General features: G+C 43.3%; 1 protein-coding gene across 1 annotated transcript; it reads left to right on the top strand.

Annotated features, from left to right (window-relative positions):
- The first annotated feature begins 62648 nt into the window (after positions 1-62648).
- Positions 62649-142666, top strand: tgfbr2b (transforming growth factor beta receptor 2b). Its single transcript, XM_073024061.1, has 7 exons — positions 62649-62863; positions 90416-90578; positions 92134-92327; positions 108248-109059; positions 120672-120813; positions 132130-132257; positions 137323-142666. The coding sequence occupies exons 1-7, from the start codon at positions 62797-62799 to the stop codon at positions 137527-137529; spliced, it is 1713 nt and encodes a 570-aa protein (XP_072880162.1). The 5' UTR covers positions 62649-62796; the 3' UTR covers positions 137530-142666.
- Positions 142667-144179: the final 1513 nt, after the last annotated feature.

Raw genomic sequence — 144179 nt, 5'->3', positions numbered from 1 at the left:
GTACCGACCAGTACGCCTTTGGACCGTGTGAGGAAACCGGATCACCCAGAGGAATTCTACAGGGTCACAAGGTTTCCTTACGGGCAACAGCAGGAATTGAACCCAGGTCCTCTGTACTGTTAGCCTTGTGCTAACCACAATGCTACCAGGTGTTGGCACTCCCTGGCTGCAGTATTTGTACTATTTCTATTCCACCATTCTGCCTATTAGCCATCCACTGGGTGTTCTGAGCAGCAATGCCCTATTGGAAACAACAAAATTTGGCACATTGCCCACAATGGGGCTTGTTACTGGTAATAAGTACTGTATTAGCAAAGGTTAGTCAGCCAATGTGTACTTTTAATCCATGCATACAAGAACCTTAAAGACTTCTTTAAACAGGAAGCATGCTTTCACACAAAACTCAACAAGAAGAAAAACCGGATTCCATAATGTGTTGGACACAACACTTTCACTGCCAGTTCAATTCTACCCGTTGCTGCCAGGCTGGGATTTGTTGAAGTATTCAGAGCTTTCTAACTTGAACTGCCTTCAGGGTCAAACTTCTAATTTATCTCATCCCTATATCTTTTCCAAGGCAGAAACAAGGAAAAAGACTAATAATGTTTAGCAGCCGCACGATAACTTTTCAAGGATGGAAAATCTTCCCAGAGATTCCTGGGCAATCAGCAAATGACTGTGTACTGATAATTCAGTTTCAAAAAGAGGTACTTCTATGGAACCTGCAACTCACTTCCCAGAAAGGCCAGACCGCACCCTTTTTTGAAAGCAGAATTAGACAGTGAAACCTCTTGATTTTTCAAGGATCAAAATCAATTTCTTTAATTCCACAGCTCGGTAAGAAACTTTAAGACAGAAATGAGCCAAAGATTCTTGAAACTTCTCCTGTATTTGCTGTTTTAGAGTGATCAACTTTGATTGTGCAGATGAAGAAAAATTGGCTTAAAAATACAATTGCCTTCTACCAGTGTTTAATGTACCAGATAATTGTGAATTAGTTACTAAAGGTGATATATACTTCATTGGACTCTCCTTCCTATGGTTTCAAATGTGAAATGTACCCATACAGTAAACGCACGCTGCCACAGAAGTAGACTTTACCCAGAGGGATGGATGAATTGATATAATTCTTGTCAATTAACACCCTGTGTGGGAGTTGCATTGAAGATTAGGTTTTTACAGAGTGACCATTGACAAAAAATTAACTGGTCCAGTAACTTGATTACTTTGAACTGCAAAAGCACATCAGGGGTTGCACATGCTGCAGTGATTCACTTTACCTTAAATCAGAATCAGAACTAGATTTTTTTTAATCACAAACAAGAGAAAATCCGCAGTTGCTGGAAATCTGAGCAAACACACATATAATGCTGGAGGAACTCAGCAGGCCAAGCAGCATCTATGGAAAAGAGTACAGTCGCCATTTCAGGCCAAAACCTTTCAGCAGGACCAGAGAAGGGTTTCAGCCTGAAACATCATAGAACCATAGAACCATAGAACACTACAGCACAGCACAGGCCCTTCAGCCTTCCATGTTGTGCCGACCCATATAATCCTTTAAAAAAGTCCTAAACCCACACTACGTCATCTCATAACCCTCCATTTTTCTTTCATCCATGTGCCTGTCCAAGAGGCTCTTAAATACCCCTAATGTTTTAGCCTCCACCACCATCCCTGGCAAGTCATTCCAGGCACTCACAACCCTCTGTGTAAAAAACTTACCCCTGATGACTCCCCTGAACTTCCCTCCCTTAATTTTGTACATATGCCCTCTGGTGTTTGCCATTGGTGCCCTGGGAAACAGGTACTGACTATCCAAACTTTGCTTTTTTCCATAGATGCTGCCTGGCCTGCTGAGTTCCTGCAGCATTTTGTGTGTGTTGCTCAGATTTTCCATCACTGGCATATGAAGTGAAATTTGCTGGTTCACCACACCACTGCAGTGTAAAGACATAAAAATCTATAAGTTACAAAAGTAGGTCAATAGTGCCAAAAATGGAATATTGAAGTAGTGTCCTTGGGCACAGGAACCGGATGTAGGTACAGAACAAGCTGTTCCTAAATCATTGAGAGAGAGGCTTCAAGCTTGTCTACCTCCTCCCTGATGGTAACAACGAGAAGAGATCGGGTCCAGATGGGAACAATCCTTAATGAAGAATGTCACCTTCCTGAGGCGCTTGTCTCTGTGGCGAGGAGAGTTGTGATTGTGCCCATGATGGAGCTGATTGAGTCTAAAGCTTGAGGCTTCTTACCATCCTCAGGCCCATACCAGTCAGAATGCTTGCCACTCTAGGTCAGTATAAATCTGTATGAGTCTTTGGTTATGTACCAAATCCCCTCAAACTCTTAATGAGTTAGAGCCTCCTTCATGATTGCATCAGTGTGTTAAGCCCAGGACAGATCCTCAGGGATAACATACTCGGGAAGCTGAAGCTGCTCACCTTTTCCACTGTTGGGCCTCAGTGAAGACGGCTGTGCGTTCTCCCAACTCCCCCTTCCTGAAGCCCACGATCAGTTCCCTAGTTGTGCTGACATCGAGCACGAGGTTGCGTGACACCACCCAGCCAGCTGATGTACATCGCCTCATCACTATCAGAGATTCCACCAGTAACAACGGTGCCAAGAGTGGATTTATAGATGGTGTCTGAGTGTGCTTGGCCACGCAGTCGTGAATGCAGAGTGAGTAGAAATCTAGTGGGATGTGGGCTAAGCCACATCCTTGAGATGTACCTATGTTGATGGTCAGCTAGGAGGGGATTTTATTACTGATTGTGCTCTCCCTATAAGGAAATTAAAGAGCCAGTTGCAGGGGGAGGTGTTTTGGCTCAGGTTTGAAGCTTGCTTTTCAGTACTGATACAATCATGCTTTTGAACATTGACCTGTAATCTATAAGCAGGAGCCTTTCGTACGTCTTGTGGTGGCCTAGATGCTCTAAAACACAGTGGAGAGCCGGTGAGACTAAATCCAACATGGTATCATGGCAGTTAATGCAACACTTCACAATACCAGTGATTAAGGTTCAATTCCCAGTGCTGCCAGTACATCCCTCTGCTGTCAGTGCTGGTTTCCGCCATGTGATTCTATTTCCTCCGGAATTCCGGTTAGGATCAGCAAGTTGTGAGTATGCTATGCTGTTGGCTGAAGTAGGGGAGTACCTGTGGGCTGCACAGCACAGTCCTCACTGATTCCATTAGCTGCAAACGACACAGTTCACTGTGTTTTGATGTACATATGGCAAAGAAAGCCAATCTTTAAAACAACATTGAGGGATATTCTATCTTGTGTTGTATGAAGCCATTTGTACTTTATTCCATTTCAATAACAGCATCTCATGGAGACTTCCTCCTCGGGATAAGACAAACTTTAACACCTAAAATAACTTAGGCACTAATCCTTTGGGTAGCTTACCACTGCAGTGAGACCAATGAGTCACATAACATTATCATTCCAATCTATCTACCCTTCCCTGTGTGCTCAGTGATTCACTATTTTAGAGCTCTTTTCCTCCTTTGTGCAAATCAGTGGAAGAATAGCAGCAGCAGCACAGAGGCAATTCCAAGCTATTTCTTTTTATCAAAGCGCTCGTTCAGCACCTGAATTCCTCCACGTCGGTGAGCCGGCTGAAATTCACACGTGGCTGCTGCATTGCCATGGCAGCCTCAGCCGTCTGGCTCTGCAGAAACTCACCTTGATTCCGTCGCTCACAAACCTCTACATCCTGAGCCACCCCAACCTCGTAATCCTTCTCTGTGCAAATCAAGGCAGTACGCAAATGCCTTACAACTTCTTACCCTTCATCTATAAATATCACTGTGTCCTGGAAACGTCCCCTGGGCTATTCGTTCAGCCACTCCCCTAATGCACATCCGCACCCCCTTGCTCATCTGTACTTTAATATCCACCCATCAGCATCTTGGTGTTCTTTAATCTCTCTCAACATAACTAACAAGCTGCAAGGATCTACTGGAGATCAAGCAATAACCCTTATGACTGTTGTCCTCAGTTGCGTCTCGTGTTGGTAGTCAGTCGTCCCGCCTTGTTAGCCCCTGTGTTCAGCAATATGTATTTAATTTAACCTTGGTCATGACGACAGCAAACAACTCTAGGTACTGTTATGTTTGTTATGAGCAGAACTATTTTATTAAATAAATTGCATCCAATACTAAACAAAGATGATGGTCATAATCTGTTCCTTGAATCTTCAGAGGGTTATACTTTGGGACACTGGTGTAAGTTTCTTTTCCTCCAACTTTGTCCTGTTGACTGCAGATTTCTCTCCCTTCTCTCTCCATCTCCTGCTCACAATCCCTCTCCCTGTATTTCTGTACATCATACCTTTTCTCTTTGGTCTTACGTACTTTTACCAGTTTTCTGAAGTAGGCAGATGGCCTGGGACAACACAACTCCATTAACTCTACCAGAAACACATTAAGAAGAAGCCACACACAAAGGGCTGAAGGAAATCAGCATTGTGTGTGCATTGCTCCAGATTTCAGTATCTGCAGAATCTCTTGTGTTTACGATTCGCTAACAGACCCTGAATGTTGTAATGGTTACCTTTATACATATTAACCTGGTTCTATCACAGAAGTTGCCTTCTGCAGCAACATGCCCTTCTGAATATTTCAATTTCCCCTTTATTCTCGCTATCTCTGAATCAATGCTTCAGTGCTGCCTGCTTCAGATACTATGCTTCTTAAACATATTCTTGGCAGGCTTAGGCCATTGTCCCAGGCTATCTGTTTGCTTCAAACACAGCACCATTCTTTGAGTTAGTGCCTGACTTTCACATCCAACAGCTTTCAAGCATAATTCGAATTTGCCATAATCTTTGCCATCATCGTTATTTTTGTGATTTACCTGATTGTCATGTTTTGCATCATTTTAAAACAGAGTTAATACATGTTCTATTTGCCTTAACACTCGAACCTCTAATTTGATCATCTTAACAGCACTGTTCCATTATAGAGATAATATTTAAACACTAGGACAAGTATATTAAAGCATTTCAATATTCATTTTAATTATTTCATATGACTACAAAGGTTAGTATGATTATTTTATATAAAATACTTTTACTTTAAAAGGTGCACAGGTAGGCACAGTAGCATAGTGGCTAGCACAGCGCTTTACAGCACCAGCCATCTGGGGTTCAATTCCCCCCACTGCCTGTAAGGAGTTTGTACGTTCTCCCTGTGACCGTGGGGGTTTCCTCCGGGTGCTCCGGTTTCCTCCCACAGTCCAAAGATGTACTGGCTGGTAGGTTAATTGATTCATTGTAAATTGTCCCGTGATTAGGTTAGGATTAAATCGGGGGATTGAAGGGCAGCACAGCTCAAGGGCCAGAAGGGACTACTGCACGCTGTGTGTCAATAAGTAAGTAAAGGTCACCATCAAAGGGATTTAGTCAGTCTCAGGGAAAAAAAACTGCAAATGCACAAACCCTAAAACAAAGATAGAAAATTTTGTAAAAACTGCAGGTCCGGCAGCACCTACAGAAAGAGAAATAGTAAATATTTTGGGTCTGCAACTGCGGCTCTAACAAACAGTTGTAGGCCTGAAGTATTGGCTGCTTCTCTTTCTATGGATGCTGCCTGACCCACTGAGATTTCTGTTTCCTGTTTTACTCAGAACTCACTGTTGTTTTTACACTTACTGGTCGGAAGCAGCTGGGTAGGGTGTCCATAGCAATCTCAAAACAAATAAGACATTACTTTGTTCAGAGATGGGAGAAGATGTGGTGATTCTGACCCTGAGTACACTCAAGGCAGAGATTAATATTTGTTTAGATGTTAGTGGAATATTAGAGGTTTAGAGCAAGAAAATTGTGCTGTGGTGAAGGAACAGACGTGATTTTATTGAATGGTGGAGCCAGCCCTCTCCTGCTTCCATTTCTTATGATTCCTTATGATTAAGGATGTATTTGCCAGTTACTCTTCCGGATGTTACTCCTCATGGCATTATTACTTACTCCCTTCGTTACTCTTCCTCTCTCACTCAAGAAGAGAGGAAGACAAAATGCAGGAGGAAACTAAAGACCAGTTAGTTTACAAGATGTGGAGTCATTGATTAAAGAAGATACAACACATCATTTAAGAAAAATTAATCATTTAATTTAATCAAACCAGGTCAACGTGGTTTCGTGAACAGCAAGTCCCATTTGACAAATCTGCATGAGTTCCTTGAGCATGTAGCGAGGATAAAAAACAGAGGAGACCCTATAGGTGTGGTGTATTTGGACTTGTAAAGAGGAATTTTACAAGATGCTACTAAAGGCTGGTCCGCAAATTTGGAGATTGTGGCAACGGTGGAAATCAATTAGCGTGAATTGAAAGGTAGTGATCACATAGAAAAAGAAGATTTATATATAATCACTCTTTTTTTAATACATCTGATAAAAAGAAATATCAAGTTCAAGTTCAGTTTATTGTCATTCAGTTGTGTATTGCATTCAATATTTCAGTAATATTTGAGTGATATTGTAAATGTATAATTTGATTAAGCATTCATTGTTTGTTTACATAATTCATTACAGGTTGTATGTAAGAAGTACATCAAAGGCATACATCATAACTCAGAGACATCATCTGTGAGAGCCTCATTAAAAGAGAAACTAAGTACAGAAACATATCCTGGCTCCTGTATTTTTTGTTCGATTAGTTTTGTGGTGTTACAAGACAAAACAGTGGTGATGAATCAGTTTTAAAATGAAACTGAGATGACTGCCTACCTGTTGAAGTGCAACATGTTTAACTTCGGAAGGGGAAAGAGACATTGGAGATTTTTTTTTAAAAAATCAAAAAGCAGGTGAAATTAACAAAGAACGAGTACGGCCTCATAAACAGTGAGTACTGGGTGATAATAACAAATTGAAAAGAAGCAGAAAAGAGCGAGCGACATCGGAATGATAGACTCACTCGACTGCACAACAGATAACCAGATGATTTATAGTGAACAAACTGAGCTGTATTCTGAGGCAAATGAGATGAAAAGTGAGTGTCAGTGCTACTGAGTGCTAAAGGTGAAAAAGCATAGTTCGCTTAGACATTTAACTGTTCCAACCAAACCAGTCAAAATGAGTTTTGCTGATATTATGAATGTAATGCAGGAACATTTAGTACCAAAATCATTGTTGATTGCAGAATGCTATAGGATTATAGGCAGAATTAAAAGGAGGGGCAGTCCATTTCAGCCTACGTGGCTAAATTGAAGAAATTGTCTGAAAACTGTCAGTTCACTGATGGGCTTAATGATGAATTGAGAGTTCCTTTACTTTATGGAGTCTTTACAAGAAAGGATTCAAAAACAGCTCCTAAATGAAGTACAATTCGCATTTAAAAGTGCAGTTGAAATCGCAATATCAATAGAAACAGCAGCCAGAGAAGCAACTGAGTTGCAGTGAGGAATGAAAATGAGTGTGAACAAAATTATAATGTCTACACAGAGACCGTCCTGGCTGAGCTAATTGTGTTATCGTTGTGGCAGGGGCTCACAGGCACCAGTCCAATGCAGGTTTAGAGGGGGAAATTGCAGAAAATGCAACAATGTAGGACACATACAAAGGATTTGTCAGGCAGACAAAATAAATGGATTGTACAGAGAAGCGAAAAAGATTAAAAGTCAAGTTACGTTTTCAAAAAGAGCAATAATCTGCATGCTGCTGATGAAAAATTTGATAATGATGAGAGTGACACAGGGTTGAGTAGCCTTCAGATTTACAATGCAAAAACTAACAGGAGACCAGCAAATCATAAACACAAGGAAGTCAGCAGATGCTGGAATTCCAAACACACACAAAATGCTGTAGAAACTCAGCTGGTCAGGCAGCATCTATGGAAATAAGCGAACTGTCAACGTTTCAGGCCAAAATCCTTCTTCAGGACTGAGTTTCCTTGTCTCTTTCTTCAGGAGACAAACAATATGGCTTACATCAAGTGAACAGCAAATTAATTAAAATGGAAATGGACACTGGCTCAGCTGTTCCATCCTTTCCAGAAAATGAGTTTGAGCGGCATTTCAAAGATGCTGAACTGAAGCCTGCAGATATCCAACTACGAACTTATACAGGAGAAAAGGTAACTCCTGTGGGAATGTCATTCATAACAGTGAAATACAGCAACTAATAAGTCACATTGAGCTTCTGTGTGGCGAACATAGTGTTGATTTCTGTTCATTTGGACTATGTAAGTATTTTATTGGCAATAAGAGAGGTATTGTTATATAAAGATGGCGGTCCTCATGTATTGAAAGTAGATGATGAAAGTAAAGTTGTTTAAATGAAAGAAAATTGTGTCTTTGTTGTTTGAGCATTAACAGAGGATGCAGAGGGAGCAGAGGATGGTTTCCAGTTATAGAATCCCACCAGCACTTGCTGAGAACAAGCCTTTTGTAAGTTGGAAAAATGAAACTAGAATATGGACTCATGTAATGAAGGTCAAACAGAACAACCGGGCCCTTACTGTCGTGCTGTCACCTTCAGGAACCGGGAGAGGGACTGTGATGCGAATTTCAGTGGAAGACTTGAACAAAGATGATGGCTTGAAAATGCTAATAAATACACTAGACTCAGTTCTTCTGAAGGAAGAAAGGATCAGATTTATGAGGCATATTCAGACCGACAAAATTTCCAGAGTCAATTCTCTAAATATGTCTGATTATAGTATTGATTTTGACCAGAAATATAGTCGCATGCATCAATACAAAATGGAGCTTCCTGACACTGTATTAGCTTTCAAATCATTGGATGCTGCATGTCCAGACGTAAAGGACAGACAGTTGGTGTTAACTGCACGCACAGAACTTACATTTGCATCTCTGAAATCAGCACTGGAGGGTTTTTGGATAAAAAGCGCTAAGACGACAGGCGAAATTAGTTTGAGTCAGGAAACGGCATACTGTACGGAGCAGAAACAAGCACAGTACAAAAGTAAGTTTTATTATCAGAGTTTGTACATGTTAGCACACACAACCCTGAGATTCATTATCCTGCGGGCATACTCAGCAAATCTATAGAATAGTAACTGTAGACAGGTTTCAATGAAAGAACAAGTAGAGGATAGAAGACAACAACTGTAGAAATGCAAATATAAATAACTAGTAATAAATAATGAGAGCATGAAATAACAAGATAAAACGTCCTTAAAGTGAAATCACTGGTTGTGGGACAACTCAATAGATGAGTATAATTATCCTCTTCTGTTCAAGAGCCTGCTGGGTGAGGGGTAGGTCGCAGAGTGACCAGACAAGAGTACCATTACCTGGCACAAACCCAATAAACAAGTACGACAGGAGATTGAAATGTGTGATTTGTCAAAGAATTTACCACTGGGCAAGAAAATACCCACACAAAACCAAACCAGCTAGGCTAACTGAAGAAGAGTGCCATATCACTTTGTTTGTGTAGGAATCACTTACTAATGCGGGGAGATCTGAGGCAGAGATCTTGATGATAGAAGCTCTAGAATCGGCTGTTCTTGACACAGCAGGCACAAGCACCGGGTGTAGAGAAAATTAGCTTGAAAGCTATGTAGGTGAACTAAACCAGAATGAAGTGCAGAAACTGGTGAACACAGATACACCCAGTTACAAAGTATTCAAATTTAGAGATGGAAAGATTATACATTCTATCAAAAGAGTGAAAGTTCCCGCAAATATAGGGCAGACAAAATGTCATATCGAAATGGAGGTGGTGCCAGTAAATATGCCATTACTCTTGAGTAAAACTTCCCTAAACAAAGTGGGGCAGTATAGGATACAGAGGATGACCAAGCAGGATGTGTGGTGATTTTAAGATCACCATCAACCCAGTGCTGAAAGTAGATCAATACCCTCTGCCTAGAATAGAGGATATATTTGCAAACCTTTCAGGGGGCGAAACACTTCAGCGAAGTGGACTTAGCTGAGCCCTGACTACAGATGGAGATGGAAGAAGAGTCAAAAGTGTTTTCCACCATAAACACTCAAAAAGGGCTTTATCGTTACAATAGGCTTATTTTGGAGTAGCATCTACACCTGCACTCTGTCAGTGATGGACCAGATGCTGCAAGGCAGCCCAGGCACTCTGTACTTCACCTGGACGAATTTATTGCTATCGGTGAGGATGACAATGAACATCTCCAAAACCTCAAAACAGTGTTAAAAAGATTTGAAGATAATTGGCTCAGGGCATGATGCAACAAGAGTGAATTCTTTAAACCAATCATCACTTACTCTGGTCACATTATTGACGCACAAGGATTACACAAGTATGCTGAGAAAAATACAAGCTGTGGTGGATTCCTCAAGATCAAAAACATGTCATAGTTGTGGTTCCTTTTAGGATTGTCAATTACTCAGTCAGATTCCTGCTAAACCTGACTCCTGTGCTTCACCCCTTGAACTCATTACGACTGAAGGGGAAGAAGTGGCATTGGACAAAGCAGTGTGAGGTGACTTTCTAACATGTAAGGGAAACAGTGATGTCAGACGCTGCCCTCACACATTATGATCAATATCAATCAGTGAAGCTTGCCTGTGATGGTTCATCTTATGTTACAGGTGCAGTCATGTCACAGGTTATGAGTGATGGAAGCGAACACCCCATAGCCTTTGCATCACATTCCCTTACGCTGCAGAGAAAAATTTCACCCAGATTGACGGTGAGGCCTTGAGTCTCCATTGGGATGTAAAACATCTCAGCAAATACCCAAATTGAGAGAGAGTTTACCCTCATTACTGATCACAACTACTGGTGTCCATTTTCAATCCACAGCAGAGAGTAGCAAAAGCATGAATGCAGAGATGGTCTCTGTTACTTAGAGGACACAATTACAAGATTGAATTCAAGAGGACAACTTATCGTGAAAATGCTGATGGATTGTCCTGTTTATCTTGGAAATGGAACTAACTCCGCCTGACATATCCTACCTAATGCAAATTGAAGGTCTCCCTATTACTGCAGAGACGAACCAAAGAAAACCAGAAAAGACCCCACATTGTCTCAGGTCTACATGGCCTCCCAAAATGGCTGAAATGTGCAACAGAGATTCCAGTTCTCCCATCTTTATCAGCTCCGGGATTAACTTCTGGGATCCAAGATCCAAGATGGCGGCGCAACGCAGCTTACAGTGTTCACTCCGGAACTGATTACTTGTTATTTGTGAAGTGGGGTGCCGTGTGCAATCATAATCGATTGAAAACGGACATGGGAGGATGGACGAACATCGGGAAATTCCAGGAAGACCTTCTTCGTTGCTGCTGCTGCTGTGAGGTCCGGGACTCTGCTGGGAAGAACAGGCCCCCAGTCCTCGGGGTCGCGTTGGCAGGGCCGTCTTAATACGCTCGGCAGAGGATGGTGCTCGGAGAAGCTGTGCCAAAGGGGATGGTCGTCGGCTCGGAGGTTCGACGGACTCGGATTCCTTTCGACGGACTCAGGTCACTTTCGGTGTGTGCTCCGTCTGCAAGGCTGGTTTCGACGGAGCTTCCATTGTGTGCTGCGTCTGTGAGGCTGAGTTGGGCAGCGCCTTGGAAGTCCATAGCGGGGGTACTCCCTTCTGCCGCCGACGTGGGATGGCGAGTCTGTCGGGACCCTGGGGACTTGTGGAAACTGTGGTGATTTCTTTTGAACTTACAGTCCTTTAACATCTTGGACTATTTTTACTGTGCCCATAGTCTGTTTTTTTTTTATCAATTATGCTATTGTTTGCACTGTTGTAACTATATGTTGTAATTATGTGGTTTTGTGCAGGTCTTGTAGCTTTAGATTTTGGTCTTGTTTTTGTCTGGTGGATTTGGAGCTCCTTTCCGGGGAACGCGCTAAGACGGCAGCGCGATATTAATACGCAGCAGTCTCTCCGGACTCTGGATTGGGGATTGCCAAACATTACGTGGATTTTCTGGTGTAGTCTGTTTTGTCATGTGCTTTTGTGATATCATTCTGGGGAACGTTGTCTCATTTTTTAACTGCATTGCATTTGTGGTTTCTAAATGACAATAAACTGAATCTGAATCTGAGCCTGCTCTTGATGGGGCTTGCCTTATATAGGGATTGAGAGTTGTTGGAAAAGCAAATTGTGCAGAGGATACAGAGAGTCTGCAGAGAGAGAGATAGATAGATTAATTGGGTGGGCAAGTGTCTGGCAGATGGAGAACAACGTTGGTAAATGCGAGGTCATCCACTTTGGAAGGAATAATGGAAGAACAGATTCTTTTTTAAATGGTAAAAGATTGCAGTATGCTGCTGTGTAGAAGGACTTGGGAGTGCTTGTGTATGAATCACAAAGTTGGTTTGCAGGTGCAGCAGGCTATCAAGAAGGCAAAAATAATATCGGCCTTCATTGCTAAAGGGATTGAATTCAAGAGTAGGGAGGTTATGCTGCAACTGTACAGGCTACTGGCGTGGCCTCATCTGGAGTACTGTGTGCAGTTCTGGACTCCTTACCTGAGGAAGGATATACTGGCTTTGGAGGTGGTGCAGAGGAGCTTCACCAGGTTGATTCCAGAGATGAGGGGTTAGACTAGGAGGAGAGATTGAGTCACCTGGGACTGTACTCGCTAGAATTCAGAAGAATGAGAGGATATCTTATAGAAACATATAAAATTATGAAAGGGATAGATAAGATAGAGACAGGAAAGTTGTTACCACTGGTAGGTGAGACTAGAACTAGGGGACATAGCCCCAAGATTCAGGTGAGTAAATTTAGAATGGAGATGAGGAGGAACTGCTTTTCCCAGAGAGTGGTGAATCTGTGGAATTCTCTGCCCAGTGAAGCAGTGGAGGCTCCCTCAGTAAATATAATTAAGACAGGGTTGGATAGATTTTTGTATAGTAGGGGAATTAAGGGTTATGGGGGAAAGGCAGGTGGGTGGAGTTGAGTCCATGGCCAGATCAGCCATGGTCTTATTGAATGGTGGAGCAGGCTTGATGGGCCGGATGGCCTACTCCTGCTCCTATCTCTTATGTTCAACAAGCTGAGAGATTTTAGTGTTGGAGGAGCTATGTGACAGTCATCTCAGCCTGGTCAAAGTGAAAGAATCTTGTCTGGCGTAGAATCTTGTCTGGTGGCTTGGGATAGATCAGCAGATCGAGCAGCTTGCCACGCACTGTTTGGGATGGCAACATGCCCAGAGTCAGAGTCAACTCTTGCAACCACCACGGAGGTTGTTTCTCAGCCACAGGTCTCACCTGCCAAGCAGAGTGACCCTCCTTCCTACCCCCACCAGGAATGACTGGAGAGCATTCCACATGGAGTTGGATTTTATAGCTAAGCAGGGAGGAGTGTAGTAGTGCATTTAATATTTCTGTAATATCTGAGTAATTTTGTACATATTTGTTTGATTATGCCTTCTTCGTTTGTTTATATAATTCATTATGGGTCATATGTAGGTCTACGTTATTACGCCACCTCGTCCATATGTGACCGCCTCAATGAAAGAAAGATGAGATACCAAATACCCCAGCTCCTGTGTTTCTCTGTCAATTAGTTTTTGGAGCCACAAAGCATAACAAGCCATAAACATGTTTAATTTTGGAAGCACGTGGAATCAGTATTCATGTGAATCACCTTGAGTCTGGGCAGAAAGTCAGGTATTTGACATGAAAGTAGGAGGACAAGTGAGGCTTGGTGATGTCATTGTGACCCTACAATGGGATTTAGAATGAGTGGTTGAAAACATGGCATGTGGAGTTTAATATGGGGAAGTGTGAGGTAATTTACGTCAGTACAGGCAGATTACGTTCAAAAACACTGAAGATGAGTGAAGTACAAAGAAATTACAAAATGCTAGCAGCAGGCACAAGTAGGTAAGAGGGCAAATGGCATATTCCTGAAGACGGATCTCAAGCGGAAACATCGACTATCTATTCATCTCCACAGATGCTGCCTGACCTGCTGAGTTCCTCCAGCGTTTTGTGTGTGTTGCTTTGGATTTCCAGCATCTGCAGACTTTCTTGTGTTTATAAATGGCATATTGACTTTTATTGCAAAAGTTTTGAGTTTAGAAATAGGACAGAAGTTGGAAGGCACAGAGTTTTAATCACCTTACTTGAGAATGTGTCATTTGAGAAAGTCCAGAGAAGATTCAACCAGCTAATTCCCGGGATGAGAGAAGTGTCCTATTAGGACTGGCCACGCAGGTTGTGTCTGCATGATATGGAGTTTAGAGGAATAGAGGTGGATCTTACTGAAAAATAAAATATTTTAAACAAGAGAAAATATGCAGATGCTAGAAATGCAAGAAATACACTCAAAATGCTGGAGGAACTCATCAGGCCAGGCAGCAACTTGGAAAAGAGTACAGTCGACGTTTCAGGCCAAGAGGGCTCAGCAGGGTCAATGTTGAGATATTTTCACTAATGGGAGGGACTTGTATGAGGGAGCATTGTTTAAAGACATTGGGCAAGCCAAATAAAACCATGGTACATTACATTTTCTCTTGCGGGATGTAATGAATCTGGAATTTTTTGCCCTGGAGAGTAGTGGAAGCTAGATCTTTACTTGAAGTGGACGTAGATAAATTATTGAAAAACTGGGAGCTGAATGCTGGGTGGATCTGGCACAGATGAGGATTATTGGCCTGGGAAAGATCAGTCATGGTCCTCCCGAAAGGCAAGGCAGGTTCCAAAAGCCAGGTGGTCCATTCCTGCTCCTATTTTCTTGCATTCTTGTGTGTGACTAGGCAACTCCACCAAAAACAGTATTTTGTGGTGACTTCTTGTAGCTCCGATGGAATCAATCTCCCTTGATCATGTTCTTAATAACCTTCTACGTTCTTACCATGGCTAAACCCGCAGACAGCATGCTCTCTGAATCTTCAGTAAATAAATGCATTTGAACCTTCAGTAAATACAAATAGCATAAACAAACAGTGAAGTAATGAAATCAGCAACACTGGGAATCACAAAGAAGCCAAGGAGCGATAAAACAATCTTTAGGCTCTGAAGTGCTCCAGATGCAGTAAATGCAGAGGGCAATTCTGCCTCAGATTTAAACTCTTGTTGAAATGTTGAGGTAATACTTTCCCTCCTTGCATCTACGAATTAACCATGTCAAATGCGGCAGAGTAAAGTGTGAGATAAGCTTTGTTTTGAACCTCCTGTAGGTAAGGTCAATAAAATAAGATCTTTCTCACAACAATTCTCTGAAGTGGAAAATGCGCAACACTTTCCTGCCACTGAGGCTTGTCAGCCCACATGTACAAGACCTCTGCACTCAAAGTTTCCTCCCTAGGGGATTTCCTCAGTAACAACTAAGTAAAAGAATGCACAACTATGCACAAAATTTCTGATAACAGGATTTTGCATGAACGTCTGTTGAACTTATAATAAACTTTCAGAACAGTACACATTCTTGACACAGAAATGAATATCTACACATATTCTGCTGAAGAAGAGCTTGTTTGTCTTCCTAACATTGCTTGTATGTTTCAGGAGCTCAATGTCCTTCGGATCACACTTGGATGGAGCAAGCCACCTACATTAGCTGTAGCTCGTGCACTAAAGAGCTTGTGTGCTCAAACTTCTGTACCCAGTAAAAAAAAAGCTTTCAAATTGGTGAGAAACAGTCAGCTTTCTGAGTTTCTGTCTGCAGCATAAATATTGGACCGTGCTGAAAAATTGCACTGGAAACTCCTGCTCTGAATTTGAGAAGCCATCTACTTAACCAATGAAGTAGCATCAACTCATCATCAAAGATGAACATGCATGCATCGTTACGTCTGACGTTGCAGGGCCAGAAGAAAGGAGAATGGGACCCAGACTGCTGGAGCTATTAGCATCGCATGAGTACTTCATTAAATTACATGGTGGAGTTCGGCCCATCATATTGATGCTGTCCGTCTACACTTGTCCCAGATTTGCTTTTACACAGAGTGGTAGTGGAAGCAAGCACAATAGAGGCACTTAGGAGGCTCCTAGGCAGATAAGTTGTCAGCATCCGGGCAAACGCATTCCATAGTGGAAGGGCGGCACAGTAGCATTGTGGTTAGCGCAACGCTTTGCAGTGCCAGTGAGCCAGTTCAATTCCCGCCACTGCCTGTAAGGAGTTTGTACATTCTCCCTGTTTCCTCCAGGTGCTTTGATTCCCTCCCAACTCCCAAGTCGGTTGGTAGGTTTATCGGTCATTGTAAATTGTCCCGTGATTAGACCGGGATTAAATCGGGAGATTGTTGGGCAGCACAGCTCGAAGGGCTGGAAGAGCCTATTCTGCACCGTATCTCAACAAAAGAATGATAGTGCAGATGATATGGATGTTGTGTAGGCAGAAGGAACTAGATTAGTTAGGCACTAAATTACTAGTTTAATTAGTTTGGCATAACATTGTAGGACCAAGGACCTGTTCCTATTCTACATTCAATGCTCATATTAAGACTGAAATTATGCAAGGTTTATCCTAAATTTTGAATATTTGAGGTCCTTTTTACACCATGGACCCCTACCATTGACCAAAGGGTCTGTGGACCCCAGCCCCCGTTACAGAGAGATCATGGACAGTGAAGATCTGTAATAGCATCTTCTCCTGGATGACTATCTCTGCAGGTGAACCTCCAGAATGCATGCTTAGCCCTCTGCCCTATTTTCTCTACACTCTTGAGTGTGTGACTAAACACAGCTCAACTGCCATCTATAAAGTCACAGCTACACCACAGAGGTTGGTAGAATCTCAGGTGGCGACGAGGAGGTATACAGGAGTGAGATAGATGGGCTGGTTAACTGGTGTCGGTACAACAACCTTGCACTCAACATCAGCAACATCGGGGAACTGATCGTGGAATCCTAGCAGTCAGCGATGGAAATGATAAACATCTTCAAGTTCCTGGGCATCAGTATCTTGGATGATCAGTCCTGAGCCCAACACATCAATGCAATCATGAACAATGCCCGTTAGCAGTTCTTCATTAGGAATTTGAGGAGATTTGGTATTTCTGTAGATGTATGGTGGAGAGCATCCTGACTGGCTGCGCTGTAGCCTGGAATGGAGCCTCCGGTACATGGGATCACAAGAGGCCATGGAGAGTTCTAGACACAGCCTGCTCGGTCATGAGCACAATCCTCCCCAACATCAAAGATACCTTCAAAGATCCTGCACAGAGATTGAAGATCCTGCACAAGGACACCCAAGTCCCTTGGCACCTTAGATTTTTGAATTTTCTCTCCATTTAGAAAATAGTCTACCCTTTTATTTCTTCTACCAAACTTGATGGTCATACATTTTCCAACACTGTATTTCATCTGCCACTTCTCCTAATTTGTGTAAGTCCTTCTGTAGCCTCTCTACTTCCTGAAAAACAGCTATCTTCATATCATCCACAAACTTGGCAACAAAGCCATCTGAGTCATTGACATATAACATATGAAACACCCTGGTTTCCTTGGCTACGTAAGTCTAGGTAGACACTCTCAAGTCCTGCCGAACTCTTGAGATCGAGACTGCTCGTTCCACCTCAAACCCTGGTTTGTGTGGATGCAGTGTAATTTGCTACCCTGTTACAAATTAGTGCCATGAAATAACAGACAGTACACTGCATATGATTAAAGGAATTATATTTATGAATCTTAACTTAACTAAAGGGATAGTAAAGGATAATGAAAAGCAAAGGGCCCATTCTAATCAAACAGTCAAATGTGCACAAGTTGGAGCTCATCTTGAACTTCTCTGTCACTCACGTGCTGGGCCCTCGGTCAGCATGAACACACATACAAACCATCTCGGACAAATGGGTCTCCCACTGGATTGTATGCTACGACCGGTTCTCCCCGGTGTCTTGGCTCTTCATCTCCCGCTGAACAGAAGCCTCAAGCCCAACCTTATTGCCCCTCACCAAGAAAACCTCCTGCTAATTGGATGGTACACATTCCACATCATCCCCTATCTTCAGCAATAACCCAAACAGGTTGAAAGCAGAACCGACTGACATCCGGCTCCGAGGCAGAGATCACGGGATTGCTGGATGCTGTGGGGATTTGCACAGTGTTATTTGCCCTTTCAAAGTCTGAATAAAAGGCATCAATCTCATCAGGGAGTGAAGCACCACACCAACTTTTGCAGTCAGGTTTCGCTTTATAGGAAGTAATAGCTCGTAAATCCTGACACAGCTGTCGTGCATCCGATTGTGTTTCTAGCTTCACATGGAACTGCTTTCTCACGTTCACAATCCATCATCAGGAACCCCCATCACCAGGACATGCTCTCTTCTCACTACTGCCATCGGGAAGAAGGTACAGGAGCCTCAGGACTCACACCACCAGGTTCAGGAACAGTTATTACCCCTCAACCATCAGGCGCTTGAACCAGAAGAGACAACTTCACTCAACTTCACTCACCCCCAACACTGAACTGTTCCCACAAACTATGCACTCACTTTCAAGGACTCTTCATCTCATGTTCTCAATAGTTATTATTTCTTTATCTATTATTTCTTTCCTTTTGTATTTGCACAGTTTGTTGTCTTCTGCACGTTGTCTTTCATTAGGTATATTATGGGTATTATTCTATTAAGGGTTCATTGAAACTGAATCTCAGGGTTGTATATGATGACATTTCTGTACTTTGCTTATAAGTTTACTGTGAACTTCGAATAACGGCTTTCCGTATGTCATTCTTATAAGATGCAGGATTCAGCTAATGTGTCATGTTAAGTAAATTGGTGATTCTTCTCTAAGAAATGGTCATTTTAAAATCAGATGAGATCTTGACACCAATGAATACTTGAGATGCAAATAACACAAATTTTATATTGCCTGGTATGAATAGATCAATTCAAGCTTGGTAATCATTTGAAAAAATAGAAAGAGATTATGATTATATAGCCCTTTCAACCCTTCTCAAAGCACTATGGCTAATTAAGTATCCCTGAAATGTGCAATTTGTGACCTTGCTCTCTTCAAATTGCTCAATACCTTTCCTACATTCCAACACTTAAAAGCACACAATGGTCTTAAAAGAATTTTGAGTCATTCTGAAATGGAAATGAAAATGTAAGCAGCCCTTTTCTCCCTTGCTTGGATTGATTCAGCTTTCCGCTTAACTCTCTCCTTTAGTCCCCTCAACCAGACATAAATCCTAAATTGTCCATAGGACTTATTACTGACTAGCTCACACTTACAATCCTCAATCCTAGTCTTACCTGTAAGTTGAATCATTGAGGAGATACCAGAGTTAGGAAGACTGTAAAACTGTCACCTCTAGCACACTGCAAATCACATTTAGTTTAATGTGGAAATCCCAAGACATTGCTGCAGATCTGTGCCATGGTCCAGGCTGTTGTGTGTCATCCTCCACCAACTGGGCAAAATCACTAAGACTGCGAAACTTTGAAATACTTGCAAACCCTGCAGAGCACTATAATATCTTACATTTACATTGATTGTTTAAGCAATAATTATAATTTTTAAAAGACTATCATTCCCCCCCCACCAAAAAAAATTAAGTTCGTGATAGATCCCTGAAAGTGATCCCACTATTAAATATGGTGATAAAGAAGGCATAAGGAATACTTGCTGTCATCGGTTTGGGTAATGAATATCACTGGCGTCACAACAACAAACTTGAACTCAGTGTCAGCAACACCGAGGAACCGAATGTGGACTTCAAGAAGAGGAAGTCAGGATGAAGTAGGGTAGAAAGAACCTTTTATCCAGGGTGGAGATGTCAAATACTACAGCATTTAAGGTGACTGGAGGAATTTGAAAGGAAATGTGTGAGGAAACACGGTTATTTTTTACACAGTAACTGAACAGTAATGGAACCTTTTAGGAGGATTTTGATATGAATACGCAGGTACTAGAGGAGTATCATTCATGCATAGGAAGAAGAAATTGAGTTTAATTTGGCATTGTGTTCAGCACAGACATTTTGGGCCGAAGGGCCTGTTCCTCTGTTGTATGTTTTAGGTTCTGCATATTACAAATGGTAATTTCTTTAGACAAATGTTTCAAAATGTAATATGTATCAAAGTAATGAAGAATTCTACTTTTAAATGTTTTGTGCTGTTTCTATCTTGGACTTAAGTTGATTTTCTAAAACGTATTTTCTGTTCTGTGGCATGTTGGAAATATTAGCTTTCTCATCATACTTTACTGTCTCTCTAAGGATTCAACGATGCTCTGCGAGACTGAGGACATTGTTAATGTCCAGCCAGCAACCTCTTGAAGAGACACCTGACAGAAACCAGCACGAGAAAAGGGGAAATCCGGGCTCAGAAATTAGCCGAGCGTCACAGACTGTTTGTTTCAGTTCACGTGGTGAGCAAGAGCACAGAGGCTTCATGACCTGCTGCAAGAACTTGTGCTATGGTCTGGCTTGTGCAAGGTGATGGTGCAGAACAGAAGATATATGGCATGCTGGACTTTATTAGTCAGGGCATTGAACTTAAGAGACGGGAAGTGAAGTTGCAGCTTTAGAAAGCTCCAGTTAGGCCACATCTGAACTATTGAATTCAATTCCAGCTACCCATTATAGGTAGAAAGTGGTGGCTTTGGAGAGGGTGCAGAAAGGTTTTATCAGGATACTGCCTGGGTTAGAGGGCATGTGTTTTAAGGAGAGTTTGGATAAAGTAGGGTTGTTTTCTCTGGAGTGGCAGAGGGTGAAGAGACACCTGATGGAATTTAATAGAAAGTCATGAGAGCCGTAAGGAGAGTAGACAGGTTAGCATCTTTCTCCCAGAGTCAGAACCTCTGATACTAGAGGGCAAGCAAGGTGAGAGGGCATAACTTCAAACGAGATGTGAAGGGCGAGTCTTTACACAGAGAATGGTGGGGCCTGAAATGTGGTGCCAGGGGTGGTGGTGAGGGCCAACATAATAGAGGCTCTCACACGGGCACATAAATATGCAGTGAATGGAGGGATATGGGCATTGTGCAGGTAGAAAGAAATAGTTTACTGAGGCACTTAATTACTAGATTCATTAGCTTGGCCCAACATCATGGGCCAAAGGGCCTGCGCCTATGCCATATGTTATACCATATACCGTTATGTTATACCGTAAGGCATAGGAACAGAATAAGGCCATTTAGCCTATCATCTGCTCTTCCATTCAATCATGGATGAGTTATTACCCCTCTTAACACCATTCTCTTGCCTTCTCCCTTTGATGTCCTGACTAATCAAGAACCTATCAGCCTCCATTGTAAATATACCGAGAGACTTGACCTCCACAGCCGTCTGTAGCAATGAATTCCATACATTCACCATCCTCTAGCTAAAGAAATTCTCCATCAGTTCTGTTTTAAAGTGATGTCCTTCTGTTCTGTGGATGTGCTCTCTGGTCCTAGACTCACCCACGACAGGAAACATCCTCTCCACATCCACTCTAACTAGGCCTTTCAACATACAATAGTTTTTAATGAGATCTCCCCCCCGCCCCCATTCTTGTAAATACCAGCGAGTATAGGCCCGGAGCCATCAAACACTCTTCATATGTTAACCCTTTCATTCCTGGAATCATTCTTGTGACTCTCTCCAATGCCAGCACATCCTTTCTTAGATAAAAGAGGCCCAAAATTGCTTACAGTGCTCCAAGGGCTGTCTGACCAATGCCTTAAAAAGCATCAACATTACATCCTTGCTTTTATATTCTTGTCCTCTGAAAATGAACGCTAACGTTGCATTTGGCCTCCTTATCACCAACTCAATCTGCAAGTTAACCTTTAGGGAATCCTGCACAAGAGCTCCCAAGTCCCTTTGCACGTCAGATTTTTGAATTTTCTCCCTGGTGAGAAAATTGTCTATGCTTTGATTCCTTCTGTCAAAATGCCCGACTAATCACTTCCTGACACTGTATTCCATCTGACAGTTCTTTGCCCATTCTCCTAATCTGGCTAAGTCCTTCTGCAGCCTCTTTGCGTTCTCTGCTCTTTGTTTATGTTCTATGTTCTTTGCATCTGCTATATCAAACTACTTTTTCACAACTTCTGCACGGTCACCAATCACTATTGTCGTCCAGAGCAAAGATCCCAGTCTGGTCAATAACCCCTCTATTTTTGGCCTTGCTCCATAAAGATTGGGGGTGAAGTGGTAACTTTATTACCAGCCTAGTAACTCAAAAGGCTGGACTAACCATCCAGCCCTCAGTTCAAATTCCACCAAGGTTGCATTCAGTTAATTAACTGGAATTTTGTAACTAAAAGACTAGTTGTTTGGGGGGTGCCAAGGCACAGCTGTTAGTGCTGCTACCTCATACTCAAGAGACATGGGTTCAATTCTGACCTCGGGTGCTGTTGGTCTGGAGTTTGCATGTTCTCTTGGTGACCAGGCTCCTGGGTACTCAACTTTCTACCCAGATCCCAAAGACAGGCTGGTTGCTACAGGAACCAGCTTTGGTGAATTACCTCATTGCAGGTGGGAAGTAAAGGAATTGGCGGAGTTGATTAGCATGTGGGAGAGAATAGGTTTCAGGAAACTAAATGGAAGTCGTGGGACAGATTGAGTGATAATATTGACTCAAGCAATCCAACATTGACTCACCTATGTCACAAGCAAATATGAGAAATGGCAAAGATGACCATGAAGATGTTGGATTGTGATAAAAGGCCTTCAGGTTCACTATTGTCCATGGGGGAGCACAACCTGCCAATATGTGGCAAAGCTATTAGACAACCTTCGTTTGGTAGCGTGTTTATTATTGTCTCTTTTACTGAGATACAGTGAAAAATTGCCTTGCAAGCCATCCAGACAGATCATACCAGAAGTCAAAGTTAAAGCCAACTTTGTTGTCGAGGCTTATATGTGTCACCTCTTTTTCCATTCTTAAGGAGAGAGAGAGCCTGTGGTTTGTCACATACCGGATGAACGAGTAGTCTTTGGGTTACTGCAAGTCTGTGTCTTTACTGATGCTTTGTCACACACTTGAGTCCTCGGTGGGGGGCGGGGGGCACAGATGTTTTTTTGCTGGTGGGGGGTTGGTGTTTTGCTGCTGCTTATACAGGGAGGGGGAGCTGGGGGCAGCTTTAGGGTTCTAACATTGAACTGCCATTCATTACTTGGGGTACTCCTCTGTTTTTGTGGATGTTTGCAAAGAAGAATTTCAGGATGTATATTATACATATTTCCCTGACATTAAGTGTACCTTTGAAACCCGTATACAACCCTGATTTTCATTTTCCTGTAGGCATGCTCAGCAAATCCATAGAATAGTAACTATAATGGGATGCAAAAGACAACAAACTGTGTAAATGCAAATATAAATAAATAGCAATAAATAACGAGAACATGAGATCGTGAGATAAAGAGTCCTTAAATTTTATCATTAGTTGTGGGGAAACATCTCAATGATGGGCCGTTGAATGTAGTTACCCCCTTTTATTCAAGAGCCTGATGACTGAGGGGTGGTAACTGTTCTTGAACCTGGTGGTGCAGCAGCAAGAAGAGAGCACAGGCTAGGTGGTGGGGATCTCTGATGATGGATGCTGCTTTCCTATGACACCAAACGTGAGTACGTTGAGATGGTGCAAAGGGAAAATCAAATGCAGAATGCAGAACATGGTTAATGCTTCAGGCAACAAATAAATCTTAGCTCTGGTCCCTTGGGAGTGGGAGAGAATGAATCGATGAAAGAAAGAATGCAAGTGAAATAGAATTGAAGAAAGGAAGAAACCACATCTAACAGCAAATGAAAAGTGACTACATTGAGTCTGATTGTGAGGTAAGTAAAGAGGAATGTATCTGACTGATGTTTCCTCCACCCACACAATGAAATGTGGTTAGGTTTCACTAAGTGAACCATGGGACTATGTTGCTGCTTTGTCAATCTCTCAAATGTGTAACTGGAGTGGCATTTGTAAAATGCTTCTTCAACCCACTGCTTGTCTATTCAGTCAAAACTAACACAATGAGCACCACTGCACCCTTCATTTTATTGAAGTTGACGTCTTTCATTAACTTAAAGATTATGTCACAAGGCTGAAACTTTGCTGGCCAATTAGAAGCCAATGAACTATATGATTGCAAACAGGGGCCAGTGAGGATCGTTGAAAAGGGTGGGCTGGACTCACCAAAGAAAGGCAGGTAATTAACAAAAGTGGAATTCATTTGAAGAAGTAAATGTTGATGCAGCTATTAGAGACATTGTCAATTCCCCAATGATGACCATCACCGCTCTGTACTCAGAATCCTACACCTAGCATCACTCAAGATGCAGTATATAGGGGTACGCAATATTATGAGGGGTATAGATAGGGTAAACTACCCTTCATCAGGACTCGGCCCGAAAGGTCGACTGTTTGTTCTTTTCTGTAGATGCTCCCTGACCTGCTGAGCTCCTCCAGCTCTTTCTGTGTTTTGCGTTGGCCTTCCACCATCCGCAAATTTTCTTGCGTTTGCTTTTCCACTGAGGTTGGGAGGAACTACAACCAGACATCATGGGTTAAGGGTGAAAGGTGAAAAGTTTAAGAGGAACATGAGAGGAAACTTCTTCACTCAGAGGGTCCTGAGAGTGTGGAATCAGCTGCCAGCACAAGTGGTGCATGTAAGCCTGATTTCAATGTTTATGAGAAGTTTACATACGGAGGGATATGGTCCCCATGCAGATCAATGGAGGTAGGCAGTTTAAATGGTTTGGCATGGACTAGATGGGCTGAAGGGCCTGTTTTTATGCTGTACTTCTCTATGACTCCATGACTCTATGAAATACTTCAAGTCAAGATGGCATCTGCATACAATGCTCCTTCAGTCAACACATCTCCTGGATAGATTATGAAACAATATATTTCACTCCTTTTATGACTTTTACCTTTGTTTTTCATCTTGAGTGTGATTCTGGAGCTGCTGGAGCCTGTGATTTGCTGTTTGGAGATCGTCTGGGTGTATCAGCGCTCTGCGGGTTCTGAGGAGATTCCGGGAGGCAGAGGCAGCGTGCAGAACCTCATGGCGGGCAGGCTGCGAGCTGACGATTGACTCCATTTTGCCAATTAAAGCGACGAGGGAGATTGAAGCATCGAGGCAAGTGCGGAGGGAGCATGTAGGGGAAAAATCTGCTGCTGGGCCCAGAGAATTTTGCCCAGTTTCTCTGTGTTTTGGATGTGGACTTGGACTGTAGACTTCTACAGACTCATCGTTTTTTTTATATTCTGTGTTTTCCACCCGGTCTTTCTTGTTTTCGTGCAGGGGAGGGGGATTTGGGGGTCAACGTGCCTGTTCTGTTTTTGTTCATTTTTTTGTACAGGGAGGGAGGGGTTTTGGGGGGGCAATGATCGTGCTGCCTTCCTTTTCGTTCTTGGTTTCATAGCTACTTGGAGAAAAAGAATTTCAAGTTCTACACAGTACTTAGATAATAAATGAACCTGTGAACATTTGAAATGCAATCAATGGCTGTAGATCAGCTAGTCTTCTGCATATACAGCCACCCTCAGTTACATGTACATTATAATTATATTTACTGTATACTGCTTTTAGATTTGTGTGCATTGTGTTTTTGTGTCTTTTTGATGAGTTCCTAATGCTTACTTTGATTATTTATTCAGCATCAGATCAAGGGTAATGAACATCTTACAGAGAAACATAGAAAACCCACAGCAGAATACAGGCCCTTCAGCCCACAAAGTTGTGCCGAACATGTCCTTACCTTAGAAATTATTAAGTTTACCTATAGCCCTCTATTTTACTAAGCTCCATGTACCTATCCAAAAGCTTCTTAAAAGACCCTATCATATCCCCCTCCACCACCGTCACCGGTAGCCCAGTCCACTCACTCACCATCCTCTGCGTAAAAAACTTACCCCTGACATCTCCTCTGTACCTACTCCCCAGCACCTTAAACCTGTGTCCTCTTGTAGCAACCATTTCAGCCCTAGGAAAAAGTCTCTGACTATCCACACGATCAATACTTCTCATCATCTTATACACCTCTGTCAGGTCATCTCTCATCCTCCGTCACTCCAAGGAGAAAAGGCCGAATTCACTCAACCTGTTTTCATAAGGCATGCTCCCCAATCCAGGCAACATCCTTGGAAATCTCCTCTGCACCCTTTCTATGATTTCCACATCCTTCCTGTAGTGAGGCAACCAGAACTGAACACAGTACTCCAAGTGGGGTCTGACCAGGGTCCTATATAGCTGCAACATTACCTTCCGGCTCCTAAATTCAATTCCACGATTGATAAAGGCCAATACACCGTACGCCTTCCTAACCACAGAGTCAACCTTCGCAGCTGCTTTGAGCGTCTTATGGACTCGGACCCCAAGATCCCTCTGATCCTCCACACTGCCAAGAGTCTTGCCATTAATACTATACTCTGCCATCATATTTGACCTACCAAAATGAACCACTTCACACTTACCTGGGTTGAACTCCATCTGCCACTTCTCAGCCCAGTTTTACATCCTATCAATGCCCCAACTGTAACCTCTGACAGCCCTCCACACTATCCACCACACCCCCAACCTTTGTGTCATCAGCAAACTTACTAATCCATCCCTCCACTTCCTCATCCAGGTCATTTATAAAAATCACGAAGAGTAAGGGTCCCAGTACAGATCCCTGAGGCACCCCACTGGTGACTGACCTCCATGCAGAATATGACCCGTCTGCAACCACTCTTTGCCTTCTGTGGGCAAGCCAATTCTGGATCCATAAAGCAATATCCCCTTGGATCCCATGCCTCCTTACTTTCTCAATAAGCCTTGTATGGGGTACCTTATCAAATGCCTTGCTGAAATCCATATACACAATATCTACTGCTCTACCTTCATCAATGTGTTTAGTCACATCCTCAAAAAATTCAATCAGGCTCATCATGCACGGCCTGCCCTTGACAAAGCCATGCTGACTACTCCTAATCATATTATACCTCTCCAAATGTTCATAAATCCTGCCTCTCAGGATCTTCTCCATCAACTCACCAACTACTGAGGTAAGACTCACTGATCTATAATTTCCTGGGCTATCTCTACTCGCTTTCTTGAATAAAGGAACAACATCCGCAACCCTCCAATCCTCCAGAACCTCTCCCATCACCAGAGGCTCAGCAATCCCCTCCCTCACCTCCCACAGTAGCCCGGGGTACATCTCATCCGGTCCCGGCAACTTATCCAACTTGATGCTTTCCAAAAGCTCCAGCACATCCTCTTTCTTAATATCTAGGTGCTTCTTGTTCTCCTTTACAGTGGTGCACTGAAATATGATAATAACCAGTCTTGAATCTTGTTTGATTTTCTTATATTTAGCAGGAAAACAAATCAAATAATTTAAGCTATTGTCTTCTACCTAGTACAAGCTGCCCTTCATCAAGCCCAGTTATCGATTTCTCCCTTCCTTTCTTTCTCGTCACGACCTCTGTGCTCTGAGCCATACGCACCTTAGTTCCAGATGCCACTTCTTGAAATACCACCGGTTGCTCACATCCACTTCCCCAATTTACACCTGTGTGTTCTACAATCCCCACAAACAACTGATTTTTTTTTAACCATTTACGAAAAGGTCCATAAAGAGGGGAATTTTCCAGAGGACTTGTTGCCTTCTGGAATTTTGTTCTTTTTTTTTTGCACTTCCCAGAAGATTTTCCTGGTTACAGAGGGAATGGAAAGTGTCCTGGTGTGAAGTGCTGGCAGTAATGAGTGAGGGCATTGGGGAAGGGCAAGGGCAGGTTTCTTTGACCAGCTAGGCTTTCAAATCCAGCCCATAGGCCGGGCTCCTTGTCCATAGGGAGGACACCTGCAGTGGACCATCTCTCAGCACCACAATGCCTGATGACACTTAGTGTTCAAGTCTCTGGAGTCGAGTTTGGAAACCGCTTGATTGGGAAGTGAATGAACCACTCAATGAGCCATTGATAGAACCATACTGGAGCTGTGAAACAGCTGTATAATTGTCTGTGCCTGCTTTACACCATCCCCACTACAGTGAAACCTTCTACCAGAATGAGACCACAAGTCTGAACTGGTGATGTTCCCATTACTCATTACTCTACTTCCAAGCTGGTGAAAGAACAGGAGAGTTCTCTGCTACGTACAATAATACCCCTGAGACACAAATACTCAGTCCTACAAGTGCACACACTAAACTCTGAGCAGCCTGAGAAATGTGTGGTTTTCCTCTTCATTCACATTAATTTTATCTAACCACAGCCACAAAAAATAACTGATATCTACAGAAAATGAGATCTCCTCTCTGCTCCCAAGAAGCCATTTGCAGATAGGAGCATCTCCTAACCCTGGGGCGAGCTCGAAGAGCGTTGATATCGGAGTGGCAAACTGCTGCTCAACTCCAGCACACTGCTGAAGTAAGTGTCATGTGTGTGAAGCCGCTCTCCACGTGCCTGGAATGCTGTGTGAAGTCACTGTGCCTGTCTGTTCTCCATTTACTGTAGAACCATTTGGAGTCAATGGACAATTCCAAAATGACACCCAGCACACTCAATTATCCAGACATCACCAAGGGTTTTGGATACGCTCAGGTGTAAATTATATCGCAATCTCAATCGAAGTTGAATTGGAGCTCTTGAGCAACATCTGGGATGGGAGGTGTTTAACCTTTAACCCTGTGGATAATATCACACCCAGGCTCTAGTCATTTCCTGGGGTTAATTCTGACTTGACATGAAAGTCTAAAAATGGACAAAAATGCTTGAAACACTGTGCTTAACTTTATATTTTTCAAGTTCAAGTTCAAATTTAATTATCATTCATTCAATCGTGCATGAATACTGCCAAATGAAACACATACACAATCCAGATTGCCATTCCACTGAGTGAACACTGGAGAGCAGCACTGATGGGAGAGGCCAGTGCCCAACTGAGCATGATTGTTGCTCTATATTGCCTCCAGCGTCTGCTCTCCTGGACTCTGGCAGCAGGCAAGCCCACGGTTTGAGGCCAGCTACAACTAAGGCCACACAGCTCCCCCCTCATCTGCCGTGCCAAAAATCCAGAGAAACAGGCTTGTGGCATCTTACATTACCAATGTCCAACAGGGTCTTGTGATGGCCAGAGAAATGTCCAAGACAATCACCCACTGTTACACTACATGCTGCCTTTGGGCACCAACTCCAATGCATGAGGAAGGTGGATGTTGTGGTTCGAGATCCTGTCTCTAGACTGAGGGAAAATACACAGTCTATACAAGTGAGAAGATAAGACAGAAGCTGGCTGGTGACGGGTGGAACAGGTAAGATAGGGATGATGGGTAGATGGAACCAGAAGAACAAGGAAGTTGGGATGGCTAATCAGAGGAGAAGTAGATCAGTGAATATTCCTTTCACTTTTGGCAAAAATTTGCTTGACTCGAGTTCTGAATTTAATCTAAATATTCTCTCCACTGCAGTTCTGACAGCGTGTGGAACTGTAGGATATGCACTCGCTGCAGAGGGGCATCAAATGAGTTCAGAACAATAAGAAGAGACCTTATAGATTCAGAAGGATGAGAGATCTTATAGATTCAGATGAGAGGACATCTTCTATAAGGAGATCTTATAGAAACATATAAAATCATGAAAGAGTTAGATAAGATAGAGACAGGAAAGTTGTTTCCATTGGTAGGGGGGACTAGAACTAAGAGACATAGCCTCAAGATTCAAGGAAATAGATTTAGGATGGAGATGAGGAGGAACTGCTTTTCCAAGAGTGTGGTGAATCTGTGGAATTCTCTGCCCAATGAAGCAGTGGAAGCTACCTCAGTAAATAGATTTAAGACAAGGTTGGATAGAGTTTTGCATAGTAGGAGAATTAGGAGTTATAAGGAAAAGGCAGGTAGGTGGAGATGAGTCCATGGCCAGATCAGCCATTGAATGGTGGAACAGGCTCGATGGGCCAGATGGCCTACTCCTGCTCCTATTTCTTATTTTCTTATGTTCTTTTGAGGTCAAGGTACTATTCTAAAGAGATGAAATGTTCCTCCTGGTGTTTCTGGCCAATGTTTAACCCTCAAATATCAAGGAAAGAGGTTATCTGATTATTGGCACTGGACTCGTGATGGAACACATAAGCTGATAACAAAGGGGCCTGAAACTGCAGACTCAACATCAGTGGAGAGAAAGAGACGGTTCAGTTCGGTGATCGTTATCAGAATTGCAGAAGGGAAAAAACAAGCATGTTTTAAGTGATAAAGAGGGGGAGGGGAAGGGGTAGACAGAACAAAGAACGCCTGTAATTGGGTACAGACCAGAGTTGGCCTGGTGATGCAATGCTTTGCCATTGTCTGGTTAACAGAGTGATTGGGCAGGTGGAGATGATCAAAGTACACACTGGAACTGAAGCTTCCCACAGATCCTGTGAGCTGCTGGACAGTTTCAGCATCTCCATATTATCACAGTTCCAACCCTGAAAAGTTAACTTTGTCTCTCCATGGACGCTGCTTGACCTGCTGAGTGTTTCCAGTATTTTTGGATTTCGATTTTTCAAAAAGGGACCTGGTTGCAAGCACAGTTGGTTGCATCAATAAGTATACACTGAAACTCTTTGGGACTTCCGGAGAGTGTTAATAATTCAATTTAAGTTTAATTGTCATTCAGCCATACATGAATACAGCCAAACGAGACAGCGTTACTCCGGGGCCAAGGTACAAAACACAGTATCAACAATCACACACAGCACAAAGCACGTATAACACATACCAGACAGCAAACACATGTAAATGTCAGTAAGATACAGCAAAACAAAAAAATAGTCCAGGCCCTGATTCTAGGAATGCTGCAGAAACTGCAAAACAGCTTGTCCTCTGCTGAGACACGGAGGTACAGCTCTGACTCTAGCCTGGGTGGTGCTCAGCACCAGCTCCAACGCCGCTCTCCTGGGGGCTGTAATCAGGCGATTTTAATGTGATAAAATCACATCCTTTGATATTTCCATTTCATTTCACGAAGTCCTGTACAAAAGGATTAGTTGCAACTGATCACTGGGATGATCCCAATCAGACTTCTGTTTTCACCTTTCATGTTTACAATAAGATGGAAACAATGGCTAAATACATTATTCAAAATACAATTACAGGTTTCCCCCGCTATCCGAAGGTAAAGCGTTCCTATGAAACAGTTCATAAGCCTAAATGTCGTAAAGTGAAGAATCAATTACCGTTAGTTTATATGGGAAACTTTTTTTGAGAGTTCCTAGTCCCAAAAAATTACCTACCAAATCATACCAAATAACACATAAAACCTAAAATAACACGAGCATATAGTAAAAGCAGGAATGATATGATAAATATACAGCCTATATAAAGTAGAAATATTGTATGTACGGTGTAGTTTCACTTATCAGAATCGGGAAGACAGCGAGCCAAAATCGATTAGGAGGAAAAAAATCGGCACGTACACGCATGCGCACATAACTGCCCGCACAAGGCTTCACGGTCATGGTAGTCATTGTCGGGGTAAACATGCGTATAAAGTGGGCATCTTTTTCTCGTAAAAGCGAAAATCCTCTTTGGTTAGCGAAAACAGGTAATAATATAGGTCTTTTGTAACAGCGAGCTGTCGTAAAGCGAACGTTTGAAAAACGGGGGCCACCTGTTTATAATTCAGCATCACACCTGCCCATTGGACTGAGGCCACTGTTGTCCTGGGGACTTTACTGACTGTCTGAAGCTGGGGCTCTTTCATCCAGCCAACAAAGTTCCCAAGACAGCAGCACCATGTTGCAGACTCCAGAGCTGTCATACACTTGCTGGTCAGCATACAGGATGTTAAAGGAACAGGATTTCTTTCTGAGTTAGAATTTATATACAATTCTGCAGAGAAATTTTCATGGAATCTTGTATAATTTAACACGAGGGAGGCCATTCATAAGGAAACCAATGACTGAATTCAAATCAGAAGAACTTCCTCTTACATAAGGCTGGAACAACACTTATAAATTGGGCTTGATGTTCATTAGTCACCTATATTGCCCATCTAGAGAGGGAATTTATCTCCAAATTATCTCTATTGAATTGATGTCAAAGCCAAAATCTGATAATATGGTCTATACACAGAGGAGGGCTTGATTTGTCAATTACATATGAGGTGTCCTCATTTCTCTGGACCCATTCCAAACCTGTTTAGAGCTACCCTGTCTTTCACGGCTGCCAAAACTCGGGAGCTATCCACAGAGAAAAGAACTGAGATTAACAGAGTGGGCTGCAAGAAAGATGTCATCTTCCATTTGGGGTTAAAGATGACATCTTTCCAGCAGCTCACTCTGTGAAGTGCAATCTTTTTCTTCCTGGGCATTCTTCCACGATCGACATCTACAGACACCTACTGGGTGACTGGCGAGGTCAATCTGGAAAGCAGAGGTGCTTCCACAGATGGGGTAGAACACGGGTAACACAGTGAAGCCATTGACGATGAAATTCTCCATCACCTTCAATGTGCTAACGTACCCTTTGCTCAACTGCAAAAAAAAATGGATAGTTGATCAAGACTACAGACATGGCACAAAACTCAAGGCCAACAGCACTGACTCCTGCTTTTATATGTTAAGTGTGATTATTCACTCTTCCTGTCATCAAATTGGTGAGTGGACATCCAGTTAAGAACTCTTGCATCAACAGAACAGTTTGCAAACGATAGCTAGAAAAATACTTCTCATCTGTTTCTCTTGGCAATGATTTCAGCCCTCTGGTTATTCCAATGAAAACAATCATTCATTCCTTTCTTAATTAATGTCTTCAATAATTTCATACCTCTCTGTTAAATCTCTCCCTCAGCCATTCTAGGGAGAAACATCCAAATCTTTAGAGAGTCCTTCTTTACACGGTTAGCTTCACATGGGCTGGGACTCCTGCACTCCTGGCAGAGTTGCTATTGTAAAACTGGACAGCCGAACACAGCTGGTGAGTGATCCCAACCTTGGGCCTTCCCTCATTTCCCTCATGTATTGTGGCACTATGGCAATCTCGCAAACTCCGTGTCACATTGCAGCTGTTGCTGAGACCCAGAAGAATTGAGCTGACTATTCAACTAAACCAAATCTGGCCTTATTAAAAACTGTAGAGTAGAGAGTGACCTGATATCTTTAGTTTAAATGCAATGACTCTTCCCTTAAGGAAACAGCTTCACCTGCAGTGCCAAATTCCAGTTGATGTGGAGACAAAGGTCTATCATCATGAATTTTTTGGCAAGCTCTTTTTGTCTGAGGAGGACGTAGTTAATCAGTTTATTGTGTTTCCAGTTTTATCCTAATTTTTTTGTGATTAGTGCCAGCAATCACAGCAATAAGCACTCCCTGCTTCCGTGGATCTAAAAATCTCTCCCCCCAAATCCTGCTGAGACTTAAACAAATGCACACAGTGAAAATGTTATTCATAGGTGTTTGTTAGCTAAAACTGTCAGTCAAGGTGGAACCCAAGTAGGTAGGTGGAGTGAGTAACAACTCAGCCATTAACCAACAAAGTGGTGGAGCTACCTTGAGGAAATGAATGGGTTGTTCCTACCCTGTTGTTAGTCACCATGAGTCAAAATATCAGAACTAAAATTGGGTTTAATATCACTGGCATATGTTGTGATATTTTTTAACTTTACAGTAGGAGTACAATGAAATACATGATAAATAAATATAGAGAAAAAAACTGAATTACATTAAGTTTATATATGTCTATTAAACAGTTAAGGTAAAATAAGTATTGCAAATAAAACAGAAATAAAAAAGTAGTGAGGTAGTGTTCATGGGTTCAATGCCCCTTTTGAAATCGGATGGGAGAGAGAAATAAAATATTCTCGAATCACTGAGTGAGACAAGTGGAGTTTACTGTCACATGCACAAGCACTGTGAAATGTACTTACTTACTGACTGCCCATTACACTACTGGCGTTTGGGGCAGCAATGACGGTCCTCCATCTCTGTCCGGCCATACAGTCGCACACAGCTAAAGAAGGATTCTTCATTGCTGTTTCCGTAACAAATATTTTTGACCCGCCAGGATTGTTAGCCCAGAGCTGATTCCCCGGTACCTGGAGGACTGGTGGACCGCTCTTAGTCTGGCCACTACACTTTGACCTTTTTTGGCATGGGCGGCCCTACCAAAAGGCAAAGCACAAGGCCCTGGCTCTAGCCAACATAACTCTCCAGGTCATTAAGGCATGCAAGCCTCCAAACCCAACAACAAGTTTGTCTTCTCGGAAGATGGTGAAATATAGGTACAATGAAAAACTTCCTTGCAGCAGCATCACAGATATCTAGGTTCAGGGAATAGAGAATGCTCAAGGAAATTATAATTAAATCATATAAGACAATGAAGAGAAAAAGACAGTGGTGCACAGAAATCAAAGTTGAGTTTGTTTTCATATGCACAAGTATACCACATGTGGGTGCAGTGAAATTACATAACAGACACGTAGCATAATACCACCAATATTCTCATGCAAAGTACAAGCTGAACATAAATTATGCACTATTTCTGCAAAGAACTTGGTAGTGCAAGAGGCACTTCATGGTGCTCAGTTGCTTGGGTAGAATGAGGCTCAAGAAACTGGTGGTTAAAGGAAGTAGCTGTTTTTGAACGTGGTGATGTTGGCTTTGAGGCTTCTGTACCTCCTGCCTTAGAGCCACATTGAAAAGAGGGGTTGACGCGGATGGTGGGATCTTTGATGATAAACATCGCCTTCTTGAGGCAGTGCCACCCGTTAAAGCTGTTGGTGACGAGGAGGGCCGTGGCCTGTGTCTACCACCCTCTCCAGCCCCTTGCACCCCTGTGTGTTGGAAATAGATGCATCATGCCATGTTGCAACCAGTCAGGATTCTTTTATTATGAGATATATTATGATGAGATGTTGTCCTGGGGTTAACAGAATCCATTTCATTGTCATTGATATACCAACAGTGACAACCATTCCTCGTTTACCATAGAGTCATACAGCAGGGAAACTAGCCCTTCAGCCGACTAAGTCCACACCAACTCATTGAGCATCCATTCACATTAATCCTACCATTATGCCATTTCTCTTCCTCTCCACTTTCCCATTAACTTCTCTCAGATTCTACCACTCAGCTACCCACTGGAGGCCATTTACAATATGGCCAGTTAACAAACCAACCAGCAGAGCTTTGGGAGGTGGAAGGAAACCAGAGCACAAAGTTCAAAGTGTATTTACTATCAAAGTACACGTATGTCATCATATACTACTCTGAGATTCATTTTCTTAAGGGCATTCACAGTAAATATATAGAAACACAATAGAATCAATGAAAAACTATACATGAATAGAGACGATCAACCAATGTGCAAAAGGCAATACATTCTGCAAATACAATTTTTAAAAATAAATAAACACACACACACACACACACACACACACACACATATATATATATATAAAAAGACACTGAAAACCTATAGCACAATACAGGCCCTCCTGCCCACAAAGCTGTGCTGAGCATGTCCTTACCTTACAGCTACCTATATACCCATTGAGAACGTGAGTTGTAGAGTCCTTGAAAGTGAGTCCATAGGTTATGGAATCAGTTCAGTGTTGGGGTGAGTGAAGTTATCCCATTCTGGTTTAAGAGGCTGATGGTTGAGGGGTAATAACTGCTCCTGAACCTGGTGGTGTGGGACCTAAGGCCCTTCCTAATGGTAGCAGTGAGAAGAGAGCATGATATAGATGGGGTGAGTCCTTGATGAAGGATGCTGCTTTGCTACGTCAGCACGCCACGGAGATGTGCTCAGCGGTCGAGAGGGCTTTACCTGTGGTATACTGGGCCATATCCATTACTTTGCATAGTGTTGGGAAGAACATTTAAAACTCTAGATGGATAGCGCCAGAGGTCAGGATTGAACCTTGTGTGGCAGTAGTTCCACCAGCTGTGTCTCCGGCCTGCTCCACTGGACTCCAGCTGGATAGGAGTAAGTAATCTCTCTCTCACTGATTTTATATCAACACGATGACAAACCTTTGTGGAAGTCTGAGCTCATTTCCACTGTAGCTAGAATTAGGATCATTTCAAAGTAGCTAGGGTGCAGAAGTAAAGCCAGCAAGAATTTCCTGGGGTTGTCTTTGGTGCTGTAATTCTGCCGTGGGTGCAGCACAAACAGGATCACACTCAAGCAAAGTTACGTTCGATAATGTGCATAGGAACGTTAGGAATAGAAGCAGGAGGAAGCCATTGAATCACTTGTGCCTGCTCTGCCATTCAATGAGATTTTGACTTCCCTTTTCCTTCACTCTCATTTTGCTGCACTCAGCCCTTAATCTGTAATATCTAAAAAATCTAACGGGCTCCAAATCAAATGCGACGAGAGACCCAGGCAAGGATGGTTTGGCCCCAAGTGCCGGAGTATCCGAGACTGGAATCGAGACCGAAATATGGATAGGGCTCTAAAGTAGATGCTAGACGAGGATCCACAGTTGAGCTGAAAACTGAGCAATGAACCTCAGTTCAGATGCCCTTTAAATATTAAAATCCTGGCACCAAAACACAGCCGACAACTAGCGGGGCGGGCCTGAGTCTTTAAAGGGGCTGCACGAACTATCCATATTCCGGATAGCGGGGGCATCTAAACCCCAGAAGCTGGCGCAGCCAGGTACATAACGGAATATCGAACATATTGTCTTGACTTACTGCTCTCTCGGGATGAAGAAAACTCTCTGCTCTGATTAGCTGACTCATGGTTCTTAATACTCCAGCCAGAGGCAACATCAAATCTGTATCTACCCGGCAATGGTTGAAGAAGGTATTTCAAGAGCAAATAGGAACAGGCCATAAAAGTGGTCAGTTAAATTAGTAAATCTGGTTTAAAGGAATAGTTATTGAATGCAGAAAGCTGAATAAGTGGAATGATTTCATGATATGTAATGAGAAAGAAATGAAAGGCCTACGTTCTCTGGTTTGTGAGCCAGTGAGAAAAGGTGAAAGTTGAAGAGCGATCGTACTATCATTAAAAGTTAGCTTGCAAATGAATACTCCACCATAAATACTGGAGGCAACAGAGACTAAGGACAAAATTGTGAATGGATTTGGAACACAGAAAGATCTAGAAAACAAGGACCATGAGATTAATTTTTGGATCACTTTACTAAATAACTGGTGTCACCACTTGCTGCGGTTTTTCCCCGTTCCCCAATCCTTACTTGGCAAATCGGGATTGGTGCACAGAAACGCTTTGGTGGCAGCCGTTTCTCTGGGTACTACTTGCGGGCGTGGTCCTTTAAATGGGCGTCTGAGCTGTGCACGCACATCGGCTGGAGTGAACAGTGAATGAAGCCGGCTTGGTAAAGGTGTTTGCAAACAGGAAGTGTGCAGTGTCAGAACCCAGTACTCCTCTCAGCGTCTGCCTCATGTCACACAGCTGAATACACACTGGGCGGCAGGAGGGACACTGTGCTTGTGTTTTCACTCTAACCTTCGCTGCTTACATTTAATTTCTACTGCCCGTGCTGCAAAGGTTTAGACCTTTCTGTAAGTTACTACATGGGATAGCTGTGGGGCAGGTGCTGACTGCAGGCTTCGCACCAAACCAGTTGCCCCTGGGGAATATTGAGCAAATTGATGGGGCTTCCCCTTCCGATGCTGCCTACCTGGGGAGGTGAGCGGAGTCTATACAGAGTGTTGGTACAAAAGAAGGAAAGATATAGGGGAGTAACACACTCAAACTGCTGGAGGAACTCGGCAGGCTGGGCAGCATCTATAGAAGAGAGTAAATCAATGTGTATAAGCCGATGAGAGGCATTGATCGTGTGGATAGCCAGGGGCTTTTTTCCCAGGACTGAAATGGCTAGCATGAGAGGGCATAGTTTTCAGGTGCTTGGAAGCAGGTACAGAGGAGATGTCAGGGGTAAGTTTTTTACACAGAGAGTGGTGAGCGGCAGTGGTGGAGGCAGATACGATAGGGTCTTTCAAGAGACTCCTGGATAGGTACATGGAGCTGAGAAAAATAGAGGGCTATGGGTAACCCTAGGTAATTTTTAAAGTAAGTACATGTTCGGCACAGCATTGTGGACCAAAGGGCCTGTATTGTGCTGTAGGTTTTCTAAGCTTCTATGTTTTGGGCCAGGACCCGTAATGAGTCCTGATGAAAGGTCTCGGCCTGAACCATCAACTATCTATTTATTCTAATTGCCGCCTGATCTGCTGAGTTCCTCAAGCATTTTGTGCATGTTGCTTCGGATTTTCTCATGTTTGAAGACATAGGGGAGAGAGTTTCCAGCAGAAGGCTCTTCAGAAAGTAATTCCCATACACGAAGCTAAGCCTGTTCTGTAAGGACATCCTCACTCTGGTCTCCTACCTGCCGCAAACACAACTAGGTCTTTAGATCAGGTGTTAAGATTATTACTGCACGCTTTGCAGCCTTGCTATTATGTTAATCTTCTGATCAACGGTGATCCAGGGAACACCGAGGATGGGGAAATTCCCTGACAACAATGCCATTGCATGTCACGAGATGGTGCTGGGGCTCTCCCTTATTGGAAATGGTCATCACAGATGGTTGTCTGGGCACGAGGATGAGTCGCCACTTACTCGCCCGCGCCTGTAATGCGCTTCACGCTGGGGCAGGCTGCTTCATTTGCTGAGAAGTTGCATTGTGCAACCAACGGTGAACAGCCCCACTTCAATTATTATGAAGGAAGGTTATTGATTAAACTGCTGACGACGGCTGGCCTAGGATGCTGCCAGAAAAACACTTCAGTGAAAAGATTGACTTCGGACAGGCCTAACCATCTACAGCAACAAACAGTTGGTGGAATTCAGCAAGGCAGACAGCATCTGTGCACAGATGTTGACAGTCAAAGTTTCAGATCAGGGCCCTTCGCCTGCACCTGAATATCCTTCCTCTGCTCTTTCAGTCCGTTTCAAGGGTCTCAAACTGAAAAGTGAACAGTGAGTTTTAAGTTCTAGTGAGGGGTGGGGTGGAGCTGGCAGTGAGAAGGTTGGTGATAGTGTGCAGACCACAAGGGGAGGTTACCTGCAATTGTTAAGTCGAGTGTTAAATGCCAAGGTCTCCAGCATTCCCAGATAAACTGGTACATCAGAGACTTTGTTTGGAGGAATAAGTGTGGAGCAGAATGAAACAAAAAACATAGAACCATAGAAAGTCTACAGCACAATACAGGCCCTTCGGCCCTCAATGCTGTGCCGGACACGTACTTACTTTAGAAATTACCTAGGGTTACTGAGAGCCCTCTATTTTTCTAAGCTCCATGTACCTATCCAAGAGTTTCTTAAAACTCCACCACTGTCGCTGGCAGCCCATTCTACGCACTCACCACTCTGTGTAAAAAAAACTTACTCATGACATCTCCTCTGTACCTACTTCCAAGCACCTTAAAACTGTGCCCTCTCGTGCTAGCCGTTTCTGCCCTGGGAAAAAGCCTCTGACTACCCACATGATATAGGAGAGAATACATTTGCTCTTCTTTTAAAAAAAAAGCAACAGAATCTTTTCCATCCAACTGAGAGAGAAAAGAGGGCCCACGCAAGGAGAATATGCAGATGCTGGAAATTCAAGCAACACACAAAATGCTGGTGGTATGCAGCAGGGAGAATACAGTCAACATTTCGGGCCGAGACCCTTCGACAGGACTAACTGAAAGAAAAGATAGTAAGAGATTTGAAAGTGGGAGGGGGAGGAGGAGATCTGAAATGATAGGAGAAGACAGGAAGGGGAGGGATGAAGCTAAGAGCTGGAAAGTTGATTGGCAAAAGGGATACAGAGAAGGGGGAGGACCATGGGATGGGAGGCCTCGGGAGAAAGAAAGGGGGAGGGGAGCATCAGAGTAAGATGGAGAGCAGGCAAGGAGTGATTGTGAGAGGGACAGAGAAAGAAAAAAAAGGAAAAAAAATAAATAAATAGAGAGAGAGAGAGAGAGAGAGAGAGAGAGAAGGGATGGGGTAAGAAGGGGAGGAGGGACATTAACAGAAGTTAGAGAAATCAATGTTCTTGCCATCAGGTTGGAGGCTACCCAAACAGAACATAAGGTGTTGTTCCTCCAACCCATTCTGATACGTCTATCCATGGCCTCCTCTACTGTCAAGATGAAGCCACACTCAGGTTGGAGGAACAACACCTTATAACAACACTCTGTCTGGATAGCCTCCAACGTGATGGCATGAACATTGACTTCTCTAACTTCCATTAATGCCCCTCCTCCCCTTCTTACCCCATCCTTAATTTATTTATTATTTTTTCCCTTTTTTTCTCTGTCTCTTTGTCTCTCTCTGTCCCTTTCACAATCACTCCTTACCTGCTCTCCATCTTCTTCTGGTGCTCCCCTCCCCCCTTCCTTCTCCTTAGGCCTCCCGTCCCATGATCCTTTCCCTTCTCTGTATCCCTTTCGCCAATCGACTTTCTAACTCTTAGCTTCATCCCTCCCCCTCCTGTCTTCTCCTATCATTTTGGATCTCTCCCTCCCCCTCCCACTTTCAAATCTCTTACTGTCTCTTCTTTCCATTAGTCCTGACAAAGGGTCTCAGCCCAAAACATTGACTGTACTTCTTCCTATAGATGCTGCCTGGCCTGCTCCATTCCACCAGCATTTTGTGAGAAAAGAGAGCCTCTAGTTTACATCATGCATGTAAGATATATCCAATGGTGCAGCACTGCTTCAGTTACCCAATGGAGTGTCACCCGGAATTCATCCTCAATTCACTTGAATGCCAGAAATCCATGAGCCCGTCCTCATTCGGGGACCAGAGGTGGAGAGGATCAGTAGCTTTAATTTCTTTGGCATTACCCTATCAGCAGATCTGTCCTGAGACCAGCACATAGCTGGCATCATAAAGAAGGCACGACAGTGTTGTATTTTGTTCGAGGTTTGCGTAGATTTGACGTCATCTAAAACTTTGACAAACTTCTACAGATGCACAGTGGAGAGTATCTGAGCTGGTTGTATCACGGCCTGGAACAATGCCCAGACACTGAAAAGTCTACATACAGTGCTGTGCAAACGTCTTCGGCACATTTAAAAATAACTTCTGTAAAGAGAAGATGCTTTCAAAATAATGAAATGAATAGTTTCTAAATATTTTTAAAAAATTACTATAAAGAGTAGAAAACAGCAAAAAAAAACTAAATCAAATCATAAGTTGGTGTGACCACCCTTGCCTTTAAAACAGCTTGAATTTTCTTAGGTACGCTGTCATGCAGTTTTCTAAGAAAACCGGCTGGTAGGTTGTCCTAAGCATCTGGGAGAACTTGCCACAGTTCTTCTGCAGACTCTGGCTGTCTCGCTTGCTTCTGTCTCTCCAGGGAGCCTTGATGAAGTTGAGATCAGGGCTCTGTGTAGACTGTGCCATTTGAAATCATATAGAAAATATCGGATGTTTAAGGCTTTTGCACGGTATTGTAAAGTAGTGGAAACAGCCCAGTCCATCACAGACAAGGCTGTCCACATACAAGGAGCATTGCCATAAAAAGTAGCATATATCATCAAGGACCCCCATCATCCAGGCCATGCTCTCTTCTTGCTCTTACGATCGAGCAGGAGGCACAGGAGCCTTAGGCCCCACACCACCAGGTTCAGGAACAATTATTACCCTACAACCACCAGACTCCTGAACCAGTGTGGATAACTTCACTCACCTCAATGCTTAAATAACTCCACAACCTGTGGACTCACTTTCAAAGACTCTACAACTCATGTTCTTAGCATTATTTAAATATTTATTTATTACTTGCACAATTTGTTTTCTTTTGAACATTGGTTGTTTGTCAGTCTTTGTTTTGTATAGTTTTTCATAAATTCTACTTTTTTACCTCTAAATGCCTGCAAGAAAATGAATCTTAAGGTGGTATATGGTGACAGAGGCTGTATACAAGAAGGGCCAGAGTCACCTCTACTTCCCAAGGAGTATGCAGGCCTCTCCTTCACGTGTTCTACCAGTCTGTTGTCACCAGTACAATCTTCTATTGTGATGGTGCACTGGGGCAATGGCATCAACATGGGTGATGCCAACAGGCTCAATAAACTGATTAGAAAGGCTGGTTCTGTCATAGAACACACTGGAGGCTGTGGTGGAAACAGGACCCTACAGAAAACCTTGCCAATTCTGGACAATGTTTCTCACCCTCTGCACACCACCTTGGCTGAACAGAGGAGCACTTTTAGTAATAGACTAAGACAACTGCGCTGCTCCAAAGAGCGCTGTATGAGGTCATTCTTACACTCGGCCATTAGGCTCGAAAATGAGTCAACCTGTAGCCGGGGAAGTGATGACCCCTCCCGTTAGACTGTTTGAGGTAACTTATTTTTTATTCTTTCTTACATCTCTTCTAATAGTTGTATATCTGTGCACTTGTAACGCTCATGTGACACTGCAATTTCCTTTGGGATCAATAAAGTATCTATCTATCGATACACAATTTGATCATAAATTTACTTTGAACTTTCAACTTTCAATGGGGATTGAACCTTGAACTTCCTGAAATAAATGCTCTCAGCTAAGGCAGCAAGAATGTTCATCTTGCGTCCATACATGCCAAAGTCTCGGCAAGTCAAAGTCAAAGTTGAGTTTATCAGCAACTGCAAAGGACATGTACAGGCAGGTGAAGTGAAAAATTCATTTGTAGCAGCATCATAGGAACGTAACATCAGATACAGACCATCGACAAGATAAGCACATACTGTACATAAACTGTACAAGAAATAATAAGAAAAAAACAAAGTCCATTCTAGTGAAAAGTAGTTATAGTGTTGCTATACGGAGGCGGTGATTACGGTTGTGCAGGTTAGTTCAAGAACCAAATCATTGAAAAGAAGAAGCTGTTCTTTAAACTGTTAATGTGGGACTTCGGGCTTCAGTACCTCCCTGTGAGAAGATGGCATGGACCATATCATGGGGATCTTTGTTGAAATGAGATCCCATATAAAGGGGAGGTTAAACCAATTGAGTTTAAGTGTTGTAATTGGAATGTCTTTTTTAAAATAAGCCAGTAAGTAAGCACACTTCATTTCCCCAATCGCAGTAAAGAAAACGTAAGCAAGGCACCCTTTTTGAGAGGGTACAAGGAATAAGAAATTGATCTTACAAAATAAAGGAAACTTGTAAATATCAATCATGTTATTATTGGAGTTCACTATATACACCAGCCCCTCCAACGCCTTCCGGTCCGGGAACTCTCCCCAAGCTCGTGTACTCTGTGCAGGGTAGAAACATCCGGGCAGAACTATCATCCAAAGGCTCCGTGTCACTTTAACATTTCCATCTCCCTCTACACTAAAAGGCAGCGTCTGGAACTGCGATGAAGGCGACTTCTTAAGCTTAACAAAAATTTAAAGCTAATCACTTCCAGTTCTGAAAAGTTATAACTTGCCTGGAGTCCACAAAGTGACTTCTAAAACGTTCTGAACCCCGCAGACTTCATGCAACCTTTTACCACTCTGGATCCCCGATGGCGCAAGAGGAGGCTCCCAAACAGACAGGAAGGTATATTTCTGGATGGAAGTCACGTGGGAAAGTTCAATAGGAAGATGTATGATGAAAAGAAAATGGATATCGACAAGTTAAATGAGAATGCAAGAGGGTTACGCATGATGGAGAAAGACAGTGAAAATACTGTAAATACTGAGAAGACCAGGCAGAATATGTGCAGAGAATAACAGCTGTTTAGCACTTAGGCCTTTATTCCCAATAGAGAGAATAAACACAGACACAGACCCTTCAGCAGACTGAGTCTGTGCCAACCATTAACATCTCATTTGCAATAACCCAACACTAATTCCACTTTATTCTCCTCACAGACCTATCAACATCCCTCACTGCAACACCCTGGGAAAGGTTTCACTGCTGGTCTTTCTGCAGAAGCAGTGTTTGGGTTATGGTTAGAGATAACGGGCGCTTTGCAACGTGAGCCATTCAACGACGGGAGGGTGTTTTTGTGCTGTGTGTGATCTGGGTCCTTTGTCCGGCAGGAGATGAAGGGAGAGGACACTGGAGAGAAGAGGTCGTAGGACTCAACCCCGAGCGGGGCCATGATCTGACGGAGTCCAGGGAGATCGAAGGAGAAACCGTGAGCTCCAACTTGCACATATTAGACTGTTCCATTGAAATGGGCCCTTTTCTTTTTATGCCTTTTCTTTACTAAACCTTTAGTCAAATTAAGAATCGTAAAGATAAATCGTTTAATTGTATGCAGTGTACTGTCTGTTATTTTGTGGACTTTATTTGTAACAGGGTAACGAATCATGCGAACAGGGGGTTCTGATGGGCTTGGGCTTCAATCTCCCATGTTTGATGGGGCCGGAGATTGTCTTCCCTAGACTTATGCAGCCAACAGAACCAGGGTGTTTCAACACAATGGACTTTTTTTCTTCTAGTTGTATTTTTCCTTGTAAAATTGTGTATAACATGTTTAATGTATGCTTTTTTCCCTTGTGAATGCTGCTTATCTGATGCTGCCGCAAGTTTTTCATTTAACAGACATATACTGTATTTTGCACACGACAATCACCTCGACTTTGGTTCTACCACTGACCTGCACGTGAGGGGTAATTTACAGCGGCCGATTCATCTATCAATAAGTATGTCTTTAGAATGTAGGAAGCAGCCGAGGCACCTGGAAGAAACCCGCACAGTCGCAGGGACAGCATGCAGACTCCACACAGACAGATTAAAATGTCGGGACTGAACCCTGGTCTCTGAACCATGTGCCAACAGCTCTGTTCGTTGTCACACTGTGATCCCCAGCAGGGTCAGGAATAAACCTATTGTCAAATCTAACCCTCCCCAGTGCAGTGATATTTTGACCTGGCAGCATTCATAGACATTTTAATAAATACATTAACCACTATTTCCTTTACGTACTCCATTGATGATAAGTTACACACCTGGAGTCATAATTATACATCTTGCACAAAGGACTACCGTCCAACGTGCTCATGCCAACCAAAATGCCTCCCTGCCATGGCTCCACTTGCCTGCATTTCAATAGGTCAATGGGTTTCAATAGGTACATCTAATGTCAGAGAAATGTATACAATATACATTTCTTTACTTCGCAGACATCCACAAAAACAGAGTGCCCCAAAGAATGAATGACAGTTAAAACGCTAGAACCCCAAAGCCTCCCCCCACACACAAGCAGCAGCAAGACAATAACCCCCCCATCCCACCAGCAAAAATGTATCAGCACCCCCACCGAGCTCTCAAGCGTGCAGCAAAGCATCAATAAAGACACAGACTTGCAGTTCCCCAAAGACTACTCATTCACCTGGTAATTCGACATACCACAGGCTCCCTCTCTCCCCAATAAGGGAAAAAGTAGTGTCCCATTTCACAGCGAGGGGGGAGACGTAACAAACTACTCGCTGATTTACGATGTTAAAAGTCCGTTGGGTCGCTTTTTCCAAGCTCTGCACGCAGAGGGTCGGCCCCAGAAAGGTGCAGCTCTCCGGACACACAACCCCCGACAGCTAACCCCGCTGCTCACAATGTTCTGTGTTCCCCTGCAACGCCTCAGTCAGGGGCAACGGCCTAGAATCAGTCCGTCTCCAGAGCCACGAAAATCCGGCACCCCGAAGGAGCGCTCACATTCCAGGTCGCGTCTTTGGGATATCAAAAAGTGGCCGGTCGTGAGGCCCTGAGAACGGGTCCCATTCCCGCAAAGAACCAAAGTCAGGGAGTAACTCCAGGTTAGTGTCTTCAAAAGAACCCCCATTTGACCCAGATCCCCCTAAATGTTTACCATCCAGGAAAATATCTAAATGTCCTTTAAACATCATACAACCATTTCCATACTGACAGCTTGTGTCATGTACCCACCAATCTTTGTGTGAAAAATTTGCCCCTCAGACTCCTTTAAATCTTTCCCCTTTCAGCTTAAACCCACGGCCTCAAGTTTAGGCTCTCCTGCCATGGGGAGAAAAAGACTGTACTCATCATCCTTATCAATGCTCCTCTCGATTTTGTCATCAAAAAGTTGAGGTCACCCCTCAACTTCCTTCATCCAAGATAAACTCCTAGTCTATCTACTCAGTATATCACAATCCCTCCAATCCCAGCGATGTCTTTGTGAATCGTTTCTGCACCCTCTCTAGGTTCATCATAATCTTCCTATAATTTGGCATCCAGCACAATATTCCAGGTGTGCTCTCACCTATACAACTGTAAGATTATGCCCCAGATCTTCTACTCAATACCTCTCCTTTAAGAGCTCAAGACTTGGGTCTTAGCATGGTGTGGCTTATGTAGGAAGAAACCCACAGCTAGCTCAGTTCAGTGTCTGAGACATACTGCAAAACAGTTAAAGGTGTTCATAACTTTTATGTTTTCTGTCTCGACCTCAAAGTTAGAGAAGTTTCACTTGGTGTCTTCACTAGATATATGGTCTTCCTTCAACCTATCAACATCCCCTTTCAGTTTTTCTATCATCTACCCAATCTTCATCCTTGGCATCCTTGTTTCTATTTTGTTAAGTCAATCAATAGCCTCTAGGTATCTTATTGAAAGCCCTTCCTAGGTTTTTTTAAACCTTAACCGTTTTATCGTAACACAGGTGACCTGTGTAAAAACCTCTATGCAGGAAGCAAACTATTTTCTGTTACAATTTCTTTTAACTTTACAGGAAATCACTGTTACGTTACAAACCTTAAAAAATGTGAGACAACCACAAAGATATTTCAGTATATTTTTAAACGTGCTCAGAAGAAGCTGCTCACTCTTCATGTAAGACAACAAGATGGCTCTCAAACTTCAGCTATCAGAGTCTATTACTCTCTGTTTCTGTTCGCAAGGTTACACTACTTATAAGTTCCATCAATGTTCTTGTCCTCCCCCCCCCCCCACAATAAAAAAGAGGTGTACATTTTGCCTGGTAGATATCCATTAGCATTGGTTGACCACTGGTCTTTGAAGGCTCGATAACCCACTAGCCCCTGACATCTAGTTGGGGAGGAATTCAGGGAAGCTCAAAATACCAAGGAGGGTGGTTAGTCGTGAAGTTGGGGAATCACTGGATTAATAATAGAAATCTTGATAAATATTCAGGAAAATAAATGCTTTTCTCGCTAAAAGTCAGTGAAAGGCTGTTGCAAATAAGAGAGAACATTGAGTTGTTGGACTGCTGTCAAACACCATCTAGTTTACTAACGTTCTATAAGGCACAGTATCTGTTTTTCCGCCTAGCACAATTTTTCCATGATTCCAGAGCTGAATAATGTAGTTAACTCTTAACTGCCATTCACCTGCTTCCAAACAATCTTTCCTGGAGTGACTAAGGATGCAGAATAAATGAGAGAATGAATAATCTGTGAGATTTGGATTTAGATTTCCCAGATATTAAACATAATTATATCATAATCATAACACAGTGCTATGGGGCCATGGCCAATCAAAAATTTTAAAACTGTGAAAGCTATTTTTTTTTTACTGGCAGAAGATAAACTTTTTTGGAAGTTATAAAATGAAAGCCAGCAGATGCAAACAAGATTTAGATGAACCGTCATCGGATGGAATGGCAGAAGAAATGAGAGCCTTGTAACCCCTTTCTTATTCTGATGTTTTGAAATACTTTTTAGAACCAATGAAAACCTAGAGTACAGTTCACTCCCCAGTGAATAGGATAAGCGAGATTTCTTGGGAGGCAAAGAAACTACAGCATTTTAAAACAGATGTTGTATTCATCTGACTAAATACTGATATACTATAGGGAACTGACAAAACAAACCAAAACTGCTCCAAACAAGTCTGCTCCACCTGCTGAGCAAACAGTTCCCAACACCGCATCAGAACCGTTTAAAATACGTTCAAAATTAAATAACAGGGAGACTTTTACTGTAGAATGACCAGACAAGAGGATTAATCTGAGTGCGATTGTGACAGAGGTAGTGGATCTGTGAATAGTTTAGCTTCAGGAACACAACAGGATTACCACTGAGAAGTTTCAACCTATGATATCATGACTAAGCCATGAGCTGGCAATAGAATGAGACCAGATGTTGATCACACAGCCCACAGCAGGTAGAGGAAGCTAGATTTCTATTGTCTGATGGGTTTTTTTTGTTACATTTAACAGCACCAGACCAATTTCACAAAGTAGGCCACTTGCAGTGCTGTTCCGTTGCTCTCTTGCTGTCACATGGAAAGCCCCTTAAGATAGGTAGTGGTTGGCGGGACAGAACAGGGGACCAGGAAATTACAAAGTGAAGGACCTGCTCAAAATGCTGGAAGGAGAAGTATCCTCATCTTGTATCTCAGATCCCCATGTCTTAGAATATTGTTTGCACGGAATAGCTCTTCTCTAACCTAGATATCAGCCTCACATGCAATTTATAAATCCGATTTTTTCAAGCACACTGGATATGACTCAGAGCACAAGCAAGATACCAGGAAATGTCTAATAATTTAGAAAGTACTGAAGCAACTTAGAAAATATTGAATTGTTTAGTTGGTTTGGTAATAGCAAATGTTTCACGGTCAAACATTTATGGATTAAATATGCTTGCTAGGGGCTTGGTCACTGAATTGAAGATGAAGGAAGCAATGCCAGCAAAGACCTTTTCTGTCCTCTCAGTTGGCTGTAATGATCCCATGAATGATTTCAAAGAAGAGTCGAGGAGCTGTCCCTAATGTTCTAACTAATATTTCTCCCTTAACATGCACCACTAACGAACTGATGGTCATTACTGCATTGCGAATTGTGGGGTCTTTCTATGTGACAATTGCTGCATTTCCTGTGTAAAATCAAAGACTATGCTTCAACATAATTGGCAATAAGGCAATAAGCCATTAGCCCAAATTGATGTCCTTTTTTATTTATTGATGTCATCTATGTGTCACTGCCAACTTCAACATATATTGCTAATTCCTCACTGGCCTTGAGATGGTCATAGCCAGCCACTTCCTGAACAGCAACTATGCGGGTGGAGATGTACACAAAACTCTAAGGAGCAGAGTTACCTGATTTTGAACTGATGACTGTTCTAAATGAGGAGCCCACCAGAGACTGGAGCAGTAGATTCAATCATAATCCAAGCATTTACGTAGGATGAATCAGGAGGGAAATTCTCCCTGAGAATTTGTTTTACATACTTGGATACAATGTTAAGTATGACCGGTGATTAAAAGCATTTTTTACTGAGATTGGTGTTCAGGGACCTCCCATGATCCAATGCATATGTTTACAGAAAATCCCTCCTGACACATTCGTGTTGTCACGTACTCTAATTCCCACCTACATCGTGACACTTCACACACTCTTGACCTTATCAATGATTTCAAGTTCCCTGGCCCCCATCATCTTACTTTCATAATGGACGCTCACTCTCTATACCACCCCCCCCACCCCAAAAGGAAGGCCTCAAAGCTCTCCGTTTCTTTCCAGACACCAGACCCAACCAGTTCCCCTCTTCCATGACTCTCCTCTGCCTGGCGGAACATCCTCACCCTTAATAATTTCTCCTTTGGCTCCTCCCACTTCCTTCAAACAAAAGGTGTAGCCATGGGCACTCGCATGGGTCCCAGCTATGCCTGCCTCTTTGTTGGCTACATGGACCAATCTATATTCTGTTAGGGTTAATGTTAGGGTTAATTCGAGACTGCCATTACAGGTCAGGAGTGGCTCACGTAATGCGAGGGAGGGGGGAGCGAAACTGGGGACCCCGCTACACCGAAACTACCAGTGTCACGCGATTCAGTAAACAAAAGAAACAGGTAACTCGTGAGCATATGGCTGTGGGCCAATAAGATGGACACAAGTCCCCGATATTACCTAATATGTAGCGGGGGGTTGTGCTGGGGGGGAAAAGGGATATAAATAAGAGCAGATTGTAAGGGGAGGTCGGAACGCGCCTTCTCCAGCGACTCCGTCGATTCGCTGTGCCAGTTACAAATTCTGCAATAAACCCAAGTTTTGTAATATTCCGGTGTTGGTTGTCTCTCTTCCTAAACGAACACAGGGCAGAATTTCAAGCCCAACATTTGGTGACCCCGACGTGGGGAGGGAGAGACAACACAGGCTGGCGGGTCCGACAGCAGACAACTTGCGGCCGCAAGCTCGACTAAGGTCAGGAAGTGCCTGTTATATCGAAGACTTCCACTAGATAGTTAAATCACTGAGTTAGATCTTGTCTGCTGACGGATCCTCACCAACCCCAAATTACCCTGGGAGAGATCATTCCCAGTGCAGAATCGTGACTGGTAAGTACTAACTCTTATCTGTTTTTAGGAAGATCCTCTGCCCATGGAAAAGTCTTCTGAGTGAGGGTACCTGCCGCCCACGATGGGCATAAAAGTTTCAGGAGTGAGGAGGAGAAGAGAAAAGTGTCGCGGTACACCGTAGTACACAGGGATACTGACGGCGCCTACCTTAGACTGGTTGTTAAGAGGAGAAATCTCCCACGCGAAGGTCAGGTTTTGAAAGGCGACCGTCCCACATTTGATCCTCTCTGTGTACTAGGGAGCTATGGAGCACTTCAATTTCGAGTTACCGAAACTCAGACATTTGTGTGTTGAGTAACAGAGTATATGAGAGTTTTTAGAAATATGGTAAAATTGATAACTGTGCGAGTTCAATAATCTAACAGTGAGCAGCCGCAGGGGTCGGACACCATCAAGGTAGGAATGGAAGTGTTCCTCCGAGGCCCGGGGAAGCTCACCTGGAACGGAAAACGGTGGCATGGTCCATACCCTGTCACCGAGGTCTCCAACAGGGCATTAAAAGGTAAGAAGGGAGGGGGACAATAACTGGCATCATTTTCTACTGGCTAAATAAGACCTCTGGCAAGTGGGGAGCGTTTCTGGGACAGTCGGCTCTAGGACTGTCTATTTCGATTGCTATCTTTATTACGTGTGGTTGTTGTTGCGGGACTATAGATCGAGCCTTGACCAGAAAGGATGGACCTCCACCGGCGTACCAGGCACCCTTGTTCCCGGTGGAAGGGGAGGACACGGCCCTCCCGGAAAGCGGACGCGCTATGGGAGGACACGGACTGAAATGGACCATGGCAAGGGGGGGGATTGTGAATTTGTTCTTGAATAAGTTTTCTGAAATGTTGCATGCTACTTGTATAAATTGCGTATGTTTAGGGAACCCCTACCCATATTTTGTGACCCTAGGTCGGACAAATCAGGATATGCAAAGAGGGAGGACACGCCAAAGAGTGCCGGGGGACGCTCACCTCCCTGCCTGATCCCGACAGCCGCGGAAAAGCTTGTAAGGGTTGTGGCCTCTGGGAGGCCAAGGGAGGGAGTGTTAGGGTTAATGTTAGGGTTAATTCGAGACTGCCATTACAGGTCAGGAGTGGCTCACGTAATGCGAGGGAGGGGGGAGCGAAACTGGGGACCCCGCTACACCGAAACTACCAGTGTCACGCGATTCAGTAAACAAAAGAAACATGTAACTCGTGAGCATATGGCTGTGGGCCAATAAGATGGACACAAGTGCCCGATATTACCTAATATGTAGCGGGGGGTTGTGCTGGGGGGGAAAAGGGATATAAATAAGAGCAGATTGTAAAGGGAGGTCGGAACGCGCCTTCTCCAGCGACTCCGTCGATTCGCTGTGCCAGTTACGAATTCTGCAATAAAACCAAGTTTTGTAATATTCCGGTGTTGGTTGTCTCTCTTCCTAAACGAACACAGGGCAGAATTTCAAGCCCAACAATTCCAAGCCTACACTGGTGTCCGTCTCGCACTTTTCCTACGCCACATCGATGACTGCATTGGCGCTGCTTCCTGCACCCATACAGAGCTTGTCGACTTCATCAACTTTGTCTCCAACTTCCCACCTGCCCTCAAATTTACCTGGTCAATGTCTGATGCCTCCTTCCCCTTTCTCGATCTCTCTGTCTCTAACTCTGGAGACAGCTTATCTACTGATGTCTATTATAAACCCACTGACTCTCACAGCCATCTGGATTATACCTCTTCCCATACTGTTATTTGTAAAAATGCCATCCGCTTCTCTCAATTCCTCCGTCTCCACCACATCAGTTCATTCTGGAACTGAGGAGATGTCCTCCTTCAAAGAAAGGGGCTTCCCTTCCTCCACTATCAACACTGTCCTCAGTCGCTTCTCTTCCATTTCACATATGTCTGCCCTTACCCCATCCTCCTGCCACCCCACCAGGGACAGGGTTCCTCTTGTCCTCACCTACCACCCCACCAACCTCCACGTCCAGCACACAATTCTCCGTAACTTTTGCCATTTCCAACGTGATCCCACCACCAAGCACATCTTTCCCTCCACCCCCCAGCCCCCACATACTTTCTGCTTTCTGTGGGGATCACTCCCTATGTGACCCCCTTGTCTATGTGTCCCTCTCCACTGATCTCCCTCCTGGCACTTTTCCCTGCAAGCGGAACAAGTGCTACACCTGCCCCTACACCTCCTCCCTCACTACCATCCAGGGCCCCAGACAGTCCTTCCAGGGGAGGTGAAACTTCACCCTTGAGGCTGTTGAGGTCATCTACTGTATCCGGTGAACCTGGTGTGGCTCACTACATATCGGTGAGACCCATCATAGATAGGGAGACCGCTTCTCCGAGCACCTGCATTCCGTCTGCGAGAAAAAAATGGGATCTCCAAGTGGCCACCCATTTTAATTCACTTTTCATTCCCATTCCGACAAGTCAGCCCATGACCTCCTCTACTGTTGCAAGGAGGCCACACTCGGGTTGGAAGAGCAACACCTTGTATTCCGTCTGGGTAGCCTCCATGATGGCATGAACATTGATTTCTCAAACTTCCAGTAGTGACCCCCCACACCTTTTCAGCATTCCCCATTCCCATTTCCCTCTCTCACCTTATCTCCTTACTTGCCCATCACCTCCCTCTGGTGCTCCTCCCTCTTTTCTTTCTTCCATGGCCTTCAGTCCTCTCCAATCAGATTCCCCCTTCTCCAGCCCTGTACCTCTTTCACCAATTAACTTCTCAGCTCTTTACTTCACCCCTCCCCTCCCTCCTGGTTTCACCTATCATCTTGTGGTTCTTCCTCCCCCTCCCCCCGCTTCCTTACTCTGACTTCTCATCTTTTTTGCAGTCCCGATGAGGGGTCTCGGCGCAAAACTTCAACTATACTCTCTTCCATAGGTGCTCCCTCGCCTTCTGAGTTCCTCCAGTATTTTGTGTGTGTTGCTCGGATTTCCAGCATCTGCAGTTTTTCTCTAGTGTGAATTCTTGTGCCTGATTCGTAGCTGGTCCACTTCCTGTTGAAGCTTGTTCTCAGCCCCACTAACAATACTTTCTTCTCTTTTTCATCTTCTCCTTATTTCATTGGTGCCTTATCCCATGGAGTTTCACTGTGTCCCTCTATGTGCTGTTGTGAATTCCTGCTAACTCAGCCCTGTGTCTTATCTGCCTTAACATAGTCATTTGTGTCCTCTATACATTTGGTCAAGTCTTCAAAATTACTCCAATATCATCTCACATTTGCTGCCTGTCCCAGTGATGAACAGATATGTGTCCATATCCACAACATGTGATCATAATGCCAACAGTGTCAGAGTAATTATTGATAAAGATATATCTGGTCTGTGGGTCGAGATTCTAAATTGGAGAAAGGCCAATTTTGATGGTGTCAGAAAAGATCTGGCAAGTGTGGATAAAGGTGTATTTGGTAAGTGGGAGGCCTTCAAAAATGAAAATCTGAGACAGCAGGGTTTGTATGTTCCCATCAGAATAAAAGACAAGGACAACAGGTTTAGGGAACCTTGGTTTTCAAGAGATACTGAGGCCCTGGTTAAGAAAAAAAGGAGCATAGCAGGTACAGGCCGGTAGGAACAAATGCTATATTCATGAAGTACAAGAAATCAATAGAACACTTAAGAAACAAATCAGAAGGGCTATAAGAAGGCATGAGGTTTCTCTAGCCGACATGGTGAAGGAGAACTCTAAGGGATTCTACTGATTTATTAAGAGCAAAAGGATTGCAAAGGACAAAATTGGTCCCCTGAAAGCTCAGAATGGTTGATAATCCATGTGTGGAGCCGAAACAGGCAGGGAAGATCTTAAATGGATTTTTTTTGCATCTGTATTTACTAGGGAGATGGACACAGTCTATAGAAGTGGACTCTGTACAGATTACAAAGGAGGAGGTGTTTGCTGCCTTGAGGCATATTAGGGTGGATAAATCCCCGGGGTCTGACCCTGTGGGAGGCAAGTGCAGAAATGGCAGGGGTCCTAGCGGAGATATTTAAATCAGCCTTAGCTGCAGGTGAGGTACCAGAGGATCGGAGGCTAGCTAATATTGTTCTGTTGTTTAAGAAAGGTCCTAAAAATAAACCAGGAAGTTATAGGTTCATGAGCCTGACATCAGTAGTGGGAAAATTATTGAAACATATTCTAAGGGAGTATTTGGATAGATATGGACTGATTACGGATTATCAGCACGGCTTCATGTGTGGTAGGTCATGTCTAACCAATCTTATAGAGGTTTTCAAGGACAATACCAGGAAAGTTGATTAAGGCAGGTCAGTAGATGTTGTCTACATGGATTTTAGCAAAGCATCTGTCAAGGTCCCATATGGGAGACTGGTCTAGAAGGTTGCGTTGCTCAGCATTCAAGATGAGGTAGTAAATTGGATTAAATATTGGCTTTCTGGGAGAACCCAGAAGGTGGTGGCAAATGGTTGCCTGTCTGATTGGAGGCCTGTGACTAGTGGGGTGCCACAGGGATCGGTGTTGGATCTGTTGTTGTATCTCATCTATGTCAATGTTCTCGATGATAATGTGGTTAGCTGGAAGAGCAAATTTGCAAATGACACTAAGATTGGAGTGTGTAGTGGACAGCAAGGAAAACTTTCAGAGCGTGCAGCGGGATCTGGAAAAGTGGATTGAAAAATGGCAGAGGGAATTTAATGCCGACAAGAGCAAGGTGTTGCACTTTGTTAGGACCAACCAGGGTAGGTCTTACACAGTGAACGGTAGGAGTGCTGTAGAACAAAGGGATCTGGGAATAAAGGTTCATAGTTCAATGATAGTGGTGTCACAGGTAGATACGGTCATAAAAAAAGCTTTGGTCCATTTGCCTTCGCAAATCAAAGTATTGAGTACAGGACATGGATGTTATGTCAGAGTTGTATAAGGCGTTGGTGAGGCCTAATTTGGAATATTGTGTGCAGTTTTGGCCACCTGCCTACAGGAAAGATGTAAACAAGGTTGAAAGAGTGCAGAGAAAACCTAGAAGGATGCTGCCAGGACAGGACAACCCGAGTTATAAATAAGGATTGAATAGGTTAGGATTTTATTCCTTGGAAAGTAGAAGATTGAGGGGAAATTTAATAGAGGTATAGATAGGGTAAATGCAAGCAGGTTTGTTCCACTGAGGTTGGGAGGAACTACAACTAGAGATCTTGGGTTAAGGGTGAAAGTTGAAAAGTTTAAGGGGAATATGAGGGAAAACTTCTTCACTCAGAGGGTTGGAAGAATTTGAAATGAGCTGCCAGTGCAAGTGGCGCATGCAAACTCGATTTCAATGTTTAAGACAAGTTTAGATGGGTACATGGATGGTAGGGGTATGGAAGGCTAAGGTCCCGGTGCAGGTCGATGGGAGTAGGCAGTTTAAATGGTTTGGCATGGACTAGATGGGCCGAATGGCCTGTTTCTGTGCTGTACTTTTCTATGACTCTATGTTGAAGATCGGGATTTATCTTTGTACTGTGGTGGGTTCTGAGAACCAATCATGTCTGCATAAACATTATGTAGATGCTTTGCTACATCAATGGTGCCATTTGAAGACACAGGTGTGTTTTGGTGATCTCAGTTATTGAGATCTAATATGAACAGAAGATTTGGAGCTTTATGATATCAATACCGTACACAATAGAAATAGATTGGCACCTGGTGCTTACTTATTATCAATGCTTCCTATTAACCACGTGCCCTGACTGTGTCTCCCTCTGCTTCCTGACAGTGAGGACAAAAAATGTTAATAAAATCAAATGGTATGCATCTTGGAGAGGGACCAGCAAGTGGTTACGTTTCCAGGCGCCCGCTGCCCGTGTCCTTCTAGTTAGCAGAGGTCACAGTTCTGAATATGTTTACACGAGGCATACTGAGTTGCTGCAGACAATGCACAGTGCCAACACCATCCAGCAGTGACAGAGGACACGAATTGGCCGCAGAGTGGGTTATAAGCCAACAGGAGGCTGCTTCGACTTTGCCAGTAGTTGGTTTAGCATTTCACTATCCCCGGGGAAGGCCAGGAAAACGTGTGCCCTGGGGAAGCGGCTCCGTGGGCAACCCGGCTCCTCGCTGATTTTGCCAACGGAAGCGCCATGGGAGACTGGAACATCAAGGCAGCAGGCGGTGAGTTTGCTCATCACCAGCTCCTGTCGGCGGAAGGACCCTGTACTCTCTCTCTCTCTCTTTTAATGTTGAGTGAGAGCCTGTCGGTCCTCTGGCAGAGGGCTTGGAGAAATGGCATGGGAGATTGTAACATCAGAACAGAGAGTTGCTGGTCTTTGTTCTCGTTGTTGCAGGACAACCACACTCTCTCAATAGACAGAGAGAGAGAGCCTGTCTGAGATACACGAATGCTGGGTTATGGACTGTACTGTGATGGTCTCTTTGGGGGCTCCTATTGTTGCTTGCATAGTGCGGGGGAGGAGGGGTGGGTCGGTGCTTTTGCTGGTGCAAGTGGAAGGGGGGGTCAATACTTCTGCAGCTGCTTGTGCAAAGGGAGAAGGAGGGGCTTCAGGGCTTTGATGTTTCTATCATTCATTCCATTGGGTTTCTTCTTTTGTGGGTGACTCTGTGAAGAGTAAGAATATCAGGCTGTGTACCGCATACATTCTCTGATATTAATCTTTGAGCCTTTGAATAATGAACTACATAAACATTTTTTGGGACTGCATTTGAGACAAGTGCAAAAGTATTCCACACCTGACTTATGGCATGCCAAGGGAAACATCAGGAGATGAACTAGTCACTGCAAGATGAACAGCTTCAGATCTGTTTGTGCTATACAGGAGCGACATGCCTGGCTCAATTGAGCTTCTAGTTAATGGCAACTCTCTCTCCGAAATATTGATAATAGTAGATGCCAAGACAAAGTTGTTAGATTTTGATTTGTTGGAGATGGTCCTCTCATGGTAATTATGCGACGGGAAAGCTATTTGCTATTTGTCAGCCAAGCCTGACTGGTGCTGTTTCGCAGATTGCAGATAAATATGATAAGTTGTCTGATCATTGACTTACAGAGAACTAGCTCGACTTACTTTGAGTCAGTGTTGTGCTGCTTATTCTATCTAGTCCTTGTCATTCTTCAATCCTAAGGATTCATAAATAGGAACTCTCTTTGATCATTCCTGATTCAGGCCAGGTGCTGGCCAGGCTGAATTCTCAAGACCTTGTACTTTTCACAAATTTTAAACAAATGTACATTTAGAGAGAACTCATGGCCCCAGATTCATAAAAAAAAAATCCTTTTATGACCCCAAGACAGTTTCCAGCCAGAGGCATAGCCAGTACCTTAAAGAAGGAAGTCCATCTACTCAGAGAGTAATGATAACCTATTATTATAGTAACAGTGCTGTCCTTAACTTGGTAATTATGTCTAGTAAGTTACTCATTAAGATGCAAACCAATGTAAAAAAATTCATCCAAATTCTGGTTACATCTCTGGTTATACCAGCAAATTCATCTACTGGTTTAAATAACTTGAACTGATTTATTGATGGAATGGGATTTAAACTGAATTTAAGAAGCAGGTTTATTCACTGTACTGTTCAGGAATACCTTGAATGATATTGTCCTTTTAATCTTTCTATTTAATACTTGATTTACTCTTTAAAATATCATTAAAAAGCTGTGTGAGCAATTGTTGCTACTTAGAAGTTAAAAGGAGATGGATTAAATTCGTTTGGTGTTCTGATAAAACAGAACTTGATCTGATAAAGGGGGGCATTTGATAAAGAGAGGTGCTAACTCTTAGCTAGGATTTAATTTTTTACGGCTGCAATGACCTTTACCAGGTCCCAAGCTCACTGAACAGAGGCCTTTAGATCTTTCAAAGCCGCAGTCAGAGTTCTTTGCATAACAGATATCATTATCTGTTAATCAGTGATTAGCTGAAGTGCAGTGCTATTTTAGAGGGTACTTTGTACATCTTAGAGTGAATTTTCCCAGTTGCTAAGCATGTAATAGTATGCATATTGACTACCATCGTGCTTGGGATCTCCTGGTGAATGAAGGAGATGGCAATGTGGAATGTAAATATCAGAAATAGTTTATTGCATGCAACATACCCAGCATGTGCAGAGACAACTGTGTTTAAAAGAGACTGAAGTAGAAGAATTCAGGGTTCATAAACAGTGAGTAGCAGCTGATGATAATCATAAAAAGAGCAGAAATGGCTGACAACATTGGAAAGATAGATACTTACCACTTACCCCAGCTGTTCTTCAGTCAACCATGGGATCATTCACAACCCTCCTTCAGCTGAAATTCTCTCCTCTCCTCCCCTTTCTGACAGCCAAAGATTCCCTCTGTTCGCCCCTTCTGCATGTTTAATATTTACATAAAATTTGAGTAACCCTGTATATATACTGATGAGGCATTCTTGTTTGTTTAAATGATTTATTATGAGTTATGTGTACAAATACATGAATTATATATGTCATCATGCTACGACATAATACATGTGTGTCTTGCTTAAAGTAAACTCGAAGTTACACTCACATTTTGGACTCCCGTATCTTCCTTTGAATTAGTTTAATGTTTTGAAGTTATAAATCATAATATTGGTGGCAAGGTATTTTTAAAATGAACCTCAGGTGTTCAAACTAAAAAAAACAGTGAGGAACAATGAGTGAAAAATGGAGCCCAGCATGTGCAAAGATAGCTGAGTTTAAAAAAAGACAGCAATAGAAGAATTCAGGGTTCATAAACAGTGAGTACCAGGTGATGATAATCATAAAAATTGCAGAAGTGGCTGGCTACATTGGAAAGATAGATGTGCTTGATTACACACAGATAACTGGATGTTATATACTGAACGAATTAAACAGTATTTTGAAGCAAATGAAACAGCCAATGAGAAACGAGTATCAATTTTGCTCAGTGTACTGGATTTAAAGGCATACAGTTCACACGTAGAACATAGAACAGTACAGCACTGAACAAGCCCTGTGGCCCACAATGTTGTGTCGAACCAACTAAAAAGCTAATCGAAAACACCCAAACACTAATCCCTCCTATCTACACGATGTCCATATCCCTCCCTCTTCCTCACATTTATGTGCCTATCTAAACGTCTTTGAAAAGTTTCTAATGTATTTGCCTTTAACACCATACCAGACAGCACAGTCTAGGCATCCACCACTCTCTGAAAAAAAACTTACCCCACACATTCCCTTTGAACCTACCCCCTCTCATCTTCAATGCATGCCTCTAGTGTTAGACATTTCAACTCTGCAAAGCAGATACTCCCTGTCTACTCTGTCTAGGCCTTTCATAATCTTATAAACCTCTACCAGATCTCCTCGCAGCCTCCACTGCTCCAGAGAAAACAACCGTTTATCCATCCTCTCATGATAGCACAGGCCCTCTAAACCAGGCAGCATCCTGGTGAACCTCTTCTGCACCCACTCAAAAGCCTCAACCTCCTTCCTATGGTGGGGCAACCACAACTGGGCAACCACACACAATACTCCAGATGTGCCCTAACCAAAGTTTTATAAAATTGCAACATAAACTCTTGACTTTTGAACTCAATTCTTTGAATAATAAGAACAAGCATTCCATAAGCTTTCTTAACCACACTATTGACCTGTTTAGCTTCTTTCAAGGAGCTCTGAACTTGGATCCCAAGATCTCTCTGCTCAGCAACTCTCTTAAGGATCTTGCATTTAACACTGAACAGTACAAGATTTGTACTGTTTAAAAAACAGTCCTTGCATTTGCCCTACCGAGGTGCAATACCTCACATTTATCTGGGTTGAACTCTATCTGTCATTTGCTTTGCCATATCTGCAACTGATTCTTATGATGCAACTGGTGTATTCTTTGTCAATCTTCTAAACTATCCTCAACTCCACCAATCTTGCTATCATCTGCAAACGTGCTAATCTACATTTTCATCCAGGTCATTTATATACATCACTAACAGCAAAGGTCCCAGCACAGATCCTTGTGAAACACCACTAATTACAGACCTCCAACTCAGAAAAGTCCCTTAAACCACTACACCCTATCTCCTATGCACAAGCCAGTTCTGAATTCAAACAGCCATGGATCCCATGCATCTTAATCTTCTGGATGGGCCTCCCGTGAGGGGCTTTGTCAAAAGTCTTAATAAAGACCAACGTCCTCTGCTCTATTTTCGTCAGTCTCTCTCATCACCTTGTCAAAAAACCCAATCAAGTCGGTAAGATGTGACCTGCCGCGCACAAAGCCATGTTGGCTCTCCTTAATTATGCCATAGGTTTCCAAATGCTCATATATCCTATCCCGAAGAAATTTCTCCAGCAATTTCCCCATAACTGATGTGAGACTCACTGGTCTATGGTTTCCAGGATCTTCCCTTGTTCCCTTCTTAAATACAGGTACATTAGCCACTTGCCAGCCCTCCGGGACCTTGCTTGTAACTAGAGAGGATACGAAGATATTGGTCAAGGCACCAACAATCACGTCTCTTGCCTCCTTCAATAAACTGGGGTAAATTCCATCAGGCCTTGGGGGCTTATCCACCTTTAATTCTCATTTGGAGGCCCAACACTTCCTCCTCCTTGACCTCTAAATGCCCTAGTGTATTTATACACTCAGCACTGATCTCCTGGTCCTCCAGATTCTTTTGCTTGGTAAATACTGAAGCAAAGTGCTCATTAAGGACCTCACTCACTTTCTCCACATCCAAGCGAATGTTCCCCCCTTTATCCTTGAGTGGTCCCACCCTCTCCCTAGTTATCATCTTGCACTTGATGTATGTATAGAATATCTTGGGATTCACCTTAATCGTATCTGCCAAGGACTTTTCATGGCCCCTCCGGGCTTTCCTAATTCCCTTCTTTAGTTCTTTTCAGGCTTCTTTATACTCCTCATGTGCTTCATTTGATCTGAACTTCTGAAGCTTTACATACTTTCCCTTTTTCTTCTTGACTAAATTTATCACCTTTCTGGACATCCAAGGTTCTCCTATTTTACCATCCCCGTCTTATTTCTAACAAAAACCTACCTTTAATGTATTCTGTCCAATTAATCTTTAAACACCCTCCACATGTCTGATGGGCACTTTCCAGAAAACAGGCGTTCCTAATTAACTTTTCACATTTCCTGCCTAATATCCTGGAAATTTGCCCTACTCCAATTTAAAACTCTCCCTCAAGGACCATACCTATCTGCATCTTTATCTATAGCATTTTGTTTACTGTTCACTCACTGAAAGGTCAATCACCTGGCCAGGGTCATTACCCAACACCAGGTCCAGTATGGCCCCTCCTCTCATTGGACCATCAAGAAACCCTCCTAGAAACATTTAACAGATTCTTCCCCAATCAAAATCCTTTGCAAAAGAAGGTCTCAGTTTATATTAGTTTGTTTCAGAGTTTAACTATTCCAACCAAACCAGCAGAAATGAGTTTTGCCGATATTGTCAAAGTTATGCAGGAACATCTAGAGCCAAAGCCATTGTTGATTGCAGAATGTTTAAGGATTCATAAGCAGAATTATTAAGGAAGGGGAGCCCATTCAGCGCATCCAGCTGAATGGAAGAGATTGTCTGAGTATGGGCAGATCGGTAATGGTCCTAATGATGCGCTGAGAGATCATATCGTGTGGAATCTTACACGAAGGCATTCAGAAAACGGCTGCTAACTGAAGTGCATCCCTTCAGTTCCCTTTTTCCAACCTTACTTGCTGCTAACCCGAGGTGTTTGCACAAAAAAAATGCAGTGAGGAACGGCAAGTGAAAACCGTAGGCCAGCACGTACAGAGACGATCGTGTTTTAAAAAAAGACAGTCATAAACAGAGAGTATCAAGTGATGATAATCATAAAAAGAGCAGAAATGGCTGGCTACATTGGAAAGAGAGACGTGTTTGATTACACGACAGATAACTGGATTTTGGATACTGAACAAATTGAACAGTATTTTGAAGCAAATGAATTAGCCAATGAGAAACAAGTATCAATTTCGCTCACTGTACTAGTTTTAAAGACATACAGTTCAAACATAGAATAGTACAGTACTGAAAAGGTCATTCAGTCTACAATGTTGTGCGGAACCAGCTAAAATTAAATCAAAGATACCCAAACACCAATCCCTCCTACCTACACCATGTCCATATCCCTCCATTTTCCTCACATTTATGTGCCTGTCCAAACACCTCTTAGAAGCCTCTAATGTATTTGCCTCTAACACCATACCAGGAAGCGCATTCCAGGCATCCACTACTCTCAAGTAAAAAACTTACCCCTCACATCCCCTTTGAATCTACCCCTCTCACCTTCAATGCAAGCCCTCTGGTTTTAGACAAGTCCCGGTCGCAACAGAACTCTCTCTTGCCAGGTGCTAAAAAGGTGGATGCAGGGTTAGCCTGGCAAGAGGGTCTGTCAGAATCCCACCCACACACCTCGCTCTTTGCACTTCCCTTTCTCCAGCCTTACTCGCTGCTAATTAGAAGGAAGAAAATGGTCTGAGAATTTTTTTTCCTGTGGGGAGGGTTTGAAATGTAGCATTTAACCTTCACTCTCCCGCACTAACAAAACGACTCGTTTCTGCTGGCAGAGGCGCTGCTGTTCTGTACACACTTGGTAGTCTCTCTCTCTCCCACTCAGTAATTGCTTCTTGCCCAGTGAATCCACCCTGATGATTGATTGGAGGAGACTATTTTCTCTCGCTAGAAGCCCAACCCACCTTGAGTTTGAAGTTTCCTGTTCCCTTAAAATGCATAAACCAGTGACTCATAGGCGGATTTTGAGTAAGACAGGAGCGAACTTAGTTTCGCGACAAGGCGGCTCAAAAAAAAACTTCACAAACTTTTTGTTAGTTATTCGCTTCATCACTATCAACCATTCCCGAACGGGATTATTAGACTACGGGACTGATGGACTCCCTTTGGGTCTTCCCCTTTTTTACAGCATTGGAGTTTTCCGGCGTTCTCCGAGCTTGCGGTAAGTTTGCTTTGGGCACTGCAGCGTCCTGGGGGCTGCGGAACGCCGGTGGCAGCGCTCACGGTCCAGGCTGGAGCAAAGCGCAAGAGGTGGGAGAGCAGAGCGGCAAAAGACTGAAATTTGACAGCCGACAAGCGCAGCCTGTAAACACAGCAGGGCGTAGCCCCACTTGGTGAGGGGAATGGAGCGGGCTTCAGTCCGGACACTCAGATTGGTGCAAGGGGCAACCCCTGCCCTGAGCTGGAAATGTGCACCAGCGTTGTGTTGCCTGTTGGGGGCGGAACTGAGCAAAGGAGAGAAGAGGAGTGAGTGACTGGTGTGTGTGTAAGTGTAAGGCGACATTTGTAAAGGCGGGCTGCAGTCAACAGCATAATTGTAAAAGTGGTTTAGTTTTTTTGTTCAGTGGTTAAGAGGGTCTGGGTTACTTTACTGTATTAATGTGTTGTTTTAATAGTCGTGTGTGCTATGGTGGAGGCAGCTAGGACCAGAGGACACAGCCTCAGAAAAGGATGTCCCTTTAGAATAGAGATGAGGAGAAATTCCTTTAGCCAGAGGCTGGCGAATCTGTGAAATTCATTGTCATGGACGGCTGTGCGGGCTAAGTCATTGCCTACACTTAAAGTAGGGGTTAATAGGTTATTAAAGGAGTCAAAAGTTGCATGGAGATGACAGGAGAATGGGGTGAGGGAGGTAAAAATCAGCCATGATGTTACAGCAGAACAGACTCGATGGGCAGAATGGTCTCATTCTACCCCTATGTCATGGTTGCACTTATTGGCACAGTTATAATGCTGAACTGGGTTTGGATCTGTTGTAAAAGTGCACACAGCTTTCCTATCCACACTTTAAACGTGAACTGTGTTTATTGTGCGCTGTGTAAATGTGGGCTGCGTTGTGATTTGCCTATTAACCAAAAGCGGACTGTGTGGGGGCAGTAGTAAATGTGTTATTGCATGAATTAAAATAGGCAGTTTATTTGGGCTGTTATAAACATGGGTTGTGTGCATTGGTGCAGAAGTGAGTGAGGATGTATTTTTAAAGGAAATTTTTGGGCTGTGTTTGTTTTATTGTGGAAGTGTGCATTTATTTGTGCAATACCGAAGATGGGAAGTATATTAGATCAGTAGCAGAGGTGGGATGTATATTACTGCAGCTGCAACAGTGACCTGTGCATAAAACCACTCCTGCAAAGATACCCTGCTCCTGATTCCATGGTACGGGGGGCTGTTGTTTAAATGTCATTTTGCTTACGGGGTGGGCATTTTTGTAAGGCTGGTCTGTTTTGAGTAGTCAGATTTCTAGAATAGTTTTCAAGGTTCACCTAAGTGACTACTGCAAGGCTTTACATTCTTGCAGTCCTCAGTGATTTTTTTTAGGTTGAACCTATGCCTTGTGTGTTAATGAGAAATGGAAATTGAAATGAGAGCAAAACAATTTGTGTGTTTTCATTTCATTAATTTATTCCCAAACATAATTGTATTTTTATAACTGTGTACTCTTCCTCCAAACAACCAGTTTGGAAGTGTTACAATTTTACCACAGAAAGTACAAACCCCATTTCCAGAAAAGTTGGGATATTTTCCAAAATGCAATAAAAACAAAAATCTGTGATATGTTAATTCACGTGAACCTTTATTTAACTGACAAAAGTACAAAGAAAAGATTTTCAATAGTTTTACTGACCAACTTAATTGTATTTTGTAAATATACACAAATTTAGAATTTGATGACTGCAACACACTCAACAAAAGTTGGGGCAGAGGCACGTTTACCATTGTGTTACTTCACCTTTCCTTTTAATAACACTTTTTAATCATCTTCCAACTGAGGATACTATTTGTAGTAGATTTGCAATTGGAAATTTTGTCCATTCTTGCTTGATACAAGACTTCAGCTGCTCAACAGTCCGTGGTCTCCGTTGTCTGATTCTCCTCTTCATGATGCACCATACATTTTCAATAGGAGATAGATCTAGACTGGCAGCTGGCCAGTCAAGCACACACACTCTGTGTCTACAAAGCCACGCTGTTGTAGCCCGTGCAGAATGTGGTCTGGCATTGTCCTGCTGAAATAAGCATGGACATCCCGGGAAGAGACGTCTCTCTAAAATCCAGATATATGCCTCAGAGTCAATGGTACCTTCACATACATGCAACTCACCCATGCTGTGGGCACTGGTGCACCCCCATACCATCACAGATGCTGGCTTTTGCACCTTTCGCTGATAACAATCAGGATGGTCGTTTTCATCTTTGGCACGGAGAACTCAATGCTAATTTTTTTCTGAAAGCTAGCTGAAATGTGGACTCATCTGACCACAGCACACGGTTCCAGAGTCTTTCGGTCCATCTGAGACGAGCTCAGGCCCAGAGAAATCGCCGGCGTTTCTGCATAGAGATGATGTATGGCTTCCTCCTTGCGTAATACAGTTTCAAATTGCATTTCTGGATGCAGCGACGGACTGTGTTAAGTGACAATGGTTTTCAAAGTGACAAAGTACCCCCGAGCCCAGGTGGCTATAATTGTCACAGTAGCATGACGGTTTCTTAGGCAGTGCCACCTGAGGGCTCGAAGATCACGCGCATTCAACAGTGGTTTCTGACCTTGCCCTTTACGCACTGAGATGTCTCTGAATTCTCTGAATCTTCTCACAATATTATGTACTGTAGATGTTGAAAGACCTAAATTCTCTGCAATCTTGAGTTGGGAAATGTTCCTTTTGAACTGACTAACAATTCTCTCACGAATTTTGGCACAAAGGGGTGAGCCACGACCCATCCTTGCTTGCAAAGACTGGGCCTTTGATGGACGCTACTTTTATACCTAGTCATGATACCTCACCTGCTACCAATTAGCCTGCTTAATGTGGAGTCTTCCAAACTGGTGTTACTTGAATATTCTGTGCACTTTTCAATCTTATTTTAACTCTGTCCCAACTTTTGTTGAGTGTGTTGCAGCCATCAAATTCTAAATTTGTGTATATTTACAAAATACAATTAAGTTGGTCAGTAAAACTATTGAAAATCTTTTCTTTGTACTTTTGTCAGTTAAATAAAGGTTCACGTGAATTAACATATCACAGATTTTTGTTTTTATTGCATTTTGGAAAAAATATCCCAACTTCTCTGGAAATGGGGTTTGTATATTCTTCCCAAAACTATATGTTGAATGAGATGATCACTGACAAAGGATTTGGAATACACTTGCACACTTTGGGTTACATTATGTATCCTGTGAAAAGCAAAATAACCAAGTGAGGAAATAAGTTTATTCAAGAGATCTGACATAGAAGGGAATGAAATGTGGCTTTCACTCCAATACTTGGAAAACAGGAAGCAGTTTACAATTAATTTTTTTTAAATCTGCTCTTCAATGAAAATCTTCATTGGATCCATTTAAGGCAATCAATCAAAAGTCCAATCAATTCTAGTTTGTGTTTTTGTTTTTCAAGTAAATGAAGAGAATTTATAGTTGCATATCAAGCACAATGATGTCTTTGCAGATTGAAGTTTTTGTGTGATCAGAGAGCTTTTCCAAAGTTTGAACTTCACATTTACTGCAATCCGGATATGTGTGTCAGGAGTAAGCGTGGTTAGGTTTAACTTCACCTGGGTCAAGAGCAGCTCTGCTGCAGTCAAGCGCGTCTATTTCTGTCACAAACAAGAGAAGATCTGCAGATGCTGGAAATCCAAGCAACACACACAAAATGCTGGAGGAACTCAGCCGGCCAGGAGGCATCGATGGAAAAGATGCTGCCTGGCCTGCTGAGTTCCTTCAGCATTTGTGTGTGTTCCATGTATTTCTGTGTTCATCTGCAGATTTCTCCACCTGCTTGTAGCCCCCACTCCCTGCCTTCACACCTGTTCATTATGATCCCTATTTTAAGAGCCCTCATCACTTTGTTACTCTGCTGCTCTGTATTTTTCTGCAGTCCTTCTCTGCACCGAGGCCTTGGTGTCTCCTATTCCAGCCTCTTGACCTTTATTCTATTGGCTGTCTTCAGCAGCCTGTGCTTCCCTAGGGCAAAAGGAACTGCCTTCACTAGGGCTTTCTTTGCCTTGCATCAGTATTTTGCCCTGAATGAGGATTATCATTCACATTGGGTTGCATTCACAACCCTACCCCAAGAAATCGGGGGCCCTAATGCCCCCACCATCCAAAGGCTATCGAACGCTACAAAGTACTTTTCGACTTTCTCTTTAACCACTTGTTGACTATCGATCGACTTTTGCCCGGTACCATTGTTGTGAAGTGCCTTATCACATTTAATGAGAATGTGTATTAGTAACAGTGTTTGTTGGTGTGGGGTATCCCAGTGACTGCGGTCTCCTGGACTGTTGTTTGTTCCACACAGTTGTTGCAATGGTAATCCCCAAGTATGTGCTAAGACCAGCAAAGCTTAGATTGGTGCCTTGAACATAACAGGTTAAGGACAGATTGAATACATGCAATCATCATTATGACACACAGAATGAATAGGAAGAAATTGTATTCAATTTCAAAGCAATAGAAGTGCAGAAACATTAATCGCCTAGGGAAGTGTGTAACTGACAATCTGCTCACTGGCATGTATTTGATATTTGTAAGACTTTTGGGGTAAAGTAAGGGAGTTGGGTTTTTAAAAAAAAATCAGCACAATGGCCTGAATGTAATGTAGGTGTAGATAGAGTTTTTTCAGGATTACTGAAGGAGAACCAAAATTGTCCCTTTCAGCATGGTTTACTGAGGGGGTAGGAAAAACATCTTATATATTTTGGAGAGCCAAGCACTGCTTCAGAATAAAACAAGAGCTGTCTTGTGCTGGCTGAGGAGTCACAGTTCACTTGACACTCTGATTCACAAAGACGTTTTGGTTTTGACAGATGGACACATATTAACATTGATGTGCTGTGGAACACTAGTGTGCTGGTTCACACTGGTGCAGGGTCTGTGGTTAGCAGAGAGCTGTTTGTACTTCCACATTGCACGTCCCTGGAGCATTTAGCTGTATGGAACCTCCTCCATTTCTTCCAAGTCGCTTTAATGTTGGGGCCTTCAGTTGGAGTGGGAACAGGCCCCCTCCCCATGCATACACAATAAGAGAAAAAGTAACAGCTGGTTCCGCCACAGTCCTTCAGCCAGCTGTCTCAGTTGTCAAACCAGCATTCAAAGATATTGACATCTTAAATTCAAATCATAAAATTCTCAAAAACAGAGCACTTTAAATCTAAACATCTAGATTTAGAACGTGCTTAATTTCAAGCATGCCTTGCTTCCTTGCCTAAGTAAGTTTAGTTTGTCTATAAGGGACTTGAGCAGATTCCCAGCCAGCAAAGGGCCGGGATTCCTGCAGCCTGCTCTCCCTTGTTAGAACTCGTGTGGAAAAGGTGACATTATCCCGCAAAATTCACGCCATTTCCTTTCAAGAATTCATATTGTGCAACGCACCGTAGTTGAAAATTGTGCACGCTTTCTTCCTTTTTCTTTAACCTCTGGAGGTGCAGTACAAACATCAGGAGTCTCTGTGCTCCTCTGATTCTGGTCTCTTTGATTTTAATCATTCTCCCAGTGGTGGTCACTCTGTTGTTTAGGCTCATTCCGAAAGAATTCTCTGACGAAAATGCTTCCTAAAACTGCCTCGGACTAAGTTTTAATCACCTGATCTGGTGTTCTCTACTAACTGATGTTCCCATCAGGGTCTTGTCATGTTTTCCAATCCCAATGTAAATAGTCACTCTGACATAATGCCTTTTCCAAGACTGCCTTTCCAAAAGCTCCATTCTGGAAAGCACTATAGGGCTACTAAAACAAAAACTTCATGCCATCCTAAAAGTTTCTGTCCCCAGCCGTTCTAGTTAGCCCTCGCCCTCTTTCTATTACCCCTGTTGCACTGCACCTTAAACACCTTAAAAATTCCATTTAAATTGTACATTCTGGTATTTGTATTTGTGCTCATTTTATTCCATATCTGTATTTCTAATTTTGTTGTTTAAAAAAAATTCCTTGTTCTTTATAATTATTGAATGTCAGGTTTTGTGGCACGTCGTGCCAATCACCACAGCAATTTCCTAATGTACTGTATACAGCAAACAAAGTTAATCTGTGCCTTTAATGTGTCTGAAATTTAGTCAGGGAATGCAGCAGTGCCCCCTTAAGACAGATATCCTGAAGGAGAGAGGCAAGTGAGCAGTTTCAGTCTGGGAGCTTCTTTATTTTGACTTTTTTACAAATAAAAGCACATAATTATTCTTTTGGACATAGGCCCATTTTTCAGAACAATCCTTATTGCTCTTGCAGAGTGGTGTTACAGTTGAGTAGTTTGATAGGCCATTTTTCAGAATAGATAACCATATTGCTGTGTTACTTGAGTTGTGTTTTAACTTTAAAAAGACCAACTGATCCCCCTTCCCAATGGACTCGGGTGAACCACTTTGAATCTCGACAGTCCGATATCTTTACAGCTGCTTTAAATGCTGCTTATTTTTAATTTCAAACTCATTTTAGATTTTGGAGTCGAATTCATAATTGCCAGGGAATTTGTATTATTAGCTCGGGATTGCTTGTTCAGTAACCTGAGATCCACCAGCCCGCTCACGTCACCACTTGATTTCCCATTGTCTGACATTCAGTCACCCTGGTACATCTGCCACTGGCAAGCCGTTACAAACCATATCCATGGAGATGGAGATGATGGATGATTGGTGACTATGCATGATTTTAATACTTTACGTTCTCCCTATTTCTTTTTTCAGACCTGTCTGTCCTGTTGCTTGTGTACTCCAGCTGAAATGCTGCCAATCCCACCCACCCAATCTCTTAAGTTCTGCATTTCCCAAGCAGCTTAAGGGACAACAGCAGACAAAATCAGTCCAGAAATGCACCCCTTGGTCGGGGTAGGGGGAATTGGCACAGCTGTTCATCAGCATAATAAACAGCAGTACCAGTGGTTCTCCTGCCAATTGTTGGTTCCACAGCAGGCCCTTTCTCTGTATCTCTCCTTGACAGAATCAACTAGTCGACATGATAGCCCATTGACATTTTAACCTTTCTAGGTGTTTATCCTGAACCTCTTACTGGAACTATTTCTGCATTCCCACATGCCATATCTTCTCTGTTGGATCATTTCATTAAACAACAAAGTCTGTCTCCACTCCATCTGAAGCAGTACAATCCAGATTCCAACATGCCCATATTTTAAAAAAACCATTTCCCTCATATCACTATAATTCTATTATTCTTTATTTCATACCTGGAAAATCTATTCCTCCACCTCCCACTATCTACTCCATCTTTTATTCTTTATTTCTATTCTTTCAAGGAAAGTCTATTCCTCGACTTCCCACGATCCACTCTGTACAGACCACTCATCCTTTTATATGGACCAGAAGACCATAAGATACTGGAGCAGAATTAGGCCATTTGGACCATCGTGTCACTCCGCCATTTCATCATGGCTGGTCCATTTTCCCTGTCAGCCCCAATCTCTTGCCGTCTCCCTTTGTCCCTTCATTCCCTGGACATACTTTGACTAAGTATCCCCTTGGCCTTCTTTGCGAAGAAAGCAGTCCTGATCTCAGATGCTGAGGAACTACATTCCCATAAATCATCAGAGAAGCCTTAATGTTTTCACTATAATGTGGCAGCCAGCATTGAACATGATGCTCCATTTGAGGCGGGGATGCCAATGTGACTTTCCTGCTTTTGTACTCTGGGCTGCAATTAACAGAGCTGTGTACATTGTGTTAACCGTTCTCTCAACGTGCTCTGCCACATTCACTGACTTGTGTGTCCATACCTCCTGTTCCTGCGCTCCATGTGCACCACTGAGGTTAGAACCTGATCCAAGTTTCGATTCAATAGAGTAGACAATGCTTATGGGAATGTAAAGATCGAGGAGTTCCAGTGAGCGGGTCAGGATAAACCCACAGAAAGGTTAAGACGGCATTGGGAATATCATGTGGACCAGTTGATTAGCTGGTGTTTGGGGTGGAAAGAGGTGGAAGCTGAATGAGCAATGGAAGAAATGGCTGTGAAGAATGAACAATTGAAGAAATGGCTGTGAAGAATGAACAATTGAAGAAATGGCTGTGAAGAATGAGCAATTGAAGGTGGCTTTGAGGAGGTATCTATGATGGATTAGGGGGCTGAAAGATCAGTTTGTATTGCATTTGTGTAATGCCATTGTAGCACCAGCGATCACCAATTGGGGTTCAAATCCTGCCACTGCCCGTAAAGAGTATGTATGTGGGATTCGTCTGAGTGCTTCAGTTTCCTCTGGCGTTCCAAGACATGCCGGTTAGGGTTAGTGAGCTGTAGGCAGGCTATTTTGGCACTGGAAGTGTGGTGACACTTGTGGGCTGCCCAGTACAATACTCACTCATTGGATTTGACACAACGATGCATTTCACTGTAATGTTCCAATGTACGTGTGACAAAGTGAATCCTATCCATTGGTGCTGCCAGGAGGGTGCCAGTAAAACGATGTTCCAATCCCTCTTGTACTCATTAGTTTCACACAAAACAGGCCTCAAAGCCTATGAATTACTTGGAAAATCAAAATAATTTGTAAAGGGAATTTAAATCTTTTTTATATACCAAAAGAGTACACCTTCTGGAAAACCTGGGTGTAGTCTAACAACTACTTTTATTCAACGTGGGCGCACATCAAGGATGAGTATTTGGCCTACTTTTCTACTGTGCTGATGTTCAGCACTGTGTGCCGAGGAACAGCCACCTACGTATCGGCAGAATCTCGGGTGACGAGAAGGCATACAGGAGTGAGGTAGATCAGCTGGTTGAGGGTTATCGCAACAATGACCTTGCACACGATGTCAGTAAGACCAAGGTGTTGACTGTGAGCTTCAGAAAGGGAAGGTCGGGAGAACACTCTGTAGTTCTTATTGAGAGGTCAGCGATGGAAAGGGGGAGCAGCTTCAGGTTCCCCAGGTGTCGCCATCGCTGAAGATCTATCTTGGGGCCCAACATATTGATACAACCATGGAGAAGTCACACCAGCGGCTGTATTTCATTAGGAGTTTGGGGAGATTTGTTACGTGTCCAAAGACTGACAAATTTACACAGATGTACCGAAAAGCATCCTGACGTGCAGGCACCAATGCACAGAACTGGAGGAATCTACAGAGGGTTATAGTCTCGGCCAGCTTCATCATGGGCACTAGCTTCCCTGCAATCAAGGACATCTTCAGAAGGTAGGGCCTCAAGAAGGTGGCATTGGTCAGAAAGGGCCCTCAGCAATCAGGATGTGCCCTCTCTCGCCGTTAACGCAGAGGGCCAAAGATGCACGCTCAGCACTTTAGGAACAGCTGCTTCCCCACCGCCAACAGATTTCTGAACGGTTGCTGAACACTGCGTTACTATTTTGCTTTTTTTTGCACTGTTTCTTAATATTGTAATTTATAGTAATTTTTATACACTGCACTGCTGCCACAAAAGAACAAATTTCACACAATATGTCAGTGATAATAAGCCTAATTAATTCCATTACCGGAAAACCAATTTCTCCTTTATTTACTCAGAAAAGCTTTTGATTGTTTTTTCTTTAAATCTAGTGATTGCTGTACTGTTAATTCCTATGACTGATGACTGAAAATACCTCCCTCTTTTGTGTACACATTTATTTTGCCTAGTTATTGTGTGATTTGTAGGGCCTTCCATAAGTAGATCAGTCTTGTTTAACAGAAGCTGTAATATTCTCCAGTGAAGATCCTGCTTATTCGACAGTGCTCCAGTTACTATTTTATAATTGTATCTAAACTATCTGGCCACCCTAAGTTAATGAGTGTTTAGCAATTCATAATTTTACCCATGTCTAGTCATTCTTTGGTGTGAATGACATTGGTGTGCATCATACAATGTGCGGAGTCCTGTTCCAATCCCTGCGTAGGTTCTGCATCTTTTTTGATCGTTCCATGTGCATCAAAACAACTCGATAACGTCTAAAGGGTCAAAAGTTTAAGTAACTTTTATTTTCAGAGTACATATATGTCACCACATTCAACTCTGAGGTTCATTTTCCTGCTGGTAAACTCAGCAAGTCTATAGAACAGTAACCATAATAGGATTCAACAAAAGATCAAATTGCAGGAGTCAACAAACTATGCAAATGCAAATATAAATAACAAGAATATGAAATAATAAAATAAAGAGTACTTCAAATGAGATTATTGGTTGTGGGAGCAACACAATGGTGGGCAGGTGAGTGTGGTTTTCCCCTTTTGTTCAAGAGCCTGATGGTTGAGGGGAGGTGGCTGTTCTTCTCACTTGGTGGTGTGAGTCCTGAGGCTCTTGTACCTTCTGCATGATGGCAGCAGTGAGAAAAGAGCCTGGACTGGGTGGCTGATGATGGATGTTGCTTTCCTTCGGCAGTGCTCAGTGGTTGGGAGGGCTTTACCCGTGATGTGCTGGGCCCACTCCACTACCTTTTGTAGGATTTTTCCATTCAAAGGCATTGGTGATCCCATACGTGTTGCAGCCAGTCAGTATACTCTCCACAACACACCTATAGAAGTTTGTTAAAGTTTTATATGTCATGCTAAATCTCTGCAAATTCCTAGGGAAGTAAAGGCGCTGTTGTGCTTTCTTCGCAATCGCACTTACACGCTGGGTCCTGGACTGGTCCAATGAACTGGTAAAACCCAGGAATTACCATTCATTACAATTTAAAATTTCTTAATAAAGCTTTCGTTCCTGATGTTGGATGTCACTTGACCCAAGACCAGCGTTAAAGCGGAACCTTTTAATCAAATTGAGTAAAAAGCCTAAAACTAGATGCTGAAAATCCCGAAATGGAATGAGAAAGTGATGGGAATACTTAGCATGTCAGGCAGCATACGTTCAGAGAGACATTGTTAGTAAGGATGTTACCTCTTATTGCAGGAGGTTTTCAATGCATTCTTGATATATTTCTTTGTTTACCTTTGCTGTTTGTATCTGTTTTGGATCTTCCACTGAGGGAGTGCTACATTCTCTTTGCTTCAGAAAGCTTGTCATTGTGGTTTGGGCTGTTTTGAGGTTGCTGCTTTCTAATGCATATGGATCAAGCCAGGTCTGAGCTGGAATATTCAAGTACAGTACCTGCATCTCTGGTGAGCCTTCTGGGCGTGGAAACATTTATCTCATTGACTTCTTGATCTTCCTGATTTTATCTGTGCACCTGCAACAGCACATGCGGAGGATAGCTCTTGCTTTTAAGGAAGGAAAAATTCAGACTGAGGATAAATATACCATTCCAGGTGGATTTGAGGCGCCCTGTACGCTTATTAAGTCTCAGTAAGCCAGTCACTACTGTGGGCGGTATACTTTTACTGTGATTAAACACATGGGATTCTGCAGGGGCTGGAAATCTGGAGCAACACAGACAAAATGCTGGAAGAACTCTGCAGGTCAGGCAGCATCTGTGGAAATGAATAAACAGTTGATAGTTCAAGGTGAGACCCTTCAGGACTGGTAAGGAAGGGGGACGAAACTTTCTTTCCAGTCTTGATGAAGGGTCTCAACCTGAAACAGCGACAGTTTATTCATTTCCACAGATATTTCACTGTGACCCATTTTCTACAAATTGGATAAGGATTGGCCTAGCCCTGATAATTAGCATTTTACCAGAGTCAGCTGGTGATTGTTGGTACAGTATGGGTTCTGTGCAAGAGAGCTTCATTAGCAGTGTGAGGTGGGTGGGCAGCACAGTCACGGGGGGAGGAAAAGGAAGTAAGTTGTGGAGGCAAAAAGCTTCCAAGAGGGTTTCCATCGGAGTTTACTGCCAGAGTTTGATTATTTGAACACCAGGCTTCTCCTACTTGGTGCTTTTGTGAGAGTCCAGATAAAAGGAAAGGTTTCGGTCATACCGAGGATGAAATTGTTAAGTCAGTCTTGTTAGTTTTGCGTTCAGCATTTTCTTTCGGATCTTCTGGAAGTGTATTTGATGACAAATACGAAAGATATTCCATGTCCAGTCATCACAAACTGTGGCTCAAAAACTTCAAATATTTGGAAGATGTTACAAGATGTTTAGTCCATGAATGAAAACTGTTTGAAATAATAGAACCACAATTTATTTGTGTAACTGTCTAGATTCAGCATGTTGCCCTCACACGTGGATGGAGGGGATTGCTGGCTCTCCATTCCACTGCTATTTTTTTCCTCCAGTGTGTTGCTATGTGCCCTTAGATACGTATATTTAAAACATTAGATGAATTGTTCCTTCCAGTGATACTTCATTTGCCTCCAGCCTTCCATATTCCACTATTGATTCTCTTTGAACTTTCATACAGTTTCACTTGCCCATCATTTGTACTTGTTAACAACATGGGCTCCTGGTCCACCAAAGAATTTGCCTTCAAGTTTGCTCAGGCCCTGCTCTGCCCTCTCTTTGTGACTTTGTCTAACCCTTAGTTTCTCTGGCACATTGCACATTTCCTGCACCTCAGTGCCAATGACACTGGTAGGACTGAAACTCAAATGCTTTGTCTAAAGATGGTCAGCTCACTCTGCTCCCTGTTTGAAATGTTTCTCGATCAAAGTTTCTGTCACATGACCTAATGTGTCCTATTAGTGACGGCTTCGTGGTTGCGTCCCTTTTGAAGCATCATTTGGATGCCGTCGGTGACAATGACCACAGTCCAAACTAAGATTTTAAGCCCTCTCCAATAAATGAATTGGTAGCATAGACCTTCCTAATTAGATCTGATGCTTCATCTATTCAGGGGTGAGAAGCTTGGTTAAACACTTTAAAAGAAAAAGAAAATATTTTCTTTTCTTTTAGAGTATTTAAAGAAGTTTCTCTATTGCAATGCATTAACAATGAATTTTATTAGAAAGTGCAATTTAACACGTCACCTCACCCAGGCAGGTTCTTTGTGTATTGCGTCAATCTGAACCAGGTGATCAGTTTGATGATAACAGCAAAGACGAGAGGTCAGCAAAGGTGAAGAGAGATGATTTTTAAAAAAGAGTTCAGGAGACAAACAAATAGTCCTAATTGATAATCTGATATTGAAGAACATTGTTACAGGAATCACGATTATAATTCTGCCTTTATTACAGCAATTTGGGTTCTGAAGGACATGTATGTGAGTTTTTAATAATCTGGTAGATTTGAGAGTTAAAGACTTTAAAATATCTGAAGAGCCAATATTTCTGTCCAACTGTCATGCCCCTTCAGCTGGTTAACCCAGCCATGCACGACCATGGTGCGTGAAAACGAGCCACAGTTCAGTGATGCACAATCAGAATTGCGTTTAATATCACCGGCATGTATCGTAAAAAGTGTTACCCTTGCAGGAATGGTGCCTGGAGAGGATGGCCCTAGCTCTGGAACCCTGACCCCCTCCTTTAGCCCTGTTATCCTAGAGGTCTTTAGAAGGTGGCTGGCTGGCTGCTCATTGGCCACGTGTTACAGTTTAATCACCATATAACATTTCTAGGCCAGTCACTGAGTTTGCCCCATGCTTGTTATAGCACAATCCCAGAATTCATCTGCACTTCCTGGAGACGCCAGGCCAGAGATGGAAGGGTGCCAATCCCATACTTATTACAGTATTTATTAACTCTCTAGAACCAAGCATAGGTTAGACGAAGAGGCAGAGAAGCAGTAATAATAGGTTTTCTTGTTTTTTTTAAAATGGGCATGATTTCCACTGTTCTTTAAATAGTCTGTGCTCTTGCCTCAATGTAGTAGATAAATCCACTTTTTATAACTTTTAAGTTTAAAGTTAGCAATCAATGGCATGAAAAGTGAGTCAGTGGCATTTAAATTGCAAGACTAAACAGCATTCTGCGGTGGGCCTATTGAATAAACTGGAGAGTTTCTGGGAGCGAGAGGCCGATGTGGTTCATCAGGAATGTCCTGCCAACTGAATTTGTGCCTTGTCAGCTCTGTGAATGTACAAGTCAATTTAGATACAGTGTGGATAAAGGCCCTTCAGCCCCCTAGAGTCATACTAACCCATTTACACTAATTCCACTTTATTCTCCCCACATTCCCATCAACATCTCTCCGGTTCTGCCAATCAGTTGCACACAAGGGGCATTTCGCAGCAAGTTTAACATTTAGTCTGTGCCCACTTGAAGTATACTGGGTTCTGACTCATTTTCTTTGTTTTCATTCATTTTCTCCCCCCCCACCCCCATACTAGCCGTCTCTTAATCTCCCCTCGGTGCAGCTGCCCCTCCCCCTGCAAAGCATTCTTTCCAAACCCTGAGCTGACTACAGAATATAGTCCCACTGTACCCTGGGAATCATATAAACATCCTTGCCTGACTTGACAGAATTGTCAAAGACAGCCTTCTCACAAAACTAACATGCACAGAGCCCTGGAGGAACTTGGTAGGTCAGGCAAATCTGCGGAACCGACTAAACAGTCGATGTTTTGGCCCAAGACCCTTCAGGACTAGGAAGGGGGGAGATGTCAAAATAAGAAGGCAAGGGGAGGGGAATGAGGCTAGTTGGAAGGTGATGGGTGCAGCTAGGTGGGTGGAAGAGGTAAAAAAGAAAGATCAGAGTGGGCGGGTGATGCACCATCAATAACTCACGCTGAGACTTAGGAAGTGAGATATCGGCTTTTATTGACTGAAGAAGAACACTACATCCTGGGAAAATGAGGGAGAGCAGCAGACCACAGTCGCCTTTATACAGGGGTCTGTGGGAGGAGCCACAGGAGCAGTCAGCAGGGTCTGTGGGAGGAGCCACAGGAGCAGTCAGACAGGTATATCTAGTTCACCACAGCGGGGGTGGAAATTTGCTCAGCGTGACGAGAAATCGACATTCATGCCATCAGGTTGAAAGGTAGTCAGACAGAATACAAGGTACTCAGAAAGAATATAAGGTGTTGTTCCTGCACCTTGAGGGTGGCCTCATCTTGGCACAGGAGGAGGCCACAGAGCGACACATGGGAATGGGAATTAAGGTGCTCGGCCACCGAGCAGTCCTATTGTGGTATATGTCATGGAGGTGCTCGACAAAGCCGTTCCCCCAATTTACGACCTTTCACTTCTTCTCACCTGCCTATTACTTTCCCCTGGGTCCTTTTCTCCTGTTGTCCACTCTCTTCTCCTATCAGTTTCTTTCACCTATTACCTGACCCGCCAAGTCCCTCCAGCATTTTGAGTGTGTTACTTTGGATTTCCAGTATCCGCAGACTTCCTCGCGTCTGTGTTTCTCGCAAAGCTGAAGTTTTTTCTTGTTATTTCCACCCTTGCTTGCACTTGCCTCTTTGCCAGCGTTCTTGTAACATGCACAAAAAGCTGGAAGATCTCAGCAGGTCAGGCAGCATAAGACAGAAGCAGAACAAGGTCCTTCAACCCATCGAGTCTGCCATCCCACCGTGGCTGATTTATTATCACTCTCAACTCCGTTCTCCTGCCTTCTCCGTCTGTGGAAAGGAATAAAGACTTGGTGCTTTGGGCCGACACCCTTCACCAGGGGCTCCGTTTCTCTATATTAATTTCCGTGGATGCTGCCTGACCTGCTGAGTTCCTCCAGCATTTTGTGCGTGTTACTCTGGATATCTGGCAAACGCAGAATCTTTACTCTTCCTTCCTTGCTGGTCTGATGGTAGTTTTCTTTGCTTCAGTGACACACAGTATGGTGTGACATCGGTTATTTTGCTGCAGCGGTACAGTGCAAAACTTAAAAATTAACATGTGTTGCAAAAAATAACAATTGCATAAGATGCAAAGTGTTCATCAGCTGTTCAGAAGTCTGATGGCAGGAGGAAGAACATGTTCCTGAAACTTTGAATGTTCAGTTATCTTGTGCTTTCTCTTCCCACTTGCCCTATTATCAGATGTTTCACCGTTTATTTCTGCCTGTGCTGCCAATTTGCAGAAAGTCGGCACCGAAAAGCTGGCTGAAGAGAACCAGAGTGCTTTTTTCCCCCCCCACATCTACTTCCGGGCGGTCATTTATTGATGGAGATGGGGTTCAGTGGATAATTAGATCGGGTGAGGCTTGCAGTTTGGCCTCCCTTTTGAATGCCAAATGTTGTGTTTTGATTTGCTGCATTACTGAGGTGGCACAGTCTTGCAGCCAGTAGTTGCTCACTTGCGACATTGAAACTCGGGTTACGTCCTCACCCCGGCTACCATTATATAGTCTGTATGTTCTCCCTGAGATGGCATGGGTTTCCTCCGGGTGTGCTCCAGGTTGTCCGGGTGCTGCGGGCTTCCTCCCGCATCTCAGACGTGTGTTTGCCTGTAGGCTGGATCGCCTTACTTGGTAGAATTGTGGAGAGTGGGGTTGGTGATCAGAATGTGTGGAGGTGCAGGATGGGATTAGTGTAAGTGGATAGTTGATCAATTGGCTCAAGGCTGTACCTCCCTATGCAGTGGAAACTGTTCATGTAAGTTCATGACTGCGGATGTTTGTTTTAATGGGTTGCTGCAGCACCACCACAGGCAGGAGGATTTCATTACAATGCAACCAGGCATCGGGGCATGGGAATTCATATTGTGAAATGCCGAGTGTGGCAAGACCTGATACTAAGTTTTGAAATGGCCATTAATTATGCAAGGCCTCTTAATTTCTTATAATTGGACACAAGCTAAGGAGTAACTCTGTCATTGAATTGACCTATGACAGTAACAATAACTTTGTCTAAAAATGGATGTAACTTCAAATGGCCAATTACGGAATTCAGATTTGTTTTCAACCTTTTTTGGGGTGTAATTAATCCTACTAAATACTTGAAGAGAAGAATGGTGTGTTTACAAATTGCCTCTTTGCAATCTCAATACATTTTACAGTTTTGTCATTTAGTTGTTGTCAGTTCTCTTCATTGTTTTTAAAGCTCTCAATAATCTACATCGCATAATCACTTACTTTTATAATCCTGCACGAGCTCTTGGGTCTTCTTCTGCTGGTCTCTTAATTTTAAACAATCTGCCTTGAAAGATAACTGACAGGTCAGCTTTTCTGAACTACGCGCCAAAGCTGTGGAACTCAATAACTAAAACTATAAGGGATGCGGGCTCGGTTAACGCTAGCTCAAAATCTATTTATTTAACCTTGCTTTTAACAAACATCTTTTGTCTTCTATTTTCATGTTTTATTTTTATTTTATTTTCATGCTTGTACTTTATCCCACTGTAAAGCACTTTATATCAAAGTTTGTGGGGTGACACAGTTAGCGCAAAGTTTTACGGTACAGGTGACGGGTTCAATTTCCGCTACTGACTGTAAGGAGTTTGTATGTTTCCTCTGGGTACTCTCGTTTCCTCCCACAGTCCAAAGGCATTGGTTGGTCATGGTAAATTGTCTTGCGATTAGGCTTAGATCAAATCGGGCGATAGCTGGGCAGCGTGGCTCAAAAGGCCTATTTTGCGCTGTATTTCAATAAAATAAAACTTTTAATAACCATTTGTATGAAAAGTGCTCTATAAGTAAATTGTTGATGTATTTTGCCCTCCAGATTCTTGACCACTCACTTAACCCATCTCTCTGCAGACTTTCTGTAGCCTTTGTACAAGTTGTTCTTCCGCTGAATTTAATGTCATCGCCAAACTTGGTATGCTGAATGAAGTTCTCCTCCAGCAATTTGTTCATATTCATGAACTATTACCGGAAGTTCGAGAAATCAATGTTCATGCAGTCAGGTTACAGGCTACCCAGACGGAATATCTCTGAGCTCCTGCAGCCTTTTGTGCGTGTTGTTCAGATTTGCAACTGTCCCTTTATTGAAGTAATGAAGCAGACCTTTAATAGTCATACAGCTATGTCAGGAACAGCCCTTGTAGTAATTATCGTTGGTCATTAACAAAATCAGGAGATGGCAGATTTTCAAGAATTTGCAGGAATCCTGGGATCTGGAGCAAAGAGAAACAAAAATATCTGTAGCAAAGGGACTTGGTGATGCGGCGCCTGTGGAGGCAAAGGGATGGGTTGGTGATTTGGGTCAGGACTGGGAGGGGTGAGGCGGAGGTTGGCAGACGATAGGTGGAATTTGGTGAGGAGCGAGTAGATGAGCAGATGGGGTAAGGGAGAAGTGGGCGAGGGTAGTTGACACACGAGATTGCAAAGGTTGGCATCTAGAGCAAAAGGGGAAAAAAAAACTACTGGAGGAACTTGCTGACTCGGGCTTTGTGTACAATGCCAGCTTGTTTCCTGTTTAAAGTGCAGATTTCAACCAACTTTATTTTGCAGAGTTATTTTGTTTATTACCTTCTGGGTTTTTTTTTACTCTGCTGACTTCCCCACAAGGATATGCATGAACAAATCTGTGGTTCGGCACCTGGCAATGGGCTGGTTTCCAGCTCAAGATGCGTGGTATGGGCTCTTGTGAAAGTAACTAAAATATGCATGAGTGCGGGTGTATATATATAGCCACAAGGCATTCATTCCGCTGCTGTGTTGAAGCTAGTTAGTGCTCTCCGCACCCTTCCTGGAATCTGTTCTGGCTTGTTTGCTGATTGCTGACTCTGCTCGAACAAGAGACGGCTTCAGTAATCTCTTTTGAGTGGCACTGGGAATGCACGCAGAACAGAATGGACTCGTTTGTCGGTCTCTGCCTGAAGTCCTGGGGCCTGTAATGAAGTAGCCACTGTTCTTTTCCCAGTAACGGCCTTCCTCCCCACCTTGAACGTGCAAACACTTTTGGGGAAGGTACCGATCGGTCGGACAAGGTGGGATGGGGAGGCCTATGTGCTGCTACTGGCAACAGTTGATCAAAGGGAAATGGCTTCAGTTTCAGGCATCATCAAACTGTCTGCTCCTTCAAAAGAGTTAACCCATCAATCACTCCTTCTGAGCTGGAGTAAGCACTGTCTGAAGTTAGTGCAGGCCAGAGCAGTGCCAAACCCCGGATTCAATTGCCTAAGGTGAGTAGGGGAGCATTCTACTTTTCTCGTCTCAGATTGGCATGGGATTTCATCTGCCTTTGTTTGACTGCATTCAGGCAGGGGCCATTAAGTGATATTTAACCTTTGTGCTGCACGTGGGCCAGGTAATGTCCATCCCAATAAGAGTCTAACCCTGTCACCTTGCCTTCCAAGAGGACCACAACCTCGTCGTGATTTGGAGGCGTGCGTGCCTCAGTCAGCTGGAGATCTATGGTGGCTGGTGTCGGGGCCTTGTGTTTCGGCTCTTGATAGGGTTAGCCAAGCCAGACAGGTCAAAGGGTAGAGGCCAGGCTAAGAGTGGCCCACCTGTCCTCCGGGTTCAGGGGTTCAGCTCGGGGCTAGCGACCCTGACTGGTCAAAGAAATTGTTATGGAAACAGCAATGAAGAATCCTTCGATACCAACAGAGATGGAGGATCTTTGTTGCTGCCCTAAATGCCAGCGGTGTAATGGGAAGAAAGTACATAACCTTGGCAATGATATGAATGGCATGCTGGTGTAGTGGTTGGCACAATGCTTTATAGTACCAGCAATTCCTACTGTTGCCTGTAAAGAGTTTGTACGTTCTCCCTGTGAGTTTCCTCCAGGTGCTCAGGTTTCCTCTCTCAGTCCAAAGACCCACCAGCTGGTAGGTTGGTTGGTCATTGGACGTGGTCCTGTGATTAGGCTGGGGTTAAATCGGGGTCTGCTGGGCGGTGTGGCTCGAAGGGCGGGAAGGTCCTATTCCACACTGTATCCCAATAAATAAAATTTAAAAACAATTTCATTGAATATCAAGGCCCCATTTTCGCTATTTTTGAAGTCATCGCTGATCAGAAGCTTGACTAGATCAGCCAAAGGAATACCTTGGCCACAAGAGCAAGGCATAGGTTGGGAATCTATTAGTAACTAATTTCCTGACACCTCCACGCTCCTGCATCACCTCAAGGGCACCAACTCCCCAACTGTAAAATATCCTCATCTTTTGAAGGTTGATGCCATCTAAGAGAGGACAGCCCAGTTGGTTAGCAGACTTTCAGCCACTCTGAACATCGATAACAAATCGGCATGATGGAGTGGTGGAGCAAACTCGAAAGGCAGACATCCCACCTCTCCCGGAAGTTCCGGGAGTCTCCCGCAAATTGATGGTGCTACCTCCCTGAAGTGAGGTTTTTTTAGGGTGGGATATCTGGAAAGGCCAATTCTGATCCTGCGACTTGTGATTTCCTCCAGCAAGGGTAAGCAAAGGCTGCAGTGCGTCCATCGACAAGATGTGTAGCAGTTCCTTCAGGGAAAATGAGCATCACGGCCGTGTCAGGTTGTTACTGAGCCTCCTGCTCTGAAGGCTCATTTGACGGTTGGTGTTCTCACCAGATCAAGAACACAGAGGAAGCTATAGAACTGGGCAGATCGAAATAAGGTTTGAATTGTATCCGTATCAGCCTAGACTCCCGAGTGCGCTTTCACTTCCATATCTGAGACTATGTTGAGTTTGCGCTGCATAGACTTGAGCACTTTAAACGAGGTGCATAATACTTCAGTATAATGTAGCTGAAAGGCCTTAATAGAGGGGATGTGGAGAGGATGCCTCCTACGGTGGGGGAGTCAAAGACACAGCCTCAGAATAGAGGGGTGTACTTTTAGAACGGAGATGAGGAGGAATTTCTTCAGCCGGGGGTGGTGAATCTGTGGAATTCCTTGCCACGGGCAGCTGTGGAGATCAAGTCATTGGGTATATTTAAGGCAGAGGTTGATAGGCTCTCGATTAGTTAGCGCACGCAGGGATACGGGGAGAAGGCAGGAGATTCGGGCCAAGTGGGAAAATGGACCAGCCATGATGAAATGGCGGAGCAGACTCGTGGAAGGCCGCACTGTCAAAGATACTTTATTTACTGATGAGATATTTAAACCTGGCTTTGTTTGAACTTGGAACTAAACGTAAGAGATTATGGCATTATTCAAAGCAGAGTATGATCGTTTTCTGGTGACATGGATGATGCGTTTCCTTCAATCAATTATACTGTTGTTATGACATTAAATGGTGGAAAAATGGTAAATCAAAACCGAAGCTGCAGACGGTGAGAGTCAACTAAAAACAGGTCAGGACAGCATCTCTGGAAGAAGCAACTTGGTTAACGTTTCTGGCTGAAGATGAAGAAACCGTAATCCTGCTTCCCTTTCCATACATGCTGTCTGAGCTGAGCTGTCTGAGGAGAGTTTCGACACTTCCTGTTTTTATTTCAATTCCCCGTGCACGCTGACTGCCATTTTCCCATGTTGCAGTTGTGAAGACACAAAGTATTTAATTGACAGTGAAGCACTTGAGGCCACCCTGAGCTTATGAGAAGACCTGTTAGAAAATATCTCTAACAAATGCTGGAGATCCAGGCAGCATGCACGAAATGCTGGAGGAACTCGCAGGCCAGGCAGTATCAATGGAAAAGAGTAAACAGTCGACGTTTTGGGCCGAGACCCTTCATCAGGAAAATATTTCTGTTCCTTCATCTTGCTTGTGCTGTCTTACAGGTGGTCGTGTGAGGACTCATTGAAGTATTTCTCACAGACTTCCTCGCAGACAGGACCCAGGCTGTAAAAATAGGGGACAAGCTCTCCTCTACAATCACTCTGAGCACCGGTATCCCACAAGGCTGTGTACTCAGCCCCCTGCTGTACTCACTGTACACCCATGATTGTGTAGCCAAGTTTCCACCGAATTCAATATAAGTTTGCTGATGACACCACAATTGTAGGCCGTATCTTGGGTAATGATGAGTTTGAGTACAGAGAGGAAATTAAGAACATGGTGGCATGGTGCGAAGACAATAACCTATCCCTCAATGTCAGCAAGACGAAGGAATTGGTTGTTGACTTCAGAAGGAGTAGCAGACCGCACAACCCCATCTACATCGGTGGTGCGCAGGTGGAACAGGTCAAAAGCTTTAAGTTCCTTGGGGTGAATATCACAAATGACCTGACTTGGTCTAACCAAGCAGAGTCCACTGCCAAGAAGGCCCACCAGTGCCTTTACTTCCTGAGAAAGCTGAAGAAATTTGACCTGTCCCCTAAAACCCTCACTAATTTTTATAGGTGCACCGTAGAAAGCATTCTTCTAGGGTGCATCACAACCTGGTATGGAAGTTGTCCTGTCCAAGATCGGTAGAAGCTGCAGAAGATCATGAACATAGCCCAGCACATCACACAAACCAATCTTCCATCCTTAGACTCACTTTACACCACACGCTGTCAGAGCAGTGCTGCCAGGATAGTCAAGGACACGACCCACCCAGCCAACACACTTTTTGTCCCTCTTCCCTCCGGGAGAATGTTCAGGAGCTTGAAGATTTGTACGGCCAGATTTGGGAACAGCTTCTTTCCAACTGTGATAAGACTGCTGACCAGATCCTGACCAGGATCTCAGCCGTACCTTCCAAATATCTGGACCTGACTTGCACTACCTTACTTTCCCTTTTCTATTTTCTAATTATGATTTATAATTTAAATTTTTATTATATTTTCTTCGATGTGTACTTCAGGGAGTGCGAAGCGCAGAATCAAATATCGCTGTGATGATTGTACGCTCTAGTGTCAATTGTTTGGTGACAATGAAGTAAAGTATTTTGTGGATGTTACACTTATTGAGGAGTTGCAAATAAGTTGCAGGAGCTGTGCTCTGTTGGAAGAGAATTTGCTTGGAATGGAGGAAATGTCAGTGAGTAGGAAAGGTTTAGAGGGATTTGGGACTAGCTCAGTTAGTAACTTAGCTGGCATCTTTTGTGTTGGCATCAGCCCTGATCTAATTTAACACTAAAATCTGCAATCATAACACTTTAAGTATTGTACGAACCACCCTGGGCTCATGAATCTCGTTGGACTGTTATACCCATTGGGGTCTGGGCTTCTCTGAAGGAAAGCTGTGCATTGTATTGATCCATGGGTTGGAATGGTCTCCAGTTACTCCTGACTGATACAACTGAACAGGATGAGGACTGAGCAGTTCACACAATCAGCGAAAGTACATCTTCCCACTCTTCCAACACGCTGCACACTTGGCTATCTGCCCGCTGGTTGACACCTAATCTCGTGTGCTAAGCACTCGAAGCTTCACACTACGTGGCCAAGGAAGCGGCAACGTCTTGAATCACAAAACCGACTTCTGGTTTGGATCTCAGCAGGTCAACAAAGGACCATGCGGAATGAGTGCAAGTCACTCTTGTCCATTAAACAGCACTGGGAATCGAGCTGTGGGAAAGCCTGGACTGTCAAATACATCAACAGCACTTGGAGCTTCCCACTGCACAATAGGATTTATGACACAGTGTGTACTTGTAGAATGATTACGGTTATGAGGCAATGTGAAATAAGATCCAAACTGAGTAAAAATGGTGACAAAGAACTAAGATATCACAGAGTCTTTTGCAGACCTCTGTCACTTGTCTTTTAGTGGGTGTAACCCAAAAAAAAAAGTGGAGAATTCCAAGTATCTCCAAGGTCATTTAAAGGGTACCTTGGAAGAAGCCAAACTCTATGACTCGAGCAGATATTCCTGTATGTCAGCAGTGAATGAACTGCTCTTGGATCCTGCTTCTTTCACTGAGATTATCTTAAGAATCACTACAGCATTTTTGGATCTGAGGGTGATCATTTTCCAGTCAAAGTGACTCCAGTAAAGATGTATGTAATTTAAGCATTTAGATGTAGGTAACAGTGTAACTTTATTTAACTATTCTTTCAACCTTTTTTTAAAAAAAAATTATTCCTAAACAGACTTGTGAATATGTTTTGCTATCCTTCAGAATAGTTGTGCATGACCAGGCTTAAAAAAATACCCAGTTGAAATAATGCAGATCTTGTGGCAGAAGTATGAATAAACAGTCAGTACAACTCTGTTGGTTAAAACTCTGACCAGCTCTAACTTTTGATCATTGTGCCATGGTATGATTACAGCTTTGAGCCTTTACACTATTGAGGCTTTGGCCTTTTGTAGTAGATTTTAACCCGTCCTGGCCCAGTGTGAAGCATTGACTAATTGTTTCCGAATTTTGGAAATCTGTATTTTATCCAGCTCTTGTAATTGTTATGTATGAATACCCTAATTACACAGATAGTGTGGGTTAACATCATTTCAGCCACTGAGGGGCCTCCTGAATCTACTCAACTGAGAACAGAAAACAAAAGCTGGTAACATTCACCATTTCCTATCCCCTTTTCCTTCTGTCAATTTATCTCCATGCCCACCCATGGTTTCCCTACTGTGCTCCTCCCATCTTTTTCTTCCTTCCACGGCCTTCTGTCTCTTTCACCAATCAACTTCCCAGCTCTTCACTTCATCCCTCCCACTCTAGGTTTCACCCATCACCCATCACCTAGTGCCCCCCCCCCCCCCCCACCATTTATATCTATTCCTCAATTTTTCTTCTCCAGTCCTGCAGAAGAGTTTTGGCCCAAAATGCAAAATGTCGACTGTACATTTTTTACTCCCATAGGTGCTGCGTGTGCGTGTGCGCGCGCGTGTGTGTCTCAGATTTCCAGCCTCTGCAGATTTTCTCTTGTTTGTCAGCTGATAAAATCAGCAATGTATCACCCACCACATTGATAATGGAGAAAAAATGCACATCTGCCTGCCTTGTAACAGGTGAAAGGCATTTCTCATTTTGTATAAAGATCCAACTGGAAGAGTATTTTACCAGTGGAGAAAGGGATGCTATTGCCTTCTATCATTTAATATGATAAATATAACGTGCATTGCTTAAACTTGCTCAGTTTGCTGGGGACATAGCCTCAAGATTCGGGGGAGTAGATTTAGGACGGAGAGTGGTGAATCTGTGGAATCCTCTGCTCGAAGCATTGGAGGCTGCCTCACTAAATATATTTAAGACAAGGTTGGATAGATTTTTTGCATAGTAGGGGAATTGAGGGTTATGGGGAAAATGGCAAGTAGGTGGAGATGAGTCCATGGCCAGATCAGCCATGATTTATTAAATGGCGGAGCAGGCTCAACAGGCCAGATGGCCGACTCCTGCTCCTATTTCTTATTACCTTTTTTCCCGGGTTTTCATCCATGGACTTGATTCGTATTATCTCTGTAATCTGTGCTCTTCCAATCCTTGCTTGTTGGTCACTATCAAATTTAATTATTCATGACCCATGATTTCCCTTGGGCCTGCCTCTTTTACCCTCCTTTCAGGCATTCTGTAAATCCCTCCTCTTTGACCAAAATCTGCCCAAAATTTTCTACGTCTCTATTAAATTTGGTTTGTTAAAAATCCTGTGACGGTCCTTGGGTTATCTTGTTACATTGAACACTTGTGTGAAAACGAGTTGATCTAGCAGTTTCGACATTCAAAGTATGCCAAAGGCACAGGGGCCATGATTTTTTTTTTGGGTTAGACCAGTGCAGACTGACATTCAATACGGTATTGGCAACTGAGCTCTGTTGTGAAAGGGATGTAATACCCCTGGAATAGCTCATTGAGACCTAGCCTAAATAAAGGTTGCATTTTTAAATTGATGACAAGTCTCTTATTTGAAAGTGGGGTTTTGCTTCGGGGGTGGGGGGGGGAATAGACTCTAAGTTTGCCATTGTGCTGGAGGTGAATGAGTCATGATGCCTTCACAGCATTGGAGTGCCAGGGCATAGACACAGTGTTAAAAAGCACTTGAATACTTCTGTTTTTAAATTACCACCAGAAATTGACTATGCTACTCCATATCTAGAATATTTTTTCTACAAATTTATTGCAAATCTTCTTTGCCACTTTTTTTTAAAAAAGCTGATTATTGAAAAATTACAGTAATTTTATATAAAGTGTGTATCTTTCATGAATTTTGGCTGTGTTAGTGAAACAGAATTATCTGTCTAAAATGTATCAGACTTTTTTTTTAAAGTTTAATTCTGTTCCAAAATTCTATCCAGTTGCTTTGTGGCACGGGAAATACGAAGGGAAGTCTGAGCAAAATATGGAGTGGGAAAATGTGCATTCTGAGCAGGGATGAATTTAGGATTAGTAATTGCACCAGTTATATAGACTCGGGGTGAATCTGTAACCCGAAAGCATTGATTTAAGATAATTTGTTAAAGAACTTGTTCTGGAGAATATTTTGTCTTAGTTGACTTGTTGGGGGTTGTAATGCATTGTCTGAAGAGATGTTGTAACTACATTCAGTACAGATTTTTAAAAAGTTATTGGATGCAACAGACGGGCTAATCAGTGGATGGTGTTAACTTTGATTATTAGGAGGCATATGAAGGTGCTAAACAAGATGAGAGCCCGTGGTATCACAGGAAAGGTAATAGCATAGATGGAAGATTAGCTAACCAAAGAGAGAATAAAGGGACACACACAAAATGCTGGTGGAACACAACAGGCCAGGCAGCATCTATAGGAAGAAGCACTGTCGACATTTCGGGCCGAGACTCTTCGTCGGAACTAACAGAAGCTATATTTTCTTTCAGTTAGTCCTGACGAAGGGTCTTGGCCCGAAACATCGACAGTGCTTCTCCCTATAGATGCTGCCTGGCCTGCTGTGTTCCACCAGCATTTTGTGTGTGTTGCTTGAATTTCCAGCATCTGCAAGTTTCCTCGTGTTTGCTTAATAAAGGGAATAATGGGAATAGAGAGAATAAAGGGGCTCTTTTCTGGTTGGCTGCTGGTGACTAGTGGTGTTCTGCAGGGATCAGTGCTGGGACTGCTGCTTTTTATTTTGTGTCAATGATCTAGAAGACAATTGATGGCTTTGTGGCCAGGTTTGCAGACAATACAAAGGTGGGTGGAGGGGTAGGTAGTGTTGAGGAAGCAGGGAGTCTCGAGAATGGGCAGAGAAGTGGCAGATGGAATCATGTAAGGAGGAGTATGGCCTTGCGCTTCAATAGAGGGAGCAAAGCACAGACAGTTTTCTAAATGGGGAGAAATTTCAGAAATGGGGACCTGGGAGTCCTCGTGCAGGATTCCCTGTGGGTTAATTTGCAGATTGGGTCCGTGGTAAGGAAGGCAATTTGAGCACTTGTTTCAAGAGGACCAAAATAAAAGCAAGGATGTAATGTTGAGTCTTGATAAGGTAATGTTCAGACTACATTTGGAGTACTGTGATCAGTTTTGGGCCCCTGATCTAAGAAAGGTTGTGCTGGCATTGGAGAGGGTCCAGAGGAGGTTTGTGAGAATGATCCCGGGAATGAAAGGGTTAACATTTGAGGAGCTTTTGATGTTCCTGGGCCTACACTTGCTGGCGTTCAGAAGAATGGATGGTGGGTTTCTCACTGAAACCTATTGAATATTGAAAGGCCTAGATAGCGTGGGCATGGAGAGGATGGGGCACAGTCTCAGAATAGAAGGGTGTTGCTTTAGATGAGAGACGAGGAGCAATTTCTATAGGCAGAGGGTGTAGAATCTCTGGAATACATTCCCACAGACGGCTGTGGAGAACGTCATTGGGTATATTGATAAGTTGATAGATTCTTGATTAGTACAGGAGAATTGGGTTGAGAGGGATAGTAAGTCTGCCATGTTGGACTCAATGGGCTGAATGGCTAATTCTGCTCCTCTGTTTTATGGCCTCTCTTGAACAGGACAAATTGTTTCAAACCCAGCTCGGACATCTCCTGCATTGCATCTATAAAACTATTCCTCCCGGATTTATGCGATTAAATTTGACACTTGTAATGTGTGGGTTTTCCCCCAGTATTTTTTGCAAGAGAGGGCTGATTTATTCTGAAAGATTAATTCGTGCTACTTCCTTTTTTCTTTTCCAGGGAAACAGAAAGGCATTATCTTCAATAACATAATGCGTTTCAACGAACTGTGCCGGTTCTGTGATGTCGAGCCTACTAATTGCACCAATACTGGCTCCTGCATAAGTAACTGCAACAGGTCCTCCATCTGCGAGAACAGGGATGAAGTGTGTGTCTCAATCTGGTAATGTCTCCCCCCCCCCCCCACCCCGCCCCCTTTCACCCCTTCTTCTCGCATTCTGACTTTTCAGTAGTGAGGGTGTTGCTTCACATCATTGAGGTGTTACTTGGGCTTCAGCTTTTAGATCTCTGATAACCAGTGACTGAAACAGTGGATGCACACAATGTGCTGGGGGAGGCTCAGCAGGCCAGGCAGCATCTAATGGGAATGAATGGTCCCTGTTCCGAGCTGGGACCCTTCATGAGGACCCTTCATTCATGAGCCCTGATAAAGGGTCTCGGCCCAAAATGTTGACTGCTTATTCCCGTCCATAGAAGTTGCCGGACCTGCTGAGCTCCTCCAGCACAATGTCAGATCAAAAAAATTCAAATTAAATCGATTTCAAGTTCAGGTTTAATTATCATTCAACCATACATGGATATAACCAAACGGAACAGCGTTCCTCCGGGGCCAGGGTGCAAAAACATACACAGCACATTCAAAATAGCATTTTCAGAATTGTGTATTTCTCTAGACTTCCAGCATCTGCAATACCTCTTGTCTATTGAAACAGAAGATGTGGCCTCTTTTTTTTCCCTCTCTCATTGCTGTTTGAGGGTGTTCAAAGTATTCCCCATATTCCCAAGATTTTAGAAATATTTGATTGCTTGTAAGGTGTTTTAAACAACATAAAAGTCATTGCATAAATGGCAGTTCCTTCCTTGGGAATTATTATTAGTCTCTCGTAGGAGGTAATTATTGGATACTGCTTGCCAAGTAATCTTCAATGGTAAGGCTAAGGCAAGATGCAAGTTATAATGGAGATTCATTCATCCCTTCCTAATCATTATTTGATTAATTGATCGAAAGTGGTGAAAGAGCAGGAACTATCATGTCATTCTGGGGAAAAAATATTTTAATTGCCTAAGAGCCTGCAGACCTTTTGAGATTAAATGAGCTGCAACGCCAGGGTCACACTATATTGATTATCCCTCAATCTTCCAAACTCAAATGAACACAAAGAGAAGTATTTGAAGCTGCAGCAGATTCCCAGAGGGTAAATCCAAAGATACACTCCCTTCCAGTGGTAGAATCCTCAACCAGGGCAATAACGATAAGCTGAGTGTTACTTGGAGAGAGGTTTTCCCCACACATGTTAGAGGAAATTTGTAATCCTATGTCACCTCAGTACCATTTGTCTGTATCTCCTCCATACTCGTTGGTGACTTAAAGTCTATCATTGTGGAGAACACTCCTAGAACCACCAATTGTTGCCTTTCAGGGAAGGCTATGCAATTTCTATAACTCCCTTGGAGTTTTTCCAGCAGTCCCTTTCGAGTGCCTGATTTTAATTTGAATATTATAGCCTTTATTATGGCTACTTACAGCAGATTTTTTTCATGGACAAATTTTAATGAATTCTTTCATTACTTTAAGCATGTGAAAGATTAAAGTGAAGCCCAAGACCCGCAGAGGTCATTGGCAAGACCTGGAAAGTAATCGTATCGAGCTTCATTGGATCTCTTTTCGTGTTTGGCTTGACCGATCTTAAAGTCTTCTGCTTTCCCTTGACCTGCAGGAGGAAGCAAGATGCCAATGTGACTATAGAAACTCTGTGCCACAATCCAGCACGGCCTCTGTATGGGCACGTGCTGGATGACTACAATAATACGAGATGTGAGATGAAAGAAAAGAAGGCTAAAGGTTCGGTGTTCTACATTTGCTCGTGCTCAAAGGAGGCAGAATGTAATGACAAGCTGATATTCACAGATGGTGAGTTGCATCAGATAATGAAATGTTTGGTGATGTGATTTGGAGTTTTGTTGCTTCTTCAGCTTACAGCTTTCGGGGATTGCCACCTATCTTTCCACTTTGCAGAACCAGTGTTTCCATTTCAGCTTCTGCAATTCGTGCTTTCAAATGCCTGGGGCTACACTCTGGAATTCCTTTACAGATCTACTGCCTCTCTACCTCTGTCAACCTCTTAAAACATCCTGTTCCAGGTCTGTAACCACCTAAGGTGCTTTATTCCACCCAAATCTGTCGTCGTCTTCACCCGCCCCACCCCCAGCGTCAGTTGACTCAATGTTGCCAGTTGTGTCTGCAGTTGGTCAGAACTGTGACCTTGAATTTCATCTGAACCTTTTCTCAGGAAGGATATTATTTTAAAAGCCTCTTTGACAATGCATTTGTTTATGCCATTTCCTAAAGTAGTCTGTGGAAATTCTGTTCAGTGGAATTCCTGTGCAGCGGCTCAGAATGTTTTGCTATCTTGGAAATGGGATATATTCTATTATATTTCCTTTCATCCTGGGTATGTAAGTGTTTGGGGTTTGGGTTTTGGATGGCAGTCTACACCTCCTTTTGTCACTGTAGTGGTTGTCAGGAAAGCTGGAAGCCTTTTATACAGGTTTTAGTCTTGCTTACAGCTCCAGTTGTAAATTAACTAACAAATTTATGTAGCAGCGCAATCGATTTTCTTGCGATCTGATACCTTGAGAGTGTGATTGCTTCTGACCGCCAACCCCTCCTTGGTACTTGCAGGTAGCTGTGAGCTGAAGTTATCGTCACAGCAGGAAGGAATACTCAGGTTATCAGCTTGAATCTTTTTTTATTTGTAGGCCTCATGAACTTGTTAGAAAGTGATACTCTAACTTAGGAGTGAAGGCACCTTGACCTGGGGTTCCATCAGACGCTGGGTTATGTTGTAAGCCTATGTGTAACTGAGATTGAAAATGGGTTTCCTGCTCAGGTCAGACATTGTCTTGGAGATTTTGTTAACTGAGTGACCAAATAGTAGAATATTTCACTCTTTAGGTTCCTTCACCATTCAATGAAAGCATGGCTGATATATATATTCTCATTCTATCCCAATGTTGTCTTTTAATGTCTAGAAATTGGTCTCCTTATGTACGTTCAGTAGCATTTTTCTCCTCAGGTTCACCATCCCTTGCGGGAAATAATTCCTTCTTGAAAACAAAACCATTAGAGTCGAGGACAGCTTTTATCTCGCTGTTATCAGACTCTTGGTTGGATTTCTCATCTGTGAAAGATGAACTCTTGAACTTCTCACTGTAGCCCTCGTATTTTGCTTGTCTACCAGCACTGCACGTTCTCTGTAACTGCAACACGATATTCTGCATTCTGCTTTGTTTTGACTACCTTCATGTCATTTTTTTTAATGGCATGATCTTTCTCTATTCAAACAGTCTATCTCTAACCTTGGTACATGTGACAACAATTAAATCAATACCAATGTCTGCCCTCCTCATCAGCAACTTCAATCCTTGGTTTCTGTGGTACCCACCAGCCTACTGACCAGGGAAAACATTTCACCCCCCCCCCCCCACATGTTTAGTCTGTCTAATTCTGTCAAAAGTTTGTAAATTTCAATGACATCTTCTCACATTCCTCTAAGGTAGTGGATTCAGCCCAGTACCTCACGGGTAAAGCCCTCCCAACCATTAAGCACATGTACATGAAGCGTTGCTGTAGGAAAAACAGCATCCATCATCAAAGATCCTCACTACCCAGGCCATACCTTTTTCTCACTGGTGCCATCAGGTAGAAGGTATAAGAGCCTCAGGACTCTCACCCCCAGGTTCAAGAACAGTTACTACCCCTCAACCATCAGGCTCCTGAACAAAAAGTGATAACTACACTCACTTGCCCATCCATCGAGGTGTTCCCACAACCATATCTCACTTAAAGAAATCCTTATCTTGTTATTTCATGTTCTCATTACTTACTGCTATTTACAGCTGGCCCTCCTTATCCGCGGGTTCCGCATGCGCGTATCCAACCAACCGCGGATCGGGAAAACCTGGAAGTTCTCTCTCCAGCACTCGTTGTTTGAGCATGTACAGACTATTTTTTCTTGTCATTATTCCCTAAACAATACAGTATAACAACTATTTACATTGTATTGGGTATTTAAAGTAATCTAGAGATGATTTTAAAGTACAAGCAGTCCCCGGGTTATGAACGAGTACCGTTCCTGAGTCCGTCTTTAAGTCAGAACAGGTACATCTGGTATTAATTAGCATCAGTTAGTCAAACGTTTGTCTTAGTATATAGTATATATTTTACCTTTCTATGCATATAAAACACTTAAGAAACGTATGCATTTCAATAATTAAACCACTGCATTGCTTAGTAATAATTGTAGCTTTAATCATGGCAGGGCCTTTCACGTGCTCCATTAAAATTGTTCTGATCGTTGACTGACTGTAGCCTAACGCTTTTCCAATGACAGATGGTGTTTCACGTCTTTCTGATTGCTTTATTACTTCCACTTCATTTTCAATCGTGACCGTCATTATTTTCATGAACATAAACACTGCAGATTCAGAGCCGCACTGCCAGGTCCTAATGTCCACCACACTGAGACAGATTAAATAAGATACAGAGTTCCGCTGGGTCCTAATGTCCACCGCACTGAGATAGGTTAAATAAGGGTCTTGAGTATCCATGTTTTTTTGGTATCCGTGGGGGTCCCGGAACCAATCCCCCGCGGATAAGGAGGGCCGACTGTATTTCCATTTGCACAGTTTGTTGTTTTCTGCACTCGAATTGATCTTTCACTGATCCTGTTATAGTTACTATTCTATAGATGTGCTCAGTATGCCTGCTGTAAAATGAACCTCGTGGTTGTATATGGTGACATACATGTACTTTGATAATAAAATTCCCTTTGAACCTTAAGCTCGAGTGAATATAGGGCCATTCAGCCAATATTTTAACAGTGTTGCTATCTCAGGAATTAATTTGAGACTTTTTACTGCATTATAGCAAACATCTCATCCTTGGAGTTAAGAAGACTAAAACAGTACACAGTATTACGATGTCCCTGAAGGATCCCAGCTAGTAACGATGACTGTAAATGTATTATCAAAGTACATATAAGTCATCATATACAGCCCTGCAACTCATTTTCTTGTGAGCATACTCAGTAAGTGTAAAGAATAATAACATTACAAAATCAGTAAATGGCCGCCCAACTTGGGAGCTCAGCCAGAGTGTGGAGGATGACAAACTGTGTGCAAATATAGAAAAAAAGAAATAATAAATAAATAAATAAGTGATGAATACCAAGAACATGAGATGGAGAGTCCTTGAAAGGGATTCCATAGGTTGTGGGAACATTTCAATGATGGGGCAGGTGAAGTTGAATGATGTTGATAAGCCTGATGATTGAGGGGTAATAAATGTTCCTGAACCTGGTGACGTGAGTCCTGAGGCTCCTGTACCACCTTCCTGATGGCAGCAGTGAGAAGCGGCCATGTCCTGGGTGGTGGTGGTCCCTGATGATGGGCACAGCTTTCCTGTGACAGTGTTCCATGTAGATATGCTCAGTGGTGGGGAGGGCTTTACACATGACGGACTGGGACGCATCCACTACTTTTTGTCTGATTTTTTTTTCCATTCAAAGACATTGCAGTTTCCATGCCAGGCTGTGATGCAGCCAGACAATATACTCTCCACTGCACATCTATTGAACTTTGTTAAAGTTTTAGATGTCATGCCAAATCTCCACAAACTTCTAAAGAAGTAGAGATGCCTCCGTGCTTTCTTCGTAATTGCCCTTGTAATCTGGGCCCCGGACAAGTCCTCTGAAATAATAACCCGGAGGAATTTAAAGTTGCCGATGCTCTCCGCCTCTAATTCTCCGAGGTGGACTGGCTCATGGACCCCCCCCCCCCCCACCCCCCAGTTTCCTCCTCCTGAATTCAATAATCAGCTCCATGGTCTTGCTGACATTGAGTGACAGGTTGGTGTTATGGCACCACTCAGCCAAGATTTCAATCTCCCTCCTGTAGGCTGATTCATCGCCCCCTTTGATTCAGCCTGTGACAGTGGTGTCATCAACAAAGTTAAATATGGCATTGGAGCTGTGATTGGCCACACAGTCGTAAGTGTAAAGTGAGTAGAGCAGAGAGTAAAGCAGTTAAGCACTCAGCCTTGTGGTGCCCCTGTGCTGATGGAGATTGTGGAGATGCTAGCAGTCTGAACTGAGGCCTATTGCACATTTTGATTTACGGAGCCAATACCATTTTTTCCCTAATGCTCTGATCTTACAAAGAAGGCCACTGCACTTTTTCAGATGTCATTCCTAAATATCAAACATCCTTCAGCATTCTTCTCCCTTCCTTAGTCACCTTGTAGCCATGATTCTGTGATTGGAGTTGTATCAGTTTACAATCTATCTTTGTTCCCACACTCAGATACAGCATATTTCATTGTTGTCTCAAACATTTTTAACAAGTTTTTTGTGGTCCTATTTGCCTTACTCCAATTTTTTTTAAAATTTCTGAAGCCTGTGTATTGGTGCAGTCCTGTCTTTGTATGCTCTGTCCATTCCTGGTGTAATTTGTTATCTTTATGCAAATTACTCTCCTTCTCTGCCTGCTTTTGCTTTCTTTCAGTGTTCTAGATTCCCCTCTGCTGATCTCTTCCTGGCGGAGGTGGCCATTGTTAACAGAACTGATCATTAGAGGCTCTTCTAAAGAGGAGAATAACGGGAACAGGAGCTCGACACCAGATTCATAGAATTTGAGAAGTGTTGGTGTGTCAGGCCCATTCTATTCATGTTGGTTCCACCTCTCCAAGCACAAGCCCCCACCCCCCCCCCCCCAGTTTCTCTTTCAGTCCTGCAAATTCTTTCCTGTGCTCTCCCTATCCCGCTTGAAAGCTGCAGTTGAATCTGCCTGCACTACCACCCCCGCTAGTGCATTCTGGACTCCAAATACACTGCGTTTTGTTTCGGAAAGAGCTCAGCTAATCCACTTTTTGGTTCTTTTTACCTTTATGCCCTGGGAATAACTTCTCTCCATTCGCCCTGCATCAGATCCCCTCTCAACTTGTCTGCTCCAAGGGCAGTTCCAGTTACTCTACTCTTCTCCATGTAGTAAGTTCATCTCTGGAAGCATCTCTGTTGGGACTCTCCTGCACCCTGTCCAACCTTCTCACTTTTCCTAAAGAGTTGCTTCCGCAACAGGATACAGTACTCTGTGGTTAACCTAGTGTTCACCATGCTCTCACGCTATGCCTGTAACTATAAAACCCAAGATCCCATGTGTTTTGTTTTTAATAAAAAATTAGAACTATTTTCTCTCCATTGACTTCATCAGGCACCGGTCCGCCCTCTTCTTCCAGCCCTGCCTGTATCCCATTGAAGCCCATTAATATCCTCCAGTCAGAGGCCATGATTTAAACAGTTTGTTTTCTGCCTTTATTTCCTGGGAGAGAGACTGAATTGGAGGCTAGAACTCGATGGTTTGTGGTGGGGATTGAAGGCAAAAGTCACTGACTCCCCAGTGTTGGGGGAAATTCCTTCTCGTCCAGTGTTGGATGTGGGACAAGCAATCTGACCAATCGGACATTGGGATCGCAGTTGGCTGCAACCCGTGGGAAGGCCATTACTAAACACTGGCAATCTCAGGAACCTGCTCAAAGTGGAAGAAGGCTGCTTTCAGTCAATTTAACTCCTCAAAGGCCAGTTTTGTTTTTAAAATCCCCCAAAATGAGGTGAAAGGCGCTGGTTAATCGCCATTTGACAATCCCAGCTGTCCTCCCTCTTCCTAAGTGAAAACAGACTCTGCAGCTTGTGTTGCGCACTGCATCTGTGGTTGGAGGCGAATCATACGTCTGATCTCAGACATGTGGTTTCCTGTCTGTGTTTAAATTTACTAGCACATCAAAGCCTGCTACCACTCGACCATGTTTACAAGCAGATAATACTGTCTCTCATTTATTGCGGGCTGACTGATGTCCAACTCCAGTGTCTCAAAAGTTGGCTCTTTCTGAACATTTTTATTGGCTCCTGTAAAGTACAGTCTGAACTTGTTATCTGTTGTGCACAAGTTGAAACTCAGCAAGCTGCTTCTCAGTTCAAGATTTTTCCTTTCACTCGACCAGCCATTCCTGCTCTCTGTCCACTATTAAGTCCCCATATAAATAACCCTGCTGTGTAGCCTTTTCGTATTTAGGAATTATAATCACCAGCTCTTTTCCTTCCTCATCCCCTCGCCCCCACCAATTTATACCTAACCTTAGTCATAACCACAATTTAAAATCTCTTGCTGCAATTATCAGAACAACAGATTTTAGAGAAAGTTGCATCCAATATAAAGATGCAGCACGTAACAAAGATGATGGTCACAGTCTGTTCCTCAAAGCTCCCAAGGCTCACCTTCAGAAACTGTTTTTCTCCCCCCCTCCTACTGTGTGTCTGTTGCGGGCCGGTTCTTTTCCTTCGACTTGCTCTTGCCCCCTTGGCCTCGGTCTGGTCACAATAGCCTTGCTAAATTTTGGTCCTAGTTCCACATCAAACAAATGTCTGTTGGACTTTTTAAAAGTCTGATCTTTAGGGAAGTCTGCGGTGCTTTGTCTGAACTTCCTCAGCCCCCTGCACTGGAATGTATTGCAAAGCACGTTCACCCTCTTCTAGAAACCAATAAACAGTCTGACTTAAAATAAGTTCAGTTTCATTTGCTTCTGACAGTTTGCTCTGCTGTGCTTTAAATTGACAATAGGCAGCAACCCAGGCTGACTTGAAAGCTCTGGGCTATTTTCCCACACCTTTTGCCGGTTGCCAAAATAAGTCGAGCCTCGTGAATGGGGCCAGGGAATGCATCCTCCAAAGACTCCCAGCATTTGCGCACAAATCCTACAAACCTAGCTGGCCCCCTTTTTGGCAAAGAATTTGGGCCCGCCCTTTTTTTTAACAGTGAGGTGTGTGTTATTTACACAGCTGTTCAAACACCATTCCCTGAAGTGTATCTGTTGTGGCCAAATATTACTGTTGCTAAAAGGCTGGGGCTGATGCATCAAGGACATTTTCTACCATAATTGTCTTGGCTCAGTGCTGTCCCATTTGCCTTTTGAGTAAATGCATGGTTTTAAGCTCTCCTCCCAACTATACCATCCAAGCTTGCTTCCATCGCAATACAGAGGGAGTCCCGTGTAGCTAATGGTGTCATTGTACGAAACTCTGTCTGTCATGTAAAACAGATGGAAACACTCTACAGCACTATTTTGAAGAGCAAGACTTTTCTTGTCAGTGCTGTGGCTGCTACTCCTGAAACAGCATCTTGAATGAACAGATGATCTGTAATTTTTTAATCACATTGCTGTTTCTGGGACCTTTCCCAGTGTGCACTGGTCACTTGCTTCCCAAGGTGCACTAGTGAAGACAATTGAAAGGTTCTGCTTCCACATCTTGCAGGGCTCTAGATTTTAGTAAAATCTAAAATTTAGTGAAATTGGAGACTCTTTGCCTCCCCGAGCAAGGCTGCTTGGTCTAACATTTGGTTCCTTGGTGCTTAAGGCAAAGTGATGCTCAGCAGTTGTTCATACCACTCCTTGCTCTTGGGTGGAGCTGCTCTATCCCAATGCACCTATTGTGAAATTCCCGCTTGTGTTCTAATCCCCCCCCCCGGCCGGTAATGTGTGTGTTTAAAAGTGAAAGACAGAACTTGAATCACAAGCACGCAGAGTTGTAGAGTTATACATCATGGAAATGAACTCTTTGACCCAACTCTGCTAAACAAACTGCCTTCCTGAGCGAATCCCATTTGCCTGCACACGGCCCATGTCCCCCTCCTGTCCAGACAGCAATAAATGGTATAGTTTCACCTGCCACTAAAACGCTCCCTGTCCCCACAACCCTCTGGGCATATTGTTTATTAAAAATTGCCCCACTCTAGGTTCCCCTGGCCTGGGAAAACCACTGTAATTATGACCCCTGTGATTTTATAAACATCTAACAAGTCACCTCTCAGCCTCTTTTAGTTTTAGGGAAAACAGGTATTGCGTTTAACTCAAGCCCTCCAGACCCAGCAATATTCTTTGGAATCTTTTCTGCACCCTCTCTCATTTAATCATGTCATTCTTACGTTGTGGCTGTCAGATCCACACACAATACCCCAAGTACATTCTCACCTATCTCTCGTAGAGCTGTGACTTGATTTCACCCAGATCTTGTACTCACTGCCCCAGTTGATGAAGGCAAGTGTGCCTTACACCTTCTTTATCGTCCTGTCTAACCGTGTTACCACTTTCAAGGAACTGTCAATGTGTCTGCTGGTCTCTCTCTCCTGTACCACACTGCCCAAGGCCCTGCAATTTGATGTGTGTATCCATCTCTTTGCACTTGTCAGAGTTGAATTCTATCTGCCATTTGCTTTTGCCCACTTTCCCGGCAGCACACCACTGGTTCAGACCTAAAAACAACAGACCTCTACCACAGCAGCACAGACAAAATGCTGGAGGAACTCAGCAGGGCAGGCAGCATCTATGGAAATAAACAGTCGACATTTCAGGCCGAGACCCTTCCTAGCATAAGAACATAAGAAATAGGAGCAGGAGTAGGCCATCTGGCCCATCGAGCCTGCTCTGCCATTCAATAAGATCATGGCTGATCTGGCCATGGACTCATCTCCACCTACTTGCCTTTTCCCCATAACCTTTAATTCCCCTACTATGCAAAAATCTATCCAACTTTGTCTTAAATATATTTACTGAGGTAGCCTCCATTGCTTCATTGGGCAGAAAATTCCACAGATTCACCACCGTCTGGGAAAAGCAGTTCCTTCTCATCTCCATCCTAAATCTATCAAACACCCTCTGGAAATCCAAATAAATAACATCCATCTGTTCCCCTCTATCCAGTGCGCTCGTTATATCCTCAAAGAACTCCAGTAAGTTTGTCAAACAGGACCTGCCTTTGCTGAATCCGTGCTGTGTCTGCCTGATGGATCCACTTCTTTCCAGATGCCTCATTATTTCTTCTTTAATGAGAGTTTCAAGCATGTTCCCAACTACAGATGTTAAACTAACTGGCCTATAGTTACCTGCCTTTTGCCTGCATCATTTTTTGAACTGTGGCGTGATATTTGCTGTCTTCCAATCCGCTGGGACCTGCCCAGAGTCCAGAGAATTTTGGTAAATTATCTCCAAAGCCTCTACTATAACTTTGGCCTACTTCTTTCAGTAGCCTGGGATGCATTCCATTAGGTCCAGGGGACTTGTGTATCTTCAGACCCACAAATTTGGTCAGCACTACCTCTTTAGTGAATGCTATTGTATCGAGGTCCTCACCTCCCATCGTATCCATAACATCTCTCTTTGGCATGTTAGACGTGTCCTCCACCATGAAGATTGACACAAAATAGTCATTCAAAGCCTCTGCCATTTCCTCATTACCCCATATCAATTCCCCCTTCTCCTCCGCCAAGGGACCTACGTTCACTTTAGCCACCCTTTTCCGCTTTGTATAATTATAAAAACTTTTACTATCCGTTTTTATATTTTGTGCTAGTTTACTTTCATAATCTACCTTTCCTTTCTTTATTGCTCAATCAGTAGTTCTTTGTCGCTTTTTAAAGTTTTCCCAAACTTCCAGTTTCCCACTACTCTTGGCAAGTTTGTCTGCACGAGCTTTTAGTTTGATGCCTCTCTTTATTAGTTACCCATGGCTGACCCTGCCCATCCTTTACTGTCCTTGCTTTTAACTGGAATATACTCTTGTTGACCGTTATATATAAAAAAAATCTCTTTGAAAGTCTTCCACTGTTCCTCAACCGTCCTACCATATAGCCTGTGTTCCCAGTCTACACCTAACCAAATCCTCCCTCATCCCATTGCAGTCTCCATTGTTTCGGCATAATACATCAGTTTTAGATTGAACTATTGCAACCTCCTTTAGTACGAGAAACTCAATCATACTGCGATCACTCTTTCCAGAAGGATCCCTAACTACAAGATCACTAATTTTACCTGTCTCATTGCATAGGACCAGATCCAAGAAAGCACGTTCCCTTGTAGTTTCAGTAACATGCTGTTCAAGGAGGTTACAGAACTGAGACGTAGAAACACAGAAAACCTACAGCACAATACAGGCCCTTCGGCCCACAATGCTGAACCTTAGAAATTACCTAGGGTTACCCATAACCTTATGACTCCTTCTCCCAAGCCAATCTTGCATTCAATTGGTTAGCCCACCCTGGATCGCAGATGTTCTAAATTTTCAGACCAGCCTATCATGTGAGGTCTTGTCAGCAGCCTTGTAGATAACATAAGTCGTTCTGCTGTTGTCAATCACCTCTTCAAAAAGAACACACGCAATCGCGGCACTGTCACTCGTGCACAGTGCCATGCTGACTATCCTAATCAGTCCTTGCCTTTCCAAATGCAGGTAGAATGCCTTCCAGTAAGTTATCTGCCACTGATGTTAGTCTCTCGGGCTGGTGGTTCTGTGGTTTGTGCTTACAGTCCTTAAATAAAGGCAGAACTATACTCCCATGTCTTTTTGGTCAGGATAGGAGCATGGGGGACTGTATCTGCTGAGCACTCCATTCCAAATGCATAATAAATTAGACTCGGTTCCTGATAGTAGCCCATGAGGGATTACTGCCAGGAGTAAGTAATTTGCTGCAGGTGGTGTTATTTTCCACTGATCTCATTAATTTGCAGACAGCGTTCACCCGTGTTGACCCATCAAGTATAAGTACAAAAGTCAGGTTTTTTTTAAATAAGTAATGGTTCACTGGCAAAGAACAACTCAGGTGGAAAACACGCGAGGCTTCATCCACTGCCTATACTCTTGAGAGGATATTGCAATCTGTGTTTACGGTATCTATTGCAGTTATCTGCCTGGACTGTTTTACTGTCAGTCACTCCTTTAAGCCCTCTTGATTTGCATAAGACAGTGGAGCAGAACTGAGCTGTTTGGCCAATCGAGTCTGCCCCAGCATTCCATCAAAGTTCATTTATTTGCCCTCTTAACCCCATTCTCTTGCCTTCTGATGCCCTTACTAATAACCTAGCGACCTTCACTTTAAATATACACAATGACTTGAACTTCACAACTGTGGCAAAAAAAAACCTGCACACACTTGCCACCCTCTGACTAAAGAAATCCCTCCTGATCTCTGTTCTAAAGGGACGCCCTTCCTTTATGAGGCTGTGCTCTCTGACCCTGAACTCTCCCGTTATTGGAAACATTCTCTTCACCTCTACTCTGCGTAGGCCCTTCAATATTCGATAGGTTTCAGTGAGATTTCCCACCCCCATTTTTCTTAACTCCAGTGAGTACATGCCCAGAGGAATCTAATGCTAAGCATACATTTGCAAGAAAAGGTTTGTGAACCCTCTGCAATTACCTGGCTCTCTGCGTTAATTACTCATAAAATGTGGTCTGATCTTTATCTAAGTCACAATAATAGACCGCCTGAACTAGTAACACAGACAATTGTACTTTTCATGTCTTTATTGAACACATTGCTTAATCATTCACAGTCCAGGCTGGGGTGCTGCAAGTCTGTGTCTTTGCTGCTGCTTTGCTGCACGCTTGAGTGCTCGGTGGGGGGTGCTGATGCCTTTTTTTTGCTGGTGGGGGTGGGGGGGATCGTTGCTTGCTGCCACTTGCGCGTGGGCGGGAGGGGAGCTGGGTGGGGGACTTTGGGGTTCTAACATTTAACTGTCATTCATTCTTTGGGACACTCCTCTGTTTTTGTGGATGTTTTGTGAAGAAAAAGCATTTCAGGATGTATATTGTATACATTTCTCTGACATTAAACGTACCCTTGAAATGTATGTGAACCCTTGTATTTAATGACTGGTAGAACCTCCTTTAGCACTAATGACCTCCACCAAAAGTTGCCTGTAGCTGCTGATCAGACTTGCACAATGGCAAGGAAGAATTTTTAGACCATTTCTCCATACAAAACTGTTTCAGTTAATGAATATTTCTGGGATACGTTGCATGAACAGCCCCCTTCAGGTCATGGCATAGCATCTCAAGTGGTTAAGGTCTAGACCCTGACTTGGCCATTCCAAAACACACATTTTCTTCATTTTAAACCATTCTGTTGTTGATTTACTCTTGCCTTTTGGATCATTGTCTTTTTGCATCATACAACTTCTATTAAGCTTCAGGTGATGGACTGCTACCCTGACATTCTCCTGTAAAATGGCTTGATACAATTTTTAATTCATTGTTTCCTCGACGATTGCCAGCTGTCCAGGCGCTGAGGCAGCAAAGCAGCCCCAGACCATGATGCTCCTTCTACCATGCTTCACAGTTGGGATGAGGTTTTGGTGTTGGTGTGCAGTGCCCTTTTCCCTCCAAACATAGCAATGTGTGTTTCTGCCAAGAAGTTCAGCTTTTGTCTCATCTGTCCACAGAACATTGTCCCAGAAGCATTGTGGAACATCCAGGTGATATTTTGCAAACCTGAGATGTGCAGCAGTGGTTTTTTTTGGAGAGCAGTGGTTTCCTCGTTGGTGTCCTTCCATAAACATCATTCTTGTTTGGTGATTTTCTTATAGTGGACACATGAACAGACTTCAGCAAATTCTAGAGATTTCCCTTGGGCCCTTTTTCACCTCCTTCAGCCTTTCACCTTGTGCTCTTGGTGTGATCTTTGCAGGATGCCCACTCCTAGAGAGAGTAGCAACAGTACTGAATTTCCTTCATCTGTGACAATCTCTCTTACTGTGGACAGATGAACACTCAGGTCTTTAGAAATGCTTTTGTAGCCTTTTCCAGTTTCGTGCATATCTACAGTTCTCCGAAGGTCCTCTGAAAATTGTTTTGATCAAGGCATGATGCATATAAACAGATCTTTCTCGAGAAGGGCAGGCTCTGTCAGTAACCTGACTTGGTGTGCCTTTTTTATAGGGCAGAGCACCTCTACAACCCACATCTCCAATCACATCTCATTGATTCGAACACTTGACTCCAAATTGCTTTCATAGAAGGCATTACCCCAGAGGTTCCCATACATTTTGAACCTAGACTGTGATTGTGTAAATGGTGTGCTCAGTATTGACGAGGAAAAGTACAAGTGTTTGTGTACTTAAACTAACACTTGTGTTATTAGTTTAGGCAGATTGTGCTTGTCTATTATTGTGACTTAGATGAAGATCAGACCAAATTTTATGAGTAATTAATGCAGAAAACCAGCTAATTGTAAAAGGTTCACAAGCTTTTTCTTGTAACTGTAAATTAACTCTGTTATCTTTCCTGCAATACTATGAATTCTTGTTTAGCAGCCTCAGGTGCGACACCTTGTCAAAGGCCTTCTGAAAATCCAAATAACCAACATCTACTGACTCACCTGTGTCTATCCTGCCTGTTATTTCCTCAAAGAATGCCAACAGATTTGTCAGGAAAGATTTCCCCTTGGGGAAATCATGCAGCCCAACCAGGCTCATTTTATAATGTGCCTCCAAGTACCTCAACCTCATCCTAAATAAAGGACTTTAACATCTTACCAGCCACTGATGTTGGGCTAACTGGCCTGTAATTTCCTGTCTTTTGCTTCCCTCCCTTCTTAAAGAGTGGAGTGGCATTTGCAGTTTTCCAATCTTCTGGAACCATTCCAGAATCTAGTGATTCTTGAAAGATCATTACTAATGCCTCCACAATCTCTTCAGCTACCTCTTTGAGAGCCCTAGAATGAGTGCTGTTTGGTCCACGTGACTTGTCTACCTTCAGACCTTTCAGCTTCTCAAGCACCTTCTCTTTATTATTAGTGATTACACTCAGCCCTGCCCGCTGACACTCTCAAATTTCTGCCATACTGCTAGAATCCTCCACAATGAAGACTGCCGCAAAATACTCCTTCAGTTCATCTGTTATTTCTTGGTCCCTCCAATACTACCTTGCCAGTGCCGTTTTCCAGCCGTCTGATGTCCATTCTTGTCTTTCTTTAACTCTTTATAACTGGGTGAGGAAAAAAACCTTCTGGTGTCCTCAATAGTATATATTATTGGCTAAATTACCTTTTAATTTCAGCTTTTCTCTCCTTATGGTCTTTTAGTTCCCTCCTGACTTTTAAAAGCTTCTCAATCCTCTGGCGCTGCAGTGAATTTTTGCTTTTATACTGGCTTTGACTTCCCTTGTTAGCCATGTTTTCCCCATCCTCCCTTTAGGAAGCTGCTGCTGCTTCTTTGGTGTGAACAGGTAGCAACTTGAACCACTGTTAGAAAGTCCTTTGTGATCCGTGTAGTACCTACATTGGTCCTGTGAAGCTTAGTTGGTTTGATTCCTGGGCTGTTTAGTTCCGTTGAAGGTGGAGCACTCTGAGCAGTGAGAGTTGCTGAGTACACACGTAGTCCTTTCCACACACTTTTACAGGAAATGCTTTCCTCTTTGTTGTACCTTCTTGGGCCCACAGGATCTCCCAGGCATCTTGCACTCAGTGAGACCCCTTTGTACCGATGATAGAGGAAGGTACCCACTCTGCACACAGCCAGACGTTGCAAGTGTAAATGTGATAATAATCCGATAATATGGATTAGATGTTGGCCGATACAAGAATGAGGCTTTGACGATTGAGAGGCTTTTAAAAGAATGAGGCCTTTGACCTTTGAAATACTCCAGTGAAATCTTTTCAACTTAGACAAGCATTTAAAATCTCAACTGAAAGAAAACCTTTCTGACTGCCCAGCACTCCCACTTTGCCATGTGGGAATCTTCTCCCAAATTATGTATCCATGCCTTTTTTTTTGGCGGAGATCTTAATCCCATAACCTTCTGACCTCAAAGCAACATGGTGGCTCATGGAGTCTTAATTCAAGACAATGGAAGCAGAAGAGCGATTGATGAGATGTAATGGTTCCTTAATGTCAGGGGAGCTAGTTGGGATAAGCTCCCACTACCCATTAAATGCTCTTAATGGTGTGTGTCTCAAATAGCCTCTGACAACCAAGTCCTGCTCCTGGCCTTCACGTGTGGCTTAGCTACTAAGCCTGGTGGAACCATTTCTACTGACAGAAGAAGGGGCAAATGCACCTTCAAACCAGTCGCCTCAGGCTGATGGGGTCCGTCAGCCGTGGTTGGCATCTCGCCTAGGAAAGGGAAAGCTCTGATCTCAGAGCTCTGCTGCCTTGCAGCTATACCCGGTTGTGGGGGTGGCTTCAGGGGTAAACCCAGTGGAAAAATCCGGAGCAGGAGACCCTGAGGCAGTCCTACAGTGAGTCCTGCTCTGACAGGCAACTCCTGCGACGCCGCTAGTGCCAAACTCTACCGGTTTCTGCCATTCCCTTGGATTCTTCAGCCGGGTAGAGAGGGGAAGCCTGCTGCGTGGGCAACAGCTTGCTCTCCAGGTCATACTGACTGGCCTGCGTGTGGACTTGTGTATCACTAAAATGCCATATCCATGATTAACCCCAACCAACAGAAAGCCTCATAATCTTTCCCGAAACCGACTTAATATTATAGACTGAACAAAGTTCCTAAAGATTATTGGAAAATTTAACAGTTAAGTGGGCACTGACATGTTCATCTGTGTCAAATTTCAACATCTAACTGTTTAAAGGTAAGCAGGGGAAAACCATCACTCTCCAAAAAAGGATGTAAAGTTTCCCCTTCTCTATCCTTAAAGAGCCCAAGGATTAACCAGTTAGTGTTCAGTTGCTGACAGCCGCCAGAATGCTCCATTGATTCTTTTTTGCTCGAATGCTCCAGAGCTGGTCAATATTGATAAACTCTGATCCATTCATAAGATGTGTGATTTGTTCTTTTTTTGGTGTATTGTTTCTTCGGGGGAGATTCCGCAGAACTGGGATGGTTACATTTTGGGCTATGGTTTCTGTTTTTAATATTCAATTCAAAAGGGTGACTTTGAGAACTGATTGTGGTGGCTGTGTTTTGTTACAACTTTGCTGGTATCCATCTACTTTAGATATCCCAGTGGACGTGGAATCTATCACCAAAGTGATCCTCGTCACTCTCATCCCACTGCTCGTCATTGCTTTAGTGGTGACCCTCGGTTATTACTTGTACCGGGTCCAGAGGCAGAAGGCCCTGAACAGAGAGTGGGCAAAGGATCAGAAGGTCAAGAAGGCGGGTCATCGGATCCGGGGGCCGATTGACCGGAGCGAAGGTTGCACCATCCGCCTGGACGATGACCAGTCTGACATCAGCTCCACCTGCGCCAACAACATTAACCACAACACCGAACTGCTGCCCCTGGAGCTGGATGGCATCGTAGGCAAAGGCCGCTTCGCCGAGGTCTACAAGGCCAAGCTACGGCAGAGCACCTCTGAACAGTTTGAGACTGTGGCCGCGAAGATCTTCCACTTCGATGAGTACGTGTCCTGGAAGAACGAGAAGGAGATCTTCTCTGACGTCAACCTGAAGCACGAGAACGTGCTGCAGTTCCTGACGGCAGAGGAGCGGGATACAGAAATGGGCAAGCAGTACTGGCTGATCACCGCCTATCACCCCCAGGGCAACCTGCAGGACTACTTGATGAGGCACGTTGTGAGCTGGGAGGATCTGTGCCTGCTAGGAGGGTCGCTGGCCAGGGGGATCGCCCACTTGCACAGTGAATACACCCCCTGTGGCCGGCCAAAGATTCCCATTGCCCACCGGGACCTCAAAAGCTCCAACATTCTAGTGAAGAATGACATGACTTGTTGCCTGTGTGACTTTGGCTTGTCATTGCGGTTGGAGTCATCTCTGTCAATAGATGACTTGGCTAACAGCGGGCAGGTAAGTGGAAGCCTTTATCTTTTCAAACTATCTCTGCTCTGAACCTGCACCCCTCTACCAATGCCCTAATACCTCAGATATGGTTCTATCAAACAATTTTTAAACGTGCTCCTGAAAAACACATTAAAATGCAAGGCAGGCTTGTAACTGGCTCATTGCTGTTGGATTAATTAACAAACACCTTCCATTAGGTTTCTATTATTTTTGTTATTTGGAATTCAGTCTAATTGCAAAGCTGTAGGGAGCCTGATTCCAGACTGTAGTTTATACCCTGTGCAATTTAGGGATACAGTTACAGTACTAATTCTCTCTGTAATTCTACGGCATTAATCCTCTCCATTAACCTGCTGTTCTAATAGAACAGGAGTAACTCTATTCTGTTGTTTGTGGGATTCTTGGCTCCGAATGGTTTGAGCTTGTAGTGTGTTTTTTCAGGTTGCTTGCTTTGCCTTGGTTCATTTTGTCCCTTGGCCACAGTGGAAGGTCATCTGTTTGTCCCCATTCACATAGCTTTGCGCCTGCAATACCTCGTCATCGGTATCTGCCACTTTGCACTCGTTTCTGAGCCACAGTGCTGACTGAAATGTATCCCGCACCTAATCTATGCTACTAAGGCACTTCTCAGGCCTATTTTTAGGCTTGTCATTAGCTCCTCCGGAAGGATTTGGCATGTGCTAATTAGGAGCCTGACACCTGCAAATAAACTTTGGGAAAAGTTGTGTTGAGCAAAGCAGGTGTTTGAACCTGTCCAGGGCTCTTCAACAGTTCCTGGAGTCTCTGAGGAAAAGTAAGTTTTAAAAATAAATTTAGACAAACTTCCTGTGGAAATAGCCATCCTTCCTACCCAACCCCCCCACCCCAAGTCAAATGATCACAGAAGCAAAAACTTCTGATTCTTTGTGTGTGTGAACTCTGTTCCATCTGTTTTTTTTTCATTTACGTCATCACCATCAAATTTCCTTTCCTGTACCAACTCTGTTACGTGCCCATAAGCACAGGCCCCTTCCCTCATGTTCCTGAAGTACCTGTTTTTGTCACTGACTAAATCACTGGAGAAATTTGTGGACGTGAAAGACATTTTTCCCATCATGGTGGACATTCTCTCGGCAAAGTCTTCCCAAAGTTGTGGTACATCAAGGTTCTATACTCTTAAAGACAATATAATTTCAATAACATTATTTACTTCAACGTGCTGTGCCTGATTGAAGTACATCTTTACTGTGCAAGCACATTCTAGCTGATTAGACACCTCTGAAGGTTTGAAATTGAAACAAACTAATTCACACAGATTGTCTAAAAGCTTCTGAGGGAGCTAGATGCCCAGGATTAGTGTTAAGAGGGTTAACTCTCCAAAGTCACCTTCAGTTAGAATGTGTACCCGGCCCATCCAGCCTTTACTTTATATGAAGCTTTCGAACCTCTGCACCCTCTCCAGTGCAGTCATATTCTCACCTGACCTGGATTAAACACATTACTCTAGTCGTGGCCTAAGCAGTGTTTTATACCGTGACTTCTCGTACACCTGTGTTCTACACTTGTTTAATGAGTGTACCTTGCCTACTTGCAGTACTGTATCTAGAGATCTCCTTACTTTTCAGCCAAGGTTCCTCTGTACCTCAGTACTCCCGGAGGCTTTGTCATGCAGCGCACATCTCCAAGCCCTGTTACACATCAGGATTAAATTTCATTTGACTTTGTTCTGCCCATCTTACCAACTGGTTGATGGCATTCTGTGTCCTGAAGCTCACCTCCCCACTATTAACTGCACTACTAATTTTTAAAAAATCTCCTCTGTGAACTTAACTGTACCGAGATGTCTCCACACTAGAGTCAACATCCTAGCAGACCTCTTCTGCACTCTTGAGTCTTTCAAGGGTATGATCAGTATTGAGCATAGTTTTTCATCTGAATGCAATCTGTCTTTGAGAAAGGCACTTGCTTCTATGCCTCAGTAAACAAACTATAGATTAATTGCTCCTACTTCACAAGTTATCCTACCACCTACATTCAACTCCATCTCCTTGGTTACCACACATGAAATAAAATATCATGATGCATTTTATAGTTTTCCTTCTTCTTCTTAATGAATGGACCAACCCAACTCATTTGTGTGTCTCTTCCCTTCTCAAAATGTTCTTGCTATGTGCGGTGTTTTTTTTTCAGACTTGTAAACAATATCCTGTTTTCTCCATGCCTTGAGAGATCAAAAAGAGCAGTGATTCTCATTCTGTCAAACGCTACTGTAAGCCTCCTTTCAGCCTGAGAACAGCCATGCACCACCTCTCCTGTCCCTTGGCCAGATTCGTACTCGCGTTGTCACGGTCTATTTCTTCCAATTGTGCTAATGTGCTTATGGTGCTGGTGCCTTGACAAGCATCTCTGAAAGCCACATGCACAGCATATTAGGCATTGCTAAAAGGCTGACTTCGTCTGGTGAGGGGTTTGCTATTTGTCACTCAATTAATGTCACTGTCTTGCGCTAATAAACGAGGGTAAGCAGGCGTTCAGCCAGCAGATCGATGCTATTTAATAGTCGTGGCGTGTGAATGAGCTGCTTGTGTTACTGTTGTGGAACCTGCCACTAGTTCAAAATTAAGTCATCCATCCAGAAGTAAGCAAGCAGGGAATCTCTCAAGCGCTTTTTAAACCGTCACTGTAGATTATTTGTCCCGTGTATGATTTCACTGCGATGTATATATTTTCTTCAGTTATTGTTGTGGCGTAGAAGTAGATCTTAGAATCATAGAGCAAATTTGGCCCACCAGCCTCTGTCAGCATTTTAAAACGGCCATCCCTATTGTCGCACAGACTGCCTGTCCCACAATGTTGCAGCTTTTTTCTGTTTTAAGTTACACATCCAGTTAAAACAGAAAAAAACTGCAGCCTTGTGGCTGTGACTATCAGAAGAGGTGTGGGGTTGGAGGAAGAAATCAGATTCAGTAGTAACTTTCAGAACAGAAGTTACACATCCAATTCTGTTCTGAAACTTACTATTGAGTCTGATTTCTAACCCCTCCCCCCCCAGCTTATTCTGATAGTTCGTTTCTAATGACAACAGGCCACTTGAGTTCAAAATATTCTCCTGTCCCAGCTGTGTCTGTGGCCCTCCCTGTGTCCTCTGTGTGTCCCTGGAAACGTTCCCTCCCTATCAAAGCACCTCGTGATAACTTCTACTGAATCTGTCGCCAGACATTTACTTCCTCGTCTTATGCACATTGGAAAGTTGGTTCCTCTTTACTGGTGGCAAGAATTTGAAGGGGGGGGGGGGGCGTCTGAAGAATGTTCAACATTGAAAGGATGACCAAATGGGGGTGATCATTCAGATATTGGTCCTGTGGTATTGTAAGTGAAGTGCTAACATGCAGGAGGGTAATTACAGGAGTAAGTGTGGGTGTCATCTTGGACATACATACACAGGGTATACATGCCATGAAAATTGGCTCTTTCAGCAGCACGTTGTATTACAAACGCAAGTTAACAAATTTAAGTTAACACAAATTATGCATGAGTTGTACAAAGTAGACATAATGACCTAGTACAATACTGAAGAAATATATATAGTCCAAGGTAGTTTAAGGGTTTTTCAGGTCAAGAGGAAGCGGACTAACCTACCATCTGAGCTCAGTTTTCATGCCTTGGCTTTATATCCCTCGACACTCTGTCCAGCCAAGCTTCTCCTGCCTCAGCTCTGTCTTTGTAGATTGCTCTTTATAATCTCAGCACATCTGAAGCAAGTGAAATGTTTTGAAGTGCAGTGGATTACAGCAGCCACTTAATTGGAACAATTCTTAAAGAACAAAACCTGATTGAGTAAATAGCATTTATTTGGGACACTCTGAGGTTTAATTGGCCCATGAGACTGTGCCAAACGGTTTCTAACTAGCGTCAGATGCATGTACTTCTGGGGCCTTTAGACACTAAACTGCGCTTAGAGTGAACAGTTTTTAAATAGCATCATTTTTGTGCTCATGTTCAAAAAGCAGTGATTTTTGTGACTGGTAGTTGTTGAGAAATGAGCAGTAAGATGAATCAGAATTGTTTTGCTCACTGCGCTTTCAAGCATTCCAGCTTGGAGATGCCAGAAACACCGCAGAGTGAAAATGTAACGATTTCACTCCTTCGAGTTAGGAGCATAAAAGAATTGGAAGGTATCGGCAATCATCTTGAATGACAATGAAAATGAAGATTGGGATGATGTGATCACCAATAGCATTGTATGAAGGCAGTCTGTTATCTACACCAAGAGTCTGCACTAATTTGGTTCAATTACATTTAATCCAAAAAAAAAATGCGGCAGCTTACAGGTACACTGAATGAATTCCTCAATCGATAACAATCAGGAACTAACGCATAGTTTTATAGTACTGTAGTAGGATTGATAGTGTTCCAATTTATTCTGTATTTTGTTACTCAATTAAATGGTAGCTTTTTAAAATAAATCTTTTTAGCTGATGCCATGAAACTTTGACTAATTGGGCAGCTAAATGGGACCAAGATGTACTGGACCTGATGTGTCCCAATTTACTGGAATCCCCTGTACTTCAAAGACTAGTTTGTTATTGTATGCACAAGTACTGTACATGTATACACAGATGTCATGAAAAACTAACTTGACTGTCGCAGGGCCATCATATAAGCAGCAGCCACAAGAAAGACCCAAAGCAGCAGAAGTCATTTGAGTTTGCAGAGCGTCGCCGATGAAAATCTTACACCAGAACAAGTCTACAATGCTGATTGGTTTTTGTACCTTACATAAAACCTTCAAGTAAAATACAGATAGTGCCCTGTAACCTTTTAATCAAAACACGCATCGTAGGTACAGACTGAAAGCCTGCCGTTGTTTGTTGTTGTTCAACAGCTGGTTCAGGTATTCTCCCAATGCTGTTGTGTTGCTTTTGTTAGCCTGCACACGTTATGTTTGCATTGTATTAGTGGTATGTAATAATTTTTACTGTTAAGTACATATGTGTGATGAATAAGTGTAAGATGAAGACTGCTTACCTGCAGCACTTAAATACAGAGTCAGAAATGATGGCAACCCCGAGCTATCTCACTATATATTCCAAAGCAGTCGAAACACTGCCAGCCCCAGACATTTTGGATAAGGGGTACTCGACCTGTACTGCAATCTTTTGACATAGAGCAAGTTTCAGCATACAACATTTCAACGATGATCTGAAAAGCTTCCTCAGTTGTTTGAGGGAGAATGTGGCAGAGTAGGGCTGGTCTGCAGCGTTCCAGTTCCCTCCCTCTGAAAGAAAGCCATTGGCCTTTAACTTCACATGAAGTGAAAGGCAGATACCTGGTTTAAATTCTCCATTGGTGTGACAATTCCCCGTTTAGCTGGGACCACTCCGCCAAATGTCTGGAGGAGTACCGGAACCCACAGACTCCTGGCTAATGTTTTTTTTTACTGCCTCCGCTGATTTGCTGAAGCCAAGTCTTCCAAAGTATTGACAGTATGGATCTTCTCATAATCCACTGCCGTGAACAATATAGTCCTCTCATGGCTGGCTTCATCCCTATTTTGTAGCTGGAGCGTTCTTCAAAGCACATAAACCTGAGCTCTAGCCTTGCAGCCCCGAGTGGCATTGACATTGCACTTAGCAGCTAAGTGTCAGACCAAATCTGTCTTTTTAAAAAAAAAATAGCATTCATTCTGTGGATTTTAGCTAATACTTCTTAATAATGAGTCATTGACTTTCAAGTATGCTAAGCCTCTCTGTGAGCCTATGCTGCGGACCACACACCCACCCCATCCTCTTTCCCCTGCACTGGTCTTAGAAACCACTTTTGCTGCAATGTGCAGATTGTGGAAATCCCAGAGTATTGTTTGGTATGATTAGACTAAATGCAGAAACAGGTTCGATCATCATTGTGTAAAGGAAAAAGGCCCGGTTGACTTCAACTCACTGAAGAGCAGTGGAGTTGAGAAAATGTTTGATTTGGCCTCCCTCGCCCATGCCCTCCCTCCCACTTCTTTGTTGTTGGCCTTATCACATGCCCGAATCAAAACAAAACCACGTGACATGGCATCTCAGTGATGTAAAGTACCCTCTTCTCATTGTTACCGTCAGGCTGGAGGTGCAGAAGCCTTGAAGTCTGATACCACCAGATTCAGGAACCACTCTTTTCCTATAACCATCTGGTTCTTGAACCCTACCTCTACCTCAACAATGGAACACTAGAAATCACAGTCAGTTACCGGTGTACAGAATGCAGATCCCAGACCGCAGTCCCAAGTCAGTTCTTTACTGCGGGTCCGTTACTGGGATACAGACTGAGCACTGATGATTGGGGTGTGTACTGTCGCTCCACTGGCCCGCGTGTAGATAGTAGCTGCAGGCACCGACTCTAATCGGTATCACGCCACAGCTCGAGAACTGATTTCTGGGTCGCAGGTCCTTTCAACCATACCAGAACTGGAGTTGGTGACTAGGTGGTCAGGTCTGGTCCATCGTTCACTCACAACTTGGCTGATCTGTAACCTAACTCTGCATACCCAACTTCTCCCCCATGGATATCAAAAATAAACCAAGCCAAGAGCTGGAGCTAACTAGGCCTCAGTTAGCAGGACAGTTGTGAATCTCTGCCACCCTTTGCACATTGAAGTGTTTCTGTTTTGGCTTCAGTCTTGAGGCAAAGAAGTTTACATTGTCTGCTAAACTTCCAATCCAATAAGAACAGGTTCTCGCCAGTTTCAGTTATAATCTCAATCAAATCTGAATTTTGGGGATTATCTTCATATTTATCCATGCAATCCCTTCTCTAACTTAACCCTTTGATTTCAAGTAAAATCTACATAGTATTCATTCTAAAGGTTAAGATAAGAATGCATGGATAAATGTGAAGTTAATCCCTGTCTGTGGCATCCAGTGTAAACATAATGCACATCTTAAAATGTGATATTAATCTAAATAGTCCGGTGTTCTTAGTGTGATCCAACTAGGGCTTCATTTACATACCGTGCATCCTGAAACTCTCAGTCTTCCATTTTAACTTTTTAATTATTTTCTGTTCTTTGATCTATTTCTTTTTCTATACTGTTGTGGCACAATGGCCAGTTTTGATTACTGCTCCTGTGAAATAGAATTTTTCCTGTACCAGTGGAATGCAAATCTTCACCACAAATTTTTAAAAATCTGTCTTTTGTTTGTTTATACATTCTGAAATTTTCATTTTTTTCAGACTAGGGTTTCTGATGAAGGGTTTCAGCCCAAAACATCTGCGCTTTCATCCTTTCCATACCTGGCCTGCTGAGTTCCTCCAGCATTTTGCATGCTTTACTCTTCCATTTTTAAAAAAATTTTGTTCAGTTCGGAGGCATCTTATTGGATTTGCCAAATAGGATATTTTTGGTTGCTTGGAACGAAAGTATTAGTCAAGGATTAACATCCTGTCTCCATATGGCACAACTGAATTGAAGTCGGTAATGAAAACTTGAACATTGAAAACAATGTTGGAATGTATCAGTATGTCCTGAGTTCTCTCCCCACCACTTAGTGACCAACACACATCGCAGACAAGCTGAAGGAATAGTCTCTTCAGCATTTTGAAATCTATATGCGATACTCTTTTTATAAAAGTATATATAATTGGTAGTGAGAATCCTACCTGGTTGACATTCGCCTTTCAGCTTGAAGCTTCATCAGTCTTGGCCTGTGTGGTATAGGACACTATTTTCTGTGAGACAGAAGGACTTCAAGAGGTGTGTGTGTGTGTGTGTGTGTGTGTGTGTGTGTGTGTGTGTGTGTGTGTGTGTGTGTGTGTGTGTGTGTGTGTGTGTGTGTGTGTGTGTGTGTGTGTGTGTGTGTGTGTGTGTGTGTGTGTGTGTGTGTGTGTGTGTGTGTGTGTGTGTGTGTGTGTGTGTGTGTGTGTGTGTGTGTGTGTGTGTGTGTGTGTGTGTGTGTGTGTGTTAAGGACAGCAGGTGAGATGAGCATTGTCCCTGGCACACTTGCCTCCTGTTTCATTTCAGCAAGAGCACCATTTCAGTCATTCTGGGCAATACCACTGGGGTACTATGACTATGTTTCTCACAGGAAGCATATATTGCACACGTGTTTTTATATTTCAGGGCCGGATTCCTTTGACTCTTGAATATTCCTTCTGTGACTCCTGGATGGGGTCCTTCAGGAGAAAGGCTGGACCTCTGATTCACAGGGCTCTCGCCTGAGCTTGGAGTTCTGTGCATTTTCAAGCTGAATGGTGTTCTTAAGCATTCAAGGTCCTTGTACCGTCCCTTCTTAGTGGTGATGTTTTTATAAGGAACCCTGCCTGCAGGCACCATTCACAACCCAGAAATGTCCCAGTGCACTGCAAAACCAATTAAGATGCAAGTATTTTCTAGTATTGATGTAAACATGGCAACTAATTTAAACACAGCAAGGACCTGGAAACAACAATGGAATGTATCTTCAAGCAATGCTTTAAATGATATTGCTTAAAGATTAAATGTTAACTAGAGCATCGATGAGAAGCGTGTCAACCCCGCTCTTCCAGAAAGGGTCAAGCGTTGCGGGTTTCTCTAACTCAGAGAACAGACATGATCCTGATTTTTCAGTCTCTCTCAGGAAGTGCATTTTGGTATTGGTTCAAAGAATTCTTTATTTCAAAAATAAACTTTAATTCATAATTTAGTAGTAATACAAAAGAGAAAACGGTACAAAACTTAAACATTTGTCATTAATACATTCAGTAGTGTTGGCTTGCTTTTTCAAACCACAGTACCATCACTGCTTGTGTGGCTCCCTATGGTGATGTGCCATTTCAGTGTCCCCACCCAACTCAGCCGTTCCAAGGGTTGCAGAGAAAGGAGCGTAGACTGTGGTCTTTCCCCACTGAACCATTGCTTTGGCTACCCAAAGCTTCAGTGCGCGTTTTCCTCCAACCTGCAATGTACCAGTTGGTAGCATGCCCTGATGGATGTCTCACAGTGTTGGATCACAGGGTGTCCACAACATGACATCTTGGTTCAAGGATATCGCACTGCTGTCACAGCATTTGATATCGACAGTCATGAGGAGCCTGCCATGGTGTTGTGTAACCACATTTAATTTCAGTTGTAATCTTTGTGAAATTATACCACTATTCATCTGACTTGAACAGCTTGTGCCAATAATATCACAAAAATGGTACTGTGTAAACTCGGTTATGGTAAAGTAGAATTGCGTTTGCATTAATGGAGACGCGAAATGACTGGGAGTGTGGTAATGCCAAGAGAAACCAACTTTGGGAGAACTTTTATGCAACTTTCTCGGCTGTGCTTCAGACTAAAAGGTACGACCCTGTTAATGTGGGCAGGGTTGTGGTGTTTGCATGTGAGCTTGTGAAATATAAAACTGATTGCTCAAGCTAAAGCATCCAGAAGGTTTGTAGATGGGGGGGGGGGGGGGTGGTATACTTTGCCTTAGTAAGGAATTCCTTTACAAACAATAAGAAGTTGGAGAGCAGCACACAGTCTGCTGGAGGAATGCAGTGTGTCAAACTTCATGGGAGGGGGGGTGGGGGAGGGAAGGAAATAAATTGTCACCATTTCAGATTGAAACCTTGCATTATGACAGCTGCGTGGCCCGCTGAGTTCTTCCAGCAGACTGTCTTGTTGCTCTACATTCCTGCATTTGTAGGCTCTTGTCTCCAGTAACAGGTTGTGAGTTGGATTTTACATCGATTGAAGCTTCTTTTTGCCCAACAAATTGGGAGCCAGTTCATTTAAAGAACTGTTTGATGTCCTCCCTGTTAAAATGTATCTTTCTAGGAAGTGGACAGTGCCTGTAAAATTGTGTGAAGCAGTCCATTTGACACCCATTCACTTCTAGTTCATTGTTGTTCAGTATAGGAGTAATGAGGCCCAATGTATCAAGTACCACAGGCAAGAACTTAAGAAATAAAAACAGGAGTTGGCCAAATTGTCCCTGAAACTACCTCCACCATTTACTGAGATCACAGCTGATTCAAACATGGATTCAGCATCACTTTTTTTTGCCCTCTTCCCGTGCCCCTTGATGTCTTTGCAGTCCAAATATATTGAATGATTTGCCTTTCACAGCTTCTCAGGGTAGAGAAGACTTGAAATTCACAATCCGTCAAGAGAAGTTTTCTCCCCTCAGCTTCATTTTGACCTCGTGTTCAGAAACTGTCTTCTAGTTCTGGATAGCCCCGCTGGGGGAGTCTTCCTGCAATCAATTCTCATTCTTCTACCAAGTCCAATATGAAGGAGATGCAATCCTAATGAGGGGGGAAAAGGATTGATTGCTGTGTTTGCTAATTACGCATCAGCTTGAATTTCCTCTTTCCAAAACTGAATTCCTGCTGAATGTTTAATATTGATTTGTTTCACCTTTACTGCTGGACAATTTCAAAAAAAGACGAGGGAACTTCAAGTAGCAGCATTTCATAGTAATGTCATTGATAAGGAAGTCGTTTATCGACCAACTGAAAGAAGATTGTGACTCTAGATGATAGATTAGATGTAAAGGTTTCACAGGTACATATCTAACTTCCTATCTAGCCATCTTGATAATTTAAAAATTTGTAATTCATTTTATTTTAATTCACTACCTTTCATTTTGTTTTCCCTCTTTACTCGAGGTTCTTGGCATTCTAGATAGTCCAATGCTGTTGTATAATAACCTTGGTCACTATCCATTGTTATTGTGATGTATTCAAATGGGGGCTTGTCACATGTCTAGACAAGAGGACTCTGAGGTGGATGCAAGAAGCCCTTGGTTTCACCACCTAAGGAAATCTTGCTCCTTAAAACAGCCTATGCTGCTGAAAGAGCTTACTTAATGTATAGAAATTATACATTGACCCCGTTTAAAGTCGGCCTACTTTACTAATTAGTTTATTTATTTAGAAATACAATGTGAAATAGGTGCTTCTGGCCCAATGAATGGTGCAGCCTAGCAACCCTAGCCTAATCATGGTAGAATTTACAATGACCAATTAACCTGCAGGACTGTGGGAGGAAACCAGAGCACCTGGAGGAAACACACATGGTCACAGGGAGAACATACAAACTCCTTACAGATGACGTCTGAATTGAACTCCAAGCTCTGACGCCCGAAGCTGTAATAGTCACTCCAACAGCTTCACTCCCGAAACAAGCTCGATGTCTCGGTCCAAATTGAAATCTTTCATCAGTCTCCTGAAAGCAGTTGCAATCGGATACAAAGGAGCCATTAATCAGGAGAATTTGACTTGACTTTGAAAAAGTCAGCGGGAGCAGTAACATATATATTTCAGGGAATATAACATGGACACACATCAGCACCCAGGCAATGATCAGCCGTCTTACCTGGTCATCCCAGATTGAATGCCTTTCAGCCCATGACCCACACCCATACCACAAGAACGAGACAGAGAAAGTCCTAGTGGAACTCTCGCAATAGCAGTGGATCAGGAGAGAAGATTCCTTACAGATTTCATGCAGGGAGAAAGGAAGTTGGTCAAGGTTATGGATAAACTTTTAATTAACTATAGACCTTAGTTTAAGGATAAGTTAATTTAAATCAGGGTATTAGTCGTGTGGGGTTTCCTTCTGCTTCTTGTAAATTTTATAACATTCCAATGACCGGCATGACAATTTTTACCCATTTTATGTACCTTGTAGGTTGGCACAGCCAGATATATGGCCCCTGAAGTGCTGGAGTCGCGCATTAATTTGGAGGACATTGAGGCATTTAAGCAGACAGATGTGTACTCGCTGGCACTCGTACTGTGGGAGATGGTATCGCGATGTACAGCTGTTGGCGGTGAGTGGCTTTAAAACTCTTATCGTAAAACCTCAAAGAGACTGGCATTTATAACAAAGATCCTTGTGATCGCCACAAAAAGGAGAAGCCATCATATGTACCAATAAATGTTCAGTTGGTCATTCTCTTGGCTCTTTGGTAAAACATGAAATGAGAACCAACACGACTCCTTAGATCAATGTAAACCCTTTTATTATTTCCACGGGTTGAGGAATTTGGTCAGTATGTTAATTATCACAGCCGTCTTTGCACCACTGTTTGGTTAGAAAGACTGAACATTGCATTTCAGCGGATATTAACCTGAAACTGCTTTTCCAATGGCAAATATTTCTTTGAAGCCGAGTGCCATTTTAGAAACATAGAAATCTACAGCACATTAAGGCCCTTCAGCCCACAATGTTGTGCCAACCATATAACCTATTCTTGGAGCTACCTAGAATTTCCCTACTGCATAGCCCTTTATTTTTTTAAGCTCCATGTACCTAAGACTCTCTTAAAATACCCTATTGTATCCACCTCTACCACCATCGCTGGCAGTGCATTCCACGCACCCACCACTCTCTGTGTGAAAAAAACTTGCCTCTGACATCCCCTCTGTACCTATTTCCAACACCTTAAAACTGTGCCCTCTCATGTTAGCCATTTCAGCCCTGGGAAAAAGCCTCTGACTATCCACACGATCAATGCCTCTCATCATCTTATACACCTCTATCAGGTCACCTGTCATCCTCCATCGCTCCAAGGAGAAAAAGCCAAGTTCATTCAACCAAATGTCAGACAACAAGCTTATGCAGTCTGTCTCTAAAAGAAGTACTGAAGGCCAATTGGATAATCACGAGAATATGGTTTAACCATAGTCTGGGAGGGAAGGTGCAGTTACTGTTCTAAGTATGACTTATTCATCAGACCAATAACTTCCCTTTCTCGTGCTGACTGTTGCTCTTTTCCAGCCAAGTTCTATTGTTACTGACATTTGTGTACGGTGAGAAGTGTTATGCTTAATCTCTTTCTAATGCAGTCACAGAATGTGCATCTTTATTGCTGCGCATGCAGAATACAGGCAGTGTTGGGATGCGGTGAAATTGGAACATTTAAGAATGAGAAGGATACATTTAAAGGGAAGCTGGAGAGGTTCATGAAGGAAATGGAAGGTGGGGTTTGACTGAGCGGTATGGGAAGCAAATTGAGTGGTCCATCTTTGTGTTGTACGTGGCACTGAAGTGTTAACTGGTTACAGAAGTGTGCAAAAATAGCACTGGTTAAATGAAATCTGAAGTGGTGTTGTTAGGACATGGAACAGTATAGGTCTTTCAGCTCATGGTGTGTTGATTTATATAAACCTACTCCAAGGTCAATCCATCCCCTCCATCCTATATAGCTCAGAACCCTCCATCTTTTCTTTCACTCATGTGCCTCTCTAAGAGTCTCTTAAATGTCCTGAATGTAATAGCCTCAACCATCACCTCCAGCAGTCATTCCAGGCACCTGCCGCTCTCTCTGTATCATTTTTTTTAAAATCTACCTGTGACCTCTTCCTAAACTTTCCTCCACTCAACTCAAGAAGAAGTCTTCTTGTATTGACCGTTGCTGTCCCAGGAAAGGGGTATTGGCTATCCACTCTGCTTCTAGTCTTTTACATCTCTATCAAGTCACCTCTCGTCCTCCATTCCGAAGGGGGAAAAATGCCTTGGCTCGCTCAACCTCTCCACGTAAGACGCGTTCTCCAACCCGGGCAGCATCCTAGCAAATCTCGTCTGTGTCCCCTCTACTGCTTCCACACCCTTCCTAAGGCAGCCAGAACTGAACGTGGTATCATGAAAAATTCAGGAATAAGGCTCTGGTGTTGAGAAAGCTGCTTCAGAGCAACAAATGTCAGTGGCCCGCTGTCTTAAATCCACGCCACCTTGTAAATGGAGGCGCTGACACTGCACAGAGCAAAGGCTGAAGCTATTGTTAAGTCAGTGACTAGCCGTGACGGAACTGGAGCTCTCTGCTTGGCACTGCATTTTCAGCTGTTTACTCAGACGCTGAACGTTAGAAATCTCTTACCAGGGCCATGCACTATCATGAGTTAAGATCTCCCCTTAATCCATTTGTTCAAGTTGAATGGGATTTTATTAACTGGATCTGCCTGAGGGCATTTTCCCTTTTTTTGAAAAAAAATATTTCATTTTTTTTTTACCAGATAACTGTGTAGTTATCAGTCAACAAAATGTGTGCTTGTGTTTCAGTATTGCTCCACCTACTAAATTACATTGCAGATTAGAAGTAGCCTGTGCCTACGGCTATATGGAACCAAAGGCCACTTTGTAACAGAAACAATTATGGTGCTAGTGTTGAATTAAAATTGCCTTGATTCCAGGACTATCTCCCACGAGCAACAATAAAAAAACACACACACACATACACAACGTCTGTTTCCTGTAGTTCTGGCATTGCAGCAAGTAAACTTCCGTCCCTGTGATGTCTTTCTCCCTGCCGTCTTATCAACCGATCTCTAGTTTCAGACGCACCCGTCTGGGACGTGTCCAGACATGGGGTCGGTCACTGCAATAATTTTCTTTGGTGGTTTTTAAACTTCTCGACATTTGATTTTTTTTCAACATGAGGCGGTTTTCAATTGCTTATTAAATGTGGGGTTTTTTTGACGCACACTGCTTGTGTTTTGTTTTTGAAACGCGAGTTGGTCCTAATAAAGAGCAAGGTGGTGTTGGCAGCATGACAAGGAAAGGAGTGACCTGTCAGAATATCCGTGCACTTAACTATTTTTGTCACTTGATTAACCACTAGCCTCGTTTTAACAGTTCATAACATCGTGTTCAGATCCCTCCATGCAGTTGCTCCTTGCTTCCTCTGTAACCTGTGGCCCTCCAAGATCCTGGCGAAGGATCTCTGCCCAAAACATCCACACTTCATAGATGCTGCTTGCCCTGCTGAGTTCCTCCGGCATTTTGCGTGTGTTGCTCTGTGTCAGTAGAGTCTCTTGTGTTTGTGATTTTTGTGCCTCCTGCCGTCTTTGTGATCCTTCAATTCTACATACTGTGCTTGCGTGTTTCGTATTGCTCTGTCTGGGCAACCAGGCCTTCAGTCACCTAGCCTGCAGAGTTCTACACCTGTTCAGGTCATGGTAATTTGGCCTTCCAGATTTTATTTTGTGGGGGAAGGGGAGGATGAAGAAAATAAACAAACATGATGCATATATCGAGAACAAAACTAATTTACTGAAGGCGACGATTGCGGGCTGCCAATTCACAGTGGGAGGCCAGTAAAGGGATTCGCTTTGGTAACTGTTAGGTCGGCCTTTTCTATTCACCTATAACATACTTGTATGCTACATTACCAGACAATTTAACGCCCATTTCAGGTTAGTTAAAACAATAACTCGTTCACTTCTGCCTACAATACAGTCAGATTTCCTTTGCCCGAATACTGTGCACACCTAGGGCATTACTGTTGGAGAGATTGTCCCTTATGGACATTCAAAGAGGGGATAAAGGGTTTGTTGTATGGAAAAAATGTGGTGGACTGTAATCTCTAGTTTTCTGGCTAAGGATTTCTACCTGACTTTCTTCTTTAAAAACTGCTTTGAACATGCCTTTCAAGCTTTGTATGAAGTTGATGGCTCTCCTGTACACTACTGTGGGAGAAGCCACTACATTATAAATCGTGAATAAATGGGAGTTGTTATTGTCACAGATTGGTAGTGCTCTCAGAAACAGATAAGCTGAATTATTTCCATGAGTTTATTTTAAAGTAACATTTTAACACTTATGAGTAACATTTTATCCCTTTGGATTCTACAGCAGCAAGATAGCACTTCCATGACAGTATGTAAACAATTTTTTTTTTTAAAAAAGGAAAGCGTGGCCTATAATGATAAGATCCTCCTGTGATGCAATTACTAGGGATGTTGGCATAGATGACGAATTCTTGTTCGTAACCTGATAACGCTGCCTTCTGTTTGTCAGTATACACAGGAAGAGAGATGCTTCAAAATGTCTTTAAATTAAAAAAAACACATACACTTTAAAATAATTACACTAAAAATATTAGAACTATTCCTCCTCTTGATCATCTGTTGATCACCAGCAAAACCAGATTGTAGGGTTTAACTGGTGAATGTATTCTATTCAAGTCCTAGGTCCTCAACCAACCCTCTGTATCTGCTTTTTAACTTCATCCTTCCATTTTCTGTAGTCATCCACACTTACTCCATTTTTGATCATTTGATACAAACTCCTCTTACTTTGTTTTACCCTGTTGCATATATTTCTCCATCTACAACATCCACAGTCTAAAACTGGAGAATTCCCCCAACTCCTTTCCTGTTTTGCAATGTGATTAGTTGGAATTTCATCCACTGCTCTTAAACGGATTCATTTATGTTAAGTTCTAGTTCAGCCTGGTAGTATTTCTCCAATTTGAGCCTTAACTCCTGGTCTGCATTTGTGTGCGATAAGCTCTAGAGCGTGGGTTTGGAAGGGCATGGACTTATAGGGGGTTTGTGAGGCTCTAGAAACTAGACAGATGAGGTGGAAAATGCCAGAGAGATTTGACCAAGGATGGGCTTTTTCAAATTGAGACCTTTGGTGAAACAAATAAAATGTATGTCAGTAGCACAGAGTGAGGGACAAGTAGGATTTCGGGAGCATTAAAATACAGTAAGCAATGTTGTGGATCCAGAGTGGTTTGAGCAAGCCTTGCTGCTATGACGAACAGTGTGTTTCAAGTGTGCGTCCATGTAGGATGACTCTCTTGATGTTCTGTGGTTACAGGGAGAACACAGGAGATGGGGTTGCGAGGGCTAATAAATCAGCCATGGTTGAATGGTGGAGAAGGCTCAACGGGCCAATAGCCTACTGCTCCTATAGCTTGTGATCCACGGGTCTCTTGTGTCCTGTTCTGAAGATGTTCGGGTTGCATTATTGAGTCATGCTTCATTTGTTTTGTGCTTTGCCTGTTGGTTTAACAGAAGAACATCTCCAATTCCAGCCATCTCTCATACTATGGGAGATCTGCCCTTGTGCCAATCACGGAGATCTCTGAGATCAGTTTTGCTCGGCCAGCTTTTCCTTTTATGCTATATTTGTTTTGTCATTGGTCTCAGTTAAATGCAGCACATTTTCTGTGGCCTCTTAAACCCATGATGTTCCTCACTGAATCCAGAGTTGTGTGGTAAAGAACATAGAAATCTACAGCACATTACAGGCCCTTCAGCCCACAATGTTGTGCTGACCATGTAACCTCCTCTAGTAGCTGCCTAGAATTTTCCTACCGCATAGCCCTCTATTTTTCTAAGCTCCATGCACCTATCTAAGGGTCTCTTAAGAGTCCTTATGGTATCCACCTTCACTGGCAGTGTATTCCATGCACCCACTACTCTCTGTGTGAAAAACTTACCCCTGACATCTCCTCTGTACCTACTTCCAAGCACCTTAAAACTATGCCCCCTTAAGTTAGCCATTTCAGCCCTGGAAAAAAAGCCTCTGACTATCCACACGATCAATGCCTCTCATCATCTTATACACCTCTATCAGGTCACCTTTCATCCTCTGTCTCTCCAAGGAGACGAGGCCAAGTTCACTCAACCTTTTCTCATAAGGCATGCCCTGTGATCCAGGCAACATCCTTTAAATCTCCTCTGCAATCTCTCTATAGCATCCACATTCTTCCTGTAATGAGGTGACCACGGGATTTTAAAGAACACACACAAAATGCTGGAGGAACTCAGCAGGCCAGGCAGCATCTCTGGAAAAGAGTATTGTTGACATTTCAGGCCGAAACCCTTCGGCAGGACTGGGAAGAAAAAGCTGAGGAGTAGATTTAAAAGGTGGGAGAGGGGAGAGGACACAAGGTGATAGGAGAAACCTGGGGGTGGGGAGGGAAGGGATGACATAAAGAGCTTAGAAGTTGATGGGTGAACGAGACTGAAGGCCATGGAAGAAAGAAGAGGGGGGACGAGCACCAGAGGGAGTCGATGGGCGGGCAGAAGAAGAGGTGAGAGAGAGAGAAAAGGGAATGGGAAATGGTGAAGGAGAGGGGGTGAGGGGGGCCATTACCAGATTTTAAGGAGGTTGTTATCTGTAAATTCCAAAACAAACGCTCACTAATGCACGATTGCTATTTCTCACCGAACCAGCCCACAACAAAATGGTTGCAACTTCAATTGCTCCCGGATCTTTGGCCTGGTATCTTATTAATGTTCAACGTGAGGCCCTGGAGTTTCAGAAACAAACTGCAGGAACTTCATGGCCGGAGTTCACATTTAGTCAGGTGGAGTGCTGGTGGGGGCAAAGGGAGAGGAGGAGGTTGGTAGGGAGGTGTCTGAGTTCTATCCACTTGCTGTCCCTAAGAAAAGGACTGCAATATTTTAACATGCGCCTATTCCTGGTTGAACAATGAATTAGTGGGTTTATTGTGTATATACTGGATTAACTTTCTATCTGCTTGGGCTTGGGATACATATTTATTAACTTGCTTCCTGTCTTATGAAAGCCCACCAAGACCCTGACCAGTTAATGATATTTGGAACTTTGAGGAAAGTGGCAAAAAGGCTTTTCCCAATTCTGGATTCGTATGAGCTCGCAGTAGTTCATAACCAATCTCTAAACGTATACCAAGGTGTCTCTGCCAATACCTTGGGCCAGAGAAATGGTGTGGGAGGCCTGTGATATATAGCAGGCCCCTCTGCTGGTATCCAGCGGATGGTTAACAAGAAGATATCCTGCAGAAAAAATCGCTCTCTGCGGCAGATCTTCTCCTTGCCCTTTTTACTGTGCCAGTCACCAGCTTCCACACCTCCACAGGAACAGAGCTGCACGATGGTGAGGCTATTCAGTAAACCTGCCGAGAGTTCAGCACATGCAACCTTACTGTCTGCTTTGGCCAAAACACAGCTGGGAGTTAAACACACTTGTGGAGGGTAGATTTGTAGGGCTGTGCAGGCAAAGTGGGGAGCAAGTCATTGAGAAGCTCTTTCAAATATCTAGCACCGGCATGATGGGCTGAATAGCCACTATGGTACTATTTGATTCTTTGGGGGTAAAGTACATATCAGTCTTGTGCTTTGGGCGGTGCTTCTTCAGAGTGGATTTAAAGTGGGTCAGGTAAAGGAGCTTAATCTTCTGTTGATCTCTCGCAGGAAGGGGTGGGGGGGGGGGGGGGGAGTGGCCAGGCCAGGACTGATGGTCCAAAACGGGATGGAGTTCTGTACCCGAGAAAGCTCTGTCTGTGTAGCTTTCCTTCTCACATGCAATGGGGTTGGGTCCTTAAATCAGTTCCTTTACTAAAACCAGGCTTTACGAGTGCAAGTACGCCCTACCCATTCATCACATCAGTACAGAGCTAAAAGACATTTCCCTTTTTAATGTTGAATGTCATTCCATGCAGCCAAAGCCAATAGTTATATCTTAAAGATCACATGGCGAATGCTTCCCAAATGTAATCCCTTGGGTTGACAGCAGCGTCCTTGGGAAAAGGGAGTGGAAACTGGGCCAGATGGGAGGGAGCTTACTGGAAATGACAGCGGTCTGGGCAATCTATCTCAGCTGTTTCCTCTGGGTGCAATAGTTGGAAATTACTCATCTCAATCGAGTAGAGCCAATGTCGTAGTCACGAGTTGGTGGCGGCCAGATTAGTGGACCTGATGTGAACTGGAGAGCACACTGGAGCAGCAGGTAGAGCTGTTGCCTTCAGTGAGCTGAGTTCAGCCCTGCCCTTCATTCATTACGTTTTGTCCCCATGACTGCATTTCCCCGCCAGGTGCTCTGGTTTCCTTGCCCCATCCCTGAGACGGGGGCTGATGGATTGATTGGCCACTGTAAACTGCCTGTAGTAGGTGGATACGGGGAAGAACCTATAGAAAGTTAATAGGAATAGAGTAAGAATGGGTTATATGGAAAACTGAAGGGGGATGGGACCACATTGTGATTCAGTATAGGACTCGATAGGTCTAAATTACCTCATTTTGTTTTGTAAGGAAATATGTAAAATGTGCAATTGTTCCCTATGGATTCTGTTTCAGTTGAAAGCCAACTGTGCTCTAAAAGGAACATCATTATATAAAGTTGCACAACTTATTGAACTGGCAGCGGGGAAAGTGATTTCCCAAGCCATGATTCATCGACCCTTTGGGCATCCCAGCTTTGGAAATGGTAGGAGCTGGAAGAGGCAATTCAGCCAGCTGGCTTCCCCCACCATACTCTCAGATCAAGGCTGAAGCTTCAGCTCAGCTTAATTTGGCGCCCCTTGACCTGGATGCGGTGATAAGAACAAACATTGGCCTAATTCTGCTCCTTTCAGCCCATCAATTCTGCTCCGCCATTCCATCATGGCTGATCGTGGATCCCACTCAACCCCATACATCTGCCCTCTTGAGATACCCCTTGATGACCTGACCGATCAGAAAACTATCAGCTTCTGCCTTAAATATACCCTAGACTTGGCCTCCTCCACAGTCTGTGGCAGAGCATTCCACAGATTCACTACTCTCTGGCTAAAAGAATTCCTCCTTGCCTCTGTTCCAAAAGGTCGCCCCTCAATTTTTGAGGCGGTGCCCTCTAGTTCTGGATACCCCCACATTAGGAAATATCCTCTCCACATCCACCCTATCTAGTCCTTTCAACATTTGCTAAGTTTTAATGAGATCCCCATACATTCTTCTAAATTCCAGTGAGTACAGGCCCAAAGCTGCCGAACGCTCCTCATATGTTAACCCCTTCATTCCCGGAATCATACTCATGAACCTCCTCTGGACTCTCTCCAATGACAACACATTCTTTCTGAGATATGGGGCCCAAAACTGTTGACAATACTCCAAGTGCGGCCTGACTAGTGTCTTATAAAGCCTCAGCATTGTCTCCTTGTTTTTATATTCTGCTCCGCTTGAAATAAACGGCAACATTGTATTTGTCACCTTTACCACAGACTCAACCTGTGAATTAACCTTCTGGGAGTCTTGCATGAGGGTTCCTAAGTCCCTCTGCACCTCAGATGTTTGAACCTTCTCCCCATTTAGATAACAGTCCACACTATTGTTCTTTTTACCAAAATGCATTATCACACATCTCCCAACACTGTGTTCCATCTGCCAATTTTTTGCCCATTCTTCCAATTTGTCTAAGTCCTGCTGCAATTGCATTACTTCTTCAGCACTACCTACCCCTCCACTTATCTTCGTATCATCTGCAAAGTTTGCCACAATGCCATCAGTTCCACTATGTAAATCACTGACAAACAATGGGAAGAGTAGCGGTTCCAATACTGATCCCTGTGAAAAGCCACTAGTCACTGGCAGCCAACCAGAAAAGGCCCCTTTTATTCCCACTCACTTCCTCCTACCTGAGAGTCATTCCTCCATCCAAGTCAACAACTTTCCTGTAATGCAATAGGATCGGTACTTCTTGTACAGCCTCATGTGAGGCCCCTTATCAAAAGCCTTCTGAAAATCCAAATAAATTACATCCACTGCCTCTCTTTTGTCCAGCCTGCTTGTTATTTCCACAAAGAACTTTAACAGATTTATCAGACAAGACTTCCCTTTACAGAACCATGCTGACTTTGACTTATTTTATCATTAGTCTCCAAGTACCCCGAAACTTCATCCTTAATAATGGACTCCAACACTTCCCCAAGCACTGAGGCTAGGCTAACTGGCCTGTGATTTCCTTCATTTTGCCTTCCTCCCTTCTTAAAGAGTGGAGTGACATTTGCAATCTTCCAGTCATCTGGAACCATGCCAGAATCAAGTGACTCTTGAAAGATCACGACCAATGCACCTGTTATCTCTTCAGCAAACTCCTTCAGCACTCTGGGATGTAGTCCATCTGTTCCAGGTGACTTACCCACCTTAAGACCTTTCAGTTTGCCTAGCACTTTTCCCTTTGTAATAGCAATGACACTCACTCCTGCTCCCTGACACTCACAAACCTCTGGCACACTGCTTGTGTCTTCCACAGTGAGGACAGATGCAAAGTACCCACTAAGTTCATCTGCCATTTCTTTGTCCCTCATTACTACCTCACCGGCATTATTTTCTGCTGGCCCAATATCAGCTCTCACCTCCCTTTTACTCTTTATATAACTGGAAAATCTTTTGGTATCCTGCTTTATATTATTGGCTAGTTTGCCCTCATGTTTTATCTTTTCCCTTATGGCTTTTTTAGTTGCCTTTTGTTGGATTTTAAAAGCTTTCCAATCATCCTACTTCCACTCACTTTTGCTACCTTATGTGCCCTTTCCTTGGCTTTTATGTAGTCTTTAACTTCCTTTGTCAGCCACAGTTGCATATCCCTGCCATTTGAGAACTTCTTCCTCAGTGGGACATATCTATCCTGCGTTTTGTGAACTATTCCCAGAAACTTCAGACGCCTCTCTCGTGCCTCTGTAATTCCCTTTATTCCATTGCGATACTGATACATATGACTTGTGCTTCTCCCTCTCAAACTGCAGTAGGAATTCAATCATATTATGATCACTGCCTCCTAAGGGTTCCTTTACATTAACTCCCTAATAAGATCTGGGTTTTTACACAACGCCCAGTCTAAGATGGCCATTCCCCGAGTAGGTTCAAGCACAAGCTGCTCTAAAAAGCCGTCTTGTAGGCTTTCAACAAATTCCCTTCCTTGCGATCTGACACCAACCTGATTTTTCCAATCCCTTTGCATATTGAAGTTCCCCCCCCCATCAAAATTGTGTCATTACCCTTTTTACATGCCTTTTCCAGCTCCCTTTGCAATATCAACCCCACTACTATCTTGGCTACTATTTGGAGGCCTATATGTGATGCCCATAATGGGTTTTTTTTAACCCTTGCAGTTTCTTAACGCCACCCACAAAGATTCAATATTCAGCCTGGAACTTCTGACCTTATGTCATTTCTTTCTAAAGATGTAATTCCATCTCTTACCAACAGAGCCACACCACTGCCTATGCCTTCCTGCCTGCCCTGTCGATACAACCTTGTACAACCTTTGATGTTAAGCTCCCAACTATGGCTTTCTTTCAGCCACGACTCAGTGATGCCCACAACATCATACCAACCAATCTGTAATTGCGCCACAAGTTCGTCCACCTTATTCCAAATGCTGCGCCATTCCGTTAGCTGTGTCCATCGAAGATCTTCCCTGGCTCTACCTGCTCTGCTCCAGTCGTCCCTGCCATACATAACTTGTTGGAAGGGAGGGGGCCAAACAACAACCTCCCTTCCTGATGCTGCACCAAAACGGACTTGATGGTGTTTCAAAATAATGCACCACCGCCAGACCTGTTTCCACCTACATCCATTGTTCAAAGTTGTAAACCTTTCTTTCCCTACAGAAGTGAAAGATTACGAGCCAGCCTTCGGTTCCAAAGTCCGGGAGCATCCATGTGTGGAAAGCATGAAGGATGTTGTTCTCAGGGATCGGGGCAGGCCGGAGATCCCCAACAGCTGGCTTAATCACCAGGTACCCAAAACTGTTGATGTGATCAGTAAATGATCTATTAGTCAGTGGTTAATCTGCTCTTAATATTTGTGTCTGCAAAGAAATGCATTCACAAAACAAGATGGTCCATTTCAGCCCCTGCACCTTTACTAGAACAATGACTCGGGCTGGGTTAGATAAGGACTTGACTACAAATGGAAACTGAAAAGCGAGTAGCCGATCGGCTTGATGGCCAGACATGGCAACAGAACCTCCTTCCACGCACTTTGCTCGGAGATGTAGCTGACCGTGGAGTTATGCTCTCATAAGGTTCTGGGCTTGTCTAACTTCAGGGCCTTGTGACCGATCACATATGGAGAAATTGTTTCACTGTCAGAGGTGCCGAGTTGCCATCCCAGCTACCAGCCAGGGTGAGAGAAAACGTTTGGCTCCACTTGGAGAAGAATGGGGAGCCCGCCCCCTCCAGTCCTCTGGATGGTACTTGCATCTCCGCTCCGCTCCCCTCCCAAAAACAAATTTCCTGATCTGGTGGCTCTTAGCTGTGTACAAGTTGACTCTCAGACTGAATCCCTGAAGCCAGCACAATTTAAAAAAAAAACACATTGGTGATAAACCACTTTGGAGATTCCTGAGGTTGTATAAAGGCACAGTGCGAAAAGACTTTATTCTGTGATAGTACGTCTTCAGAGTCAAAAGGTTAGAGTGTTTTACAAGATCTAGAGATGGGAAAGCTTATAAGATCATAAGACATTGGAACAGAATTAGACCATGTGGCCCATCGATTCTGCTCTGCCATTCAATCATGGCCGATCCTTCTCCCCCCCCTCAGCCCCACTCCCCAGCCTTCTCCCCGTAACCTTTGATGTCATGTCCAATCAAGAACCTAACAAGCTCTGCCTAAAAGACACCCAATGACCTGTCTTCCACAGCTGCCTGTGGTAACAAATTCCAGAATTTTACCACCCTCTGACTAAAGAAATTTCTCCGCATCTCTGTTTTAAATGGACGCCCCTCTATCCTGAGACTGTGCCCTCTTGTCCTAGACTCCCCCACCATGGAAAACATCCTTTCCACATCTACTCTGTCTAGGCCTTTCAACATTTGAAATGTTTAAGTGAGATCTCCCCTTATCCTTCTAAATTCCAACGAGTATAGACCCAGAGCTATCAAGCTTTCATCATATGATAACCCTTTCATTCCTGGAATCATCCTTGTAAACTCCTCTGAACCCTCTCCAATGCCAGCACATTTTTCTTAGATAAGGAGCCTGGAACTGTTCACAATACTCAAAGTGAGGCCTCACTCGTGCCTTATAAAGCCTCAGCATCATATTATGCTGCTCTTTTATTCAAGACCTCTTGAAATGAATGCTAACATTGCATTTGCCTTCCTCACCACCGACTCAACCTGCAAGCTAACCTTCAGTGTGTTCTGCTCGAGGACTCCAAAGCCCCTTTGCATCTTAGATCTTTGGATTTTCTCCCCGTTTAGAAAATAGTCTGCACATTTATTTCTACTACCAAAGTGGATGACCATGTTTTTTCCAACACTGTATTTCATACAGTACTTGTGTGAAAGCTCTCTCTCAGGTGATACTGTGGAGCAGCAGTTAGTGCTATTATTCGCATTTTCAGGGATCCAAGTTCAATTATAACCTTGAGTATTATCTGCATGAAGCTTTCAGGCACCGTCATTGACTGCAGAGAACCCTCCAGGTCCTTGCGATTTCCCAATAATCCCAAAGATGTGCTAACTGCTTAGTGGGCCACTGAAGATCCTCTTGGTACAGCTAGGTGGGCAGGAAGCCAAAAGTGACCATAGAAACATAGCAAACCCAGCGCAATACAGGCCCTTCGGCCCACAAAGCTGTGCCGAACATGTCCTTACCATAGAACTACCTAGGGTTACCCATAGCCCTCTATTTTTCTAATCTCCAAGTATCCATCCAGGAGTCTCTTAAAAGACCCTATAGTTTCCCCCTCCACCACCGCCGCCGGCAGCCCATTCCACGCACTCACCACTCTCTGCGTAAAAAAAACTTACCCCTGACATCTCCTCTGTACCTACTTCCAAGCACCTTAAACCTGTGCCCTCTTGTGCTAGCCACTTCAGCCCTGGGAAAAAGCCTCTGACTATCCACATGATCAATGCCTCTTGTTTTCTTGTACACCTCTATCAGATCACCTCTCATCCTCCGTCGCTCCAAGGAGAAAAGGTCAAATTCACTCAACCTATTCTCATAAGACATCCTCCCCAATCCTTGTAAATCTCCTCTGCACCCTTTCTGTGGTTTCCACATCCTTCCTGTAGTTTTCCTTAATCCTGTCCACCAAGGCCTTCTCATGGACCCTTCTGGCTCTCCTAATTTCATTCTTAAGCTCCTTCCAGCTATCTTTATAATATTCTAGATCTCTATCAGTATCTAGTTTTTTTAACCTTTCGTAAGCTCTTCTTTTCCTCTTGACTAGATTTACAACAGCCTTTGTACACCACGGCTCTTGTACCCTAACATCCCTCCCTTGTCTCGTTAGAACGTATCTACTCGAGCCCCACGCAAATATCCCCTGAGCATTTGCCACATTTCTTCCGTATGTTTCCCTGAGAACATCTGTTTTCAATTTATGCTTCCAAGTTCCTGCCTGATAGTCTCATATTTCCCCTTACTCCAATTAAACGTTTCCCTAACTTGTCTGTTCCTATCTCTCTCCAATGCTATGGTAAAGGAGATAGAGTTGTGATCACTATCTCCAAAATGCTCTCCCACTGAGAGACCTGACACCTGACCAGGTTCATTTCCCAATATCAGATCAAGTACAGCCTCTCCTCTTGTAGGCTTAACTACATATTGTGTCAAGAAATCTTCCTGAACACATCTAACAAACTGCACCCCATCTAAACCCCTCGCTCTAGGGAAATGCCAATCCATATTTGGGAAATTAAAATCTCCCACCACAACAACTCTTATTACTCCTTTCCAGAATCTTTCTCCCTATCGGCTCCTCGATGTCCCTGTTACTATTGGGTGGTCTATAAGAAACACCCAGTCAAGTTACTGACCCCTTCCTATTCCTAACTTCCACCCACAGAGACTCTGTAGACATACCCTCCATGACTTCCTGCTTTTCTGCAGCCATGACACTATCTCTGATCAACAGTGCCGTGCCCCCACCTCTTCTGCCTCCCTCCCTATCCTTTCTAAAACATCTAAAACCCGGCACTTGAAGTAGCCATTCCTGCCCCTGCACCATCCAAGTCTCTGTAATGGCTACAACATCATAGTTCCAAGTGCTGATCCACGCTCTAAGCTCATCCACTTTATTCGTAATACTCCTTGCATTAAAATAGACACATCTCAAACCATCGGTCTGAGTGTGTCCCTTCTCTATCACCTGCCTATCCCCCCTCTCGCACTGTCTCCAAGCTTTCTCTATTTGTGAGCCAACCTCCCTTTCCTCCGTCACTTCAGTTCAGTTCCCAACCCCCCAGCAATTCTAGTTTAAACTCTCCCCAATAGCCTTTGCAAACCTCCCCAACAGGATATCGGTCCCCCTCAGATTCAAGTGTAACCTGTCCTTTTTGTACAGGTCGCACATGCCCCAGACTAGGTCCCATCTGCCCCAGAAGAGGTCCTAATGATCCAGAAATCTGAATCCCTGCCCCCGCTCCAATCCCTCAGCCACACATTTATCCTCCACCTCATTCTATTCCTATACTCATTGTCACGTGGCACAGGCAGTAATTCTGAGATTACTACCTTTGAGGTCCTGCTTCTCAACTTCCTTCCTAACTCCCTGTAGTCTGTTTTCAGGACCTCCTCCCTTTTCCTACCTATGTCATTGGTACCAATATGTACCACGACCTCTGGCTGTTCTACTTCCCACTTCAAGATATCATGGACACGATCAGAAACATCCCGGACCCTGGCACCTGGGAGACAAACTACCATCCGTGCTTCTTTCCTGCATCCACAGAATTGCCTGTCTGATCCCCTAACTATAGAGTCCCCTTTCACTGCTGCCATCCTCTTCCTTTCCTTACTCTTCTGAATAAGTAGATGGGCAAGCGACAGAGAATAATTTGCAGATTACTGGGGGGGGGGGGGGGGAGGATAATGGGACTGCCACGAATGCTCTACTGGGAGCTGGTTTCTTATAAACATTTTCTGAACATAGGACATAGAAATTCACAGCCCAATGTGGGCCGAAGGGCCTTAAATGTTGTGCCGACCATGTAACCTACTCTAGAAACTGCCTAGAATTTCCCTAGCACATAGCCCTCCATTTTTCTAAGAGGCTCTTAAAAGACCCTATTGTATGCGCTTTCACCACCGCCACCAGCATCCCATTCCACACACCCATCACTCTCTGTGTGGAAAAACTTGCCCCTGACATCCCCCACGGCACCTATTTCCAAGCATCTTAAAACTATGCTCCCTCAAATTAGCCATTTCAGTCCCGGGAAAAAGCCTCTGGCTATCCACATGATCAATGCCCCTCATCATCTTATACACCTCTATCAGGTCACCTCTCATCCTCAGTTGCTTCAAGGAGAAAAGGCCGCGTTCACTCAACCTGTTTTCATAAGGTACGCCCTCCAATCCAGGCAACCTCCCTGTAAAACTCCTCTGCACTCTCTCTATAGTATCCTTATCCTTCCTGTAGTGAGGTGACCAGAAATTAACACAGCCAACCAGAACTGGACACAGTACACAATGAACATAATGACATTAACGTGAGGGGTAATTGTCTGTTGCATTTAATGAGAATAGACGGCTGTTATCGTTGGGCACTTGTCCGGCTGATCACTAAAGAAGTGAAAGTCTCTCTCTAGTCATTTTAGTTTCTTACAGCGATTCAAGATGTCGAGCAAAGGCCCATGAGAGGCAGCTGTGGTATAAATGAAACTTGCTGTAGATTTCTTCACAAAGTCATTGACCAAATGCTTCACTATTAGAATGACAAAACGAAACTGCGGAGCAAGCTAGTTTGAGAAATAGTTTTTACTGCATACACGTAGAGCTTTTATTGGAGCCTGTATATTGGGTTCAGGTAATCATTGTTCTCTCCCTCTCTCTTGTCTTTCCAAGCTTGTACAGCAGGTGTGTGAGATTATTGTGGAATGCTGGGATCACGATCCCGAAGCCCGCCTCACCGCCCAGTGCATAGTGGAACGTTTCAATGATTTGGAGCAAATGGACAAGCTCTCTGGTCGAAGCTGCTCTGAGGAGAAGATTCCGGAAGACTGCACTGTCAGTGAGACCAAGCAGAACCTGAAGGCGGTCACCGTGGTGTAAGATCCTGAGTACAGTCACCGTGGTCAACTGACTGAGTGGGAGAAACAACCCAAAGCAGATAACAAGGAATTTGTACCAGAAGGGAGAGTTTGATGTCCTACAGAAGCAATCTGTGCCTCTTACTGATGGACAAGTAGTTCTTCACAACTACAGTGGAATTCTGGGAGCAGAAACCTAGGCCAGAATTTCTGACTTGTTACAGGCATATTCTGATTGGTAACTGCTCAGGAAGCCAAAGATTCCATCTTGTAACCATTAATTGTGCACTTTATTAATATATGTGTATATATAAAGTACAGGTATATATATCTTGAGGAACTTTTTTATATTCAAAGTATCTTAATCATGTATGCCTGTTCAGAGTTGTATGCAGCAATATGGCACTTGTAATTTCTATTCCCGCAAAAAAAATCGTATTTTGTTCTTTTCTGCATTGGATTTTGTACAGTGTAGGAACCAATTTGTCTGGAACAGCAATGGAAATAGGAATCAAACACCAAAAAAAAACAGATTGCTGCTAGATGGATGAATTTAAGCAAGAGGTAAAGATCATGAAGGGAAGGGGAAGTCGAGGAACAAGCCCTATAGATCTGGGGTGTGAAAGTGGGTGATCAGGCTGCCGGTGGCCTCTGTCGTCCTCTCGCTGGAGAGTGGAACTGGTCAAATGTGAAATAAAACCAGATCTCATTGGAGAGTTGGGTTGCAATTTAGCGGGGAGGACTGATTTACCTGAAGTGGTGGGACGCAATCCTCGGGATGATGGTAGTGACATTAATGCTTCTACTGAAGTGCCCCTTAAATGTGAGTCTGGAGCCTTTGGGGCGGAGTCCGGGAGAAAGTTTCATCTGAAGTACCACGGCCTCAAGAAGCGAGCTGTAGGGTTCTAGATGCGAAAGGAATCGGGTGCAGAGAGTGGAGTGGCTTTGAGGTAAAAGATTAGCTGTGATTTCATTGAGCAACAGAGCCAAGTGGTTTCCTATTTCTTGTGCAGCCAATTGTTTGCTCTGCAGCAAGAAAATACAGCAACAATTTGGAAGCCCCAAATGCCTGCTGTATAACATGGCACAGAGATTAGGCAGGTGAAGCTGGGTCACTCAGGCAGGCAGGCCACATTATTTTTTAATGCTGCAACTGGCTTTGGCATCTCCATGCTGTGGTGCGGGCAGGGGTGGGGGATGTGTTGGGGGTGCTTATAGGGTCCCTGAGCTGGACTGGACTAGATTTCAGTTTGCTGCAGTGTGCGCACTGGGTTAGTCTGGTTTTGTTGTCCAGCTGGAGTTCGCCTGGGTACGACTGAGTCCCAGAGGTGGGTAGTTGGAGGGGTTAACTGGCCGCTGTAAATTGCTTCTGGTGTGGGGGACGTGGGGAGAATAAGAATGGGATAACCTGTAGGATTGGTGTAACAAGGTGATTGATGGCCAGTGTGAACTTACTGGGCTGACGGGCCTGGTTTCATGGCGTATCTCTCTGTGACTGTTAAGAGTTGGCCGCAGTGGTGTGAGACTGGAATTGCCTTCCTGGGTGAAGGGCAGCAAGTAATGTCCTTCAAAAAGATTGGTGAATTAGCAGAGATTTTATGGTAATCCTGTAGCTCCACAAGTCATTCAGCACTGAATAGCTTTCGTGATGACTCTTTTATTTGTCACAGGTGCAGCTGCCAGTATTGTGACCTGGAGGAAGCTAAGAGCCTTCAGGTCACTCAGAAACTGCATATAGAAGGGGAGGGAAGAAAGCTAAGAATTAACTCCCAACACCATTCTCACAGATACATTGCATTGGTATTTAATTTCGTAAAGTACCCAATGATTGCTCAGTAGCCAATCAGAATTGTAGGTTTTTTTAAAAAAAAGTGCTCAGGTTAATGAACATATCCAAACCTCAAATGATCTGAGATCTTCTGAAGAAGATTTTGCAGATGCTTGAAATCTTGAGCAACACACACAAAAATACTGAGGGAACTCAGCAGGTCGGGAGAAAAATAAACAGTTGACGGTTTGGACTGAGACCCTTCATCAGGACTGGAAAGGAAGGGGGCAGAAACCAGAATAAGGTAGTGGGGAGGGGGAGAGAGGGAAGAAGTTCACCCCAGTCTTATTGGAGTACATGAGGTGCAATAGAGCACCAGACTTATGGTCTTCATGCATTCTCGTCCTGATTGGTGTTGGAATGTGGTTTGTATCTTGTTTTACTGTATTATCTACAATTGGTCATATTTCTAAACTTCTTAACCAGGTGTATTGAACAAAAAAAAATCCAAAATTTCCCCATTTCCATAGTCCTATTTGGCCAAGCAAAGGTTTATCACCAGAAGCTGAGAAGAGGATCTTAGAAAGCTAGCTCCAATTTGATATTATGTGAAGGATGCGTAACTTAGTGAAGTATATATCAGGGCCTGTTCAGTTCTGTGATCATGTATTACTCCCCTCAAACTAATAATGTTGAAGTACTCTGGTATGAATTGATCAACAGGTCACTAGAGCATTAATAGTCCAATAAAACCAGTAGCTTTCTGGTGCAACCAGTTCTTAAAATAGAAAAAAAACAACGCATTATTCTGGTCCCCACAAAACAGAGTAATATTCTTTGAAATTTTTGCTGACAGATTCTTGTCAATCAGTAATGGACGAAAAGGGGGAAATACTGTGCTGCTTGAAGGAGCAACATGGTAGCTTAGTGGTTAGCATAATGTGATCACAGCACTAGCAACCTGGGTTTGCTTCCCGTCCTGTCTTTTTTGTGGGTTTCTCCCCACGTTCCAAACACGCGTGGTTGCTAAGGTTACTGGTCACATGGGTATCGACAGCGACAACCTCTGCTTCATTGGACTGTGTAAATAGCATGGGCCAATCTGGAATTGCAACTGAGGATAGGAGAGTAATCCAGGGTCAATAAGAGTAAGATGTGCAAGATGCTGATTGTATATTCTCCGATTTACCAAAATTTATGGAGTAATCTCAGGCAGATGGTTAAAAGATTGGATAAGATTAAGACATTCCAACTGTGTTGGGAGAATTCGGGAAAAGCTGCTATTTGTACTAACATCAGAGCTAAGCTATTCAGAATTATCAGGAAACACACTCTGTACACAGAGTGGTGAAAATCAAAGGCTTGCATAAAGCTGCTGAGGTTATACCCACTGAAAACTTTTTTTTAGGTGATGGTATTAAAGGTTTAGGAATGAAGGGAAGTAAACGGGTTTCATTCCACGTTCAAGGAGACTTGATAGCACAGGCTCAAATCAATTGATTTGGATTGTTGTCTTCCTATAGTTTCAGAATTCAATTAAGGTTAGTTGTCTCGCCTTCTGTCCAGGAATGTACATGTTGTATTAATATTTCTTAGAACTGAAAGTTTATTTGGAACTTCACAGGTTTAAAAAAAAAACACATTGTAAAACATGAGCTGCACGTTTGTACACAAAACTGACCATATAAATTACAACCATGATATTGGCTTTGTGGGCCTTGGAGAGTAATTCATCGTTTCGGGCATATAAGTTGCTTGAATGTATTTTTTTAGAAAATTTGTTGCTATATATAATCCTTTTATATGTTTTTTTGTAAATGCTGGAGTTGTCAACTTGCATTAAAACTTTTATATAGCACTTAATATAAGTGACATTTATATAAGGAGGTAATGTTTCATAGGATAAAATTATCTAACAGCTTTTTTTGAAAGTGTTTTCAATAAAAATGGTATTAAAGGGATTTCATGTCAATGTCGGGACAAAAGCTATTGTATACTGTTGCCTCTATGTAGCAGGTTTTGTATGTTGACTGATGTATTTTTTTTACGATCTTCAATTGTCCTAATAGGAATGTGTGCCATTCATTCTTTGGTACAAGGAATCTGGTCTTCAATATCCACCTCCAAAAGTGAGGCAGAATTAGTATGATCAAACATGCGCCATAATTTCTCATGTTGAGTGTATGCATTGGCTGCTACTTTGAATGCAACTTCATTAATCTGATAACAATCTGTCTCTTTCCATTTGAAGCATCAAGCTTTCGTATGAGCCATTGTAAAACACCTTGCCAAGTGACAATAATCCTGGGCCACTCAGTGAAGGGAGAACTGTCATCTATTGTATTGATTTGCAAGCACTATTTGATAGTTTGTATGGATGCTTTTCCTAACTCTGCATAGGACTGTTTCACTTCAATCCTCCATAAGCCAGTCATACAAAATGCTGCTGCTTGTGTATCCTATTGTGTCCCATCTTGTTCTTCCATCTCCCTATGCTCATTTACCTCAATTGAGTTAATCAATTTTTAAAAATTCCCATCCTTGTTTTTAAACCCCTCTATGGCCTTACTCAACTCATCCTCTGGAACCTTCTCCAGCCTCGAGCTCCAACAAGCTCAATCTCATCCAGGGCAAAATGACAGCTTTGGTTGTTACTGTTGTACATGCACCATTCATCCCCTCCATCACTGACAGACACAGTTCCTCACCTGGTTGACAGTAATGGCAACTCCCCAAACCTGTGATATCTGTGACCAGGTCCATGGGGATACCACCATCTGCAGGTCCCCCACCAAGACCTGCACCACCCTAATTTGAAAGATTGCCACAGTTTGAGGGCAGTCAATGATGGGAAATCAATGCATTCCTTGCCAGTAATGTCCAGCTTCTCCAGTTCTGCTCTCTTCATCATCCATAATTTAATCCTTCCACTACTTAGCCTTTCTGGAATTCCCTACCTAAACTCATCTCTGTACAACTCTTACCTTCCTTTATGACATTCTCCAAATATTGACTTTGGCCCCAATATTGCAATGGACTTGGTATCAAATGTTGCTTGATATTGTTCTTGTGAAGTGCCTTGGGACATTCTACAACCTTTCAGGATCTCTTGTATACCTTATTATTGGTGGATCTTGTACTAAATACAAACTGAATCTGTAATAATGTGTATGTTGCTATGACTTGGGACTTCAGTCCATTAAAAGGAAATGAATGTAATCTGTTGCAGTGCAGGGAAACAGAAACCTTTATCTGAATGATTAACAATATATTTTACTCATTTATAAAGTATAGCCAAGCTTATATGTACATGTGTGCAAAGCCACACATTTATCATCTTTGCAATGTAAAGACTAATGTAAGTATTTAATAAAGAAATTATAAAATGTTACTTTCATCTGGTTATTGACAACATTCTGAATTCCCCGTTGCAGCATTTACTTGTGGGTACTGTATATTCCATCTGAGACTTGGACTGACTGAAAGTATACTTCTTCTGATGTTTTTAATATCTGACGTGCCCAGAGAAATGGTACAATTTAAGGGTGTTTTCAAAGGTACTGTAGCAGTTATTGCTACTGCCTCAGAGGTCCAGCCACGAGCTTGTCTTTTGGTATTTGCATGCTCTCTCAACACAAGTTTCCCCTTCCACATCCTTAAGTTGAGCTTGATGGGCATTCCTCCATCTCCTCCTCCTTCAAGCAGCAACACCCACCAACCCTCAGTTGTACCCTCATCTAATCATGCAACAACTTACAATGACCAATTAACCTACCGACTGGTACGTATTTGGACTGTGGGTGGAAACTGGAGCGGTTACTGGGAGAACTTACAAATTCCTTACAGGCAGTGGCAGGAATAGAACCCGAGTTGCTGGTACTGTAAAGTGTCGTGCTAGGCACTACACTGCCGTGCTGCCTCCTGGTGGGTTAATTAGCTGCTGCAAGTTGATTCTGCATTGTAGGCAAGTGGTCAAAGAGTCAGGGGAGTTGATGGGCACGTGCAAGAGAACAGGTTGCAGGGGTACAGGAAACTTTGGGACTGGTGGAATTTCTGCTCAGAGCCAGCATGGGCCCAAAGGCTGAATGGCCTCTTATTGGGCAATAAACAATAAATAGTCTGTCAGGATTGCAAACACCTGAACGGAGGGTCTGTGGACAGACTCACTTCGTGGACTTCAATTCTGAACGCTATTTGTTTTGTTTTTACTGACTGCATGAACTGTTTTTTCCTCTGCACATTGGGTGTTCGACAGTTTATTTTAATGGTTTTTTTTAAGCTTCTCTGCTTTGTGGCTGCCTGTTAGGAAACCAGTCTCAAGGTTGTATAATATATGCACACTTGATAATAAATGTACTTTGAACTGTAGGAGGAACAGGTTATGTGTAGGTCAGTTTATAAAGGGGCTTTGAAGGGACTTTCAATTGATGTCAGGACACAAGACACTTGTCAAAAGCCAATTTCTAACAGACAGAAACTGATTTGTATTAGAAAGTGATTCTGCTACAGAGGTGCTATTTAACTGCTGGGTAAAAGGAGGTGACCTGGCCTTTAAATTGATAAATGTTCCGACCAGGTAAAGCTATGTCCTAATTTATGGGTGGAATAATAAATAGTTACTATACCACTGATCACTGTAAAAAGGACTGTGCAAGCGCGTGTAGGTTGGCCTGTGAGACAGCGGGAGAGTTTAAAAAGTGAGCAGATTAACAGAGCGGGCGACGGAGTAGTGGGAGACAGAGTAGGAAGGCTTTGGCTCGAGAGGCTTCGGCGAACAGAGGCTGAGGACGAGCTTGCTCCCAGTGAGGTAAGGCCAGATAAGCTCCTTTAATGAATATAATTAGCTTATAAGTAGGTTAATGGAGGCAGCAGTTAGGGCAATCGGGTGCTCTGTTTGCAGTATG

The sequence above is a fragment of the Hemitrygon akajei genome, chromosome 20 (assembly GCF_048418815.1).
Source record: "Hemitrygon akajei chromosome 20, sHemAka1.3, whole genome shotgun sequence".
NCBI classification, from domain to species: Eukaryota; Metazoa; Chordata; class Chondrichthyes; order Myliobatiformes; family Dasyatidae; genus Hemitrygon; species Hemitrygon akajei.
The sequence above is the reverse complement of the archived record's forward strand: the minus strand, read 5'-3'. Positions and strand labels throughout refer to the sequence as shown.

Excerpts from the sequence above, each read along its gene's own strand:
- tgfbr2b (XM_073024061.1), top strand. The coding sequence starts at position 62,797 with ATGGACTCCCTTTGGGTCTTCCCCTTTTTTACAGCATTGGAGTTTTCC. Across the intron at positions 109,060-120,671 it reads ACTTGGCTAACAGCGGGCAG|GTTGGCACAGCCAGATATAT; the intron begins GTAAGTGGAAGC and ends TGTACCTTGTAG. Across the intron at positions 120,814-132,129 it reads GCGATGTACAGCTGTTGGCG|AAGTGAAAGATTACGAGCCA; the intron begins GTGAGTGGCTTT and ends CTTTCCCTACAG.